We start from the raw sequence: 144,179 nt of genomic DNA, 5'->3' as shown, positions 1-144,179 counted from the left end.
TGCGAGCGGATAGATCGACAGCCTGCTGCCATTGGCATTTACCGACACCAGGGTAGTTACGGGGAAATATGAACCCTTTGGGACCTGGCCATGGGGCGGAGTGATGCAGGGCTCGCTTCCCAGGGAAGCAGGCAGTGGTTCACATAGACGCTGGAGCCAAACTGTCTGTGTTCAAGTCCCACTACTGCCGCATGTTAGCTTTGTGATGTTGGGCAAATCTTTCTCTGTGCCTCAGTTTCCTTATCTATGAAATGAAGATTATGAGTGTATCTACCTCATAATGTAGTTGTATGGATTAAGTTAATATGCACAGACAAAACACTTAGAACAGTGTCTGGTCTATAATAAGTACAGCATGAACTTTGCTTGCAGATATTACAGTTTTAGGGCAGTGGCTCTGTCCCACCCAGATCAATGGAATCAGAACCTTTGTCATCGTCGTGGACCCCAGGCAGAAGGGCTTGTTGTTTTTTCTCCCCCGGATGATCCTAACGTGCAGCTGAGGCTGAGAACATACAGTGGAGAGGGAGCCGGCTGCCCAGCCCAGTCTTTGATTGACAGCAACACTTCAGTGTTGGGGGAGGGGGGCAGGTAGCAGTAGTTGGGAGCTGCCTATTGCTAAGGTAGTTTGATAAGGAGGCCACTAGACTGGGGTGGCCTTAGCGACCTTGGTAGCCTGCATAAGCAAACCCAAGCTTAAGCCAGAGTCAGTGCAACTGAATCTAAGAAAACAAAATCCAAGAACAACAAGTTATCAACAGCCAACTAGATTTACTTGAATCTGAGAAAATGAAACACAAGAACAACTATCCTATCAATCAAATAACTAGATTTTCCCAATTAAGGTAACTGTTTAAGCTACAGCCAATTAAATGACTGCTTTGCTTTGCTTCTGTCTCTCCACCCTAGCTCCTGCCTTCCTTGCTTATATAAAGTCTTCAAAGTTTCATGTGCCTCAGTTCACCTTTTTTCACTCTGCAGAAATGAGGATTGGCCCTGGCAGCTCAAGGCTACACGGTGCAGTAGTCCCCAAGCCTAGCCCCTGAAGAACTTGGAGAAGAGCTTCTTGGGTTTGATTCTTGAACTTGGAGATTCCTGGAGATTCTTATTCAGAGGGTCTGCAGCAGGGCTGAGGGATCTAGATTTTGAAAAGCTCCCAGGATAATGGCTGGACTAGCCGTTGCCAGTTACAAATCCTCCACTTCTCTGAGCCTCAGTTTCCTCAGCTGTAAAATGGGGATCACAGTACACCTTGCAAGGTGCCTTTATTCAGACCTGCTGGGGCCCCACAGCTGACAGGGTTGATATGGGGACAGTAGTGGCAAGCAGCTGAGTAGGCCTCACACCTGTGTCCTCAGGCCGGCCGTGCCCCCAGGCCAAGCTGGAAGGGACCGGGATTCACACTCAGGTGTGGCCCGTGCTTGACCGCCACACCCTTGGGGCCTCTTTCTGAGCCCCCAGGTCTCCTGTTCTCCTGTGTGGGGAACGGATCTCTATGGTATTAGATGTGTATGGCTGCTGTAACGAACTCCCACACCTTAGTGGGGTAAAACAACACCAGTTTATCATCTTACTCGTGTAGGTTCTACATCCAATATGGGTTTCACTGGGCTACAGTCAAGATGTCAGCGTGGCTGTCTTCCCTATGGAGGCTCTAAAGGAGAACGAATTTCCTTGCCTTTTCCAGCTCAGAGAGGCTGCCTTTCTCCATCTTTAAAGCCAGAAAGGGCAGGTTGAGTCCTTCCTGAGACAGCGTTACTCTGATCTCGTCTTCTGCCTCCCTCTACCACTTCTAAGGATGCTGGGGATTCCATCGGGCCCTCCGGAATAATCCAGGGTAATCTCCTTATATTAAGGTCTGCTGATTAGCAAGCTTCATTCCCCTTTGCCATGGAAAGTAACATGTTCACAGGTTCTGGGGATTAGGATGTGGACATGATTGGGGGCCATTTTGCTGCCCACCATTTCTATTGTCTTGAACAATTTTTTATCTTTTTAATTAAAAAATTTGTTATTGGAGTATAGTTGATTTACAATGTTGTGTTAGTTTCAGGTGTATGGCAAAGTGAGTCAATTATACGTATCCTATATCCACTCTATTTTAGATTCTTTTCTCAGATAGGTCATTACGGAGTATTGAGTAGTTCCCTGTGCCATACAGTAGGTTCCTAATAGTTATCTGTTTCATATATAATAGTGTGTATATGTCAATCCCAATCTCCCAATTTATCCCTCCCCTGCCCTTTTCCCCCTGGCAACCATATGTTTGTTTTCTACATCTGTGACTATTTCTGTTTTGTAAATAGGTTCATTTGTACCATTTTTTTAGATTCCACATATAAGTGATATCATGTATTATTTGTCTTTCTCTGACTTATTTCATTAAGCTTAATATACTCTAGGTCCATCTGTGTTGCTGCAAATGGCATTATTTCGTTCTTTTATTATGGCTGAGCAATATTCCATTGTATATATGTACCACATCTTCTTCTTTATCCATTCCTGTGTTTTTGTTTTTTTTTGTGGTACGTGGGCCTCTCACTGCTGTGGCCTCTCCCGTTGCGGAGCACAGGCTCCGGACGCACAGGCTCAGCGGCCATGGCTCACGGGCCCAGCCGCTCCGCGGCATGTGGGATCTTCCCGGACTGGGGCACGAACCCGTGTCCCCTGCATCAGCAGGCGGACTCTCAACCACTGCGCCACCAGGGAAGCCCTATCCATTCCTCTGTTGATGGACATTTAGGTTGTTCCCATGTCTTGGCTATTGTAAGCAGCGCTGCAATGAACATTGGGGTGCATGTATCTTTCTGAATTACATTGTTTTCCGGATATGTGCCCAGGAGTGGGATTGCTGAATCATATGGCAACTCTATTTTTAGTTTTTTAAGGAACCTCCATACCATTCTTCATAGTGATTGGTACCAATTTACAATCCCACCAACAGTGTAGGAGTGTTCCCTTTTCTCCACACCCTCTCCAGCATTTATTATTTGTAGATTTTTTTGATTATGGCCATTCTGACCACTGTGAGGTGATACCTCATTGTAGTTTTGATTTGCATTTTTCTAATAATTAGTGATGTGGAGCATCTTTTCATGTTTGAACAATTTTTTAGATCATTTTCTGTTATTGATTTCAGGTGGACTGCTTTCAGATGTAAACTCTCTATCCAGATGTAAACTCCCCAAAGACTAAAATTGTAACTTGTTCTTACATGAATTGCCTACGACCTGATCGTCAAACCCGGACTCTTGGTATCCCTGGGGGTATGGGAGAACTTTCCAAGGGGATGTGAGCAAAGGTAGTTCCAAAGGAATCCACTTAAGCGTCCTTTGTTCAAGCACATCTTCCTGAGAACGTACCCACTGTGGAGGCCAGTTCTCCTTTTCTCCTACTCCTTCCAGATGCTTTTCTCTCACTTTCTCAAAGAAAACCTCAGCCCTCCCCCACCCTAAAGTGCCAAACAGTGACATTCAAAATACTGATGTCTGTGAAAACCTCATATTGATTAAGACTGTATACACCAACATTTGTAATATATCTACAATGCCTTGATCCTATGTGTAGAAATAATAATTGCAATGATAGCTCAATCCAAAGGAAAAATTGTTAACATTCAGAGCCTAATGGTTGCAGAAATAAAAAAGTAAATTAGAATTTCAATTTATATATTTTTTTCCTGCATAAAATTATGATAGGATGATTGATAAAAGACTTTCTAGCATAAAAATTACAATACGATAAAATTCTGTGAGGAAAAGTAAATATGATTTCAAGGAGGAGAAAGGAAAAATGTAAACTTTTCTGACTCGTAAAGAAGAGTTTGTTCGTGTAGTTTTTCAAATAGCTGATGATGCGTATCAAATTGCCACGGCATTTGGATTCCATTGGAGACATAAGAGTGATGTAACCGTTTTATATTTTATAAAATGTCAGTATTTACAATACAGTGGGAATCACATGTTTTGTACTATTTAAGTTTATGATGAAAATGTGCAAGGGCCTACACAGGGTATCGAAATTCTTTTAGGAGTAATATGAGCTTAAAAGTTTAAAGGCCATCGGCCCTATGACACATTGTACATAGTGAGTGCTTAAAAATGTATTTGAAGAGGGATTTAAGTGAAGTTTGTACAACATTAGAAAGAATACAGTTACAGTGGTCATACAAGCTTAAAATGAGAACGTTTTCACGAATAAGATTCTCTGGTGGACGGCTTGGATGTGCACCTGGTGAACATATTTGGGGTCTCTGTGTGTTTCATTTTTCCAATAACAACTACTTCTTCTGTTCTCTGCCACCGGTTGCGCTACATTTCAGTTCAATTCTGACACTAACTACCCAGAGTTAGCACAGATCTCATGCCTAAGGGCTCAGTCCCACAAGACTGCCCCCACTTCAGGTGCCAGGTGTGAATGGGGGCCCCAGGCTACCTGCACTCTGTCTGGCCAACTACAGATCGGGGGTTCCCATGACCCCCATCCACACTCAGGTTCCATAATTTGCTAGAATGACCCCAAATTCAGGAAAGTGCTGTACTTACAATGATAGTTTTATCACGAAGGATAAAACTCAAGAACAGCAGAATAGCCAAATAGAAGAAATGCATAGGACGAAGCTGGAGGGAGACAGAGCTTCTGGGCTGTCTCCGGGGTGCCAACCTCCCGTTACATCCGTGTGTTCACCAACCTGAAAGCTCCCCCAGCCTCATGTTTCCAATTTTTATCCCAGTTTCACTACAGAGGTACGGTTGATTAAATCATTGGCCATTGTCGACTGGGCTCAATCTCTAGCCCCTCTCCTCTCTCTAGAGGTCAGGTCTGTGCAGGGTTGGGTGGGGCTGAAATTTCCAACCCTCTACTCCTGTGGTCGGTTTCTCTGGCATCCAGCTGCCATCCTGAAGCCATCTAGAGGGTCTGCCAAAGGTCACCTCATTAGCATAATTTCAGGTAAGGTCAAAGGAAGTCATGAGGAATGACAAAAGACATTCCCATCACTCAGAAAATTCCAAGGGTTTTAGGAGCTCTGTGCCAGCCAGGACAGAGACCAAATACTATATATATAATTCTATTATACCACACTGACATCCTAAGAAATCAGGAATCTTCTTTCTCAGTCTGGGAAGTTGGGGGATGGCTTAAGGGAGTAGGGGCATATGTGACCTTATGGCCTTTGTCAAGTCTCAGCACTTGGGAAGGCTCTTGTTAGAGATTTTAGTTGCTCATTTAACCAACCATGCAACCAACCACACCACCAGCTTCACAGTGTGCTGGGTCCAAGGCTCTGGGGGCCTAGGAGCCAGGAGATGGAGTTTGGAGAGGGGGCAGGAAGTACAGAGTTGAATTAAGCACAGTTCCTGCCCCGAAGGAGCCTGCAGTCCATGGAAAAGTACACAGCCTCTTGGCCTTTCCAAACTTTTCCTGGACATCATCTCTCTCTGCTATCCTCTGCTATCCTGTTAGGATTGTGTCTCACCGATAGAACATGCTTCTGGTGGAAGGGGATTTTGCTGTCCACACTGCCTGCCATTGGGAGCAGGGTGCCCAGTGTGGCAGCTGCCTCTCTCTCTCCCCCTGCACATATCCCCCCTGGATGACCCCTGTACCCTCCCTCACCTATGCTCTAGGCCGCCTTGGTCTGTTGATTCCTCCTTAGCAGGGACAAGTCCATTTTTAGGAGTGATGAGTGGATGGAAAAATGTCACCAGTCACTCATGACAGATGCCGCCAAAGCTTAATTAAGACCAGACAGTTTCAGCTCAGGAACTTTATAGATGATGTGGGAAGAATGCTTGATCACAGAGCAAGGATTCAGGGTCTCAGGCAAGCTCCTGTTATGCATCTGTGTGTCCTTTGTGCAAAGAGGTCAGCTCTACAGTGTAGGGGCTGCAAAACGTGTAACATGTCTTTTCTGCCCTCGTGGAGGTTACAGTTAAAATGTTTAAAATTGGTATGTGAAGAGAAAAAAGACATTAAATTATATTTATATTCCTACTGCCAATACCTCCTCAGAGAGAGAGGGAGAGAGAGAGAGAGAGAGATTGGATTTTGGAGTCTGTCCCTGGTGCTCGGATTCTGTCTCTCTCTGCTAAGGGAGGCTGTGGGTCTGTCTGCTGGGTTTAAAATTCTGTGAATAAGGGTTGAATATGGATTATGAATTAGATCCCCTTTGATGTTCTAGAAGAGATGCCAGCAAAGATTAGAATGCTGATTATCTCTGATCTCTAAACTGCGCTTCCTGAAATGGGATATCAGACACTGGACCACATGACGCCCTGGTTTGTATTTGGGTTATATGCATTTTAAAATTAAATGAGTTAATGCATCTAGTGGCGTAAATGATAAAATACTATGCATTTGTTATTGCCAAGACTCCAGTAAAAACAATAGCTCCCAATTTAAACTGAGGCCAGCTACGCTATTTGAAAATATCTTCAAGATGAAATGCAAATTTAATCATGCTATTCTTATGCTTAAAGATCTTCAATGGCTCTCCCTTGCACTTGAAGTAAAATCCCATCTCCTTACTGTGGCTTCAGGCTAGGCCTCTGCCCACCCCTCCCAGGACAGCTCAGGCCATTTTACTTACTCTGCTCTCTGCTCTGGCCCTACTGGTCTTTCAGTTTCTGGAGGGCTGTAAACTCAGCAGCTTTGGGGGCCTTTGCATAGATTGTGCCTTCAGTCAGCAATGCCTTTCTTCTTATGCCCATGCACGGTATGGGAATATCATACCATATCATACTCTCCTCCACTTTGCATGATTCGTTTCTCCTCATCCTTCAAGTCTTCTCTTAAATCTCACCTCCTTAGAGGTTACCCCCCCACCCTCTGATCTAAAATAAGTTACCCCATTATTATTTCTCATAGTGTAGTAGATTGAAAGGTGACTCCCAAGTTCCAGGTTCCACAGGCCCCCTGGAACTTGTGAATGTGACCTTATTTTGAGAAAGGGTCTTTGCAGATGTAATTAAGGATCTCAAAATGAGACCATCCTGGACTACCTGCGTGGGACCTGAATCCAGCAACAAGTGTTCTTTAAGAGACGCACAGAGGAGAAACTCATGGGGAGAAGAGGAGACAGCCACATGAAGAGGGAGGCAGAGATTGGAGTGATGCAGCCACAAGCCCAGGAGCATGTGGGACCACCACGAGATGAAGGAAGCAAGGATGATCCTCCCCTAGAGCCTTTGGAGGGAGTGTGGCCCTGCCCACTCCTTGGTTTTGGACTTCTAGCCTCTGGAACTGTGGGAGAATACATTTCTGTTGTTTTCAGCCACCCAGTGTGTGGTACTTTGTTCCAGCAGCCACAGGGAGTTCATACACACAGCATCCTGTTCTTTTCTGTCATATTGCTTACGACGAGTTCCTTTCACGTTGTGAACTTGGTGATCTAGTTATTATCTCCTTCCAACTCCTCAACATCACTTGTCACTGTCACATTCGGATCTTTTCCATTTCCTGCTCCATCTTCAGTGCCTGGCACAGTATCTGACACACAGCAGATGCCCAATAGATATTTCTTGAATGAATGAAAATAAATAGCACGTCTCCTTTTTTAGAATCGCTAAAGAAAGGGCTACCTTCTGGAGAGCCTTGGACTCCTTGCGGTTGGAAAGCAGGCTTCTCAAGTGCTTGACATCACCTGAACATGTCAGGTGACAAAGAGCTGCTCCTCTTTCTAAGGGTTATAACCATTCCCTCTGAAGTTGAGCCCATGCTTTTAAATCTCCTTGCTAATCCTTTCTTTATGGAAAGGGGAGACACTTAGCTTTCCAATGACTTTGTCCGAATGACTCCAGACAACCATGGGGTTGGGGGCAGCCTAACGTGGAGCCTGGAGGTAAATGCAGAAGGCCCAGGCACATCAGGTTTCAGTAGGATTCAGTGCCAAAGAAAACACATTCTTTAAAGAGAAGGGTAATTGCTAAAGGCTTTGTCTAATGTTAAGGCGGAGGGGACGGACCATTTGAACTGGTTTAGTATTCACGATAATATATGGTTCAGGACTCAATAAAAGGGTATAATTCTATTCAGGGATTCCACTGAGCTCATAAACCACGGGAGTGTGGCTTGTCAGCAGAATGTAGAGATTGGGTTACCACGGAACTTGTCAACAGGGACCACTCAGGGCTGTTGATCACTCCCGAGAAAAGATTATCATGGGGCTTCTCTGGACTGCGTGCCTAGAAAAATCGGTGCCCAGATAATTCCGTTAAATTGTGTATGTGTCTGTGGTCCCAAAGTATACCAAGGATCACAGTGGTACAAACGGTTTCATTGCATGGTATTTGTTAATGAAATTTATGTACAAAAAAATTTGTCCCCAGAGATGCCATAAACAAACAAGTGAGTGTTTCCTGGAACTCTGGGTGAAACAACCTTTACCTTTAATCAAGAGTCATGACAGTAAATGTGAGAGTGCCATGGTGTGGGGCAATGGGGAATAGTGGGGACTATGGTCAATTAGAAAGTGAATATCTTGCTTACACCCAGGGTTTGGCAAACAAACCATGTCTGCAGGCCACTGTGAGATTTTGGTTTACATACTTATCTTTCCATTAGACCAGGGGTTCACAAACTATAGGACCTTGGGTCAAATCTGGCCCACCATTTTTATAAATAAAGTTTTATTGGAGCACAGTCCATTTGTTTACACACTATCTAGGGTTGCTTTTGAGCTACAATGGAAAAGCTGAGTAGTTGTGCAAGAGAACAAGTGACCTTCAGAGACTAAAATATTTATCATCTGGTCTTTTACAGAAAAAGTTTGCCAACTCTTGCACTAGACTGTGAGCTTCTAGAGGGCAACTTGGTACATATTCTTAACTCAGTAAACTTGTTTACTTTGAGGAGGAGATTTTATATTAGCCATGGCAGGTGTGTTGTTTCCCCAACAACAATTTTCCTCTTCTTCCTTGCTAATGGGGTAGCGATGGGCTTTAGGAGTAGGGTATGGGCTTCTCCCCAGTCCCAGAGGGCGAATTTTGTTTAGTTCAAGCCAACTATGGTAACCCTACTCCTCCTACTAGTTCTGTGCTTTAGGCATAGGTTTGGGATGGGATTATGGCCACTGAGAGGCAGGAAGTGTAGACTTCCCCGATGATGGAAGTCTACTGGTGGTTTCTGAGAAGGGAAATCTAAGGGATGGTTTCACATCCTTCAAAAGGGACCCAAGGAGTGCTGGGTACTTCTGCCGTCCGGACATTGTTGAGGGAGGATTTAGCACTTGCAGCAACTGTAGAATCTTGGGACAAGCCCAAGGGCAAAAGCCAAAGTTGAGGATTGCAGAGTGAAAAAAACATAGAGCCTGGGTTCTCAATGACATAATGAAAACCAATTTAATCAATCCAGGATCTATCTTATTTTTTTTTGGTGGTTAAATGTCCTTATTGCTTATTCACTTTTAATTGGGTTAAGAAGCTTATACCTTAAAAAATTAAAAATATTATGTGGGTGGATCTGGTTATTCTTTCTTCTGGAGTTTTTAATTTTTATGCCTGCTTACTAGGAAGGTCTCCTACAGATTTTATAAAAATGTTCCTCTGATATTATTTTATTTTTAATTTAGAACTTTATTAAGAATTAATTTTTTTATATGGTATGAGGTAAGGGTCCAACTTCATTTTTCTTCCAGATGGAGAAATAAAAATTCTTTGAGTGTGTGAAGGTGAATGAAATCCAATGTACTCATAGAGTTTTCATAAAGATAATATGCTATTTTCTACACTGGAAACTAATATGACAAGATTGGTTTCTTAAAAATATCTTAGAAAATGGCTAACTTAGTTGATGATTTTTAAGTGTGATATTGATGTAACTAGAGTGTTCTCTAATTTCCAAGAAGGAACCTAAAGTAACATGCAGATCCTTGCCAGAAGTTATCAATTTTAAGACAGACCATATCATGTCAGGGAAACACACATTCTGTTAAGTTTATCCAATCTGGCCCATCCCAAGGAAAAATATTGGTTTGTTTCCTAGTGCTGATTTAGAATGTTGAAGAAAAAAGTCAGAGTAAAAATGTATCAGTATCTTGCATTGACATAAAGGAAAGAGTGATTTTGAAGTGCAGAAGGTCCTCAAATCTGAAGGTTATTGGTACTGGGAAACAACCTTTCAGGTAAATCTGCTTAAAATAGGGGCTAATATTCCTTATTGAGTCTAAACCAAACACATAAACAAGCAAACAAAAACCCTTTGACATGTGCTTTGTTAATTAAAAGAGACCTTCAATAAATTGAACTGATAACTTAGTAGGAGAAGATGTTTGCAATACACACACCAAAGATTAGTATCAATAGTATAGAAGGAACACCTACAAATCAATAAGGAAAGAAAGTAGAAACATGGGCAAAGACAGAAGTTTCTCAGAAGAGGGAGCACAAGAAGCCAATAAGTTTATTAATTCTTATTCATATTATTAGGGTCAAGGTCGAGACCTCAATGAAATTCCTATTCACACCCATTTAATTTGGAAAAACCTACCATACACTTAACCAAATTTAGTTTATAATTGCAACTGTGCACTAACTCTTAGAATGTATAAAGTATGAGTCAGATGTTTATTTTTTTGGTGTAATTAAAAAAATCACATCATCAGATGTATTACTTGATATCCAGAATCTTACTGTAAAAAGGATCAATGTTGACAAAAATATTTGAGGAAGTCAAATTTTGATGTTTATGTCATTCCTTTTGAAACTCTTATTTTCGCATCATCCCTGCAGACTTTTCAATTATAAGCTGTTTGACTTTGGCCATATCCTCCTTTGCCAATAATCTTGCATTTGATTTGAGCAGTTCTCCACCATCACTCTCCTGCAGTTCATGACTTCTTGCATCTTTGGGATGATTGTCAGTGTCACTTTGCAGTCTATTTGCACTGAAACAACATTGCATTGTAGGGCCTTTGCAGCTTCCTTGGAGATTGACAAAGAATTTGCCTTAGAATTGAGATTGGGGGGTTGGGAGGATGTTTGCAGCTAGAGTGGCTCCTAGTTGCTTTTGTCTGTCTAGCAATCATTTCCCCCTTTTGGACATAGAACTCTAATTTTCTTGGGGAGACTTACCCTTCCCAACTCTCAGTCCATGTGATTTGACCGAGGCTGCTCCAACCTCCACCACCAGAGGTGGGCATGTGTCCCAGGCCTGGCCACTCAGAACACTTGCATTTCCATGACCACAGTGATTGGTTCAGAGGTGAGCATGTGACTGAAACCAGGCCAATGAAATTTCATTCTATGACTTTTGATGGAGCCCTTGGAAAAGGGCATGTCCCTTTCCCCTGGGATTGCCGAGCTGCTGAAATGTAAGCCTGGACATGCTGTGGTCCTCTTTGCTGCCACTTGGGGAAGGCAGATCTGAGAACAGAGCCAGCAAAAAGACAGCCGTGTGCTGTCACGGAGGGAGATAGTTTCTTCTTGACATTTTCTGAGAACCTGGAGAGGTTTTTGTTTTCTAGTTTTCTTATAAATTGTGTGAGTTGGGCTTCTTTAACTTGCCCTCAAAAGAGGCTGGTGGACAAATATGATATCAGAATTGGGATTAGAACCTACATTTCTTAGTCTTAGTTCACTGTATTCTCCACTTGGGTGCTTCTCCCATAATCACTTATTCAGTTTACCTTGATTCTGGATTTGTGATCTAGTGAGAAGTAATGTTATCACATGTGGAAGAAATTGCCTTCTATGCTGAGTGAACGTTGTTCACATGAGCCAAGCTGGTTATCTGGAAAAACACTCACCCTCAGCAGGCTTGTGTAATACCTCCAAAAAGAAACTTCACAGGGGAAGGTGATTGGGAGTTAGAGCTGGTATGGAAAAGTGTAGGCCTTTGGGGGGTAGAGGAACTGCTATGCAGATCCCACTTCAGCTCATATGTGGCTCAGTAAGAAGCAAGGAAATACAATTGGGCTTTCTCTCTCTTCTTCCTGTTTTACCAAATTTTGTGCCACTGAACATGGCTAGAAATGGCATAAGAATGCTAGTACCTTAGTTTTAGGTTTTTGGGGGAAAATAAGCAATTTGACAAAACTCTTACAAAATGCTTCTGTTCTTGCAAAGTGCTGAGGGGTACAGTGGATTAAACTAGGGTATATGTATCAGACAGGTTAGGCTTGGTTTTGCTGTAGTAACAAACAATTCTTAAATCCCAGTGGCTTTTTTTTTTTTTTTTTTTTTTTTTTTGCGGTATGCGGGCCTCTCACCGTTTTGGCCTCTCCCGTTGCGGAGCACAGGCTCCGGACGCGCAGGCTCAGCGGCCATGGCTCACGGTACCAGCCGCTCCGCGGCATGTGGGATCCTTCCGGACCGAGGCACGAACCCGCGTCCCCTGCATCGGCAGGCGGACTCTCAACCACTGCGCCACCAGGGAAGCCCCCCAGTGGTTTTTAACAACGGAAGTTTATTTCTTGTTCATGGTACATGTTCATTATTGGGTTGGCAAGGGCTCCTAGGCAGATAGAACAGCCACCATCTTCATTATGGTCAGTCACCATCCCAGATGGGAAATAGAAATTAAATGACACATGTCACTCTCACTCACAACTCATGGGCCGGAACTAGGCCCCACCTAACCATTAGAGGACCAGAAAGTACAATCCTACCATGTATTGGAGGGATAGAACTGGAAATATCTGGGGAAACAGCACTCCTGATGTCCATGGTGGCTAAGTTCCATCCTTGTCTTTGATGGAGGTAGGGGAATAAAATATAGAAGGGTATAGAAACGACAGTGATCGCATGGAGGTGGGGAGAAAGGTAGAGGTGAGAGGATGCTGGGATGGAATGAACAGGCTTCAGGGTCCCATGAGTGTGCGATTCAGTCTTCTGAAACTTGAGTTACCGTTTGTTGCTTAAAAATACAGAATTTTAGATCTCACCCCAGACTGGATAGAATTAGGGTCTGCCTTTTAACAAGATCCCCGGGCAATTTTTATGCAGGTTAAAGTTTGAAAAGTTCTAATATGTATGACAAATAAGAATATTTTAGGTAGCCTATGGACATATTTTTATCTTAATAATGATTAAACAATTAATTGTTTTAATAATATTTGATAATTCTTTCTGTTTTTCCTTTTATGGAATTAATATCAGATAAAACAACTTATTTCACCAAAAGTTAGTCAATTTGAGAAAAATATTAACTTAAGAGTAGCACAGGTAGGACACCAATATGGGACAAAGTGTTAAAAATGGTACCTGGGGGCTTCCCTGGTGGCGCAGTGGTTGAGAGTCTGCCTGCCGATGCAGGGGACACGGGTTCGTGCCCCGGTCCGGGAAGATCCCACATGCCACGGAGCGGCTGGGCCCATGAGCCATGGCCGCTGAGCCTGCGCGTCCGGAGCCTGTGCTCCGCAACGGGAGAGGCCACAACGGTGAGAGGCCCGTGTACCGCAAAAAAAAAAAAAAAAAAAAAAAATGGTACCTGGATGCCTGAAGTCTGGGAAATCCTACCCCACAGGAGATGCTCCTCCCAACCTCCCATTTCCCCACCCTGGCATCCCTCCTCCCAGATTTCCTGACCTCACCCATCTCCCTGTTTGCTTGCAGAGTCCACTGGGACCAGCCTCTTAGTAGTCACAGGTAGAAGGAGACATGACAAAGACACAGATGGAGTTTGGGCATGGAAGGGGAAATAGTCATTCAAATTCACAATATCTGAGTGGGAGAGGGATTTATCTGGAAATATCAGGCCTAATAAATATTAGGACTCTGAATCATCCAGCTAATTTCTTCATTTTCCCAGTCTCTGTATATGCATATGTGTGTACAGTCTCAAAATTCTCTCTGTTAAAAGTTATCAAACTAAAATTGAAAATCCCGAATGAGAGCAATGATGTCCAGAATATTCTTTTGCTAGTTTCCATTTTAAGCTGATCCATTAGAAACAGTGTCTTTCTCAGTCCTTACTGGTGGGGGATGATGGCTTCATAAGGTGATGCCTTTTTTTGTCCCTCATGTGGTAATGCCCCCCCCGCCCCCCCCAAAAGATGTCCATGTCCCGATTCCCCAAACCTGTGAATATGTTGCATTATGTGGCAAGAGGGACTTTGCAGGTATGATTAAGGATCTTGAGATGGGAAGATTATCCTGGACTATACAGATGGGTCCAATATAAACACAAGAGTCCTCTTAAGAGGGAGGCAAGAGGGTCAAAGGCAGAGAGGAGATGTGACAGTGGAAACAGATGTTGAGGTAATGTGCTTTGAAGATGGAGGAAGGGGCCACTAGTCAAGGAATGCAGGCAGCCTCTAGAAGCTGGAAAAGACAAGGAAACCTATTTTCCCCTAGTGCCTCAAGAAGAAATAGGCTCGATGACACCTGGATTTTAGCCCCATCAGACTCATTTTGGACCTCTGACTTCCAGAGCTGCTATGATAAGTGTGCGTTGTTTTAAGCCACTAAGTTTGTGGTGCTTTGTTACAGCAGCAAGAGGAGGCCAATCCACCTCAACTCCCATTGCAGGGGCAGTGAAGTAGATACGGACTCCAACAGCCCGTGGGGACAGCCACAGGGACACCTTCTCAATTAACACCCCCCAGATGGCTATTATCCCAGGAGTCTCATTGACCCCAAAGTCACCTGTGCAGTCAAGTGCCCCTTACAAGCAAAACTCACTTAAGTATATATGTATGCCCATCTGGAAGACAGACAAGCTGGGCCAAAAAGATACCTCCTTTTCAAAGACCCTGTTAGCATAAAACAACCTCTTCAAGTCACTCTCATAGTGATGTCCAAACATGACAAGCTAGCCCTGGGTGGAGGGAGTGGGGGGGGTCCCACTTTCCTTCCCCAAATCTAAGTAGAATTTTGTATATTTAGGGAGAAGAATGCATGGTGGCTTCCTACTAATTCCCCCAATTCTTCTGGTCCCACTTTGCACTTTATTTTTAAATTTTAACAGTGTTTTTTCCCGTGGTCCCAGAGGCTGAAGGTCATTTATTTCCTCCTTTTTGACAATGGTATGAGAGCCACATGAAATGAACTCACACATCCTACTTTTGTTTTGCGAAGTATAACAAACAAGATGTTGTGCTGGAGCTTCTCGCACACAGAAATCTGAGTTCGTTGTTCTAGTTGTGTGATGACTTTAAGTCAGAGTACTACTCAGAGCCTTGTTTCCTCAGCTACAAAATAGGAGTGATAATTCCAAATTCTAAGGGTTGTCGTGAGGATTAAATTATTAAATGACATGTTGTAGGGAAAGTACCTACCTCCATGTTCAACTGACGTTGCTCAATAAATAGCAACTGTTATGATACTTTTCTTCTTAAATGAAATGTGGTGATCTCATATTAGAGTTTTGACTTGAGATATGGCATTTTATGAGATTTTCCCCCTGGCATCCTAGGCACAGTAGTTTCTTACTGTGCATCCCCTGCCCTCCACTGTCTTTGTGGGATGGGCATTGTTGGCTGAGTACTTAGCATCTACTGTTTCTTTCTCCATCCCAACAGAACCTGGTTTTCTGGTTTCCACTTCTCCCCTGAGGCCTCTGGGTCCCACAGGATCTGAGTCCATCCCCGCCCCAAGGCCCTGATTGGCCTAAGGGTGATTGTCAATAATTGGTTCAGGAATTTGGATACAGTCCAATGATCACATGGCATTGTCCCAGCAACAGTTATTGGATCAGGGTGGGCATGTGGCCTAAGCTGGAATGAGGTACAAAGTCTTCTTTCTCTTCCTAGATATAAAAAGTAAGCAAGTGCATTTATCACAGGCTGCAGTATGCCACAATGACTGAAGCCAGCTTGAAGTGCAGAGTCAGTGTGTGGAGGAAGGCTGAACCCAGAGAGCCAGAGGAGTTCAGATAGAGCCCTGATCATATCATACCTGAAGCCCACACCATCTCTTGACTCCCTGTTGCAGGAGATAGTGTGTCTTCTGAGTGTTCAAGTAAGTTTGTGCCAGGTTCTTTGTGGTAGAATTCTCTCCTCTATGTAAGTGGGCAGGTGCTGTATAAAAACACTATTCCCTATGTTATTCCCAAGCCTACAGAGCACCCTTTAAGGGATCAGGGCAGATCTGACCACGGCAAGGCTAGGTGAGTTTAAGGAAAAAAATTTAGACTAAAGATTATGCTTGCACCTCATGGAGGTAAAAAGTCCATTGAAGATAGGGTGACGAGTCCTGGGAGTGCTTCAGTGGGAAGTGAAATAAGACATGAATTTACCCCTTTCTACCAGGAACTCCAATTCCCTGTGAGAAGTAGCGTGGCTCTGAGAGGCAGCATGGCATGGTGGGAAGAAGCATTCAGAATTGAGACTCTGATCTGGGTCTGGATCCTGACTCCCCCACTCCCTAGCCGGTTTACCTTTGGGCAAGTCACTCAGCCTCTCTGATTTATTATTTATGTGCATGCCTCCGAAAGTCTTGTATGTGCTGAGCACCATGCTAGGTCCTTTTTGTGGATTAGCTCACTTTATCTTTATGCCCACAAATTGGGTATGTTTTACTAATGGGGAAATGGGCTCAGAGAAATGAATAACTTACCAAAATCACAGAACAGAAAATGATGAGACTGGGATTTGAAGCCAGATAATGGGACACTGGAGACATCTGGTCAACCCAAACCACCACATCGTACTGTCTGTAAGCTTCAAAGGAGCAGGAGTGGCTGGTTGCATGAGGCAGGAAGCTGAGGATAGTGACGGGAAAGCTTTAATACCCATAGCTCCTCCATTCTTTTATTTTTAACTCACTTCTACAGCCATCCCCAACACTATGATTAGCTTAACATTTTACAACATGGAACGTTTGCTAGGGGCCTCCTAAGTCAGGTATTAGGGATGCAGGAAGGGTTGGGAGCCAAGCTTCTTTACAGTTACACTTCCCCAATTCCACTAACACCACTAAGCAAGACCTACACACACTTGATAATGGAGAACTATCCCGAGAGCCCCCTGCTGAGGCTGAGAGACCAAGCTCTTCCTTTAGAGGCTCTGAGTTCCCATGCATCTCATGTGCCTGGTCAGTTCCAACCACAATCTTGCCCTCTGGCTCCAAGTGGACCACAACTTGCCAGCCCCACACTGCAGATCAGCAAACTGAGTCCCACACCTGCTAGGAAAGCCCCAGATCATCACCTCCAACTGAAAATGAGACCTGGAAATGCTGGGCCCACCCTCACCAGCTCCCAGCCAATCATTTGGTCTGAGTCCCATATCTTCATCCAATAAATGGGATGGATGATAGAGGGTCTGCCCACCTCACACTGTTTAAGACCAAGAAGGTCATATATGTGAAAGCATTTTGTAGATGGTAAAGTGTTCTACAGATGTGACGGTGGCATGATTAGTAGTAATGTGATCATTTTATATTCCTTCTCCTCATTTTAATGCCTCATGAAAAATGCCAACAAAAAGGCCGCCAAATCTGTGTGAGATAGTAGATAACGATGGTAAAGGTACAGGCTCTGGGGCCCCCAAAGAGTTGGGCCTATGCACTTACCAGCTGTGTGATGTTGGGACATTCCTTACACTCTAAGGCTCAGCTTCTTTGTGTGTAAACAGCAGGAGGGTGATACCCATGTTATGGTTGCGAGAATCCATTTGGATTTAAAGTGCTTTTAGGAACATCTGTTTTGCCTGAGCCATCATCAATCACTCCCCCTTGTTCTAGAAGCAGCACCTGGATTTCTCTCTGGGGGATGTCCCTATCGCATGCAGCCTTAGTGGGGTTGCCAGTCAAAGAGCCCTGGCCTCCCCTCTCTGATGTGCATCAGAACCTTAGCCATGCCGTATGTAGCCTCTCTGCAGGGAATCTGACACCTGCACGACGTGAAGACAGGACACAGCTGGAGCTGATGAGGATGTGGTTTGGTCTTGCCGTCGAGAGCCCTGGAGCTGATCTGGTTTCCACTGGGAGACCTAGTTCATCTGTTTTTCCTTCAGTTCTGTGAGAGCCCTTGGAGCCTTCTGTTATCACCCATCTTTGGCCAGAGTGGATTTCCTTGCTAACCTTCTGAGCACCCTACCTGATCCAAAAGCTTAGAGCAAGAGCTTACCAGGTACATATTACACACGTAACAAACAATAGGTCTAGACTCAGCGACTTAATCATGCACTCACGGGATCCTGAGGCCTGTTCATTCTACCCCAGCATTCCCCCTGACCCCACCTTTCTTTCCTCTTTTGTACGATTGATGCCCTTTTTATTCCTCCTTCACATGTTATTCCTCCTCCAACAAAGACAAAGCTCAAGGCCCAGAACTGACCTATTATGGTCCTCATGAATGCTGCTCACTAAATATTTTTATGCCTTCTTGGATGTTGACTAACCTTATTTGAGGTGGTTGTTGCTCTATCAGCCTGGATACTCTTGCCAACCCACAGTGAATGTGTACCATGAGCAAGAAACAAACCTTTGTTGTTAAAAGTGACTGGGATTTAGGGATTGTTTGTTACTGCGGAAAAACCTAGCCTAACCTGACTGATACATATACTCACTTTTCCTTTCAGCTCTTTGCACGTTGGAAGCACTTAGGAAGTGATTTCTCAAACTACTTATTTTCTTCTTCAGACCTACAGCCACCATAAGGGCACTGTGATACCATTCTGAGCCATGTTCAGTGGCACAGAATTTGGTAAAACAAGAAGAGTAGGAAAACCCAATCCTGTTTCCCTGCTTCTTACTATGAGTCATGAGGACGTACACTGCACTTCAGTGGGGTCATGAGGATGATGAGGTTCTCAGGTGTAGACGTATATCCCATCATTCAAGTGGGGACTCACTCAGCCAACATGTGCTGAGCTGGAACTCTGTGCTGGATGCTGTGCTAGCTGTAGGCAGGTGGGGGAAAATGTGGGTGAGAAAGCCAACAATCTGAGCCCAGCACTCTTCTGGATGTGAGCCAAACGGCCCGGGAGTAGAGAGGCAAGAATGACTAACCCCAGTTTTGGAGATTCAGGTGACACTTGAGTCAAGTCCTTAAAGAGAGCAGGACTTACCTGGGCCAAAAATAGCTTGGGAGCAAAGCCAAGAGCATGAAGCGTGTTGGTGGGGAGAATTTTTGGCCCCCAGCTTCCTGGGGATGTTAGACAGTAAACCCCCTGGAACTGTGGTGTTCAGAAAATTTGTGCAGGAAAGTTAGTAGGTTAGCTCTCCCAGCACTTTTCTTGTTGAGAGACAGGGATCTGGGCAGCCAAGGAAGCAAGTTTTCAAGTGTTTCAAAAAGAGCAGGCACTTGATCTCAGATGATGCCGAAACGAATGGGAACCACTAAAGCCAGACATTCTCCATGGTGCTTGGAGGAAATTAGCAGCCCCAGGAGCCAAGAGGGTGTCAGGCGGGGACTTGGGGGTGAAGAGTATGTGAGATGAAGGGGCTTGGGCATTGCTGTGGTTTCAGTTTTTCAGATGGAGTTGAGCATGGGTATGGCCACCACGAAGTTACTATTTTTAGCAGAATGCTTCAGGAGACCGACAGATCATCAGAGAGAAGGTCTTGTGCCCAAAGGGGAGGAGCCTCTAATTTTGGCAGATCCGGGACACCCCCTAAAGTAAATATATATGCTCTTCTCATATCGTGCATGATGAACGTGAAGGTTTTCAGTAAAATGATGATCTTAATACCCTTTAATGATATAAATACCATGAAAATGAAATGTGCTCAACCTTGTCAGTAATCAGGGAAATGATGAGCAATGATTTGTACTGGCGTTGTTAGATTGAATTCCCAAGTTTGTGCAGGATCTACCGAGATATAAGCTACATTCTTTCCTGCTGGACTTAAACCTGGAGGGATACAGGCTGATGCTGTTGCAGCCATCTTGCCACCATGAGGGGTGAGCTTGTCTGAGAGTGGAGCCACACTGGAGGAAGGAGAGATGAGATGGAGAGAGAGAGAGAGAGAGAGAGAGAGAGAGAGAGAGAGAGAGAGAGGGAGACGGAAAGGGGGGGGGGGAAGAGAGAGAGAGAGAGAGAGAGAGAGAGAGAGAGAGAGAGATCAGGGCCTGATAGTACCATTGGAGTCCCAGGATCAAGCTGTACTCGAGGCTGGTACTCCCCTGGACTTTTCAGTTAAGTAAGCTAAGTTTGAGACCGATTTTCTATCTCTGGCAAGAGTTCTAGCCGACACAAGCATAGTAATGGGGGAGAAAAGGCTCATGATATTTGTCAATTATTGAGTGTTTACTACATACTGTTATAAGCACTTCATGTGTATTGCTTCATTTAATCCTCCCAACAAGTCCATGAGTCAGGGCACTCCTATCCTCATTTTACGGACAAGAAAACTGAGGCTTATACAGCCCAAGATCACAGAGCCAAGTTTGGACCTAGGTAGTCTGGCCCCAGAGCTCATACTCTTAACTACTGTCTTATGAGAACTCTTGGTGCTTTCTCTGCGGTTGACCAAGGCTGGCTTGGCCTGAAGGTCTGTGTATGTGAGTACGGCCAGTGGGATCCTGGACATTCAGTCTGTAAGGAAAACCCACATGATGTTTTCAAATTCATTGTCTTTCTACGTTTAGAAGATGATGATGATTTTCCATACTGCAGTACAATGCTATGGGCTTAATTTGGTAATTAAATGTTTGTTGCTGGGAGTGAATAAATTGTTCTCCATCACCAGGAGATTTTGTCATGTCACTTTGAAGTTGGAGAAGCCTGTTTGTTCACGGCGGCATTCACTTCCACATTGTAGCCTCATGTAATATATGCTGACGATCTTTCCCCATTTGTAGTCTCTGGGAAGATGTTATTTACTATCCCTGATGCTAGAGGAAAAAAAATTAGGTCACTGCCTCACACATCTTCCTTAAACCATCCAAACACGTTCTTCCTTAGGCAGAGATACATTTTCTGAAGAAGAGAAAACCGGCGCTTTTTTTCTCTTCTAGTCCAACTTTTCTAAAACCAAGACTGCTGTGTTCTCAAATGTTTGAAGCTAGCGTTTTGAAATGAAGTCAAATGTATTTCTTTTTCTTTTATGAAGTGCGTGAGCTGCAGCCCCTGTTCAGCAGTAACATCATTATATTTTTATAAAGTCCCGAAATCCTTTAACCCCTGAAGCACAGACTCTCTGCACCTCCTCTCCCTCTTGCCATTGGAGGACATCCAAGATGCCCAACTGGCCTGCCCCGCCCACTGCGGGCCATCTCCAAGATGCTCAGGATTTGCACTGCATGGTGCACACAGCCGGGGCACACAGACCTGTGCAAATGAGCTCTTTTGAAAGCTGCCATCTCCAATGTCGGTGTTTCGTGGACGAAACCTTATAAAGAGAGTCACTGGTCCACCTCGTTTCTGCCAAATTATGTCAATGTGGAATTAAGCTTTTTTTTGGCTTGTTTTTGCTTTGGGGGAAGTCATAATCTTTTTGAAATAATTTACTTTGTTGTTTTTAAAAAATATGCAAAACATTTGGAATGGGTTTCTTTGATTCTGATTGTACCCTAAAAGAATGTAGAATTTTCACCCCTTCTGAAATAAAAAAAAAAAATCCTGTTACATGAAGATCAATCGTTAAAGTCCTTTTAGAGTCCCATGAAACACTTATTCTTAAAATATTTTATGTGAGGGGATACTGAGAGAGCATGTATACAGAGGTTTTGAGTCAGATTAGGGTCAAATCCAAGGGCTTTGCTTAGTAGTTGTGGGACTGGGCAAAATACTCCACACTTCTGAGCCTCAGTTTCCCTCCTCCATAAAATGAGGAAAATAACATCTCTATGCAAGGGATGAAGAATACGATAGGCATCTGAGACATAGGAGGTACTCATCAAGTGATAACTGCTTTTTCATTTTTTATTATTTCTAATGCTGTATAGTGTTAGTTTCTGCTGTGCAGCAAAGGGATTCAGTTACACATATGTATACATTCTTTTTTATATTCTTTTCCATTATGGTTTATGTTGACTATAGTTTCCTGCACTATACAGTAGGATAAACCTTGTTGTTTATCCATCTTATATATAATAGTTTGCATCTGCTAATCCCAAACTCCCAATCCTTCCCTTTCCCACCCCCCAGATGACTGCTTTTATTATTGCCCTTCGTTGTGGTTTTTCCCTCTACATGAGATTCCCATAGGAACTTAAGTACCAACCATAAGCTTAAAGTGTGGAAGCAGGGGTAAAGGTAATGTGATGCCCAGGTATACATTGTGTCAAGCAAAATTTTACGAGAGTTAGGACTCAAATCCAGACCCAAACAAACAGATATTGGAAGCATTCATTTGCTTTCAGAAAGTTTCATCTTTAAGCTGTAAACTTCCTGGATTCATTCATGACTTCCTGTTCAGGCTACTTTGTGGAGTGTATTCCAGACACAGTCTGGGGTCTGTTCTCCAGGATCTTGTCCTGGACCCAGAGGGGACTGCACTTTTTTTTTTTTTTTTGCGGTACGTGGGCCTCTCACTGCTGTGGCCTCTCCCGTCGCGGAGCACAGGCTCCGGACGCGCAGGCTCAGTGGCCATGGCTCACGGGCCCAGCCGCTCTGCGGCATGTGGGATCTTCCCGGACCGGGGCACGAACCTGTGTCCCTTGCATTGGCAGGCGGACTCTCAACCACTGCTCCACCAGGGAAGCCCGACTGCACTTCTTTTGAAAAGCAGATTTAAGGTAGAAGTCAGGGTGCCATAAGAGGAGACAGAAAAGCAGAAGAGATGTGGAGGAAAGAGGGAAGGGGAGTGGGCCTGGAGGAGGGGCAGCCTCGGAAAGCAGGGGACGTCCCTTTAGGAAAACCCTTAGGAGAAAGGCACACAGCGGGGTGGGAGAGGAGAAGGAGAGAGGAGAAGGGAGAGGAGTCTCAACTGCTGGATTAGAAAGGCCACGTGCAAATGGTTAAAATATCGCTCACTTCTATTATATCATGAAAAAAAATGGCAGTGACCAGAGCTGCCTGGATTAGGAAAAAAGGGTGTAATTCCATCTTGGGGCTTCTGGTGAATTGAGCTTGTGGTTCTGTGGTTTATGATGTCACCAGAACCCCTGGCTGGAATTACAGCCTTTTAATTTACAACTTGGTAAGTGGGGAGGCCGAGGGTCCATCATCCCTGCTTGAAATGTGGTGAGGACCCCAGGGTCGAGATTGGCCTGGGAGTGAAGGTCTGGAGGCTGGCCCCTTGTACCCTTAGTGGATAGATAGTCTTGGTCAAGCCACTTTTCCTGTTCTGTCCTCTGTCTTCTCCCCCCGTCTCCCCATCCCTCCCTCCTCATCTCCCCGAGTTGCACAGCTTGATTTTCCTATGATTTATTTTATAAAAAACCCATGTTAGCTAGATTCCTTTGGCCTTCACTCTCATTAAGCTCACAGTTCAAACCTTTCTGTCTCAAAACCCATGCAAGAAAGGCTCAAATGTGACATCTCTGACTTCTAAAGGAAGAGCCCCACAGTGAACTGGGGAGCTCATCTCTGTCTTTTGTTCTACCCCCCAACCTCCCACTTCATCATGCATGCCAAGGTCAGGAAGTGATGGAGCTGGTGGTACCACTGGTCCGGGGGTGAAGCCTCAAGAGTGACTGTTCACAGCCTCCTCCAGCATGGCAGCATTTGGTGCCCCAGTGCCTTTGGTTATCCTAGCTCCTCAGCCTCCATTTCTTCTTCAACCTTTAACATAGGTTTTCTGAATATTTATTATGTACCAGGAGGCCCTGGACTCAGATCTTGGGATAAAATGGAAAGCAAGATAAATATGACTGCTGTCTTCATGAAGGCTCCTCCAGCCTGCTTGACATTATCATTTTGGGATGGCATAGATCTCAAAGTTAGAATGTCCCAGCCCTTATTTCCAAATTCACCCATCCTTAAGGGTTCCCCGTTTCAGTTTCTGCCACTATCATTGCCAAGTTGCTCAAGCAGAGATCCAGAGATCCAGGAGTTTCGTGTCCGATTTCTCCTTTTCCCTCATCCCCAACAGCCACTCTATTGGCTAGTCTTGTCCATGGTACCTCCAGGATAAAACTCTTCTGGACCACTTTTCTCCATCTCACTGACATCATTTTACTCCACCAGCTCTTCATGATTGCAACAGCATCCCAATGGCACCTCCCACTTCTTTATTGTTCTCTCTAATCCAAGAGTTCTCGAAGTGGGGTCCTCAGACTAGCAGCAGTAGCAACACCTGGGAACTTGTTAGCAATTCATATTCTTGGGCCTTCCCCAGACCTATTGCATCAGAATCTCTGGGAATGAGCCCCAGAAGTCTTGAGTTTTACAAGCACCCCAGGTGATTTTGATGCAAGCTCACATTTCAGAACATCTTCAATCCATCCTCTGACCAAGCAGGGTACTTTTAAAAAATGCATTCTCTTATTTTTTTTAAATTTTGTTTTATTCAAGTATAGTTGAATTACAATGTTGTATTAATTTCTGCTATATAGCAAAATGATTCAGTTATACGTATGCATACATTCTTTTTCATATTCTTTTCTATTATGGTTTATCACAGGATATTGTATATAGTTCCCTGTGCTATACAGTAGGATTCTGTATATAATAGCTTATCCATTCTGTATATAATAGCTTGCATCTGCTAACCCCAAACTCCCAGTCCATCTCTCTGCCACCCCCTTCCCCCTTGGCAACCACAAGTCTATGTCTGTGAGTCTGTTCCACAGATATGTTCATTTGTGTCATATTTTAGATTCCACCTGTAAGTGATATCATATGGCATTTGTCTTTCTCTTTCTGACTTATTTCACTTAGCATGATAATCTCTAGGTCCATCCATGTTGCTGCAAGTAGCATTATTTCATTCTTTTTCATGGCTGAGTAATATTCCACTGTATATGTATATAGTACACCTTCTTTATCCATTCATCTGTCTGTGGACATTGAGGTTGTTTCCATGTCACTATTCATTCAGGTGAATAGTGCTTCTATGAACCTAAGGATGCATGTATCTTTTTGACTACAGTTTTCTCCAGATATATGCCCAGGAGTGGGATTGCTGGATCATAGTCTTTGAGGAACCTCCATACTGTTCTCCATAGTGGCTGCACCAATTTACATTCCCACCAACAGTGTAGGAGGGTTCCCTTTTCTCCACACCCTCTCCAGCATTTGTTATTTGTAGAGTTTTCATTTTTTATAAATTTATTTATTTACTTTCGGCTGCGTTGGGTCTTCGTTGCTGCACGCAGGCTTCTCCCTAGTTGTGGCGAGCGGGGGCTTCTCTTGTTGCACAGCACGGGCTCTAGGCATGTGGGCTTCAGTAGTTGTGGCACGCGGGCTCAGTAGTTGTGGCACGTGGGCTCAGTAGTTGTGGTTCGCGGGCTCTGGAGCACAGGCTTAGTAGTTGTGGTGCACAGGTTTGGCTGCTCCGTGGCATGTGGGATCTTCCCGGACCAGGGCTCGAACCTGTGTCCCCTGCATTGGCAGGCGTATTCTTAACCACTGCACCACCAGGGAGGCCCTGTAGAGTTTTTAATAATGGCCATTCTGACCGGAGTGAGGTGGTACCTCATTGTAGTTTTGATTTGCATTTATCTGTGCATTCTCTTATTTATTCCCATTTTACCGATGAGGGAACTGAGCCCTGATCTTAGAGGGTAAATTGGATTATATAACTTCCAAGCCAAAAATCCATCAGGAACCTCCCACTGCACTTAGAATAGAACCTACACCATCTGGCTCTGGCCTCTCTCCCCAGCTTCCTTTTGAGCAATGCTTTTCCTTGGACTCTCTTGTTTCCAAACATTCTTATCTTTCAGTTCCATGAACATACAATTCCCTTTCTAGCCTCAGGGCCTTTGCACATACCATTCTTTCTGCCTGGAACACTCACTCTCACTTTATATGAATAGCACCATCACCTCATCATTCTTGCTCAGCAAAAATGTCACCTCCTCAGAAAGACATCCCCTGACTGTCTTAAAATAGATTTCCCCAGTATTCACCATTTCAGTTCCTTATTCATCTCTTCACAGCACAATTAGAGGTAACTTTATTAATTCTTTTTTTTTTTTGTCTCCTCCGCTAGGAAAATAGGAGCTCTGTCTTTTCACCACCAAATTCCTAGTACCTAGTACCTACCATGGAAATACAGCATGGAATGAATGAATCTATGAATGAACATAGCCTAGATTATTTTGCTTTGCCAACCAAGTCCTTAAGATCTCAGCTCAAATATCACCTTCTCTGGGGGCTTCTCTCGTTGCCCTAAGCAGAATTAAATCCGTGATTTCCCAACACTCTGGATGGTACCATCACGACACCCATTTCCTTGTGAGGCTGGGGAGGGGGGCAGTGGGATGGCAAGACTGTGGCCTTTGAGGCACAGAGACCTGGGTCCACAAAACAGCCTGTGTCACACCCTGGCTGCTCACCACTTCCCCTCTCTGAGTTCCCTCATGTGCGCGATGGGGAGTTTCTCGTGAGGATTCAATAATGTGCCTGGCACAGGGCAGATCCCTCAGAAGTGGTAGCTGTTAGGTTTTAGAGTGAGTTATTCATATAACTCTCTCGCCCAAGAGCCTGGGAGGTCCTGGAGAGCTGGCCTGTGTCTTGTCATTTGTGCTGGTTGAGGGAGGAGGCATAGGGAGTCCCCTGCATGCCCTTCCCATGCATGTCCAGGGCATGGTTTTGGTGGCCAGCTGGCCAGAGGACAGTGAGAAGGCAGTCTCTGTCTGTGGGTGAGCCTGGCCTACGAGTCACAGGGAGAAGGAACACAAGTGGTTTGAAAAGCAAGCTAGACCTCTTCACCTATGTCCCCCTCCAATGAACATCACAAATGGATGAGCCAAAAACGCATAGAAATTCATGGGATCATAGATGGAGTTGAATATCCCATTTGCCCAGAGACGCCATCGAGTTGTTTTGCAATGCCGCTTGGAAAGGCCCAGTGGGTGTCTTTACCACCTGAAACTGCTTCCTTCCAGCTATTGCCCTCAGTTGCATGGATGACAGGGAATGCAGGAGACACCAGCTTCCAAGGAAGTGCATCAGGCATTTGCCTGACCCTCACTTGGTCCTAAGTGAAGTCTGCTTTTCTCTCGTGAGACTCCTGGTGTACGTAGATGCCGATGCTGCCTGTCCGGTCCACCCTCTTTCCCAGAGCCTCTTGAACTGTTCCACCCACTGCTGACCTCTGCCCAGGCCCATGAGCGGGAGACTCACCTCTGAGTTCAGCCGTGTCTGCCATCTTGTACTGTGCTCTGTCTCAGGGGCGCTTTGAGGTCCTGGCTTCCTCTGGAGGCAGGGCTTTGCCATTGGTCAGCTTCCTGAGTGTTCTCTGGGCACAGCACACACTAGGGGGACCTCTACTTCCAGGCATCCCTTAGTGTATATCTGTATTTTCCACACCTGAGGCATTTGGATCTCACTTTCATGATTTTTGCCGTAGTATGTTTGCAACTGCAGTTGCCCCTCATATCTGTGGGGGATTGGTTCCAGGACCCCCATGGATACCAAAATCCAAGGACGCTCAAGTCCCTTTATAAAATGGTGTCGTACAGTCAGCCCTCTGTATCCGTGGGTTCTGCATCTGTGTATTCGCGCCGTCCATCCCCGGCTGGTTAATCTGCAGACGCGGAACCCGTGGACGCTGAGGGTCGACTGTACTCACATTGTTCCTTCATATTTTCCTTTGAACCTACTCACTATTTTTTTTTTCTACTCACTATTTAATATCAATAGATTTATTTAAATGGAAAATTTGTACCACTATCTGCTTTATTCGCACTGCCAACTGCCATGAAACCATAAAAATAATACAAAAAAAGCAAAATCACTTTATGCATTTCCATTAGATCTGCCAGAGACTTGAGCTTGAGGGCTTCTTTCTCTTTGTTGAAAGTGAGAACAGCAAGTTTTTAGAGATGTGTTAAACTGCTACTTTTTCCTTGAAATATTCAGAAAGTTTGAAAGAGAATTGAGAACAAATGAATCCCTTGATTGAATGTTTTTTAAGGCTATGTCTGGTACCGCCTAAACCATTTTAGGTATAGTGACTATAGTTAGCAATACTGTTTTATATACAGTACTTCAAAATTGCTAACAGACTGGATTTTAAATGTTCTCACCACAAAAGAGGAACGTTGATTATGTCATGTGATAGAGGTGTTAGCTAAAGCTATGGTGATAATCATACTGCAATATATAAATGTATGAAATCAACACATCGTATACCTTAAACTTATACAGTCATATGTAAATTATACCCTAATAAAAATAACTAATACGGGCTTCCCTGGTGGCGCAGTGGTTGAGAGTCCGCCTGCCGATGCAGGGGACGCGGGTTCGTGCCCCAGTCCGGGAAGATCCCACGTGCCGCGGAGCGGCTGGGCCCGTGAGCCATGGCCGCTGAGCCTGCGCGACCGGAGCCTGTGCTCCGCAACGGGAGAGGCCACAACAGTGAGAGGACCACGTGCCACAAAAAAAAAAAAAAAAAAAAAAAAAAAACTAATACATAGTTAAGGCACAAAGTGTTTTAGCAAGATTAACTCACCTATCTTTGGAATAATCCTGTGATGGTGTATTATAATTATCCCGCTTTCCAGACAAGGAAATCAAGGCATCTAGTGGCTAACTTGCCCATGTTCATACAGCTATTGGGTAGTGGAGGCAGAATTTGAACCCAGCTAGCTGCCTAGTTCTGGATGCCTTCATCTCAGATGCTACTCTCGCAGCCTCTGGGAGGTCCCACTCATCCTAATACTTTGGGGATGCTGGCCGTGTGGAGAGCTATGGATGGCGAGGCCAGGCCATCGCTTCCCTGGGCATGGTGGGTCTGGCTCAGGCAGAGCTGCGTGACCCATCGACAGAGCTGCTTCCGCCTGGGGCCAGGAGCTGTGATCATCATCGAGTCTGTGGTGCTTCTGTGTCTTTAGCTCTGTTCTGTTCATTGAGCACCTGCTGGGGACTGGGGACGTGGACACAGATACGTCCCTTGCTCTCGAGGAACTCACAGCCATCCAGTGGGGGAGCAGGACCATGAATGGACACTGAAAGAGCCGCGTGATGGAGTTCTATTACAGAGGGGAGCACAGCGGGGTGGGCTGGGCTGCAGGCACCCCACTCAGGTTGGGAGGTGGAGAGGTAGGTGGGGTTTGGAGAATGCTTCCTGAAATGAGGAAGGAAACAAAGAATGTGCAGAGCAGAGGGAAAGTGAGAGAGAAGGCACAGGGCTGACCAGCTGGGTATGGGCAGGGCAGCATGCTTCTCGACTCCCTTGGAGAACGTAGGCAAGTCTGGGTTCCCTTCCTGCCCTTGCTGGGAAAGTCCTGAGCAGCACTGCAGGGAAGAACTTGGGCCAACTCTCCTCTGTCATTGCTTTTTCAAAGGGCGCAGATTTGAAATGTATGCCCAGCGACCAGTGAAGACCTCCGGCTCAACAGAGAAAAATGGAAGCTTTGGTCCCCAGTCGCTCCGGCGAAGAAGCAAAGATCACCGCAGTCTGATATTTACAGACTCCGTACCACTGTTGCAGCCTGTGATTCTGAGGTGCAAAATTGGCCAGCCCAGAGAGGTAATTTTCGGGGTGAGTTTGTTTATTTTAAACCCCACACTGGCAGTTGGGTCAGATTTTTATGTGATGATTTTGTGTTCTGCATATAAGGAAGTACTGCTCGTTGGCTACTATGAATGTGTCCAAAACATCTCTCTCCAGAATAAACTCGTGCTTTGCTGATGAAATGAAACATACTGGGGCCACACTCAGAATAGAACGTGCTTGGTGTGGCGATCCCTGGTGAGCCGCTAACCAGAACCCAAGAACTTGGAGCTCCTTCCCGAATGCGGGAGCCTTCAGAACATGGAGCCGAAAGGCTGTGCTGAGTGGCAGGCTGCGAACATTTGGGGGGTATGCAAAGGCTCCCTGGAGTATTTAAAGGATGCCCGCACTCTCGTGCAGCATTTGATAAGTGGTGGTGGAGGACCAGTTTTGGCACAGGAGGGGAGGAAAAACAGTCATAATTCAGACCTTTTACCCAGGGCAGTTTAGGTTGTATCTAAGTGGAAAATGGAAGTTGTTTGGAAATCTGCTCAGGACACACAGGCAGGTGGGAAACCTGACCATCACTAGTGAACTGAAGGACACTGTCTGTGTGGCCTCAGTAACCTTTTTTGTGCAAAACTCGGACGTTTAGGCTGTCAGGGAAGCTTTCAGATCACTTTCAGATTTGAAGTCCAGCTAAAGGAAAGGTAAGTAGGAATTTGCTGAGGTTGTTTTGCTCAGTGTATTGGGCCAGGTTCTTCAGCTGCAAGAAACGGAAACTCTCTGGGAATTTATCGGCAGGACATCGGGTGCACTGAGGATCGAAAGAAAAGCTGAGTGCCTGAGTCCTGCAAAGCAGGGGACCCAGGACAATGCTGGGGACCTGGGTAGCAGGACTTAAATGCTGTCTCTGGGGCTTTACCAACCATCAGAGTCTAACCTTTTTTGGCCTTGTATTGCTCTATTCTAGCTTCGAAATTTCTGGGTAAACTGGGTCTAATCGACCCTGTCATGGGTCCAGTACCCACTCCTTGGGCAGGGGAGCACAGGGAGCCTGAATTAACTGGCCCCCCCAAGACTATGCAATGGGGAGTGGGTAGGGAGAAAAGAAGAACAACTCCCCCCCAAAAAGTGTGTTGTTACCCAAAAAGGGGGGCATAGGTGCTGGATGGGCTAGCATAACAGATTTCTCTTACTCAGAGATAACGAATAAAAAGGTGACAATTTGGACTGTCACACGGCCTATTTTTTGAGGTCATAGTGAGCATGAGTATGACATTTGGTCTTCTTAGCCTGATCCTATGGAACATTTGCTTAAATATTCCAGTCGGCTCGTGTAGGGACAAGCATTTCTACCTGTGGTCCACGACTTGGCCGTAGTGCAAGGTCCTTGCTATTTCAGCCATTTGTCTTATCCACTCTTGGTTAGGCTGGAATGAACAGGATTAAGTGAAGCTGAAAGGACTGGAATAATGATATTGTGGTCTATCTTTTCAGTTTGGGAGTCATAACCATGATTTTTTTTTTTTTTCTTGGTCAGGGTTCTTTGCACATGTTCCCTGGACCGGCAGGGCAAAGGAACAGGAGGAATATGAAGGGAATTGACAGTGACTTTTAAAAATGGCTTGGTTAACTCATGGCTTAGTTAATTCCCTCACCCTCTTGGGTTAGGTAGGCAAGTTACATTGTTAAATTTCCACTAAGTACTGTTCTTACCAGGCACTGACAGTGGAGAAACAGCTCTAAGCAGCATTTTCCAAAGCATATTTTATGGGATATAGACCTTGAGATCCTTAAAAAAAAAAAAAAAAGGGAGTCTCAAATAAGCCTGGAATATGATGCAAATTACACGGTTGGATATTCATGACGCACATTAGCATATTAAAGGAGCCGATAAGTCCTGCAGTGAATAAGCCTGTTTAGTTTTGTCTAATTTGGCATTTCTAAACATTTTTGACCACAGAACATTTAAAAATAATACCTGTTACTAAATAACATCTCTGGCTTTGAGGAATGCTGACACTGCTCTTTCACCTCTGTTGCTCTGGAACACGTGGGTGGGGTCATTGGTCACGTCTTCATCTTCTTGGCACTTAGAGATTTCTACATGGTGACTTCAGAGGTCGTGTTTCCTTATATTTGATCATTGTAAAGTAAACCTGAGGCCTCACAGCATACTTCCATGTTGCTCCAGATTTGCTGTGCCAAGGTTCTTTTCCCCTGCCACCAGTGTTTGTCAGGTGCCAATTCCAGAGTGTTCTGTGAGGGCACATTTGGGAGCAGAGAACGAATAAGGGATGGACCCTTCCTTAAAGAGCCACTGGGCTCACAGAGGAAGAGTGAAGAGCAAACAAATCACTAAAAACGGTAGAATGAATAACAGTAAACAGATGCTCTGTGCCAGCCCCAGGATGGGCTTGGCATTCTGTGTGCATCTGCTAAGGACACGTAAATTATGTACATCGTACCTAAAGCTCAGCCACTCTGCTCTAGAAGCATTCTTTCCCCTTTGTACAGGTAAGGGAACTGAGGTTCCTGGAGGTCTGTCTCTTGCCTAAGATTTCACTGTCGGTGAAAGATGGGAAAGATGGAGGCAGGTTTGAGTCTGAAGCCCAGGGTCTTTCTAAACACTCCATGCCGCTGCCATTTCCTGACCAGATTTCCTAAACCCCAAAGCTGGAAAGTTTCTGAGACTGTCATACGTGAGAGTGGGCTCAAATATTTAAATGAGTACTGTCTCAGAACACCTGAGCTGTGATCCTTGTCAGCAGTGAGAACTGACAGCAAGGCAACTTTAGTCTTTAAAAAAAAAAGTTATTTCTAATTGCATGAGCAATTCATAAATAAACTCTTCTAAAAAATAAAAATATCGCAGGTGAGCTATTCTATAACAGCTACCCTGGTCTCCTAGTCTCTTCCCCAAAGGTAAGCCACATGATCAGTTTGGTAGGTATTCCTCCAGACCTTATGTACAAATGGATATAATATGGGAACTATCACACTAAGTGAATTAGCTTGCAGATTTTCTGTTTTCATTCAACAGTATATTTGAAGCTCTTTCTATGTTAGTATGTATACCTACATCATTCTTTTCTTCAACTTTTTATTCTGAAGCAACAACTTCTTTTGAAACACGAAAGTTGCAAGAATAAGAATAGTTCAAAGAATCTTCAAATATCCTTTCTCCAGATTTCACGTTTGTTATATATGTGTGTATATATATCTATGTATATAGTTATACCTATGTATAGAGTATGTATGTATATAGTGTATATGTACGTATATGACTATATGTATGTATATAGTTATGTAAGTATAACTATATAGACACACATTATATATATAATTTAATGTTATTATATAGATAAAGTATAATTTTCTTCTCTGGATCATTTGAAAGTAAGTAGTGTACTTCATGTCCCTGCTCCCCTAAATACTTCACTGCATAAAAGTAAAGATATTCTTTTAAATAGGCATAGCAATTATCAACTCCTCTAAATATAATATTGACGTGCTACTTTGACCTAGTCTACCATCTTTATGCCATTTTTGTCAATTAATTGAATAATGTCCTTTGTAGGATTTTCCCCTCCAATCTAGGATCCAGTCTAGGATCAGATATTGCCTTTAGTTGTCATGTCTTTCTTGTTCTTCTATTAATATGGAACAATTTTTACAGTCTTTCTTTGTACTTTATGATATTGACACTTTTGAAGAATACGGTCGCTTTTTATAAAATGGGCTGTTTCTTATTTGGGGTTTTCTGATGTTCTCTCATGATTAGATTGATGATTAGATTCAAGTTAGGCATTTTCAGCCAGACTATTATATAGATGATGGGTCCTTCTCAGGGGACCACATCTGCACACTCACAATGTTCATCTGCCCCTCGTTGGTGATGCTAATTTTGATCACCTGGGCAAGGTGTGGTCTGAGTTGTCCACTGTAAAGCTACTATTTTTTTCCCCCTTTTTTCCCCTGATAGTTCCCCGCAACTATCATGCGGTCTATTGGAAGGCACTTAAGACCGTGCAAATAACCTTCTCCTTGTCAATATTCCCCCCCAGATTTAGCATCACTTGATTTTTTTTTAAACTTTTTAAACTTAATTAATTATTTATTGATTTAGTTGCGCTGGGTCTTGGTTGTGGCAGGCAGGCTGCTCAGCTATGGCTCACCGACCGGCTCCTTAGTTGCAGCACATGGGCTCCTTAGTTGTGATATTCGACCTCTTAGCTGTGGCACGCATGTGGGATCTAGTTCTCCGACCAGGGATCGAACCCGGGCCCCCTGTATTGGGAGCGTGGAGTCCAGTGCACTGTGCCACCAGGGAAATCCCACACTTCATGATTCTTGCCTGAACCAATCTCTGTTGAGATGGCTGCAAAATGATGATTTGCTAGCTGTAACAATCCCTCCATGTATACCCATGGGCTTGGCCTTCTCTTGTAAGCTAGGGCCTTCCCTTCTCCCTATGTATTTGTTTATCTATCTACTTAGTATTGTCTCAAAGATTTGGCCAGATTTGCCAGTAGAAGCCCCTTCCTGGTTCTTTGTGACACGTACCCATCTTTTTTTGGTATTTCATTACTTTCTGGCATTACAAAAATGTTCCAGGCTCATCTTGTACCTACCCTGCCTCAGTCCTGGAACCATCCATTTCTCCAAGGACCTCTGGTTTCTTTCAGTAGGGGATGGTATCATAGACTGAGATCTGTATGCTGGCATGTTCCTCTCTACTGGATCTCCTTGCTTCTCTCTACTACGTTCTTTTTGACTGCTGCCCGCTATTTCTTAGAATGGCCACACCATAGTTTATTTCTTGCTCTGTTGATGGATGTTTAGACTGCTTCCAGTTTGTTCCTATATCTCTCAGTTAACATTCTTGTGCACACTCTTTGTGCATTTGTGCAAGGAATCTCTCTGCAAGGGTGGGTGATGAGAAGCAGAATTGCTTGTTCTAAGGTGTGCATGTTTAAAATGTTGCTAGATATTTCCAATTTCTTCTCTACAGAGGCTCCACCAATTTAGAGCCCAACAAAGAGGATATGAGAATCTTTCTTTTTCCACACCCTTTCTGATGCTTGGTATTATCAAACATTTTGTTTCGATATAATCTGAGGGGTGAAAAGTGTTGTCTTACTGTCTTCATGTTCATTTTCCTAATTGTGAGCTTTTCATGTGTTTATTCGCCGATTGGCTACCTGTCATTTCACTGGAGGAAGCAGAGAAAGCTTTGAGGGCTGTAACAGTTGAGCCAGACCTCACTGGATGAGAAGGCTTTCAGGAGGTAGGCAAGACAGGGAGGCTGTTTCAGACATAGGAAACAACAGAGCCAACCACAGAGCAGTTATGGCCAAGTGGTCGTAGACTTTGGATACCCCCCTTTCCTGGGGTGGGGCTCGCTATTTCATCTTGGCACTGCCTCTTTCGTGGTCATCTCCACGACAAGCTTTGCAAAGAGCCTCCAGAGATGGGCGGTTGACTCCCTGGCCTTCTATTTTAAGATCATATTAGAATTCACACACACCTTCCTTGTCTGGGTGAAATTTAATGGGGCTGAGGTAGCCAAATGTTTTCCTTAAGGCAGTAAAACCAGCTGTGTTTACCAAAATTGAATCAGTAGAGGGTGGAGCCAACGAAGGGAAGGATATTGGTGAAATGACCTGCAGTGGGATATACACTGATTGACCAAAGGTATTAAGCAAATGAACCTCTATCCGGAAACAACAGATGGAAGCCCAGCACAACGTGGGGTATAGTGATTAGGACCAAAAGAGAGGCCAGCTTTTCATTGCGGCTCAGTGGTCAGAGGCTTGGAGGAAAAGCAAGATAGTGTTTAAGAAATAATGATGTCTTATTATGAGAATCATTTTGCAATATATACATATATCAGATCATTATGTTGTACACCTTAAACTACTATATGAAACTGGGCCCAAAACAAGTGAAAAGAAAGGGAAAGAACAATGAAGCTGGTTACAGGGTTGTGATGGCATTCTGCTAAGACATGGGTGCAGGGTCACTTCATAAGGTATAGGAGAGGCCTTCTTTCATAGAAAAAGGGGCTTCTGTGGGAAGAAAGAGCAAAAAGAAGGGGCTTCATCTGGAGCATGAGGGGTTTAGGTCAGAGGTTTGGAACTGATGGGGACGATCATAATGGTTGAAGTGATTTCTCAGGGAAGTTTCTGAAATGTCCTCTTTGTCTCCAATAAAGGCACAGATTCTTTTCTGCTGGAATGATTTGGCCCGTGTGAAAGATCCCCCGCCTGCCCCGGATTCTGTCAAGTCAGGGCCTCTGTGGGTGACGGCAGGTGCAGATGCTCTTGGCAGGTACTGGGTTACGGCTCGCACATCCACGTGCTTTCTCCGTCCAGGAAAGGAGCCAGACCAGCAAGACCCGAACTTTTCATGGGGTAAATGGCCTTTGGGGCTGCAGATGTACTTGGGCAAATGGCAAAGTATTTTTTTTTTCCTAATGGGTATCTCAACTTACTTCTTATAGCTATAACATGAGTTAGGTATTATTTTCCTTATTTTCTTCTTTTATTTAAACTTCTAATGTGACAGATTTTACACTCACAGAAAAGTGAAGGTCTAATATGATGAGCACCCACGTACTCACCACCTAGATGCAACACTTCCGTCTCTCTTTCCTTTGTCTCAGTATATGTTCGTGTATGTGCGCATTATATCTATACTTATATACACTATCTCTGTATCGATAGTTTTTCCTTTTGGCCGAATCTTTTTAAAGCATGTTGCGAACGTCACGACACTTCACCTATTCAGGAAACAGAAACTGCACCTGCTGTTTGAGGGGAGAGAATTTACTCTAATGACTTAACTAGATACAAAGTCATTGGCTAGGTGACCAGAAGAATAAAATGAGAACTCCAAGGAATCGCGGTGGAGGTAGTTTCAGGAAGCATCCTTTGGGTTGGTGGCATAAAGGACAAATTGGGGTTATTAAGCCAGACACCTACAGGAAGGCTCCCTGTCGCTGAGACTCTCCTGTCGGAAGCCGAGGGGCTGCTCAGCTAGCGCTGGTCTCCGGGTTGTGGCGCTGGGACCAAAACCTCTGAGGAGGGGGCTGGTTGGAGGCTGCTGGTGTCTCTATGGGGCTGGATTTCGTGGCTGCTGTGGGAAAGAAGTCCTGCTACTGGGGTGAAGAAGCAGTGCTGGGGGGCAAAAGAGGAACAGGAAGCAGATGGAAAGGAGCGAGTCTCTTCTTCCTCCTCCAGCCTTGCATACTCTCTCTCTCTAGCACCCACTTTTGGCAGATCCTTTCATGTGGGTTGCAGAGTCCCAGACCCAGCGTCACAAGGCCAAGTATAGCACGGTGAGTGTGGAGTCAAGACACAGCATTTTCATAACTGGCACAAACCTTAAATACCCTAGCACGCGTCTCCTATATTAAGAAGGTTCTTTTACATATACACAATAGCATTATCATGCCAAAGAAACATTATCATTATCATTCATAGGCAATCATTTAATAGTAATCATAATATCAATTAATATGCAATCCACGTTATTCTTCCAAATGTGTTTTATGGCTGGGATTTTAGTTTTTTAGGGATTAGAATCCAGTCAGCATTCCCGCATTGCATTTGCTTGACGTACCTCTTTAGTTTCATTGTAGAACAGTCTACTGCTTCCCTCCTTCTTTTTAAATAACCATGACAAGATAGGCCAATTGAGTTGTAAAAAGTCCCACATTTTGAACATCTGAGTGTTTCTTCACGCTGTTGCTTTACTTGTTTGTCTGTTCCCTGTATTTCCTATATCCTAGAATTGAAGTGTAAAGACTTGATTAGATTAATTCATTTTTGTCAAGAATATGGCGTAAGGGGTGATGTGCCCTTCAGTGCGATGTGTATTATAACACGTCAATTCTAGTGTCATCTTTTAAGACGTTTATTAACTTCAGACATACTTTTGTATTCCTGGGAACAAAGGCCGAACGATTCTCATGAAAAGAGGGGATTTGCACTGTAACAGGTTCTGCCCGTTAGTTCTGGTAGAACTTGCCCTTGTCCCCCTCGTGCACTGAGCCCTCCCCGGCCATCCTCCTGCGTCATCTGGAAATGTTCTGTACTATGTACTGGAATGTCCACTCATTGAGACTATGCTTTATCCCCCAAGAATCCTGTTTTGTAATCTTCTGGGTTCCCTACGAGCCCTGCAGGGTAGAGTGTAGGGTATCACCACCTCCCTGGCCATGCCGCGCTTGGCTCTGTGCCACCTCTGAGTGCTCTGCTGCAGAGACAGCTGGGTGAGAACTGACTCCAGAAAAGGAGTTTTCTCCTCTTTTCTTGTCTGCGGTTTTCCTCTTCGTGAGTTCTTCCAGGGGCTGCCTTGTAAACCTTGCACTCTGTCATGTCCTCACCCCTCTACAATCATGCCTTTCTTGCCAGACACTGGTCTGTCTCAGCGTTCCTGATGCTCTCCCTGCTTTGCCTTTCACCACCTGGGGTCTTGGCCATCCTGACCTTCCTTTGGCATCACTGAGTAGAGCCACCTACTTTGGATCCTCTTTCTGGGTTTGATTTTCATCCAATCCATTTCACTTTCCCATGTGTATGAGTGGAGGGGTCAGGCATGCTTGTTCTGAGCCAAGTCAAAAGATTGGAGTTCTAAGTTTAGTTCCTTAACTTGGATACCTGCAGGGCTCCAGGTAGAGTGAGGTTTTGAGGAAGATCAGGTGTAAGAAAACCAGCAGCTCAAGTTCAAGGAGAAATGGCAACAGACCCACAGTTTCTGCAAGGTTGGGGTTCTGATGAACTGGAGAGCTCATGAAAACAATAACGGTACATTCTTTGTAGCTCCTCCTATCAAGAGGTGAACTCTATTTCCCTAACCCTTGAATCTCGTTGATCTTGTGGCTTGCTTTAACCAATTGGACATTAGTAAAAGGCATGTAGTCAGAGGCTTGCAAAATGCTTGCCTATTGAGGCTTGCCCTCTCTTGCCGATGGAGGAGCACCGAACTAGCCTGCTGGACGGGCCATGTGGAGGACAATTGAGGTATCCCATCCAACACCTGTCAGCCTCTGATTGTAGCCATATACATGAGCCTAGATGAGACCAACTAAAGAAATTCTAGCTGAGCCCAGGCCAAACTGCTGGCATCCAGAATGGTAGCTAATAAATGATTGTTTTAAGCCACTAAGCTTTGGGGTGGTTTCTTACGCAGCAAAGGCTGACTGGTACATGTGTCCTCTGACGGGGGCAGCTCCTACTCAGCCTCGAGCTGCCCTGCCAGGATATGCACCCAGTATCACCATGTCTTCCAATTGTTTTCAGAGAAAAGTTCAAGATCATTTTTACATGAAGTAGTCCAACTATTAAATGCTGGCACTAATTAAAAAAATATTCTAGAGACCCCCCCAAAACATCTGGGAGCTGGACCACAGTGCCTGGCAAGAAAGGCATGATTGTAGAGGGGTGAGGACATGACAGAGTGCAGTCTCCCTGCAGCCTTCTTCCTTCTCCCTACTGGCTCCATTGTTTGCCTCATAATTCTCCCCGATCCAGGGGAAGTGGACTTTGGAAGGGGGCACATGAGTCAGCGGCAGCCTCTAGGGACCCCTGGGATCAAAAGCCTCATCTTGGCCTGCCTTCTAGCACTGAGTCAGTTAGGGCTATTTATGGAAGGATGAGGATGCCTCTAGAAAAACCCCCAAGGAGGGCATTTCTTTGGCTCGTCCCTCAACACTCGAAGAAAATGCCACCTCCTCTGAGCTGCTTCACCACGTAGTTCATTCCTCCACCAGGGCAAGTGATAAATTCGGTACTTTTTTCCCCTCTCTTCTATCTCCTTCACTCGACTTGGGGGAGCTTCTGGAGGGCCGAGTCTGGGGGAATTATTTACCTTTCCGCCTCGCTGCTCAGACTGATGCTGTGTGTGGAAGGGACAGGTGACCTGTCGAATACCTGGAATGTTCTCTTGTGCCCCTCCTCTCTGCGGGACAGGCTGCGTCTTGCCCTACTCCCAGTCACCTTTCCTTGAAACTCTCTATAAGAGTGAGTCATGGAGCACAAATGTTCATCTAGCTAAGGAATTCTAAATGGAATTTTCTTACACTTTGGTCAATGTATGGAAAAGCAACAAACAAACTAAAAACAACCCCCTAAAGCAAACACAGAAGTCCTCCCCATGTCAAATGTGTCAGAGGCAAGCTCCCGAGATGGGGTGTCGAGCTGGCTCTCGGCCTGGGAGAGTGATTTTCCTCCTTGAGGCCTCGGAACTGTTGGGGCCACAGGGCAGCCTGACGTGGGCCTCTGAGCGAGGTGATTTAACGTGAGCGGGGCCTGCAGCGTTTTATTGGGTCTGTGCACTCCAGGCCAGGCCAAACATCTGGCTGATTAGGGAAGAATAAAGCCGCCCAGTGTCTGGTCCATAACTCCTTGTATTCCCATTGAGAGTGTGAGTGCGCGGACACATTTTTCCATTTTTTTCCACATATTTCACCTCTCACAGTCTAAGACTTGGCGTGGACTGGGTAGGCCAGAAAAACTTTGAGTGTGGGCCATCAGAGACCCTCAGGGGAGTCCCGGGGAAGAACAGATGTGCCCGGTGGGGCCTCCCGCTCCGTTCTGCACTGGCTGGCTGAACCCAGCTGGTGGAGGCTGCCTGGTCTTGGCAGGAGCCGGGCGGGAGGTGCACGGCTCGCCTCTCTCCACTAGGGGGTGGGGCAGTTTGGAGTCCAGCGCTGAGGCTGCTTGCACGAAACTCACCGGCAAGGAAACCAGGAGGCTCAGAGGACTCTTCGAGCCCCAGGGATCCGATGGGGGGGCCAGGCCTTTTGATGAGTTGCCTCCTAGCAGTAGATCTGGTTCTCGGTGAAGGATGAATAATTGGGTCTGGCCCAGTGTGGCTCAGGTGGGCCAGTGAGGGCAGCTCCTCTGGGCTGTGACCCCTGCAGTCCTGAGCTTCTGCCCCATCCCCGGGCCCTTCCCCATCTGTGATGTCTCTGTCCTTTGTCACAGGCTAACCACAAAAGGTAACTGGGAGCCGGGTGGAGGACATGGGGATGGGCTTCGTCTTTCACCACACTGCCATATGGGGCCTTGGGCTTTCCCATGGCAAGGGGAGTCAGGGTGCCTGGAAGCCTGCTGCAACTTGGAATATTTCCCCAATTTCCTGCTTACTGCCTGAATTTCTGGCATGAGAAATTTTACTCCTTTGTGTCAAGGTGTGGGTGCTGTGGTCTCTTTTACAAATGCAACTCTTGGGGCTTCCCTGGTGGCGCAGTGGTTGGGAATCCGCCTGCCAATGCAGGGGACACGGGTTCGAGCCCTGGTCCGGGAAGACCCCACATGCCACGGAGCAACTAAACCCGTGCACCAAAACTATTGAGCCTGTGCTCTAGAACCCGCGAGCCACAACTACTGAGCCCACATGCCACAACTGCTGAAGCCCGCGCGCCTGGAGCCCATGCTCCGCAACAAGAGGAGCCACCGCAGTGAGAAGCCCGCGCACTGCAAGGAAGATTAGCCCCCGCTCGCCGCAACTAGAGAAAGCCTGCGTGCAGCAATGAAGACCCAACACAGCCAAAAAATAAATAAAACAAATCTATTAAAAAAAATTGTAACTCTTTCAGAGAGAAGGAATACATTAAGAAAAGGACATTGTACGTCTTCTTTGGAGAAATGTCTATGTAGATCTTCTGCTCATTTTTTGATTGGGTTGTTTTTTCTGTAATCTATACGGATAAATAATCTGAAAAAGAATGAATTTATATATATGTATAACTGAATCACTTTGCTGTACACTTGAAACTAACCTAACACTGTAAATCAACTATACTCCGATAGAATTTAAAGTAAAATAAAATAATATTAGGAAAAAAAGAGAAAGGACCATTGTAGTAGACTTAGAGTGAATTAATCTATCACATTCCTCTCCCCCCCCACTCCCCCAGGGCCCTTGACCTTGAAGCAGAGAATGGAAAGGAAGGACAGGGACTGGGGCTGGGAGAGAAAGAAGTATTAGGAGGTCTGGAGCAAGTGGAGAGGAGTAACAGTAGAGGCCTCTTGGCAGATTTCTGGGGAAGGAAAATGGAGTAGAAAGAGGGTTTTTAGAATGGAAGAGGGGAGCTAAAGAATGAGGCGGCAGGACATTGAAGAAATACTCCATGATTTAATTTCAGGCTGCCTTTCTGCCCGAGCTCCTTGAATTCTGAGCTAAATTTTTAGTTTCTCACTCTTCTCAACTTCCCCATCACTTCCTGAGGGATTGACAGAAGGATGAAATGCAAACTCAAGTTCCTGAACTCTCCGAGTCTGAATTTACTAGCTGGTAAATGGAGAGAACTATACTCACCAGTATTCATGCAAGGAACCAAGCACTGTATCTGTAAGGAAATACTAGTCTATTGATGCCATAAAAGAGTAGAGTGTCTTCCTTCATATGTATATGCAATAGTACATAAATAGTAAAAATGCTACCGTTGCTGGGAGATTGCAGTAAGGGTTCTGGTGAGAATGGAAGGTCAGGAAGATGCTGGCCTCAGCCTGTGAACCACCATCCAGTTGTGTCAGATGTTGCCATCAGCTGAGAGGAGGGAAGAGGGGCCAGATTGGCTTCTGAGATTTTCAGAGAAGTAGCCAGACTTTTTTTATTTGGGGGGCAGGTGGGCTACATATAGACCCAGGCTTTAAGTACTCAAGCATTTTTTTTTAAAGCTAAAATAGACAAGCAATGTACAAACACCACTTTCAGTGATTTACACCCAAACAAATAATTTCAGAAAACCACAATCTACCAAAAGTATAAAAAGCAAACCCCGTAAAAATGCAAAATGGAACAAACAGGATGTTTGTTTTCCTATATGCAGACAGGCCTTTCCCATCCTGTGGCCCAGATGCTCTTCCCTGCTCTGTCTTCATGGAGTGAAAGGAGGGCCAAAACATCTATGAATCCACCCCTCCTCCATCTAGGGCACCTTGTAGCAAACACATAGAAAACAGCAGGACAACCTATGTAGATAAGGATGCCAGAGTGAAGAGAAGCGAGGGTAAGGCAATAGGAACGTATCTGAGGTAGACTTGTGCAAAGACATTTGAGCTTTAAAGTCCTGCGCAGTTTCTGAAGGTGGACTACAGGTTTGGCTGGGAGCTTAGTGGCGGCCAAAGCAAAGAGGGAAATAAGAGCCACAAGGGGACTCACACTGTCCATCAGCTGAACCTATGTCAGCTTGCTTAGCAGAAGCACGGTACTTCCTGGAACTGAGGCTGGGCTGCTTTCTTCCCTACGTTTTCAAGGAGGGAACACTGTGTGATGAAGTTGAGGACTTCCTGACCCCAGCGCCGCCATACACGGAAGGGTGAGTTGTATATGCCGCACCAGAAAAATCCCTCCGTGGAGGCAGATACCATGTAAGCAAGGCCCATCCAATAAAAACGATGGTACAAGAACCCCAGACCCTCTGGCCCAAACATTCAGCTTTTTCATGGTCAGATTTGACCCAAAAGTAAAATTTAGAAAATGTGGAGCAGTTGCCTGCAAGGTGTGTCCTGTGGGCTAATAATATGTAAGATGTGAACAAAGGTGAAACCAAGGTAAAAGGACTATTTTTGTAAACTGCAAACACCCTTGGAACCTTTCATGGGCTGCGGCACTTATACCTCTATGGTTTGCAGTGTTTCCAGAACCTATGGAACGGCTTAACTCTGTGCTGTCTGTAGGATCTTGGGAGTCCCGTGGAGGGGGAGGACTGAAAACAAAAAAGACCTCAAAGCCCCAAAGCTAGAGCTGCACAGTTTTGTTCCCCGGCTGCACCTTGGCCTCTAACTCATTTTTGAAAGGAATGCTTGTGGGGTGTCACCTTGGATGGCACTCTTCTGAAGCAGCGTTTCCTGGATTGGCTCTAATTTTCCTAGAGAATGTAAATTAATAATATAAAGCAATTTATAATTGCTTTAACAGTAATATGCAACTAGGTAATATGCTTTAACAGTAAATAGGCAACTAAGCCCCACCTAAAATGATCTTGCTTCTGTCCAGTGATGAGCCTGCCTATCGCCATGGCAAATCCAGCTCTCCAGTCTCCATGGACTGCCACACATCCTTCCACTAACCCTCCGTGGATCTGGGATGTCATCCCTGAGATGTGATGAGAATTGGGCAGAGAAGAGTCAGTGGTTATTCTATGGCCCAGCCCTGGATCACCACAGTCCTGGGCTTGATGTGTCAGTGAAGGGCTGACCCATTCACTCGGGCCGCCCACGAAGCGCAGGGTGGGGTGGGGGAGAGCTTCGGGGAAACTTCTAGATATGAGCTGGAAGAAATTGAACGTGATTCCCAATTTCTGAAACTCCTCAGTGGGTCCACTTCTTTTTCTGCTTTGTTTATGTCTTTTTTTGGTCTTCTTGAAGGGATGTTTCCAGATGGGATCCTTCAGGTTGTATGAGAGTGGATGAGGTTCATAGCCTATCAGATCATCAGCATTTCCCCCAGTTTTGTGGCCAACTGTTTGGAAATGTTTGCTTTCCAAAGGCAGCCATTCATTTATCTCTTTCTGCAGCAAACATATATTCAGTGCTGGCCATATGCAAAACAAGAGGGAGCAGACACACACAAATATATACAAAAGTCATCTGGAAGTTACGTAAATCTCTGTATGAATAGCATAAACCAGATTTCCAGCCCAAAATGGCAAGCATCATGGGTTTGACAAAGAACATGTATACAACAGACCCTATTCTTTCAGTAAAATGATTTTTAAACAGTTTACAATCAATGATTGTTTACTTACCAAACCAGTCTGATCACTAAATATGGGCATGCCGATTTGGGACAGTGATGTGGATGAATTTTGACTTTCTGATGTCAGTCTGATTTTGAGTGTCCTCCCTCTGCTCTGGACCTAAGGCCTTTCTCTGTCCTTTTCCTTTATACCATTGCTCAAGACTAAGACCTTTAATATACTAGCATAATCCCATTCAGCAAACATTTACTGGCTATAGTGTCTTAACATCTTTACATTGGAGAAACTTTCATCTGATCCCCTCCAAAGACCTTCTGAAACCCACCTTGTGTACAAAAACTTCCCCTTGGGAAATTTTCTCTTTAGCTTTCTGCCAAGCAGGGCTCTAAATGAAAAGAGAACACCCGCTTCTATGAGTATTATGGTTAAGAGAGGTTTTGCCGTAGATCATTTCCAAGCTAGGCGATGTACTGTGCTCAGCAGCGGTCTGAACAATCTGTGATTTGGTTGGTAGGAAAGGCGCAAACAGTGGAAAAACATTCCCAGGGTGGTTAAAAGCCAGTGAAGATAAATTTCTTTTACAGTCCCATTATTCATAAAAAAATGATATGTTAGAAATGAAATTCTTTCTACACGTTGGGTCAAAGATCAAAAGGAGCTGTTGTCTGGATTCGGGGAAAGATCAATAATACAATAATAGGGGATGTTGTGAGTCTGGAGTGTGGACAGTCGTTCATTCACTACCATGCGTAACATAGATAGTGGGAACATGCTATAAAGCACAGGAAGCTCAGCTTGGTGCTCTGTGACGACCTAGATGGGGGGCATGGGGCGGGGGGTGGGAGGGAGGTCCAAGAGGGAGGGGCTGATTCACTTCATTGTACAGCAGAAACTAACACCACATTGTAAAGCGGTTACACTCCAATAATAATAATAAAAAAGATTACAGTAGAAATTCACATATGAATGAAAACAGTGTCTTCCTGACTTCCCCAAAGCCTTGCATGAACTAAGGAGACCTTCTTTCCAGCACGTGGATGTGTCTGACAAGGAGCATGAATGGATTTGCCAATTGCAATTTCTGGAAGTTAGCACCTGCATAGGAGGATCTCCTTAGAGACAGTGGAGAAGGGATGTTAGTGGATTAATCCATTAGCATCCTGTTTACACTTTCTCTTATGTCTAACTTTCCCCTTAATTGCAATGTTGTATTGTCCTGAAAGTCTTAGTTCTGTAGCCTAAATGTTTTGTGCTGGCTTGCACTGAGAGGGAAGATATTTCTGGCTAAGGATGTGTGGTCAAATAGGAGTTGTAATACTAGTGAAATTCACCTCCAACATTAGCCAGTCCGTATTTACTGAGCAACTTCTATGTGCCAGGCGTGTGTGTGTGTGTGTGTGTGTGTGTGTGTGTGTGTGTGTGTGTGTGTTCTAGCATCAGAAGAGTTAGGCAGGGCACTGAGGATCTCTAATTCTCCCTCGTTGTTATTTTATCTCTTTTCTTAGCGTTGCACATCAGCATTTTGCAGCTTGCAAACAGCATTTTCTCTTTAAGTATACCTCTTTCTTTCTCTGAAAATCTTAATTTCACACTGGCATGAAGCAATGTTATTGGAGAACAAAACCATCCTCGTCCTAGAACCCATGAAGTCTGGCTTCAGACTTTCCACCTTGAGTTTTCAAGATGCAGTCGTTTTCTTCTAAGAAAATAAGGGAGCAAGCTTCTTGTCTTCTTTCCTGTGGGTAAGCGTAGGTTATGACTTTAGAATGTTGTCTTCGTCCAACAAGTTTTGCAACGCAATGACCTCATCTGTATGAACTCAGATTCCGTGGTCTTATAAAAAAAGACATAGAAGATTAATTGGAGGGGTTATTTGGAACAATTGATACTACTTTATCTTACTTGATATGTCTTTGGTTCTTAACTTGTTGAGTTAAAGATGTTTGCTTCCTAATTGATTACTTGAAAATGATTCTTGGATGCGTTTTGGCACTGGGTTTTTTTTATTTAAAAAATACAGACTTTTAATTCCAAAAAATGCAGAAAGGAGAAAATTTAAATAGCCTATGATCAGATATTTAAAAATCCAATGTGGCTATATAGCTATATTTATTTATAAAAGTGGGTTCATATTGTACAAACCATTTGTAAACAGTGTTTTTCACTTCATATATCATGAACGTTTCCATGTTGTTTCGTATTTTTCTCTATCATCATTTTAATATCTGCATAGTTATTCCCTGTGTATAATGCCATCATACATTAAACCAGTTGTTCATTGTTTGGACAGTGAGGCTATTTCCAACTTTTTGCTTTTATAAACAATGCTTCACTGGACATTCAAATGCATGTATCTTTGGCCATGATGATTTTCCTTAGTGATAAATCCTTAAAAGTGGATTAGCTATGTCAAAGTTTATGCATATTTAAAAAATTATTAATAGACTTTGCAATATTGCCTTCCAAAAAGGTTTTACTAGTTTACCCTCCTATGAACAGTGTATGAGGTTCTTTACCTGTCTGTCCTCTTATCAATAAGTATTATAAATTTTTTTGGATACATATTTGCTAGTTTGATAGGCAAAAACGTTATCTGACTTTTCATTGTGTGTCCTCAATTCTTAGTGGGGATGCAAATTTTATATTTATTAGCTGCTTGTATTTCTTCTTTCATGAATTGCTTATTTATGTCTTTTGCTCATTTTTATTACAGTGTGGTTTTTCCCCAAGTGCTTCTTATATGTTAAGATAGTAAATATTTACTATCATTAATATGGTAAATATTTTCCTCTCCTAATATAATTTAAGGTAATTTCTCTTTTTTTACACATAAGTTTTTCAATTTTGTGCAGTGGAGTCCATCAGTCTTTCCCTCTGTGGTTTCTGCCTCTATCATATGCTCAGCCTCTATTTTAAATGCTATAAATGCAGTGCATACCTGCTCCTTATGAAGGGTCCAAATGATGGATACGAGTGTAAAATGGAAAGCAGGGTTCCGTCTCCTGCTCTCCATTCCTATACCCCAGAGTAACTACTATTAGCCATCTGGATGCCCTTGGTCTTTATAAAACAGGAGTAATTGATCTTTGGTCAATGGAACGACCATTTTCACTTGTTTATGCTGTGGTGGTGCATCGAGCTGTTGGTAGTGGCGTCAGCTCCCCATCCTCTGCACGGCATTCTCTTTCTCCAGGCCCTAGGACTGGTGTGGTCTGCGTGTGTTTATAGTTGGGGGGCTCTCAGCCTCTTGGCGGTGGGACCCGGTAAGCAGCTTGTCCAGAGGCTGGGTTGGAATAAGAACGGGACAGTCCCGCTGGCCCAGTGTGCTCTCCTCTGGTGCCTGAGATCTGGAATCAGATGCTTTCGTGTGGGTCAGGCCTTCCAAAAGGCGACACGCCCAAGGGGCCCCTCCGTGCCCAGCATCAGGTGAGCTGAGTCAGGCTGTTCAAGAGCCTGCCCTTGGCCTCTGGTGACCACAGCTTCAGAGTAACGTGCCTGAGGTCACCTGGGCAATAGGACTCGAGGCTCTGTCCTCTTCCCTGAGGCTTTTACGCGATGCTATTACAATGGATCCATCTTGAAATGCTTTTGTCGATACAAGGGGAACTGAACGCTCTGAAAATTTCTGATTCATCCTTATGGAAGGTTAAAATAAAGTAACATTTTTAAAAACCACATTTAAAAGAAGCCAGCCTCTATTCTTCACATAAAGCTCCCGAGAACACTATTACACACCCCATGGAGCCACACAGGGAGGCAAAATGCTCCTTCCTTCTTGATTTGAATCGAGAACTTGGATTGCATGAGTATTGGTTTCATTCACACAACATTTTGATGTCTGATTTTTGAAACAAAAACACGTGGAAAGTGGGGGAATAGGCACCAGAAACAGCAAAAGGCACGGGGGTGGGAGTGTGGTCTGGATGGAGCAGGGACACTGTCTGTTCCAGTAGTGTCTTCTGTTCACAAAACTCCACTGCATGTGTTCTTGCTGAGACACATGAGCAGGATTTTTCCCTGTGGGGAACAGTCCAGGAAACACTCAAGCCTCTGTATTAACTGGATCTGAGAAGACTGAACTAAACACAATCAGCTCATCATACTGACTAGGACAGGGGTGGCTTCAGGCATGGCTGTATCCAGGTGTCTAAATGACACACCAGGAGCTCTCACTGTCTCTTAGCTCTGCCTTTCTCTATGCTGGCTCCATCTTCAGGCTACTGCTCTCCTCATGGTGGCAGGATGACCTCCAGCAGCACTGGGCAGACTTAAGTCCAATGGAAAACTTTCAGTAAGGAAGTAGGCTTCCAGTAAGGGCCCTGGGATGAATTCTGACTGGGTCATGCCCTCCCCTGAAAACTCTCTGATGCTGTGAGTGACCAGGCCTGGGTCACCTCACCCCTGGAGTAGTGTATGCGTGTGTGTGTAAAACTTTCCCAAGGAACACTGGAGCTCTGTTACTAGGAGAGGAGACTAGGTTAAGGCTGGGGCTCGGGCCCCAAAGTCAGGCATTCTGGGCCATGTGGCAGAACCACAAAGATGTCTCGTCCTCCCCTGATGCTCATGTGACCTGTCCCTGACTTGGGAGACTGGAACCAGGGGTTCAGATCTCAGGGGCTAGAGTCTCCTTTCTGGCTTGGACTGTGTTGCTGTGTGCATTTATTCACTGTACTTTTTCAACTTAATATTACAGAAGTTATATGAAGGCGTATTATAAACATTCAAACAATATATAATGTATATAAATATATTTTTAAAATATATACTATATAAAAATATTTATATTATCTATTACTATATATATTTATATTTATACTTACATATATAATAGAAAACATATAAAATATAAAATGCAAATCACTCATAATCCTAGCCCCAAAGAAACTTAACCGTTAGTCGGTTTTGGGAGTATCACTCTCTAGATACCCCTTTCTCCATCTCAGTGACCCAAATTTCCACCTCTTCCTTTTCTTTTTTTTTTTAATAATTTATTTATTTATGGTTGTGTTGGGTCTTCGTTTCTGTGCGAGGGCTTTCTCTAGTTGTGGCAAGCGGGGGCCACTCTTCATCGTGGTGCGCGGGCCTCTCACTATTGCGGCCTCTCGTTGCGGAGCACGGGCTCCAGACGCGCAGGCTCAGTAATTGTGGCTCACGGGCCCAGTTGCTCCGCGGCATCTGGGATCTTCCCAGACCAGGGCACGAACCCGTGTCCGCTGCATCAGCAGGCGGACTCTCAACCACTGTGCTCTCAACCAGGGAAGCCCCTCCACCTCTTTCTTTAATAACCAGATGAAATCACTCCAGCCCCTCTCTCTTGTGACTTCCGAAATCTTTCTTATTTTTTTGGCCGTACCGCTCAGCTTGCAGGATCTCAGTTCCCTGACCAGGGATTGAACCCGGTCCGGCCATGAAAGCACCGAGTCCTAACCACTAGACCACCAGGGAATTCCCAAATCTCATCTTCCTTACATTGTACCTTGTCACTTCTTGCCTTGAGCCCATCCATCTGTGTGTCCTTTAACATGATTTTTACTGAGTGCCTGTTAGATCAGGAGTGTGTTGTAGGCACTTGAGATGCATTCGTGATCAAAAGCTAAGATGCCTGCCCTGGTGGAGCTTATATTTTCGTGGGGTCCAGGCAATAAACAATCAACTAACAAATAAACCATTCTTGTAAAGTGTGGAAAGCCTTCCAATAACAGGGTTATTGCCTTCTTCTTCCTCCCCTTCCCCTCCCTCTTTCTTCTTCTCCACCCCTCCTCTTCCTCCCCTCCTTCATCATCACCGTCATCATCATATCATCAACCTCATCACCACTAACACTTATTCTAACTGTTCTAAGCTTTCCACATGCATTAACTTATTTAATCCTCACAACCACTCTAGGAAGCAGATGCTATTCTTACCCCCATTCTACTGATGAGAAAATGAAAGCACAAAGAGACTTAGTAACATGCCCAAGGTCACATCACTAAAAACTGCTAGAGCAAGGATTTGAATGCTGGTGATTTGATTCCAGAGCCGGAGTGGTAGCTGTGGCCCTCAGTACATTATAGCATCATCCAGTATTCTGATGAACATTGGTTTCATGAGACAGTAATAGACATTCCAGAAGGAAAAGGGGGTAGTTAAACGGTTTAGGAAAGGCTGGGCTAAATAGGGAAATAAACAGCTTTCTTTACTGCAGACCTTCTCAGAGCCTTTAATTTGCTAAAGTATGAATCTCTAGTGGCAGCAATTTCCAAACTTAGCTGACTGTGCTTTTGGGGGTGGAAACACCTTTCAACATTGCATGGCACTGGTATGTCACTGAATGCAGTTTAAGCAAGGCTGCTTTGTGGCTTATTTTTTCCTTGCCATGCCTACTTGTAGTTTTCAGACCTCATCTTTCTCCGACAACTGCTGAGTATCCTTTTAGTACTCACTCTACTCAGGTGATCCATGCAGGGTGGGTGGGTGAATTTCACGTGGAGCATGTTGTTCTGACACTTGATGCTCAACAGCATTTGTCTCTGGCAGTAATGAAATTGGTGTGGAGCAGAGCAGGCACTGAGCCGGACCGGTGGCGTGATCCAGAAGGGCAGGAGGGCAGCAGGAGGGCAGTGAATACACGCCATGTATGGTCTGCTGAAATCCCACGTGACAAGGCGGGGGCAGCGTCTGGGTCTCAGACAAGGTGTGGGGTCCTCACTGTGGTTGGTCTTTAGAATCCAGGGTGGACCCAAGGAGTAGGAGACTGTCCACGACGTGAGCAGGTCTGTCCAGGCAGTGGCTTCATCCATCAATGGGGCTCACTGTTGCTCCCAGCCGGAGGAGCTGTGCCCTCCCCGTGGCTTTTGGCACCTTCCCTAGTGTGGACCATAAAGGCTGGAAGATTTGTGTTCCCAGAGTGAAGCAAGACTCAAGTTTTGCTCTCAAGTTGAACTTGCAGGGATCCTCCTGGGGTGATTTCCATGCCTGGGTTCTTAAGACTTTCAGAGCATAGGAGAAGGCCCACAGGGCAGCAGTTTAAGACAACATGTGGTCCTGACCTGGTCAGAACTAAGCTTGAATTCAGTCTGGCGGTGCAACTTCTCAGAATCCCAACTCTGAGAAAGAAAGTGTGAAGGATAGAAGGTGAGTTTTGAAGAGAAGAGATGCAAAAACTGAAAATCTTAAAAAAAAAAAAAAAAAGAGGAACAGTGGCAGGACCCTGTGGGGCTTTGGAACTGTAGGCCCTGGAAGACTCTATGGGAAGTGATCAAGTGCAGTCATCGTGTGGATGAGATGACGAGTGACCTCCCAATGTCCATTCTTCCTTTTCAAGTCGCGCTGCTGCCTGGCTAGTCCCAGCCTCCCTTGCAGCTAGGTGAGGTCATCTGACTAAATTCTGTCCAAGGAAGTAGAAGGAGTAGTATGTGGTACTTCAGGAACTGACCTTAAATGGGAGGGAATACCCTTCATCTCCTCCTTCTTCTTCTGGCTGCTTGGAATGCAGACGTGATGCCCAGACTTGAGCAACCATCCTGGACCATGAGATGACCTGCCAAGGATGGTGAAGTACAAAGACAGAAGGTGACACTGTGGAGCCACCACAGCAACCCTAAGTTGTCTATCTCTAGACCACTTTTATGTAAAAGAGAAATAAATGTCTGTCTTCTTTTAAGTCACTGTTATTTCCAGGGGGCTGTTGGGGAGTTCTGTTATAGCAATGGAACCGACACAGCCATAACTCTACCTTTCTAACCTAGATGGGTGGTAGCCTGAAAAGTAAAATTCTGGAGATCTGAGGTCAGAGTAGAAACGTGGAGGCCTCGGGGTGGTGACACGTTCTCCTGACCGGCTCGGGCTGCTGCTGTCCACGGCCCCGCTTTACTCCTCCTTTTTTTGGCCAAAGCAGTGAAAGAGATGGACATAGGATGGTGGGGAGGGGAAGCTATGACTGGTCCTAGTGAGAATGGGTTGCCAAATGTCTTATTCTGAAAAGGGAATAGGTTTCACATGGACAAGATGGAAGAACTGCTTGTTCCCTCTGGAAAGTTCTATTAAAATGACCAACCCAGACACACTTTAATATTAATGGGAAATTCCTCCCGTTGTTTATGAAATCATTTTTGAGTTGATTTTAAAAAGAGAGGAGGGAGAGAGAGAGAGAGAGAGGAGAGAGAGAGAGAGAGAGAGAGAGGAAAAAAAGCCGTTTGCTAGCTAAACGAAGCCCAGACAATTATTTATAGATGCATCTGAGTGGCTTGTTTTAACACAGAGTGGCTGTCTGAAAAGACTCCACTTTGACACTGGTAAGCACCCCTGGCACTAAGAATAAATTTATGAATGTCTTTTATGAGAGTCAACAAACTAGACAAATAACCCCACAGACCATCCTTCACGACGAGAACCAGAACAAAGACAGTCGTATTTGTCGTTCCCTCGGGACAGGAACGGTGCCAAGCTGTGCAGCCCTCCCTGGGGCCGGATGTTCCCCTCCAGCTAATGTGATTTCTTTGGGCACTGCCACCGTGGCAGGCAGATGCCTGGTTTATTTCCATTCCTCCACTTCTCTGATTTGCTTGGGTAGCTAAATATCTCTTTCCCAGGAGAACATCTGCTCTTTTAAAAATGGAAAAAAGCAGGAAGACCTCCAAGCCGTCAGACTGGAACTCACCCTCTGGAGAGACACACCAGAACCTCATACAATATGGCTCCTGGGGTCTGTGCCACATCTCAAGAGAGGGCTCGTGCTACCCAAGCCCCATCAAGACTCCTGGAATTCTATCCTGTTCAACAGAATTCAAGACAGTTCAAATTCCATGCAGGGACGCCTTACGCTTCTTCAGGGCTTTGACCAAGTTGAGGTCATTTTTCTTGCTGTCTCATTTATAGATGACTTCTTACTATCAGTCACACCAGGGTTTGGTTGGAAATGAATCCACCACAGTTCAGAGGTGCAAAAAAATATGGTGGAAAACCTCACAACTAGTCAGTCAGAGGTGCTTAAAAACTGACATGCTTCTGAATGAAAACAGTCTCTTTGGGGAAAATAGTCTTTCAGAGCTCCCTCCCTTTCCCCGGGGGCCTCTGGGTGCCAGGGGATGCTCCCCTAGCATTGTGGCACTGGGGGGTACTTCTCGCTGCAGCCATGCCGTGGGCTATGCTGTGGCTGGTCCGGCCTGGTCCCTGGCATCCCATAGTGTGTGTAAGGGGGGTTTTGCTCACCCGTCTGTCTGTGTGTGGGTCACAGCAGCACCCACTACTGAAGTCTCTGATCTCTCCACTTCCTTTGGTGGTGAGGGTCCTGTGTTTGAATGCAGGCTGGTTCCACGCCACGTGTCTCTGCGGGTCCACAGATACTCACCCTCCTAGGAGCACCTGACCACACCAGGTGGCATTTCCCACTTGCTTGGCCACTCACTGTTGCTCTGGGGACATTCTTTGAGATGGTTTCTATATTAGTTTACTCAGGCCACCATAACAAAATACCACAGATGGGGCGGCTTAAACAACAGACATTTATTTTCTCACAGTTCTGGAGGCTGGAAGTCCAAGACCACGGTGCTGGTTGGCAGGGTTGGTTTCTCCTGAGGCCTCCATCCTTGAGCTGCCGATGGAGGCCTTCTTGTTCATGGTTGTCCCTCCATTAACTCGGACCCTGGTGACTCTTCCTCTTCTTATAAGGGCACCAGTCAGATTAGATTAGAGTCTCACTCTAATGGCCTCTCTTTAAACTCAATCACCTCTTTAAATATCTTATCTCCAGATATGGTTATATTTTGAGGTACTGGGGGCTGGGACTTGAACATATGAATTTGGGGGAACACATTACATACAGTCTGTAATAGTTCCCTTCCCCTTGATGTACCTTGATGCGTGTACCTTTCTCTTTTTTTTTTGCTGGATGGCCAAGGTGGGATTGCTGGGTCCTTCAGAGATCAGGCCAGGCCAGGGGTGTCACCATCCCACCTGGTCTGTATCTCCCTGTAACCTCAGCACCATCCTTCAGACCTGAGGAGAGGAAGCCCCGAGAACTCCCCTCCTGTTAAATCCTGTCTTTTCTCTCGATGTAGCTAATATGTCCAGACCACCACGTGGTGTTCTTTGCAAGGGAAGCAGTTTGGAATTTAGAAATAACCTTTTCTCAACAAAGCCTGACTTTCAAAACTACTTTCTTGCGCTTACAAATCTTGTTTGAAATTCCCCACTTTAGCACAACGATTGCCTGGCCCTCTGAAGCAATGCTTCAGAGCGTTGGGGGTGGGGTGGGTGGGGTATGGGGGCTGCAGGGCCCCTTGATTTACAGGGAATGAAAAATAAATTTAGATGATATTGTCAGAATTATGATTTCTGCTTCATACGTCATGTGACTTTCCGTTCAGATCTTTTTAAAGTTCATTTTCTTTTCATTGTGAAAAACAGTACATGTTCATTTGAGGAAATTTGGTAAATAAGTTCAAAGGGAAAAACACATGCTTAGGCTTAACATCCAAAGACAGCCACTGTTATCATTTCAGCCTATTTCCTTTCATCTCTTTTCCTATGGGTAAGTTTTAAGCTTTATTTTAAATTAAATTAAATTTAATTTGTATTTTAGAAAACTGGTGGGGCTTCCCTGGTGGTCCAGTGGTTAAGACTCCGTGCTCCCAGTACAGGAGAACCGGTTTCGATCCCTGGTCAGAGAACTAGATCCCGCATGCCACAACTAAAAGATCCCACGTGCTGCAACTAAGACCCAGTGCAGCCCAATAAATAAATATTAAAAAAAAAAACGTAATATTTTCAAATGGTTAAAAAATAAAAACAACATCCTATGGTGTACAGTGAGAAGTCTCATATCCACTCTGGTTTCTGTTCACCCCACGCCCTGTAAGTCATCAAAACCCCCTAGTTTTTTGCTGCTTCCAGAGTTTCTTTATTCAAATACAAATCGAATATACACTCTTCTCTCTCTCCTTTCTTACACAGAAGGTATTAGCGTTCTGTAGTCTTCTGAACCGGGACAACTCCCCGCATTAGTATTTCTTTAATAGCTTCCTGCAGTCCGGATGCCCAGCTCTTCCCATCCCTAGCTGTGACACTTTGGGTGAACCCCTTCACCTGCCTGCGTCACGCTTCACTAGTGACTCAGGTCTTTGAATTTATGGGAGCTAATTCTACTTGTCCCCTTTCCCTCTTCCTGGTAACAAACCCTGCCACCTGCTCTGCCACTGCAGCCCTGGCCACAGGTGTGGACATATGACCCAGGCCTGGACAATCAAACGATAGTCGTTGGTTCTGGGATGGTCATGTGACTCCAGCTGGCCAGGCCTCTCCTCCCGGCGCTGATGGGAATGCCGGCCTCCTGCCCCTTTCTGGGCTTGCCGTGCTGGTGTGATGTGAACTTGGTCATTTCATGGTCATCTTACCCATCACATGGAGGGGACCCATCACTGGTAGGACAGAGGTGACAACATTCAGGGGGAAGCAGAGAAGAGAGATGAAGCGCCCCGATGATTCGTTAGAGTCTTGGATTTAATGCTGCCTCGACATCCACCACACTTTTCAAGTTATGAGAGGTTCAGCTGCACTCCTGTCATAGCCGGGAGAGTCCTAACTTGTCCTGCGTTCAGTGAAGCCCCTTGGGGAAGGAGGGGAGCTCACTGAGAGGCGGGGGTTAAGGGCATAGGCTTTGGAATCACACCTTGCCTCTCCCACAACTTCGTATGTGGCCTTGGGCAAACCAGGACCCCTTGCCATGTCCATTTTTGAACCTGAAGCATGACATGATTGAATGAGTTGATTTGTGTCAGGTGCATAGCCCAGCACATGGGCCATCACACTCTCACCAGTTCCCTCTTCACGCCACCCCATCCCGTCTTCCCTCTCACCAGCCCAGTTTCTGTGGAACATGCATTTGAGTTGCAAGAGTCAGCATCAAGGTGGTGGGAAATGACCAGTGACTTTTCAATCAGCAGACATCTAAGCCTGCGCAAACAAACAAAACCAGTTTCAAATGAAAGGCGCTAAAATAGAGCAAAACTTTAAGGTTGGATTGAAAATGAACAGCCCCCATGTGCAGGAGGCCATCTTTCTCGTTCAAGAGTTCTCTTAAGGGTCAATAAGGGTCTCTCATCAAATGGTTTCCCCAATACCAAGTTTTCTTTTTTTTTTTTTTTTGTCTTTTTAAAATCTCCCTGTAATAGTCTGCTAGAGCTGCCGTAATAAAGTACCCCAGACTTTGGAAGACTTAAACAAAGAAATTTATTTCCTCCTAATTCTGGAGCCTAGAATTCCAAGACCAAGGTGTTGGCAGGGTTGGTTTCTTCTGAGGCCTCTTTCCTTGGCTTGTAGAAGGCTGCCTTCTCCCTGTGTCTTCACGTGGTCTTCCCTCTGTGTGTGTCTGTGTCCTTATTTCCTCTTCTTACGAGGATACCAGTCATATTGAATTAGGGCCCACCGGAATGACTTCATTTTACCTTAATTATGTCTTTAAAGATTTTAGCTCTAAATACCGTACATCCTGAGGTACTGGGGGTTTGGACTTCAATATATGAATTTTGGCCTCCGCAGTTCAGCCCATAATACTCCCTGAAAGGGGCTTTTCGCCACTGCCCCAGACTTCCTAGACTTCTCTCCTTCTTGGAACTCCCTTTCCCTATACCTGAACTCCAGGCAGATGCCACAGAGCACGCGCTTTGGTAGAAGCGGCCAAGCGGCTTTCATCAGAGTCCTAGGACCCTGGAAAAGGTGAACAGCACAAAAAGCCTTCTGAAATTGGTGGGCGTGGCAACGAAGGGGCGTGGGTGGGAGTATTTTGGGACCGTTTGTCCTTTGCACGTATTAAAGGCTGGCCTAGTTTAAAATGGAGTCTTTCCTTTTTTTTTTTTAATTGTAGTTTTGAAAGAGGGTAGATGATTAGTGTCTGTGTGCAAGAGCCTGTCTTGGGGTAAAAAATAAGTCAGTGGACAGTTCTATAACTGGGTATAGACAATCTCAAAATGCTGGATAAAGGAACATAGCAAGATTCTTGGCCTTTTATTTTCTAATATCTTCAATATAGTTTTAGTTGATCTGTCATCTTTAGCTTGGAGTCATAGGAGAGACGTTATTTCGTTTAGTTTTGTCACCAGGAGAGCAAAGACAGTTGATTGTAATCATGACACATTGGGAATAAGTGATGAAGAGCGTCACTTTTGTTTTGACTGCTGGGAGCTGAGCTTGCAGCCTGTAGTCAATGATTGTGTAGGGCTGGCACCTTGAGTCTCTGTGTGTGAACTTTCCCTGACACTATCTTACTGCCCAGCCTTTCTTTTCTGTATCTATGATTTCACTCTCTTTTTTATTACATTAAATATGTTTTTATAAGCTTTCTTCAAATCCATTAATCATTCAATCTGTCCATCCATCCATATATAATTATTTGGGAGTATGTTCCTGTATCTCAGTATGATGTTGGAAGTAATCAGGCTTTAACCTTAATTAGAGGTTGAACCTCATTAATATTCTATCCAACCATATTTAGCTCATATCTTTCAAATTGAGATTAAAAATAAAAGCAGAGATTCTTTTCAAAGGACAAATATGCTTTCTATGGCTTTGAAACATACTCTTTTGTAGATATTTTGACCATACATATCTGCAAATATATGTACACACACAGATACACATATATATGCAAAGGTTAATATAAGACACATGTATTTAGAATTCTGTCGTTTGGCATGATTAGGATTTGTGGGCTATTTAGTTTTGTCAAATGTTCTAGTTAATCACAAGTTACTTTTTATGTCATATAAAAGCTATCAATTAAAACAAGAATGTGGGACTTCTCTGGTACAGTGGTTAAGTGGTGCAGTGGTTAAGAATCAGCCTGCCAATGCAGAGAACACGGGTTTGAGCCCTGGTCCGGGAAGATCCCACATGCCATGGAGCAACTCAGCCTGTGCGCCACAACTACTGAGCCTGCGCTCTAGAGCCCGCGAGCCACAACTACTGAGCCCATGAACCACAACTACTGCGCCCGCGTGCCACAGCTGCTGAAGCCCGTGCACCTAGAGCCCGTGCTCCGCAACAAGAGGAGCCACCGCAATGAGAAGCCCGTGCACCGCAACGAAGAATAGCCCCCGCTCACCGCAACTAGAGAAAGCCCGCACGCAGCAATGAAGACCCAACACAGCCACAAATAAATAAATAAAAAATCCAAAAAACAAGAATATGTACACCTAAAACTAACACAACATTATAAATCAACTGTACTTCAAAAGAAAAAAAAAAAAGAGCGGAATAAGGAAACAAACAAATAAACAAGAATGCAATCAAACATTTTACTCTAAAGTTAGACCAGGCATAACTGAATCTTTCTTTTTAATTCAAGCGGTACTTTAGTCCTGGGCTGATGAATGTAGCTGTATCACTGGACTAGAGATAAACTAGTCAATTCTGGACCTTCTGTTAAGTTAGGGGAATATCTACCAGAAATTGCAAGCATGTGATTTGGGGGCTATGTTTACACTGATGGCACGATGTTTGACATTTTTTAAATGAGACGCCAACATTTAAAAAATTGAGAGAGTTCACATAATAATCTAGATTTTAGGCTTCTCTTAAGTGATCACTGGTCCTGGACTCTAGAGGCATTGCTCGTCTCTGTCCTGCCTGGTTCCTGGTGGTGTTTGAGATTGCAACTCCTGAATATGCCTTCATAGTTTATTGCAAATTCTTAATAAGCAATGATCAAGTTATTAGGATGATCTGTGTTTTGCATCTGTTTGGTACTTTTTATTTTTCAAAAGACTTTCAAACACAGTAGCTCCTTGCCACAGCCCTGTGGGATAGGCAGGGCATGCTTTGCACCCATTTCCCAGTTGGAGAAGCTAGAATTCCTGTACAGAAGACACTACCCTCCATATTTAAGAAGCCTTGTTACCCATGAATTTATAAAACCTCTTTTGAGATTACGTACATTTTTTCCTTTCAAATGAAAATGTATTTATGTTTTTTCCTGATTATATAAACAATACATTCTCAAAGGCAAAAAGCTTAATGAATACAGAAATATAAAAAAAGAAAGTAAAAATTACCTGAAATATTTTCACACAGAGATAATCCTGTTAATTTTGGTGAACTCACTTCAAAACCTCCCTAAGCATATGCACAGCTGTTTGTAGTTACATAAGTTTACCCTAAATGAGATAATATTAATGATGTGGCTATGTAACCTACTTTTAATTTTAATCAGAAATACATCCCAGATAGCTTTCCATATCTGTACACTGAGGTGTACATAATCATTTTTAAAGTAACATAGCATTTCATTTTGGGTGAAAATGAGATACACACTGAGATATCTTTATGGAGATATCTTTAACCATTTCTCCCTGGTTAGCCATTTAAGTTGCTTCCATCTTTTCCATTATAAACAAGGCTGTAATGAACATCCTTGTGTATGTATCTTTGTCCACTTGTTCAGTGAACCCATAAGGGCAAGTTACTAGTTTGAAGCTGTGTATTTGTGCCTACTTTAATCATCAGCTTTGGAGAGAATGTCCTTCAAATCCACATGAGCTCTTGGAGTTGAGGGCCAAGTCTATATTGAAGGTGTTCTAGCTTCTCCAAGGACAAGCTGTGTGACCAAGGGGATTGAGAATTCCACAAACCTTTACTGACCATCTTTTATATATATTAAGAAATATATAAAGGCAAATGAAACACGATTTTACATCTTGACACCTCCTTGATCTTGACACCTAATGTAGAAGTGCACACACACACACACAAACTATAATACAATATGGTAAGTGATGAACTTGTAGGCAAATGAGTCAGAAGGCAAAATAGATGATTATGCATGGGAAAGTTTGAGGCGATAACATTCCTGCTAAATCTTGAAGGATGAATAGGATTGCAGCAAACAGAGATGAGGAAAGGCGTTGGAGATGGAAAGATAGTATGAGACAGCCTGAGCTCAGAGGTTTGGGGAGTGGGTATCCTGGTATGGCTAGTAATTAGTAATGGGACCTGGAAAGCCTTCCTTGGGGAATGAGTTTGTAAAGCTCCCTTGGCCTCATCTTCCTCATTCATGAGGGAAATAATTTTGTCTGTTTCACAGGGTTAGAGGATTGAAAAAGGTAATGGATGTAGGTGCTTGAGCGCCCAGTCGGTGCTGTCATCGTGATCATTATTATCTGTTCCCTTCACAATTCTGCTGAACTCTCCGTTCAGCCTTTAGCTTTCTGAACAGAAGTCTGGTCATCTTCCTGGGCAACTGTCCTGTGCCCATCCTCTAGGTGAGCTCCCTGGACCATCTCCAGCTCCTTTGCCATCCTCGTTGAGAATTCCAGCTTCAGATGTGGAGGCAGAGAGCAAGGAGGCTCACATTATTTGTTTCAATATCTTTACTCTGAAAAGTTTGTTTCTGTGCTGAAGACTGTTGGACATCAAGCTGGACTTCTAATTTGGAGATGTGGAAAAGCCATATAATTTCAAATATTTTCTATGAAGTGCTGTAAATTTTTAGGGCCAGGAAATTGTGCTGTCTCAGGATGATGAAATAGAAAAACCCATAGGTGTGGAAGACTTTGTTTTGCCACAAGTCACAGTTGTACGATTTTGGAGAAATCCTTCATCTCCCTGGGTCTTAGTTTCATGATGATACTGACGATGGTGATGATGATGATGGTGATGGTGGTGGAGGAGAATACTAACCACAGTGAGAGAGGCATGTGCCAGGCTCTTGACATATATTATTTAATACTCACAACAACCCTATAATGTTGGTATTATTATCCCCATTTTACAGATGAGCAAACTAAAGTCCAAAGATGATAACTCAGAAGACTATATAAATGTCAAAGTAACTGTCAAAGTCAAGTTCAAATCCAGGGCTCTTTAGCTCAAAAAATCAGTGATCCTCACCCCTCCCTCCCTATGTTTTTTCTTCTGGGAAAATGAAGAGATTTGGTGAGATGACCTCAAAGGATGCTTTAAACTCTAAAATCCACAGTCTATGGAGACGTGCCCACCCCCATCCAAAGGTTGTTGATGTTATAGAATATAAGGTGGTATCTTTATTCCAGACAGGTTGTTCTAGCCCACCTGGCAGAGCAGGACAGGGTAGCATACATGAAGGATGGAAAGTTGGTGTCATGGGCATCTATATTTATTCTGCCTCAGAGTAAGAAGTGTAGAAGGGACGGTTCATGTCCACGCTTTCTGATGCCAGGTGGGATTAAATTCATCATTTGATTTGGGAGGTTTTGTTGTTGGCTGGTTTCAGCCACACCTTCTGAGCTAGTCACCTTTTATAGACAAGGGAGCTGGGGTGTTTTTTTGCAGGGAAAGCTACTCCACAGACACCCAGGGGGCCCTGCACAAGCTCAGGAAGGATGCTGGCCTGAAGTTACCCAGATTGTTATTCAATTCATTGACCCACACTCGTAAAGAGAGGTCAGCAGCCTGAGCCCTCCCCTCAGGAGGGAGGCTGTCCTCAGCCCAAGCAGAACTGGATTGACCAGTTTATTAGAAAGGGGTTGCTTTATGGGTGCGGGAATCTTTATTCCTGGCCTCTGGATTCACAGACCTGAGATTGAATCCAGCAACTGCCACACTGGCTGGCAAAGTACCTGGGATGCGGACAAGCCTCGTAAATGAAAAAGGTATTTAAAACTCTTAGTGTCAATGGGGCTAATTATGCTTCCTCCATCTCTTAATTAGATTTATTAATTGAATAAAGTGTAACAAATATTTTGTGTGGTAGAATAGACATACATGATATTTTTCATTTAACCATTTGTAAGTACGCTATTCAGTGGCATTAAATACATTCACGGGGCTTCCCTGGTGGCGCAGTGGTTGGGAGTCCGCCTGTCGATGCAGGGGACACGGGTTCGTGCCCCGGTCTGGGAAGGTCCCACATGCCGCGGAGCGGCTGGGCCCATGAGCCATGGCCACTGAGCCTGCGCGTCCGGAGCCTGTGCTCCGCAACGGGAGAGGCCACGACAGTGAGAGGCCCACGTACCGCAAAAAAAAAAAACATTCACGATGCGGCGTAGCCATCACCACTGTCTATGCCCAAACCTTTTTCATCATCCCCAACAACAACTCTGTGCCCATTAAACAGTACCCCCCCTTCCTCCTTCCCCTGAAGCCCCTGGTAATCTCTGTTCTACACTCTGTCTCTGAATTTGCCTATTCTGGGGACTGCAAGAAAGTGGAATCATGCAGTATTTGTCTTTTGGTGTTTGGCTTATTTCATTTAACATAACATTTTCAAAGTCCATCCGTGTTGTAGCATTGCAATATTGTGATTTATAAGAAATATTTGGTTGTATATATGGGGTCTTCAGCCACAGTTCTTGGCTCACAGCTCCCAAAACACTTGGAATTTCCTAAGTGTTGCGAGTGATCAAGGGGTCTTTTGTCATGTTAATGAAGTGACTTTTGGAAGGTACTGAAGAACCAGGGGCTGGTTGTCATTGAGCCAACCTTGTGTTTAGAAGGTAGAAACTTTCAGTCCCACCCCCTGACCTCCGGGGAGGGGAGAGGGGCTGGAGATTGAATCAGTCACCTATGGCCAATGATTTAATCCATCGTGCCTATATAATGAAGCCTCCATAAAAATCCAAAAGAATGGGGTTCAGAGAGCTTCTAGGTTGATGAACACGTGATTTGAGGAGCTTGGTGCATTCCTGGAGGGTGCAGAAGCTCCGATGTTTTCCCGAATACCTTGCCCTCTGCATCTCTCCCATCAGGCTGTTCCTGAGTTAAATCCTTTTATAATAAACTGGTGATCTAGTACGTAAAATGTTTCTCTGAGTTATGTGAGCCCCTCTAACAAATTAATTGAATCCAAGGAGGAGGTCGTGGGAACCTCTAATTTATAGCCAGTTTACCAGAAGCACGGGTAACAACCTGGACTTGCAACTGGCATCTGAAGTTTGAGGTGGGGAGATGGTCCTCTGGGACTGAGCCCTTAACCTGTGGGATCTGATGCTTTCTCCAGGTAGACGAGTTAGAACTGAGTTGAATTGTAGGACAGCAAGCTGGTGTCTCGAGAATTGCTTGTTGGTGTAGGGAGCTCTCCACCCCACCGTGTTGGAAATTAAGTGTCAGAACTAAAAGAAGCATAGATCAAAATGTCACTCCTTTTCATGGCTGAATAATATTCCACTGTATGTATATGCCACATTTTTTCCTCAATTTTTTTGTTTTTACTGCGGTAAAATTTCTCATCGTAACCATTTTTAAGTGTACAGTTTGGTGGTATTAAGTATGTTCACATTGTTGCACAGCCATCACCACCATCCATCTCCTTAACTCTTTTCACCTTATAAAACTAAAACTACCTATTAAACAATAATTCCTCATTTCCCCCTCCCTGCAGCCCCGGCAACCTCCATTCTACTTTCTGCCTCCGTAAGTTTAACTGCTCAAGGTATCTCCTATAAGTGGAATCATATAGTATTTATCTTTTAGCGATTGACTTATTTCACTAGCATAATGTCTTCAAGCTTCATCCATGTAGTAGTAAGCGTCAGAATTTCCTTCCTTTTTAAGGCTGCGTACTATTCCATTGTAGGTATGTACTACATTTTGCTTATCTGTTAATCTGTTGATGGCCACTTGGATTGTTTCTAAACTGTTGTGACTAATGCTGCTATGAACATTGGTGTGCAAATATCTGTTGGTCCCTGCTTTCAATTCTTTTGGATATATGCCTAGGTGTGGAATTGCCAGGTAGAGTGTACCAATCTTTTTTTTTAATTATATTATTTTTGAATTTTATTTATTTATTTATTTTTGTAGTACTCCATGTGTTTCTTTTCTTTTCTTTTTTTTAATTTTAATTTTTTTTATACAGCAGGTTCTTATTAGTTACCTATTTTATACATATTAGTGTATATATATCAATTCCCGTCTCCCAATTCATCCCACCACCACCACCACCCCTGCCGCTTTCCCCTCTTTATATCCATACGTTAGTTCTCAGCATCTGTGTCTCTTATTTCTGCTGGCAAACCGGTTCATCTGTACCATTTTTCTAGATTCCACATATATGCATTAATATACAATATTTGTTTTACTCCTTCTGACTTACTTCACTCTGTATGACAGTCTCTAGGTCCATCCACATCTCTACAAATGATCCAATTTCGTTCCCTTTTATGGCTGAGTAATATTCCATTGTGTATATGTACTACATCTTTATCCATTTGTCTGTCGATTGGCATTTAGGTTGTTTCCATGACCTGGCTATTGTAAATAGTGCTGCAGTGAACATTTTGGTACATGACTCTTTTTGAATTATGGTTTTCTCTGGGTATATGCCCAGTAGTGGAGTTACTGGGTCATATGGTAATTCTATTGTTAGTTTTTTAAGGAGCCTACATACTGTTCTCCATACTGGCTGTATCAATTTACATACCCACCAACAGTTCAAGAGGGTTCCCTTTTCTCCACACCCTCTCCAGCATTTGTTGTTTGTAGATTTTCTGATGATGCCCATTCTGACCAGTGTGAGGTGACACCTCATTGCAGTTTTGATTTGCATTTCTCTAATGATTAGTGATGTTGAGTATCCTTACATGTGTTTGTTGGCAATCTATATATCTTCCTTGGAGAAATGTCTATTTAGGTCTTCTGCCCATTTTTGGATTGGGTTGTTTGTTTTTTAATATTGAGCTGCATGAGTTGCTTGTATGTTTTGGAGATTAATCCTTTGTCTGTTGCTTCATTTGCAAATATTTTCTCCCATTCTGAGGGTTGTCTTTTTGTCTTGTTTATGGTTTCCTTTGCTGTGCAAAAGCTTTTAAGTTTCATTAGGTCCCACTTGCTTATTTTTGTTTTTATTTCCATTACTCTAGGAGGTGGGTCAGAAAAGATCTTGCTGTGATTTATGTCAAAGAGTGTTCTTCCTATGTTTTCCTCTAAGAGTTTTATAGTGTCCGGTCTTACATTTAGGTTTTTAATCCATTTTGAGTTTATTTTTGTGTATGGTGTTAAGGAGTGTTCTGATTTCATTCTTTTACATGTAGCTGTCCAGTTTTCCCAGCACCACTTACTGAAGAGTCTTATTGTCTTTTTTCCACTGTTTATCCTTGCCTCATCTGTCATAGATCAGTTGACCACAAGTGCGTGGGTTTATCTCTGGGCTTTCTAATACTGTTCCATTGATCTATATTTCTGTTTTTGTGCCAGTACCATATTGTCTTGATTACTGTAGCTTTGTAGTATAGTAGTATAGTCTGAAGTCAGGGAGCCTGATTCCTCCAGCTCCATTTTTTTCCCTCAAGATTGTTTTGGCTCTTCGGGGTCTTTTGTGTCTCCATACAGATTTTAAGATTTTTTGTTTTAGTTCTGTAAAAAATGCCATTGATAAATTGATAGGGATTGCATTGAATCTGTAGATTGCTTTGGGTAGTATAGTCATTTTCACAATATTGATTCTTCCAATCCAAGAACATGGTGTATCTCTCCATCTGTTTGTGTCATCTTTGATTTCTTTCATCAGTGTCTTATAGTCTTCTGAGTGCAGGTTTTTTACCTCCTTAGGTAGGTTTATTCCTAGGTATTTTATTCTTTTTGTTGCAGTGGTGAATGGGATTGTTTCCTTAATTTCTCTTTCTGGTCTTTTGTTGTTCATGTATAGGAATGCAAGAGATTTCTGTGCATTAATTTTGTATCCTGCAAATTTACCAAATTCATTGATTAGCTCTAGTAGTTTTCTGGTGGCATCTTTAGGATTCTTTATGTATAGCATCATGTCATCTGCAAACAGTGACAGTTTTACTTCTTCTTTTCCAATTTGTATTCCTTTTATTTCTTTTTCTTCTCTGATTGCCATGGCTAGGACTTCCAAAACTGTGTTGAATATTAGTGCTGAGAGTGGACATCCTTGTCTTGTTCCTGATCTTAGAGGAAATGCTTTCAGTTTTTCACCATTGAGAATGAAGTTTGCTGTGGGTTTGTCATATATGGCCTTTATTATGTTGAGGTAGGTTCCCTCTATGTCCACTTTCTGGAGAGTTCTTTTATCATAAATGGTGTTGAATTTTGTCAGAAGCTTTTTCTGCATCTATTGAGATGATCATATGGTTTTTATTCTTCAGTTTGTTAATATGGTGTATCACATTGATTGATTTGCGTATATTGAAGAATCCTTGCATTCCTGGGATAAATCCCACTTGATCATAGTGTATGATCCTTTTAATGTGTTGTTGGATTCTGTTTGCTTGTATTTTGCTGAGGATTTCTTTTTTTAATATATTTATTTATGGCTGTGTTGGATCTTTGTTGCTGCTCACCGGCTTTCTCTAGTTGCAGCAAGTGGGGGCTACTCCTTGTTTCAGTGCACGGGATTCTCACTGTGGTGGCTTCCCTTGTTGAGGAGCACGGGCTTTAGGCATGTGGGCTTCAGTAGTTGCAGCACGCAGGTTCAGTAATTGTGGCACCCAGGCTCTAGAGCACAGGCTCAGTAGTTGTGACAATGGGCTTTGTTGTTCCACGGCATGTGGGATCTTTCCGGACCAGGGATTGAACCCTTGTCCCCTGCATTGGCAGGAGGATTCTTAACCACTGTGCCACCAGGGAAGTCCCTTATTGAGGATTTTTGCGTCTATGTTTATCAGTGATATTGGTCTGTAATTTTCTTTTTTTGTAGTATCTTTGCCTGGTTTTGGTATCAGGGTCATGGTGGCCTCATAGAATGAGTTTGGAAGTGTTCCTTGCTCTGCAATTTTTTGGAAGAGTTTGAGAAGGATGGGTGTTAGCCCTTCTCTGAGTGTTTGATAGAATTCAACTGTGAAGCCATCTGGTCCTGGACTTTTGTTTGTTGGAAGATTTTTAATCACAATTTCAATTTCATTACTTGTGATTGGTCTGTTCATATTTTCTATTTCTTCCTTGTTCGGTCTTGGAAGGTAATACCTTTCTAAGAATTTGTCCATTTCTTCCAAGTTGTCCATTTTATGGCATAGAGTTGCTTGTAGTAGTCTCTTAGGATGCTTTGTATTTCTGCGGTGTCAGTTGTAACTTCTCCTTTTTCATTTCTAATTTTATTGATTTGAGTCCTCTCCCTCTTTTTCTTGATGAGTCTGGCAAAAGGTTTTTCAGTTTTGTTTATCTTCTCAAAAAACCAGCTTTTAGTTTTATTGATCTTTGCTATGTTTTCTTTGTTTTTATTTCATTTATTTCTGCTCTGATCTTTATGATTTCTTTCCTTCTACTAACTTTGGGTTTTGTTTGTTCTTCTTTCTTTAATTCCTTTAGCTGTGAGTTTAGATTGTTTATTTGAGATTTTTGTTGTTGTTGTTTCTTGAGGTAAGATTGTATTGCTATAAACATGCCTCTTAGAACTGCTTTTGCTGCATCCCATAGGTTTTGGATCATCGTGTTTTCGTTGTTATTTGTCTCTAGGTATTTTTTTATTTCCTCTTTGATTTCTTCAGTGATCCCTTGGTTATTCAGTAACGTTGTTTAGCCTCCATGTGTTTGTGTTTTTTCCCCTGTACTTTATTTCTAATAGTGTTGTGGTCGGAAAAGATGCTTGTTATGATTTCAATCTTCATAGATTTACTGAGGCTTGATTTGTGACCCAAAGTGTGATGTATCCTGGAGAATGTTCCCTGTGCACCTGAGAAGAAAGTGTAGTCTTTTGTTTTTGGATGGACTGTCCTATAAATATCAATTAAATCTATCTGGTCTATTGTGTCATTTAAAGCTTGTGTTTCCTTATTAATTTTCTGTCTGGATGATCTGTCCAGTGTTGTAAGTGAGGTGCTAAAGTCCCCCACTGTTATTGTGTTACTGTTGATTTCCTCTTTTATAGCTGTTAGCATTTGCCTTATGTATTGAGGTGCTCCTATGTTTGGTGCATATATATTTATAATTGTCATATCTTCTTCTTGGATTGATCGTTTGATCATTATGTAGTGTCCTTTCTTGTCTCTTGTAACATTCTTGATTTTAAAGTCCATTTTATCTGATATGAGTATTGCTACTCCATCTTTCTTTTGATTTCCATTTGCATGGAATATCTTTTTCCATCCCCTCACTTTCAGTCTGTATGTGTCCCTAGGTCTGAAGTGGGTCACTTGTAGACAGCATATATATGGGTCTTGTTTTTGTATCCATTCAGTGAGCCTGTGTCTCTTGGTTGGAGCATTTAATCCATTCACATTTAAGGTAATTATTGATATGTATGTTCCTATTACCATTTTCTTAATTGTTTTGCATTTGTTTTTGTAGATCCTTTTCTTGTGTTTCCCACTTAGAGAAGTTGCTTTAGCGTTTGTTGTAGAGCTGGTTTGGTGGTGCTGAATTCTCTTAGCTTTTGCTTGTCTGTAAGGCTTTTGATTTCTCTGTCAAATCAGAATGAGATCGTTGATGGGTAGAGTAATTTTGGTTGTAGGTTCTTCCCTTTCATCACTTTAAATATATTGTGCCACTCCCTTCTGGCTTGTAGAGTTTCTGCTGAGAAATCAGCTGTTAACCTTATAGGATTTTCCTTCTATGTTATTTGTCATATTTCCCTTGTTGCTTTTAACAATTTTTCTTTGCCTTTAATTGTTGTCAATTTGATTACTATGTGTCTTGGTGTGTTCCTCCTTGAGTTTATCCTGCCTGGGACTCTCTGTGCTTTCTGGACTTGGGTGGCTATTTCCTTTCCCATGTTAGGGAAGTTTTCAAATATAATCTCTTCAAATATTTTCTTGGGTCCTTTCTCTCTCTCTTCTCCTTCTGGGACCCTTATAAGGTGAATGTTGGTGAGTTTAATGTTGTCCCAGAGGTCTCTTAGGCTGTCTTCATTTCTTTTCATTCTTTTTTCTTTATTCTGTTCCGTGGCAGTGAATTCTACCATTCTGTCTTCCAGGTCACTTATCCGTTCTTCTGCCTCTGTTATTCTGCTATTGATTCCTTCTAGTGTATTTTTCACTTCAATTATTGCATTGTTCATCTTTGTTTGTGTGTTCTTTAATTCTTCTAGGTCTTTGTTAAACATTTCTTGCATCTTCTCGATCTTTGCCTCCATTCTTTTTCTGAGGTCCTGGATCATCTTCACTATCATTATTCTGAATTCTTTTCCTGGAAGGTTGCGTATCTCCACTTCATTTAGTTATTTTTCTAGGGTTTTATCTTGTTCCTTCATCTGGTACATAGCCCTCTGCCTTTTCATTTTGTCTATCTTTCTGTGAATGTGGTTTTTGTTCCACAGGCTGCAGGATTGTAGTTCTTCTTGCTTCTGCTGTCTGCCCTCTGGTGAATGAGGCTATCTAAGAGGTTTGTGCAAGCTTCCTGATGGGAGGGACTGGTGGTGGGTAGAGCTGGGTGTTGCTCTGGTGGGCAGAGCTCAGTAAAACTCTAATCCACTTGTCTGCTGATGGGTGGGGCTGTTCCCTCCCTGTTGGTTGTTTGGCCTGAGGCAACCCAGCACTGGAGCCTACAGGCTATTTGGTGGGGCTAATGGCTGACTCTGGGAGGGCTCATGTCAAGGAGTACTTCCCAGAACTTCTGCTGCCAGTGTCCTTGTTCCGTAGTGTGTCCCAGCCACCCCCCACCTCTACAGGAGACCCTCCAACACTAGCAGGTAGGTCTGGTTCAGTGTCCTGTGGGGTCACTGCTCTTTCCCCTGGGTCCTGATGTGCACATTACTTTGCGTGTGCCCTCCAAGAGTGGAGTCTCTGTTTCCCCCAGTGCTGTCCAAGTCCTGCAATCAAATCCCACTAGCCTTCAAAGTCTGATTCTCTGGGAATTCCTCCTCCTGTTGCCAGACCCCCAGGTTGGGAAGCCTGACGTGGGGCTCAGAACCTTCACTCCAGTGGGTGGACTTCTGTGTTTTAAGTGTTCTCCAGTGTGTGAATCACCCACCCAGCAATTATGGGATTTGATTTTATTGTGATTGTGCCCCTCCTACCGTCTCTTTGTGGCTTCTCCTTTGTCTTTGGATGTGGGTTATCTTTTTTGGTGAGTTCCAGTGTCTTCCTGTTGATAATTCTACAGCAGTTAGTTGTGATTCTGGTGCTCTCAGAAGAAGGAGTGAGTGCACATCCTTCTACTCCACCATCTTGAACTAATCTGGGTGTACCAATTTTAAATGTACAACTTGATGATAGTTTACATATGTTTACTTGTAGAACCACTACCTAAATCAAGATTTAGAATATTTCCATTACTCCAGGAGGTTCTCTAGTGCCCTATTATGGGCAAACCTGTCCCTCCCCTGACCATGATCCTTCCATGTTCTCAGCCTCAGGGTCCCGCCCTGTCCAGGCTTAGAGATTCATGGAGGGTTAACTAGGTGAGTGAATTAAAGGGTCACACACGCATATACATGGATACACATGCATGCACATACACACACACACACACACACACACACTCACAACTGGTCTCTCTGTAATCTTGTAGGTCAAAGAAATAACTTTCAATCCATCTTTTCATTTGGGCTTTTTTGGTTCATTGTCTTCTGAGATGTTTTTAGAGGACACAATGATTCTCAGCTCCTCTTTACCTTTTTGAGGATAGACTTGGAGGTCCAAGAAAGTCATCTTGGTGGGATGGATTTTGAATTCCTGGGTCTGAAACTGTAAAGTCAGTAAGAAGCGAGCCACTGAAATGAAGGAGCCTCATCCGGTAAGAGATGAGAAGTCACAGGGCCCTCTCCTATAGGACATGGTCTATCTGCAGTGGTGGGTGGAGGAGATCTTTGGCTAACCTGGTGGCCCAGCAAGGCCCCTTGAAGGAGGGGTGGGTTGTAAAGAATACAAAGGGTAAAGGGGGACCAGGAAGGCTTTGGGGGCTGAGGTGGCCCTGCGGCTGGCTGTGACCCTCCCTGTATCTCTTGAGATTACTGTGTCCACAGTGTCCTTGCTTCTTGCTAGGTCCCTGCTCTTTCCCTCACTGCTGTCTGGGGGCATCACCCTTTGCTCTGTGTATCTCTCTGATACTTCCATTTATTCACATATTTGGCCTCCATGGTTTCGGTTCACCATGAGCCCCTATAACTTAGCTCAGCTCCCACCAATTGCTGCCCCAACATCTCAGGATGTCCCCGGTCAGATTCCTACTGGAGGAGATGTGGTTTCTCTTCTTATGTCAAGCCGAACCAGAGGGAGCTGCTCAGCCTGAGACAGGCTGTCTGTGGTTAGGACCCTTTCTCGGCTCTAGGGCAGTGCAGGGACTTAGGTATAAGGCAGCCTTGGCAGGCATCCTGTTGACCATTCTCAGCCTCCTGCCTTCAGGGTATCATTCCCACTTCACAGCAGAGGACATGCCCAGCCCAACGCACAGCCTGTGTTGATGGCAAGGATGGATGTTGATGTTGGTGGTTGGAGGTGGTGTGGGGTGGGTGGGGGAAAAGAGGAGTTAGGGGGACTTAGGACCAAGTAGAAGGCAGTATTTTTCTCATTATGATTATTTCTATTCTCACCTATGTTCATGGAGTCCCTCCTGCCTCTGGAGTCCCATGGTTCTCCATGAATTCCCTGTGAATAGTGTTCACACTCCCAGTATGGTTATTACTTTCAGTATAGTTATTGTTATTTTAATTGATATATAATTGGCATATAAAATTGTGTAAGTTTGAGGTGCACAAGGTGTTGGTTTGATATATTTATATATTGTGATATGATTACCACTGTGGTGTTACCTAACACCGACCTCTGTTGTGTCCCATAATTATCATTTCTTTGTGGCAAGAACAATTATGATCTAGTCTTTTAGCAACTTTGAAGTTTATAATACAGTATTGTTGACTATGATCACTGTGCTGTGCACTAGATCCCCAGAACTAATTTATCTGCTGGTTGTAAGTTTGTACTTTCAAATAACATCTCCCCAGTTCCCCCACTCCCAATCCCTGGTAACCACCATTCTACTCTCTGTTTTTACAAGTTTGACTTTTTTTAGGTTCCATATAAATGAAATCATAAAGTATTTGCCTTTTTCTGACTTTTCTTACGTGGCATAATGCCCTCAAGGTCCATCCATGTTATTGCAAATGGCTGAATAATATTCCATTGTATATATGTATGCTACACTTCTTTAACAATTCTTCTGTTGACAGACACTTAAATTATTTCCATATCTTTGTTATTGTGAAGAATGCTACAGTGAACATGGATGTGCACCAGTATAATTATTATACATAACACTAACTTTCTTGAGGTCTGTGAGAGTTCCAGTTCCTCCATATCCTCACCAACACTTGATATGGTCACTTTTTATAATTTTAGCAATTCTGATGGGTGTATAGCAAGCCCTTGAGGAAATTAAATGATTTAATGTGCTTACATTTGTTTCCCACATGTGTTTATTCTAGCACTTATCTTTATTTTTACATTATTATTATTATTTGGTAACACAGGTGATCATGCATGAAATCAATAAGACATTGTGTAAGGAATCTTTCCATTGCATATGACAGAAAACTCCAATTGGATTAATCATAAGAGGGAATATGTTGATTCACTCAAATGATCTGACTGAGCGCCTTCAGGAGCAGCTGGATCCAGAAGTAATGTAACCTAGATCAAAATCTCCCCTCTGCTTCTTCTGACTTGGCTCCAATCTCATATTGATCCTCTCCTCATTGTCCCAAGATGGTTACCTATACCTGCCCCCGGTCCTGGGGCTGCATTACTCCTAATCATATCCAGCAGAGAAGAAAATATCTCTTTCTACAACTGTTGAACAAAATCCTGGGTTTTACTTTTATTGGACCAGTTTATGGAACATGAAGCACTTTCATGACCAAGACAGTAGGATTATATGAATTAACTTTGACCCAAGCCAGGCACCCAACCATAGAGTAGGAGGGTGGAATCAGTTTCCCCCAGGCACCTGGGAGAGGCATGGATATGGGAATAAAGGTCCAGGGCTGCTCCTGAGAAACAGAATGCATGCTGGGGCATCTGGAATAACCCATCTCCACTGAGTATGTTATATGGTTCAGAGCTGGAATGGACCCGAGTCCTTTTGTCCTCCTAGTTTGCACTGCCCAAGGACAAACCAGGTCTCAGCAGGAGCAATCCCTAAATTAGGGAAGCACTTACCCTGTCCGTGTTGCTGAAACGTTCCTCACTTCCCTGCTCAGGGCCAGACTGGAAAGCCCAGTGGAGCCTGGCTTTGTCTTCCCCACTGCTATCATTTCTTTCTTTTTTTTAAGTTTTTTTTTTAAACATCTTTATTGGAGTATAATTGCTTTACAGTGGTGTGTTAGAAGACCCCGAATAGCCAAAGCAAACTTGAGGACGAAAAATGGAGCTGGAGGAATCAGGCTCCCTGACTTCAGACTATACTACAAAGCTACAGTAATCAAGACAGTATGGTACTGGTACCATTTCTTTAAACTCAATCTCAGCTGCAATGCAGTTGCCCCAGTTTCCAGGTTAAGCCTTCTGGCTCTTGAGCGTGAGTTACACTTCAGTTATTTGAATGAGCTATGATCTGTCCACGGCTGCTTGTTGGAGGATTCTGATCCGAGCCTCTGCACCCACACCCTCCTCGGCTCTTTCTTCAGCAGCTATGCTGCCTGTCTTACTGTAACTCTCAGGGAACCTCCTTCTTCCTTCCCAGCTCTCTTCTCTGCTTCTATTGCTCCTTTTCTTCTTTTGTTTTCCTTCACTCCATCTCTTTTTTGTTCTGCCTCCTTTTTTCTTCCCTTCATTCTAGTTGCTGATGTTGGGGAGGGCTTGCATTTTTTCTCGGTTTTGTTTTAACATTTCACATTACTGATGGGTGTTCCTTTTATTTTATTTCCATCTTGAAAATCTGGTCATTCGTGGCCAGCCGGATCGGGACCCTGGCACACTCAGACATTTCTTGTTCTTTTGTGTGTGGCCACTGGCTGTAAAAACAGTGTCTTGAGTCTCCAACTCCGTACTTGGAGGCAGGAAATCTGAATTTTAGCCCTGAGTCCCCCAACTAAGTGCTTAAGTTTCCTTCTTCCTGAAGAGGCCAGAGGCTCCCAGTTCTTCTGAGATATTTGTGCAGTGCCATGATATGCCCACAGCAACATACCAGGCTGTTGGGAAAAGTAAACCAAGGTGAATCTAAACAAGCTGCTCTCTCTGCCCTCGAGGGCTTTGCGGTTGCAGACAAACATGGATTTGGACACCCCATGCTCTCCTGGCCCTCAGAACCCAGAGCTTCTTCCAGGTGCCAGGCCGCATGCCGTGCACTCCATTTGCAATCTTGCTCATTCCTCCCTGAGAGTGGACGTTGATATCTTAGCCCCATCTCCTAGATGAGGAATACTGAGGCACAGAGCCTCAGACTGACTCGTCCAAGACAGTAGAGCCTGCCCTTGTATTCAGACTTCTTCGCTCTGCCGTGTGGTTCTTCTTTCTTCCACTGACCACAGATTCCTAACTTCTGCTGTATAGCTTCTACAGAACCCATCTCCTTTGTATTTGTGGGAAAGGAGGTTGAGGAGGACAAGAAAAAAGTAAGGAGGATTAGAGGCTAAGAAAGCCCGCCCACACCTGCTGCCTCTGAATGCACTTGCTGTCATGGTCCAAGTTGCTGGGGGGAAAGGGTTGCTGAATATTCCTAGTGTCAAGATTTAATTTTTCTAGTGTGGGCAGTGGGCCAGAGAGTGTCTTCCCTATAATGCACCTGCATGCTCACTGAGGAAATAGCTATCGATTTATATTTACTCTGTGCAAGCCACACAGGGTTGAGAGCAAAACCAAGATTTGGGTCAATGATTTCTTCTCTGGAGACACCTCTAGTCTAGACATCAGTGGCGATTCTGCAGGAAAGAATGTGATCTTTATCCTAAGAGAAATAATAATGATAGTGGTATCATCAAACTCTAGCAGTGTCCTTCAAGTCTGGCTCTGTCCTTAGCATTTTGCATGTATTAACTCATTGTTACAGTGCCCCCCAGCAGGTGGGTTTTGTTCCCATCTGTGCTTTATAGGTGAGGAAGCTGAATCAAGAGAGGTAGTGGCTCTGTCTTGGGCACACAGATAATAAGTTGGAAGTAGGGATTTGAACCCTGCAGGATGGCTCCAAAGCACAGCTGCACTCTGTCTCCTCCAGTGCCCCAAGCACTCAGAAAACCCACTCCACTCCCATCTGGGGGTTCTGAGGAGGATTTTTGCAGGAGAGACATTTGAGCTGGCCTTGCAGGGGAGGAAGGGGGCTCTCCCCCTGTGGACATGTGGGGGGCAATCCCTTGGGCTGCAGGGCTGGCCTGAAGCAACAGCAGGCTCTCCACCCCCAGGGGCGGGAACCAAAGCCTGACATTTTGCTTCTCCAAATAACTGCATCACCTCGCGTGACTGCACTGGCGTTAACGGTCATACATCGCCCGTGTCTTGAAAACGTCAGCGATAGTGCATGTACATGGAATCCCAGGAGTGGATTCTGTGATGCACCTGAAGGCTTTTCCTTCAGCGCTTCTCCATCTCCTGCTCTTCAACTACTCAGAGTGCCCTTGTGTTCTAGTGGGGCAGGACTGGATCATATGAGGAATGGATGGGTTTTTATTCTGTCATTTGATGTGGTGGCCTCTTGGGTACTTAGGTTTATCTTCTGCAGGCTAACATGTCTCAGATCACTCTGCTCACTTCTTGAGACCATGGAGATCTCCCTCCTTTCCTCCCTCCCTTCTGCGTGCCTGTCTGGAGGCGGCATCTCCTCTGGGCTCAGCCCTTTGTGGGCTGCTGCCCTGTGGGTGGGTAACAAGGAGGGTAGAGTCTGGTGGGGAGAGGATTGTGCAGTTGGATGATCTCAAACTCATGTCATGCCCTCTGGAGGTGTGTAGAAAGTGCAAAGCGACAGGGGGCCAGTACGGACTTCTGTTTGAGGGGTTACAGGAGGTTTCCAGCGGGGGAGGTGAGGTGTGGCTGACTCCAAAAGGACAGACAGGCAGATAAGGTGGAGGGGATTATCCCAGGAGTTACGGAATAGGCACAGCTGACAGCAGGCTTTGAGGGGTGACACTAAATGGAGGGGAGGATTGGACTCATCTCTGGATCCTCAGTGAGGGTCACACCTCAGTACGCTCGGTTTCCAGGTGAGAAAGGGCAATGCAGGTTCTGACAATCACTTGGGATCCTTGGGCCCTGGCTTCCCTTTCTACTCTCTCCTCGCTGGCCTGCAATGGTTGCAGAGCCCATAGCAGAAGCCTAGCCACGGAGGCAATAAATGGACTTTCTTCATGTGATGGAGAGACTTTGGAAGAAGGCTCCAAAGCGAACACATGCACATTTTCTCTTATTTTTGGTCAGATGGGTAACAGAGGAACGCTTCCCTGCTGCACCACTTGTGGACACATCCTGTTCCCCGTAACCGCTGGGCAGAGCCAGTTCCTCTGAGACAGTCTCTCGATGAACGTCATGAGCAAAGCGTTCTGAATTCTTATTGTTTCCCATCAAGATTGCCCTCAGCCCTGATACGAGCCAGGTTCTTTCCCCATCTTCAGCTGCATAGTTCAGCGCTGTCTGGGGTGACAAGACACCCCGGGTTGCCCAGGATGGAGGGGTTTCTTGGGAAACAGGACTTCCAGTTTCAAAATGGGGAAAGTTCCAGCCAGACTGGGACAAGTTGGTTACCCTAATTCCACAAATTCTGGCCCCATAAAACCCCTTGTTCTTGTACGGCTGGGTTGATGGAGGAGTCCACTGAATAGTTCTGGGGGTCACTTGGCACCTCACCTCCACGGGGGCTGCAGGAGCCATTATGCAGTCACTGCAGATTTTTCAAAGCCGGCCAGAAGCTAGGTCCTGCCTGCGCTCGGCTCTGATTGGTCCTGACGGTATCATCCATAACCCTGTGGCCTAAGCACTGTTGCCAGGGAGATGGGGTATTGTCATCAGCCGGGCTGGCGGACCCTTCCGAGTGGCACCAGGGGAGAGAGAGGAGGGGCAGGCTGCTGTGATGGGCCACCCCACCAGAACAGGCCAGGGAGGTTCCCCAAAGGAGCTAGGATGCTGGGAAGACAAAGGCGATAATGACCCTACAGCAGTCGCAGCGGAAAAGAGCACGGGCTTTGGAGCTTCCACGCCTTTGTTTGAATCTCAGGAGCGTGTGACTCAGAAAGTTGCTCCTTTGTGCTCCAGAATCCTCATTTATAAATGGGAATAGTATTTCTCACCTTGCAAGTCTTGCTGGCATATTATGGGCATATAATAAATGGTGTCTGTAGTTATTATTGGTATTATGAAATCTGACCTCCGGCCCCCTGCCCTAGCTCCCTCCCTCCGCCACACCAATGCCGTGGGCATTTTGCCACCCGGTGGGGCTCACTCTGGGCTGCTTCTGATATATAGTTCCACTCTGTGCTCTGAGGACTCCGGGGCTCCTCACGGGCACCTCAGGGGCTTCTGGGGAGGATGCAGGGTGCATGGGGGGCTTTGGAGGGCTTGGCTGTGCAGTAGGACATCCCAGGCCCAGCATCTGTACTTCACTTAGAGCGGTTCAGCTCTGGAGAACCACTTCATGTTTGGTTTTTCAGAAAGCCTTCGTTTCGAGAAAGGACTTAAAAATACGTCGTTGTACTGGACCTTACAGGGATACTGTACACATAAGGGAAGCAAAAGTCGCAGATTGTGGCAGCCTTGGCTGGCTTTCAGGGTTTTGCTGACCCCACTCTCTCCTGGCCTTGGTCACAGAATCCCCAGTGACCCACGATGGGGTTCTGCTGGGGAGATGACATTCTCCTCTCCCTGCCCTGGGGACTCTATGTTTTGAGTCAGTTCTATAGTTTCTGCAGAACTGAAAGCCGTCACTCGAAGTCACACCTGGCCTCTTATTATTTGGTTGGTCTAAGCAGGTTGTTCTGTTCATCCTCCCATTACTTTCAAACAAAGAGGGGATGATGAAGTGACCGCTTGAATTCCACAGGCAGGAGAGCCCAGGAGTAGGCGTTGCCGGGGCAACAGTGATTGGCACAGGAGACAGGGGGATGAAATCATCACTACCCTTCACACCTGCCAAGGGTCCCTGCTCTTTTAAGGAGGTGTTGCTCTAACATTCCTGTGGACAGAGAGGAAGCATCAGTTTCCTGGTTACAAATGTAACGCACATAGTAAGGTCCTCCTTCCTGTTCTGTGTGGATATCCCATACGCCCTACGGGGCAACAGAAAGATGAGGGCAACAGGCCTGAGGGCCTCTCAGACTTGGGGACCCCTCTGCTTTTGGCAGTCTTCTCTGCCTTGCCATCCATGTGGGAGGCCAGTGTCTTACCAGCAGTCAGGTACAGGAGGTACCCACTTTCCAGGTGTGGTACCTCCCCCAGACTAAGACGTCATGACAGTTTCCTCCTTTCTTAAGTATTTCTGTGAACTTTCTCAGAATCACAGGCCAAGGCCTGGGTTCTGTAAAGGGGACTTTAGCTGATTTATTCCCTGTATGCACGGGTTGTGGGGCAGATTTTTGGAGAAGTCCTACAGTCATTCTCCCGACACCCTTCTCTTCCATCCTCCCCTACGTACCCTTCTTGCTCTGCCTTTGTGCCTCTGCTGTCTGTCACCCCCGCCTCCTTGCGACCCTCCACATAGAGAAAGGCCGACTCTTTCATGAGTCTGCAGACACTATAGACTCCAGTTAGATGGGAAGGGGGTTTTCCTCTACTCAAGCTTTAGAGAAGGGATGTAGGGGTGTGTGGTAGTCAGGTTCTACCAGAGAAACAGAGTGTCTGTGATACAGAATGAAGGATTGATTTTAGGGATCTGACCTTATGCACTCGTGGAAGCTGGTACAACCCTCCGTAAGGCCGTTGCCTCTGCATCTGGCACTGGGCTTGAAGTCAGAAGGGCTGGCTGTTGGTGAGAAGGTGGCTGTGAAGTGGGGGAAGCCAGGGTAAGCTGGGACCCACAAGGAGGTGCTGGGACCCGCATCAGTTTCATCCACCTGCAAACACTCCACCTACGGAACATGAATGCCCTGCAGGAGAAGCTGGTGCGCTTTGTCGCAGAGCAGCACTCCTGGCCCAGGACCCAGAGAAGCCGAAAGAGGAGATCCAGTGGGGACCGAGGAAGCTGAAGCCTGGCTGCTGCCCGACACTCACAAGGTGAGTGACGATGCGCTCAAGCTGTACCTTGACCTTGAACGTGGATTCTGAGCCTGAACGTGGCTGCAGCTTCATGTCCATCTTCCAAATCCTGCACAAATTTCTCCTGTGGCCCAGAATTCTACGTGCATGGAAGAGAATTCTGGGAAAGATCATTTCAGCTTGGCTAAATCGACGGGGTGCAAAGTAGTCACCACACGGGGAGACAGCAGGTGATTTCAACCATAAACCACTTTCTCCTTATGACCTGTGGTTGGTTTCTTTTTAATTTTCTAAGGGCAAACACCCCTTAGCATCATGCAGACCACAGAAAATAACACCATGACCACTATCTTTTCCACAGAGACTACACAGTTTCATTTCCCAAGAGGAAAATGTATTCCTTCTAACGGCAGTTAACCCTATTCCATGTGAAGTGATCACCCTGGCGGAAGACGGTGCCTCTTTCTTGGGCTAGTTTTCATTATGAAGGGTCCTCCACCTTAGCTCTGAATGCTTCCAGTAGTTTCTTCAAGATGCCCACATTTTTGCCTGCAAGGCTCCCTAGAGGCTAATATCCTGACTGTCTGTGATGGTTAATTTTATGTGTCAACTCGACTGGCCTGATAATCCTTACCCCATTCAACTCGCCTGTTTGGCCTGTGCAGAAGACAGACGGATTTTGGAGAATGACAGTGGATTATCTTAAGCTTAACCAGGTGGTGAGTCCAGTGGCAGCTGAAATACCAGATGTGGTTTTACTGCTTGAGCAAATGAACACTCCCCCTGGTACCTGGTATGTGGCTATTGATCTGGTAAATGCTTTTTTCTCCATTCCTGTCCATAAGGCCAAACAGAAGCAATTTGCTACCCGTTCACTCTGCTACCTCAGGGGCGTATCGACCCTCCAGACCTATGTCATCATTTAGTTTGCAGGGATCTGGATGGCCTTTCCCTTCCACAAGATATCACACTGGTCCATTACATTGATGACCCTATGGGGACTGGACCTAGTGAGCGAGAGGTAGCCACTTCTCCAGACTTACTAAGAAGAAATTTGTGTGTCAGAGGGTGGGAAATAAATCCAACTAAAATTCAGGGGCTTTCTACCTCAGTGAAATTTCTAGAGGTCAGTGGAGTGGAGCATGTCGGGATATCCATTCTAAGGTGAAGGGCAAGTTGTTGCATCTGACTCCTCCTACAACCAAGAAAGGGGCACAAGATCTCGGGTATCTCTTTGGATTTTGGAGGCAACGTTTTCCTCATTTGGGTGTTGCTCTGAGTGACCCCCAAAGCTGCTTATTTTGAGTGGAATCCAGAAGAAGAAAGGCTCAACAATAGGTCCAGGCTGCTGTGCAAGACGGTCTCCCACTTGGGCCACAGGATCCAGGAGCTCCAATGCTGCTTGAAGTGCTCGTGGCGCTAAGGATGCTGTTGTGAGCCTTTGGCAGGCCCCTCTCGGGGAATCCCAGCACAGGCCTTTAGGATTTTAGAGCAAGACCCTCCCATCCTCCACAGATAACTACTCTGCTTTTGAGAAACAGCTCTTGGCCTACCCCTGGGCCTTAGTAGAGACTGAACATTTAACTTTGGGCCACCAGGTTACCATAAGACCTGAGCTATCTGTCATGAGCTGGGTGTTATCTGATTCACCAAGTCATAAAATTCGGTGTGCATAGCAATATTTCATACTCAAAATGGGAGTGACATGTACGTGGTTGGGCCTTGAAGACACAAGTAAATTGCATGAGGAAGTGGCCCAAGTGCGATGGTCCCCACTCCTACTACACTGCTTTCTGTCTCCCAGCCTGCGCCATGGTCTCATGGGGAGTTCCCTATGATCAGCTGACAGAAGGAAAGAAGATTGGGGCCTGGTTTACAGGTGGTTTTGCACAATAGGCAGGCACGGCCTGAAAGTGGATGGCTGCAGCACTACAGCCCGTGTCTGGGACATCCCTGGAGGACGTGGTGAAGGGAAATACTCCCAGTGGGCAGAACTCTGAGCAGTGTACCTGGTTGTTCACTTTGCTTGGAAGGAGAAGTGGCCAGTGAACTATTGATTCATGGGCTGTGGCCAATGGTTTGGCTGGATGGTCAGGGACTTGGAAGGAACATGATTGGAAAACTGGTGACAAAGAAATTTGGGAAAGAGGAACGTGGATGGACTCTCTCTCCCTCTCGCCTCTACAGCACTCCTCTCAAGCCACGTGGCTCCTTTCGGTTCCCCAGACACTTTGCAGTTTGTACTTGCCCTTCACCCCTTCTTGACCACTAGGTAAGTGGCCTTCCCAGTTACTCTCTGGCTCCTTACCCATTCATTGCCCTTCCAGCTCTCATCAGTCTGTACTTGTTTCTTTCTTCATGTGTGTCTGTTACCTGTCTCCCCTACTAGAATGCGGCTTCTTGCAGGCTTAGCCTTGTCTGCCCTGTTCATTGTGGTCTGTGCTCTTGCCTAGCAAATGTGGAAAGCACTTGATAAACATTGCTCAAATGGATGAGTGGAGAATGCGGTGATGCTGTAGAGAACGGGGGAAAAACACTGGTGCAGATCAGAGGGGAAGTGTGTTAATGGTTCCGTTGGTCAACCACACCATTGGGATGCCTACTGGCTCAGACCCCAAATGGGCCCTTGAGAACTTGCAGTGAAACTTTTAGTATGAGAGCAAATATCACAAACCTGACATTCCAAATGAATACCCTGGTTGTATGAGCCATATGCAATTTTTCATGCCAACAATCATAATATGAATTGAGTGTTTACTATACACTCAGCTTTGTGTAATAAACAAACACAGAATCTCAGGGGTGTTCAGCTCACCTGTCCACGGGTCAGCCGGGGTTTTCCTGATCTACATGGAACTTGGCTGGGTTGGACTCCTGCTGCAGGCTGGATCCAGGTCTTTTCCACATGCTCCTCCTTATACTAGCTGGTTCCTTAAGCCAAGGCAAGATCAAGAGAGGGCAATGCCAGGCACACAGGCATGTTGCAAGCCATTCTTAACATTTCATTGGCCAAAGCACATAACATAGTCAAGTCCAAAGTCAGGGGCAGGGAAGGTTCCTCCCCACCCCCTGAAGCAATGGCAAGGGTTTGGATGTCTAACACTATAGTATACCATACTCCTATATATAGTATATATACAGTATATATAGTATAGTATATGATATACTATATATATAGTATATACTAGTATATACTATACTATATATAGTATAGTATATACTAGTATATACTATACTATATATAGTATAGTATATACTAGTATATACTATAGTATATATAGTATAGTATACTATATATAGTATATATAGTGTAGTATATACTGTAGTATATACAGTATAGTACATACTATAGTATATATAGTATATAGTATATACTATAGTATATATAGTATATACTATATATAGTATACAGTGTAATATTCTCTATATTACATATAGTATAATATATAAAACATATATAGTATAATATATAAGTAATATATAAGTATAGTATAACTATATATTGTATAATAGATACATACATTATATATAGTATACTATATGTATATATTATATATAATATATAGTAAATATATATTATAATATATAGTATATATAATATACTATATTATTGAGAGTAAAGAGATCAAGAACCCTCAAGATTGATGCTGTGGGTCATCATACGTAGATATGCACTTACATAAAGGCATTCCGTGCTGTGCAGAGGGCAAAGCTGCTGCCGAGAATCTGCTTCAGTTATGATGGAACATTCAATTCCATCATCTGCCACATTCTCTAACCAGAGGTCTTTTAGCACAAGATAGGCTGGTGGGAAAGGGATCTGTGTGGAGGGCTTGATGCCATGTCCTGTTCTGTGTGTATCTGTGTTTGTGTGTTTATAGAAAAATTCAATACTTAATTGTATGGTTGGCCTGCTCACCACTAATTTCTAAAAGAGACGTTCCGAAGCCATGGTTAGGTTCGCTCATATCTCATAAAAGCCATAACTTGGCTGCGGGCACCCAGAAACTAATCCTGTGTGGAGACAGGGACAGCAGCCACCTGGGAGGGCTTGATGTTCTGGAAGACTCACACTGTGCTGAGAATTATTGGTCACCTCTCCAGCATCCATTTCCCTTCCTGCTTCCTAAATGGATCCCAAATTTCCCAGCATGTGGTTTGCAGATCCAGAAGTGGACTTTTATTGGTTGAAGACAATTAACCTAATTCTTGCTACAGTGAATTGGTTCAGGAGTGGGAATGTGGTGTGGAGTTCTTTTAAGGTTGTGGAGAAGAGAAACTCTCTTCCCCTTGAGATACAAATGAGGAAGATGAACCCTGTTAACTCTCTTGTGACCATGAGAGGAGTCAGCCTTAGGATGAAGACATGCTGAGGAAAGTCCACAGAAAGGTGGAAGGAAACGGATGCTGAGCAACATTTTTCAGCCACTTGATCAGCCCATACCTGAAGCCTATACTACCTCCAAAAATCTTTAGTTCCCTTTAAAGCTTGAGCCTGAGTAGGGTTTTCTGTTACTTGAAATGAAAATAATGTGCAGTATTACACCCACCCAGCCAAAGTGTTCTTTCCTGGTCTGCTCTGTTACTGGAAACACCCACTAATAAAATCGCTGCTCTGGGATAAATCATGCTACCCAAAATACTTCAGGAAACATTACTCTGGAATTCCCACTCATCTCAGGAAAAGTTCCTAGTCTTGTGGAACAGACAGATGTATCATGTCACGACAGGCTGGCACAATCTGTGCTGGGATGGAGCATGGACATGTGTACATAGAGTGACAAGGACTCCAGAGCTTGACCGCAGCCTCATGTTGCCTCCCATTATTTCAGTAAAAGAAGCAAAGTGCCTCCTCATTGGGATATAGGCTCTTCCCAGAGGACTGTGGGAAGGTTTTAACTAACAATATTTATGGGGCATCATCACCCACCAAGCACTGTTCTAGATAGTGGAGATAGCACAGTCAGTCTTAGTCAGCTTGGGCTGCTATAACAAAATACCATCTACTGGGTAGCTTATACAACAAACACTATTTCTCATGGGCTCCCTTGCAGATGGCTTCCTTCTTGCTGTGTCTTCACATTGTGGAGAGAGAGGAAGAGCAAGCTCTCTGGTCTCTTCTTATAAGGACACTAATCCTGTTATGAGGACCCCACCCTCAGAACTCATCTAAACCAATTACCGAAGGCCCCATCTTAAAATACCATCACATTGAGGGTTAGGGCTTCAACGTATGAATTTGAGGGCAGGGGTGGTGGGGGAACACAAACACTCAGTTCATAACATGCCTTGAGCAAAACAGAGCCCCTGCTCTCATGGATCTTGCATTCCATAAAGGAGGCAGACAATGAGCAAACCAGCAATATACAATGGATTATGGAAGAGAAGAAAAATAAAGTGAAGAAAAATAAAGCATGGCAGATAGAGAGTTATAGGAGCAGAGGGAAGACCTGTGTTAGGAGGTGATGGTGGAGAAAAGACCTAGGAGGAAGTGAGAGGGTGAAGCATGGAGCCAGGAGTGGGTAGAGTGCTCCAGGCGGACAGAATAGCAAGGACAAAGACCCAGAGCTGGGACGAGGCCGGAAGGCTAGAGCAGAGGGTCTAGGGACCAAGGGGCTGGAGGTGAGGTCAGAGAGTTAGTGGGAACCATATCCTAGGTCTTCTAGGCAATAAGATGAGGGCCTATGGAGGGTTTCAAGCCCAACATGATTTGATGTATGGTTTTAAAGGCTCCCACTGGCTGCTGTATGGAAAAAAAGACTCTAGAAAAGTTTAGGGGGTTGGATGGTGGTCGCCCAAAAGATATGTCTACATCCTCACCCCTAGAATGTGTGAATGTGACCTTACTTAGAAAAAGGGTCTTTGCAGATGTAATTAAGTTAAGCATCTTGAGATGAGATCACTCTAGATTATATTGGTGGGACCTATTCCAACCCAAAGTCAAATGTCCTGTAAGAGAAGGAAGAGAAAACACAGACACAGAGGGAAAGGCCACGTGCAAACAAAAGCAGAGCTTAGAGTGCTGCAGGCACAAGCCAAGGGATGCTTACAGCCATCAGAAGCCAGACAAGGGAAGGAAGGATTCTCTCCTAGAGCCCCTGGAGGAAGCATGGCCCAGCTGACACCTTGACTTGGCACTTCTGGCTTCCAGAGCTGTGAGATAATAAATGTCTGTTGTTTAAGGCACCAAGTTTGAGGAAATGTGTTAAGCAGCCACAGGAAACCAGTGCGAGAGGAAAGAGTAGTGCAGGGCATCTGGAAGAAGTCCATTGCAATAATTCAGGTGAAACACGAAGCTACCTTGGCTGAGGGGGGGAGCAGTGAAGGGCCAGAGGGTGTCCTATTGTGAAGGTAAGCTAGTTGTGGCCTGAGTAACTGTAGAATGAAAGGGACGTCTTCAGAAGAAGTGACTGGGAGCATCAGGTTAATGTGTGTGGGAAGGTCAGGAGTTGAAGATTCGATGCCACCCAGGTGGCAATGTCAAGTAGGTAGTTGGATATATGATCTTGTTACCTGCACTGGAAATAGAAATCTGAGAGTCATGGACATATGGATGGTACTTAAAGCCAAGAGCCTGGATGCTTGCTCCAAGGAGTGAGAGTAAACATAGAGGAGGAGCTGTTGGACACACTGTATTACCAAGGAGGCCAGGGAGGCGAGAAGGATGGTGTCCTGGAAGCCAAATGAAGGAAGTACAGGTCTATTCAAGACAAACTGGACATAATTTCATCCTTCGGTAATCAAAATAAAAATTGTATTACTCAAGAATTGTGGCTTATATCACCTCTTTCTCCCATCCTTGAGGACACGAAGAAATGTATCATGACTGCCATGTCAATCATCTATCTGGGATATGCTACACAGGTCTGGGCTACAGACCCAGGATCAACATGGGCCATGGGAGACAAGGGGCACATGTGGAAGGTTTATAAGACGATGGAAATAAAAATGATAGCTCCTTGAAGAATGGGTTTTGACTACTTGTTTGTATAATCCAGTTACTGAGCAATACATTTTTGAAAGTGTTTGATACTTTTTGGATCACGCTGTCATTTAAGAGGAGGGTGTGGCATCTTTGTCAATGCTGCTGGAGATCAAGGCAGTGAGGGCTGGGTATTGACCACTGGATTGAGCACCGTGGGGATCTTTGGTGGGATTGGAAGGAACCATTTCCAGGGGGTGGTGAGGCTGAGAGCTTGACTGGAGTGGATTTAAGAGAGAATGAGAGGAGAGAAACTAGACAGCTCGAGTTTAGTTAATGTTTTAGAAAATCTACTCTGTGAAGGAAAACAAAGAAATATGGAGGTAGCTGGAGGGGGAGGTGGAGGTCAAAGTAGTTAAAAGTATTTTTTAGAGAGAAGAAAGAGCAGCATGTTTGTAAGACGATGGGGAAGATTCAGCAGAGAGGGGAACACCAAATATGCAGGAGCCAGGGGAGTTCATTGCTGTTATAATGCCCTAGAGGAAGTGAGAGGTGATGGCGTCTAGGCATCCAGGGCTTGGGGAGGGGCTGGCCTTTGCAAAGAGCCCACTCAGTGACAGGAGGAAAGCAGGGAGAAGGGACAGGTGCAGGTAGGTGAGTAGATCCAATGGGTTTGCGTGTGGAATTTCTCTCCTGACTGCTACTGTTTTCTCACAGAGGAATGAAAGCAAGGTTATCAGTTGAGAGTGAGCAATGGGGAGGAGGTTTGGAAGCTTGAGGAGAAGGCACAGAGAATGTTCCCCAGGTGAGCGGGGGAGAACCTGAATAGGGAAATATGGGATTACTGGGCAGGGCCAAGGGATATTTGTGATTGTGATTGTTGAGGTGAGTCCATCAGCACAGCTGGGTGTGTCTCTCCAGCCACGTTCAGTTGCTAGGAGTGGGCACAGAGTAGGCGGGAGGTTGGGTTTCATTAGGCTTTTCCTGGGCAAGAAGAAGGAACTATGGGTACTGGGACTGACCATGTCTGAAAGGGAGTAATGACCCTGGAATCTAACCAGGCAAGGGGGACAGGTTCTCTTGGTGGTTGGGTCATTGATGGAAGTGCTGATGGGTTTTTAAGATGGTTAGAGTTGGGTTCATAAGAGGTGTAAAGTGGAAAGACAAGAGATAGTGGTCTGTGGGTGGGGTGTTTGAAATTGGGATTCTAGAGAGAGTGGAGTGAATTAGCGTGTTAAGCCTGTCATAACAAAATGCCTTGACTGGGTGGCTTCACAGCAGAAATTTATTTCTTCACAGTTCTGGAGGCTGGGAAGTCTAAGATCAAAGTGCTGGCGAGGTAGGTTTCATTCTGAGGCCTCTTGTCTTGGCTTGTAGGAGACCTTCATCTTGCTATGTGCTCACATGACTTCTGTCACGCTGAGGGACAGAGAGAGATGGCAAGTTCTCTAGTGTCAATTCTTATAAGGGCACTAATCCCATCATGAGGACCTAACCCTCATGACCTCATTTAACCCTAATTACCTCCCTGAGATCCCCGTCTCCAAATACCATCCCATCAGGGGTTAGGGCTTCAACACATGACTTTTGAACATTCAGTCCGTAACATGCAATTATTGACAATGACACAGCCTAAGCATTGAAGATTATAGGATGAAGAACAGTATAATTGGAGGCAAGGAGGCCGAGGAACTAAATGGGAAGGGTATTGGGAGAATTGTCTTCATGGAACTGAAATTGCTAAGTGTTATGACAGGAGTGGTTTTTGGAAAGAGAGGCAGTGAGGCTGGTGCTAAAATCTTTAAGGAATAGGGTTGGGTGGAGAACGCTGCTGTCTCTGGGGGTGAGTGGGTGGAGTGCTTAAGAAGCTGGACTCTAGTGCGAGCTCCTGAGTTTGAATCTTTTCTGTGTGATCTTTGGCAAACTACTCAGCCTGGGCCTTAGTTTCCTCATCTGGAAAATGAGGCTGATCATCATACCTACCTCATGGGGTTTTGAGAGGTTTAATGAATTAAAAAATGTAAAGCATCACAGGGGTGGGGCAGGGCGGGGCTGGGGGTCTAGTCTAGTGGCGTGAGCTTCTAAAGGTTGATGAGCTTTTTTTAGGGAAGTGGGAGAGATAAAGACCTGAACATGGCAAGTAGGATGTCTCCTCCATCTCTGGGCCAGGGACACATGGATTTTGGGAAAGAGAAGAGCCACCTTTGAGCAGACAGCAGAGGTAGCAGAGTTTTCAAGAGAGAACTGGGTTTTGGTGAAGGGAAGATCCAGGGAAGAAGATGAAAATTGAGAATTTTGCTGAGAATGGACAGTGAGAACCACAGGACCCAAGGCTGGGAGATTGGGAGGGGTCGTAGCTGGGTCACAGCAGAGTATACAAAGCTCTTTGGGGAGGAGAGACCAGGTGATGGGGGGTGGATGGGAGTCATGGGCTCCGGGTAGTGACTAAGGCACGGTGGAATTGGTCTTGAAGATTTCTTAGCCTGTGGTGCTGAGATGAAGAGTGCTGGTATGTGTGTGTGGTGATGGCAGAGGGGCTGCTTTCCCAAGAGCATGTGGGCCCCTGCTGTGGAGCTGAGCCAAGGGTGAGCATGTCCCTGGCACTGGAGTCAAAGTCCCTGAGGATGGGTGGGGGATGGGAGGGACTACAGCGGGGACTGGTGCACTAGAGGTGCAGGGAGGTGAAGGGACCTATGTGTATTTTTTACAATGCAGACCTTTAGCCTGAGAGTCAGATCTTTGCTTTCTAAAGATCACCCAGGATGTGGGTGGATGATGGATGATGGATGATGGATGATGGATGAAGGAACAGGAAGAAATCCATCCTCATCAATGGATGAGGCACAGATAACGAAGACCAGAAATCAGTAGGTGGAGGTGACAGGAGGATGGAGGGTAGGAGAGCAGATCTGAAAGAACTTTAAGGATGTACTTCCTGAGCAGATCTCTGAACAAACAAGGCCCAGTATGGTCACTGGAACCCAAAGTTGCTGATAAGAGGCTGAAAAGTAGGCAAGGAGTGGGGGCCCGTTGCCAAGGCAATAAATTGCCATTTTTAATGATTCTTTTGAGTTTTCCAGAGCCTCAGTTTCCCTCACTACTCCACTGACACAAGAAGAATATATCCAGTTTCCCTTGGCATGTCAGCAGTGGGGAGTGAGTGCACGGGCTATTGATATGCATTTGAGCACTCCGTGAAGAATGCCTCCAATTTGCCTAGTGCAGGCCTATCAAAGCACTTTCATGTCCATATCTCATTTAATGTTCATGACTCTGTCCGTCAATAGAAGCAGATGATGATGGTGAAAACAGAGATCATGAAAAGGTGGCTAACGTTTATAGTGCGCTTCTTCAGTATCAGTATCAGTCTCTGTACTAAGCGTTCGCCAGCATGGTCTTATTTGATTCTCACAGCAATCCCTCGAGCTACACAGAATTACTGTCTCCATTTAAACATGAGAAAACTGAGGCATGGAGAGGTTAAACAAATTTCCTGAAGTTGTGCATTTAGTAAGGGCCTGGAACTGGGTTTTGGACTCAGGCAATAAATGGACACCATGATCCATTAACCATTTCTGTCGTATGTGAAGAATGGAAGTTTCCGCATTCTTGCGTTAGATGAAAGGTTGTCAGGCCTGATCCAGCCCACTGGTGGTTTTGTAGATAAAGTTTTATTGGAATCCAGCCAGGTCCTTTCACTTATGTATTGTTTGTGGCTGGCTTTCATGCTACAGATGACAGAGTTGAGTAGTGATGACAGAGATTGCCTGACCCACACAGCCTAAAAGATCTACCGTCTGGCCCTTTACTCCAAGTTTGCTGAGCCCTACACTAGACTATTTTTTTATTTGTCTATTTCTGCTTACCTGTTTATTTCTCTTTCTACCAGCCATAAGATAATATATAAAATATAAAAGTAAAGGAAGATTATTCCTAATGTAGCATCCTGTTTTCATGGGCATTTTACCAATGCCAAGTTGTGAAAGAAAGAACAGTTAAGGTATCATCAGGTGAGTTTTTTGATGAGGTCTACTCTTAAAGTAATGACACCAAGTTCTCATAAAATATTTATGATATATATGATATACCTACTGTGTTCCAGGCACTATTCTAAATGTTGGATTTTCCCCATCTATAAAGTGAAGGGATTGAAATGAGAGGACTTAATTTAAGGTCTATTCCATCTCTAACACATTCTAAGCCATCCTTTTTAGAGCCCCCTGCTTCTAAGCAGATGTAATGTGTACACAAGTGGTACACACCATCAAATGTGCCCAGGGAGGGGACCTCCTTTTTAGAGATCAGCTGCATAAGGTGGGTTTATACCACAAACATACAGGTACTCTATCTTAAGAAATGTGTTTTGGCTCTTCCAACCACTGCAAGGGGAGAGAAGGAGCCTCGCATTCTCTCTTTGGTACGTGGGCCTCTCACTGTTGTGGCCTCTCCCATTGCGGAGCACAGGCTCCGGACACGCAGGCTCAGCGGCCATGGCTTATGGTACCAGCCGCTCCGTGGCATGTGGGATCTTTCCAGACCGGGGCACAAACCCGTGTCCCCTGCATTGGCAGGCGGACTCTCAACCACTGCGCCACCAGGGAAGCCCCATTCTCTCTTGATATGCCTGGTAAAGCCAAACCCAGCTAAAGGTCGCCAGCAACCGTTGGGCATCCTATGTTGGGACTCAGATAAGGAGTTGTAATGTCACCTCCTGGCCACTAGAGGACTTCATCCTATTTAAGCAAAGGAAGACTTGTTCAGGGCCTTTCTGCACTGGGGGAGATTTGCTCATCTTCCCAGCACTTAATTCTCTGGTGGCCTTATGTATGGCTACTTCTTGAGCCATAAAGCATCAGAGCGTATTCAATGCTGAATTGCTAAGGAGTTCACCTCCAGCCTGCTTGTTATGAGATAGCTCTTTATTATTTTGAGCACAAATCCATCTCTCTGAAACTTCTACCAGTTGGGTCCCTCTGAACAACACGAGGTTTGTCCTGCTTCTACATCACAGTCCCTTCCAAGATGCTCCGCGGTGGAGAAGGCACGACGAAATGGCTTGTAGTTAACACACATTTACATAGCACTTACAGTCTATACTAGGTACTGTTCTAAGGACTTTACAAATGTTACCTTACTTCATCCTCAAAACCACCCTATGAGACAAGTGCTCTTATTAGCCCCATTTTACAGATGAGGAAACTGAGACACAGAATAGTTAAGGAACTCTCTGAGAGTCATGCAGCTATTAAAGGGTGGGGCTGAGATTTGAACTCAGGCAGTGAAGCTCCAGAGCTCATATTTTTAACTAGCGTTCTCCGCTCTGCTGCCTCGAAGGAGAGGGGCCAGATAAACAATGACATATTTTAAAAAACCATTTTAACCTACTTTTTCATTGTAAGTACATAATATAAAATTTGGAAAATCAAAAAAGAAGAAACAAATCACCCACAATCATACCACACAACCACAATCGCAGCAATCAGTCTTGTGTTTTTGCTTTCATTTTCTATGTCCTTGTGTATTTTTTTCATAGCTCTGTGCATGCAATTTGTATTCTGCTTTTCCACTTAACATATAATGTTTTAATGTCATTCCATAATTTTCATAACCAGTATTTTAAATATTGCGAGAATGTGTGTATGTGCTGACATAATGGAGTTCTAGGGGAGCTGGCAGAAAAGAATGTCCCAAGAAGGGAGTGAACAGTACAAACTGTCAAGGCAAGGATGCAAAATGCCCATGGGACCTCTGATCACGCACAACAGCAAAGGCCACTGTGCTGACACGTCATGTCAATGGCACTGAGTGAGGAGGCAGCAGCTGGTGATGCAGTGCCTCATGGCATTTGGAGACTAAAAACAGCTCTGTAAGGTGACAGCATGTGGTAGAGACTCCATGGGGGAGAAACGGGGCTTATATTCACTGTAGCATCTTGTACTAGCATGGATTCAGAGAAGCTCTGAGTTCTAATTCCACCTCTGTTAGTTGTGTGACCTTAGACACATCAGTTCACTTCTCTGGGTATCAGTTTCCTTAACTATTTCATGGGAAGAAGAACAGTTCTCATGAAGGGTATTGAGAAAAATGGTATGTTATGTCAGTGAGGGATGCTTTTGGCTTCAAGTGATAGCAGAACTGATTTACAGTGGATCAAGCAGTAAAGACGTTTAATTAGCTCACATAACAAGAAGTTTGGAGGTGAGTTTCCAAAGCTAGCACAAGGGCTCAACAATGTCATCAAGGAGCCCAGACTTTTCTCTCTTGGTAATCCACCATCCTTAGAGTGTTGGTTGTATTTCTTGCTTTCTGGAACAGTCATTTCAATGACTGGATCTCTGGTGGAACCATATTGACCCTTCCTTATAGAAGCTCAGTATTAGGGAGATACTCTTGTTCCGCCTGACTAGTAGGAAGGCCGCCCCTATATCCTTTTGTACCACTCTTTGCATGGATGAGGGAGCTTCTCTGTGAAGGAGTACCCTGGTCATGCTCAGAACCACTTCTAACACCATTGCCTTAGTCTGTTCGGGCTGCACAGACTGAGTGGCTTAAACAACAGACATTTATTTCTTGCAGTTCTAGAGGCTGGGAAGTCCAAGATCAAGGTGTTGGCAGTTTCAATTCTTGGTGAGGGCTCTCTTCCTGGCTTGCAGATGGCTACCTTCTTGCTGTGCCCTCACATGGCAGAGAAAGAGCTCTGGTGTCTCTCTTCTTATAAGGGCACTAATCGCATCACGGGGGTTCCACTCCCATGGCCTCATTTAAACCTAATTGCTTCACAAAGGCTTCACCTCTGAATGCCATCTCATTAGAGACTCAACATACAGATTTTGGGGGGACACACACATTCAGTCCATGAGACTAATCTACTGTGTCTTCATTATATCCTGGGACCATGCACGGTGACTTTTGCAGCTTTATCAAAAGCTATAGATTCCTGGACTTTCTTAGATGGTCTTTCTCTGCAGAAAATGCATTCCTCCCTATCGAATCTGCAGGCAGAAGATTTGCACTTTTAAACCAGTTGTCACAAGTGTTACTTATTTCGTTGTGTGCTTGTTGAATGCTGGTCTCATCTGCTAGCCTGTAAGCCCAAAGCAGAGACCATGTCTGCTTTGTCCACTGTTCTATTCCAGAGCCTAGCACAGTGCCTGGCATATAGTTGGTGTTCAGTAGATATCTGTTGAGTGAGTGAATCAGAGTCTTCCACAGCCTGAGCTCTTGGTAGTATTTCTGCATGTATTTGTGGCTGTCACAGAATCTATGTTTCCTGAGTCCCAGTGACTTGTTTGCACAAGTCCTCCCCCTGACCAATAAGGACACTTATTTTAGAAGCCACTCCATAATCTCAGGGTGGGTGGTGACAGATTCTATAGCAGATGCTGTTGACACTTGTTTTACAGCCACCTGGCTATCTGAGTCCACCTGCAGCTGAGGTCGCCAGTATCCAGCACACTGACAGATTTCCACCTCCAGCTACCTGGGGGCTCTCTCTGGGGGGTGTTGATGCCTCTAGGGGAAAACCTCAACCATTTGGGGATGAGAGCAAATGGGTAAATGCTCCAGCCTCCCCGTCCTCCAATGGACCTAGTCTGAGGATGTTGCACATGGATTCTGAAGAGTACCCAGCAGGACTTAGTTCCATTTGTCTGAAGGCATAACTCACCCATCACTGCCTCTCCTCCTTTTCTTGTCCATCGCTCTGTGCAATTTTCTGAATATCTGTCTCGCTCCCCAGACCCTCTGACGTTGCTCTTCAGTGTGTCCCAGCACCTTACACATCATCTTTCGTGATCAGAGTAGGTTCTCAAGAACTATTTATTGAATGAGGAAATCTTTGTAAAGTGTGAAGTATCAGACACAAGCATGATGGAATCGAGCCAAAGATAAAGCAGCTCCCCGATGACTTAGGAATAGCGTCAGATCAGTTCATGTGAACTTCTTTGAGGTCAAAGGTCTTGAAGATGCCATCCCTTGAGTACTTCCCGTGCCCCCTCTCTGTCATTTGGCCCTTGGCTTCTGCTACCTTGGACTGTTCAGAATTCGCAGTGACAACCAGCAGGGGCTTCCCACAGCTGTCCCCTGTCCTCCTGCATGGCATTGATGGGGTGTACCGTTGAGGAATTGGGTTCAGTGTACATTTTAGAATCATGGCAATCATTTACAGTCACGTAACGGACACAGGGATGTTTAAGTGAACATGTCCACTGAGGAAGCTGGGGTCATGAGTCATCACAGCAGGAACATCAACTGGGAATCAGAAAACCTGATTCACTGGTCCTAGGACCTGGGCAAGTTATTTAATAAGAATAATACAGCAATATCCACAACAGCCACTAGCATCTATTGAGCACTGACTGTGTGCCAGGCACTGCGTTTGGCACTGGCACGTGTTATCTAGCTGAACTCTCACAGCAACCCTGTGAAACAGATACTGTTCATATTCTCATTTTGCAGAAAAGAACCCCAACAAGGTTCAGAGAAGCGAAGAGGCATCCTGCAGTCCTGCAGCTCGTGAGTGGCAGCGCCAGCTTTTCCCTCCGGATTTGCCCATCTTGGATTTCTTAATCACGGCAGTATCCCTCTGGGGGCCTCTGTTTCCTCTTCCGTAAAGGGGATGATGGCGCTAGTCACTTAGGAGTTCCAGGCCCCTGTGATTTTGCAGCAGAATCTCTATCTTAGAAGACAGTAGCAAGTTGGTTAGGCACTGAACTTTAAAGTGAAATCAACCCACTTCTGAAACATTAAAAAAAAAGAAAGAAAGAAAAGAAAACAGACAGGAGAATGTTGCAGCATTGGCCACTACAACAAGAATAATAGTTAAAATGAAAACTGCAGTGAGATATCATCTCACATCCATCAGGATGGAGACTATAAAAAACAAACAGATAAATAAACAAACAAAACCTGGAAAACAACAAGTGTTAATGAGGATGTGGAGAAATTGGGACACTTGAGCATTGCTGGGGAATTAAAATGATATAGCTGCTGTGGAAAATAGTATGGCAATTCCTCAAAAATTTAAAAACAGAATTACCATAGGATCCAGCAATCACACTTCTCAGTATGCATCCAAAAAAACTAACAAAGAGATATTAGCACCCTCATGTTCACTGAAGCGCTATTCACAAAAGCCATGATATGGAAGTAACCTAAATGTCCATCAATAGATGAATATATAAAGAAAATGTAGTATAGGGACTTCCCTGGCGGTCCAGTGGTTCAGACTCTGCTTCCACTGCAGGGGCACGGGTTCAATCCCTGGTCAGGCAACTAAGATCCTGCATGCCGTGTGGCCAAAAAAGAAAAAATAATGTCGTATATACATAAAACGGAATATTATTTTGCATTTAAAAAGATGGAAATTCTGACACATGTTACAACATGGTTGAACCTTGAGGACATGATGCTAAATGAAATAGACCAGTCACAAACAGACAAATACTGTATGATTCCACTTATATGAAGTACCTAAAGTAGTCAAATTCATAGAAACAGAAAGTAGACTGGTGGTTGCCAGCAGCTGGGCGTGGGAGAGGAATGATTGCTTAATGGGTACAGAATTTCAGTTTTGCAAGATAAAAACATGAGACTGATTACACAACAATGTGAATACACTTCGAACTACTGAGCTATATGTACACTTAAAAATGGTTAAGATGGTAAATTTTATGTTACGGGTATTTTATCACAATTTAAAAAAAGAATTAAAAAGAAAAAAAGAAATGACAGTAAAGGCTATGACTTCAGAGAGGGTACTACTGCCCGTCCAGAGAGCCACAAACCCGGCACATCAGGAGCTTGACTGCAGGGGAAAGTGGGTCTTGTCTTGGAAGCTCTCCGTGGGAGCCCTTGGTTGGGTCAGTGGCCCAATCAGCTGTGACAGCTGAGCAGGGGAGCATTCAAGGGCCAAGGCCACGCTCATGCCTTACATGAGCCCTGTGACATCTGCACTGCCCGTATCATTTCAGGAACTCGAGGACTCCAAGTGGGGAGCCCTGACAGCTGGGTTGGGGGGTGGCCGGAAGGGGAAGACGTTCTTCACATGGCCCTCAATCAGCAGCCGATGGCATTTGGCCTGACGCATGCCTTTGTGGCATTGCTCTGGAATGCATTTAAGGGGAAAGGACCCTCTGTGACAAAATAGTTCTTTGTTGTTTTGGAAGGGGGGGGTGGTTTGATTTGTTTTTAACTCTAAAGTTCAGACATATCCAATTCAACTCTGTCATATCCCTGAATCCTGGGGGAGGTGGGGAAATGAGGTGGTGACATGCTCAATTTTTTTTTTTCTGCAAGAAAAAAATGAAGGTTTAACCACTTGCTGAGAAAATGATAAATACATGCATAAATAAATACATGCTATGCAGTATTCCTGACCAACAGTGATGGACTTTGCCACGCTCAAATGTTTGGTGTCACCAGCTCAACAATGATGGAGGCCAGCAACAGAAATTCCAGTGGAGGAGCATGAAAATTCTATGCCTTTTCTTCACATTAAATTTAGACCTTGAAGATAAAAGGATGGAGAGAAGCAACTGCACAGGGCAGCTAACAAAGGGAGTGTCTCAATTAAGACCCTGTCTGGGGGGGAGGGAAAGAACCCAACTCCACTGGCTGAAGAAACAAAAACAAATTTATGGGCTCATATATCTGAGATGCTCAGGGTAGTTTGACTTCAGGCACAGCTGGATCCAGGTGTTCACACAAAGTATTTCTACATCTGTCTCTTTCCATCTTTTAGCCCTGGTTTTCCTTTGTGTCTGCTTCATTCTTGGGCAATCTGTCTGTGTGCGGCGCTCCAGCAGATCCAGGCTCAAATCTTACCAGAAAGAGTGCTTCTCCTCCCTAATACTTCCTGCAAAAGCCCCCTGGTTGCCTGTTTTGGGTCTGGCCTGGGTTATGTGCCCATCCTTGACCCACTCACTGTGGCCAGGATAATGGAATATGCTGAATGGCTATGCTAGGACCAGGAACCCACACCTAGAGTCAGAGAGCAGGGGAGCCTTCCTACACCACAGGGCTGATAGTAAAGGTAGAGCAGCTCCCCACAGGGCGTCTGGGCCTGGTGCCAGAGGAAGGAGAAGGGGATGTGGGGCAGGCAAACACAATCGTTCACCACATGGGGCACGTGAAGAAAAGCAGAAGCCAGGTCCCATCCGGGATTCTTTTGATTTCCTTGGTCCATCATCATTGCAGGCTGCTGGGGGCTATTGATGGAGTGGCCGCTCTTCTCTCTTCTCTTCTGCAAGGCTTGTAGTTGCATCTTTTTAAAAAATATTTATCATTCTTTAATTTTTTCCTGGCTTTGCTGAGATATAACTGACATATAACATTGTGTAAGTTTGAGGCATACAACGTAATGATAGGGTAGGTGTATATATGGTGAAGTGATTATCACAATAAGGTTAGTTAACACATCCATCACTGCATATAGACACAATTTGTGTGTGTGGGTGTGTGTGTGGTGAGAACTTTTAAAATCTAGTCTCTTAGCAACTTTCAAATATACAATATAATAGTATTTTAACTGTAATCACCATGCTGTATGTAAGATCCCTAGAACTTATTCATCTTATAACCAGAAATCTGTACCCTTTAACCACCTTCACCCATTCCACGTCCTTGAACCCCATCGCTTTGACCCTGTTCTCTGTTTCTATGAGTTTGGTTTTCTTAGATTGCATAATAAGTGATATCATACAGTATTTGTCTTTCTCTGGCTTCTTACTTATTTCTCTTAGCATAATGCCCTCAAGGTTCATCCATGTTGTTTCAAAAGGCAGGATTGCCTTCTATTTTTAAAGCTGAATAATATTAATATTATTATAATATTAATAATAATACAATACATATACACACATATATACATACATATGTGTGTGTGTGTGTATATATATATATATATATATATATATATATATATATATAAAACATTTTATTTATCTATTCATCTGTTGATGGACACATAGGTTGTTTCCAGTTCTTGGCTATGGTAAATAATGCTGCATTGAATATGGGGGTGCAGATATTTCTCTGAGATAGTGTTTCATTTCTTTTGGATGTATACCCAGAAGTGGGATTCCTGGATCACATGGTAGCTCTATTTTTAATGTTTTTGAGGAACCTCCATGCTGTTCTCCATAGTGGCTACACCAATTTACATTCCCATCAACAGTGTAGGAGGGTCCCCATTTCTCCACACCCTCTCCAGCATTTGTCATCTCTTGTCTTTTTGATGATGGCCATTCTAACAGGTGTGAGGTGATATCTCATTGTGGTTTTGATTTGCATTTCTCTGGTGACCAGTGTTGAGCATCTTTTCATGTGCCTGTTGGCCATTTGAATGTCTTCTTTGGGAAAATATCTGTTCAGGTCCTTGGTCCATTTTTAAATTGGGTAATTTGTTTTTATTTTTGGTATCGAATTGCGTGATTTCCTTGCATAGTTTGGCTATTAACCCCTTATCAGATATGAGGTTTGCAAGTATTTCCTCCGAATCTATTGGCTGCCTTTTCATTTTGCTGATTGCCGCCATGTCTTGACTTGGGGCAATCAGGAGCCTTGTGGTCAGGATGCCAGTAATGGTGTTTTTGGGCAACGGCAGTTCTGCTTTGCGTTTTGCTGTGTACAAACAACTACAAACATTTATTTTCTTGCTCACGGACCTGGGGTTGACTGTGTCCTGGTTGGGACTGGTCGGGCTTGGCTCTGAGCCACAGGTTAGGTCCAAGTCTCTTTGGACTGGTGGCTACTTGGGGCCTACCTTTCTCATGGAGGATCATGAAAGCGTCAAGGACATACAAAACTGTGTGAGCCTGGAAGAGTTCACATCACGTCTGCTAACATTCCTTTGGCCAAAGCAAAGCAAACCAATCCCAGTGTCGGTGCAGTGGGAGTGCATCCTCTGCATTCCCTGCTCTGCAAGGCCATGTGGCAGAGGGAAGAGAGAAGAAATGGGAACAGCCGTCCAATCCACCATGTGTTTTCTTTGTGAGACCTCATCCGTATCAGGTTTCTCATACAGAAACAGCTTCATGATTCATCCAGTCTTTCAGATAAGGGAGATGCTTTTTGCAAGAACTTGAGTTTCTTCCTTGAGATCAAAATCAAGGTTGAGATATGTACCCTGAACCCGCTCTAGTATTGTTCCACAGAGTGTGTAAGAGGATGGTCTCCATATTACCTGTCTGGACTCCCCTGCTGAACAAGGGAGTCATCAGGTCATCAGGACAAGGGTCCGGCTAAGCGCAGGGCCAGGAGAGACCCGACCAGATGGCTGCGGGGCCTGGGGCCAAAAGTGAACTGGAAGATCCACCCTGACAACCAGGCGGCCAGTCTGGCTAAGGTGCCTATCTAGAGGGCTAAGCAGAATGAGATCAAATCAGGGCAAATGGACGGAGCTCAGGGGACCAAGCCAAAGCAACAGGGTGCTGGACAGATTGCAGGGTGGGAGCTCAAGAAAGTTCTCGAACAATAGGAATTCTCAGCCTGGGAGGGAAGGAAGTATTAAGATCTGGAACATGAGTTACTTCTTCACTGCTTTTCACTCCAAGGAGGAAACAGTAGCTGGACAGTCAATTTTCCTTCTCATTCCTGCTTTGGTAGATTTCTTAAAACTGCTTAAGGATATCAATATGGGTAATTATTTGCACGTCTTCCCAGTGCTGGTGTGAAGAGCTCATAATAGAAACACTTGCAAAGAAACATAGTGTGAGAGTTACTTTTCTTTTTAGCTCCTGGAGTAAGCTGAGTATTTTACAAGATGAATGGCTGCTACTGAAATCATCTTCCCAGCTGCTCTGATATTTTGTCTTATAATTAACTTTCCTAGTGCAGAAGTTGGTTTGTTACATTTGAGTAACTGGAGGCCCAGCGTATCAACTGAAACTGCAGAAAAAAAGACACGCAGTTACTGTAAACGGGTACTTCTCTTGTGACAGAGCTGTTCTGCTTAGTTGTCTTACATAGCAAGGGTCTGGGGGGCAGGGGGCAGGGGGCAGCAGCAGAGCAGCTGGAGGAAGGACGTGGGGTGGGGGGGCGGGCTCTGGGAGGGCAGAGAGCGAGTTTCTCCTATAGCGAATGCAGGGCTTTCTGCACAACCGAGCGTCCACAGAGGGAAAGGATCACATTTCTGGATCTGGTGTGAGTGAAGAAGCAGAAAGGCTTTACTTTCCTGTACAATTGGAGGTTGATATTGGTACCAGATGGGAGATAACCAATTTATTATTATCATTTAATAATAATAATACCAAGATCTATGAGGAACTCACTGTGCCCCAAGCAGTGAATGCATTAATTTATTCAAAGTAACCCAGTATAATAGGTATTATTATTCTTCCCATTTTACAGATGAGAAAACCATGGATGAGGCGCTGAAATAAGCTGCTCAGGGTTACTCATCCAGTAAGTGGTAGAGCAGGAACCCAAATCCAGCTTGCACTGAAGCCCATGGTGATTTGTCCAGTATAAGCTCCTAGCATGACATGGTTGTAAAAGCCACAGGTTGGGCTTAGCCAGAGATCCTAGACACCCAGTATAACAACACAGGGCTCCCCTACACAGATTAGCTCCCCAGAGTGCTGAGTGCTGGGGAGGGCAGGCTGTCCAGAAAAGGCCCAGGGATCCGGCCTTTGAAGGATCAGGGGAAGGGGCTGGGCTTTCTAAGCAGGAAAGGAGAAGGACCATGAAATACACATGGTGGTTGCCCTTCCAACATCCATGTACCCTTCTCCCACTATGTAACAGCAGCGAGGGGGTTGGCAGATTGACCCACAGCTTGGATGGGCCCTGGTTGATCCATAGCGAAGCCAATCAGGAAAGTCCCATCCCTTTGCCTCTGTGACTGCTTCAGAGATGGGCCGATCGAAGACATTTCAGGCCAATGAGATGGAAGGTGGAAGGATTTAGTAGGGGTGTCTAGGAAACTTTAGTAGGGTGTCTAGGAAACTTCTGAACTTTAATGAGGGGGTTCAGGAAGGGTCCTTCTCTCTGTCCACCCCCCCCCCCAACAGTAGGCAGAAAGCAGATAGTCTTGCTGGTTATTGGCAGCCGTCCTGTGACCACAAGGGCAGCCAGCCTTGGGAGATGGCCGGGCCGCTAGATCAATTGCCCTTCCATGCAGCAAGCCCACCTTAATTTGCGACTGTCTTTCAGATAAGTCTATAGATCTCCTTATTGTTTCATCCCTTTTGAGCTGGGTTTTCTTTTTCTTGAAGCTAACAACCTTCTAACTGGCAGAACCTGGTCTATAAAAGGAAGATTAACTTTATTTCCTTATCTCCAGGAAAGCAGAATTAGAACTTGGGGGAACTAGATATCTTCCTTGAGGTAAGGAGCTGCCTTGTCATGAGTGCTCCAACATTTGAAACATCCAAGCTATAGCTGGGGAATAGCAAGGAGATTTCTAAGGGGGAAGAGAGACACTGCTGCTGGCATGCCCCCCACCACCAGGGTCGGGACTCTCAGACCACTTAAAAGTGGGAGCAGGATTCTGAGGCAGGGGATTGATGCTAAATGTCCCTTCCTGCTGCTGGATAGCTTCTCAAAAGAAAACCAGGGCATCTATTTAGTTTTTCTTGTACTGTCATGGCCTCAAAAGAGGCCAAGATTGTTGAAATCATTCTTCCCATAACTCTCACATTTTAAGAAGGCAGGTCAAATTGGTGCTAATTTAATGTATATTATAGCTGACACATCGGCTTTAAGTCAAGTTGGTGGTGCAGTTGCATTGTACTTTATAGCAAGACGGGACCTTTCGTATAATTAATGTGACTGATGAAGCAATGCCCATTTACCAGGCAGGCCACGTAAATTCTTAGCACAGTAAAATATTATAAAGTTTTATGGTTGTGATAGCTTTGCTCTCCTGACGTACTCAGAGTCATATTTATGATTTAATTATTGTGAAGTTCAGGGTTAGGAATGCTTCCCAACCTTGCCATGGCAATGTTGTCCTTGCAGGGGAGAGAGAAGCCCAACTGCGTTAGTTGTTCTTCTGATTCATAAACATGTCGCCTGTTCTAGGTTCCTTTCACAATCCCTTCTGGATCTGTCCTTTAGGAATTTATTTCAACATTTAGAAAGCATTGACTGTCTCCCGTGTATACTGCCTGCTCGCTCTGACAAGCTGTGCTGTCTACTGCTTATCCTAAACTTGAATTTCCTGAGCCGCTAGCATCTTCAGCACCCTCCCCTTGGACTAGTCTCATAGGTTATGGCAAGCACAGAGCTTGGTCACTGTCAGCAGTGGCCTTCTTCCCTTCCCACCTCATGTCATCTTAACTTAGTTTCGTGTAAATGGCTCATTTACTCTGCCCTGCTGAGTCTCAAGGCGGATGGACGGTGCCAGTGGATTTTGCTAAATGAAGATGGAATTGAGCCGAGACCATGGAATATATTGGTGCTACTTTGGCAGCATTTTACATGGTGCAATGAAGGGAGAACTTGACTCCTGGCTGCCTTGCCCAGTATGTGACTCTAGGCAGGAAGATGAGTGAAAGAAAGGCCATATTGCAGGAAATATTTTCCTTGTTGTTACTGAGTCAAGAAGGACGCAGCGTAGGCAGTGGGGCTGCTTATTTGAGTCAGTAGAAGCAGATTTTTAGCTCCTAAATCAAATGACTAGTCCTCAAATGTCAGGCTCTTATGCTTATTTTGTGACCTGGAAGATGAGGACGGGCCAGGGAGAACCAGGGCATGTTCTCAAGAGTCTGGGATAAGAAGCACCATTTTCTTGAATGATCTCTGCTTCATGTAGAATTAGTCCATTGAATTAGAAGCCTCCTGAATCTGCTGTTAGCTGCCCTGAAGCAGGCATGTTTTTGTTTTTTTTTTGCGGTACGCGGGCCTCTCACTGTTGCGGCCTCTCCCGTTGCGGAGCACAGGCTCTGGACGCGCAGGCTCAGTGGCCATGGCTCACGGGCCCAGCCGCTCCACGGCATGTGGGATCTTCCCGGACCGGGGCACGAACCCGTGTCCCCTGCATCGGCAGGCGGACTCTCAACCACTGCGCCACCAGGGAAGCCCGAAGCGGGCGTGTTTGCCCCTATCTTAGTTCAAAGCTGCAGATGGATTTGCCCAGTACCAACAGGTGACCATAAAAACTGCTTAAGGTTTGCTTGTGGGCCACCAGCCCCATAACTCTGCGTGCTCAGCTCTGCACTGAACCACCCATTCCTATTATGCATCTTAGGAAAAGGGGACTTTTAACCACTTGAATGCTTGTTCCTGGCCAGGGCACTTGGTAGCAGAGAATCAGAGGAATTAAGGACCTGAGCAGCAGGCCTCAGTTCCAGCTTTTGCTCTCCAGCCGAGAGGAGCCACTGCACATTTTTGTACATAGTCCTCTTTCTCTCTGACTGTTTGCAAAGGTGGTCTTCATTAAGGCCAGAGTTTGGCCATGCGTTCCTCTCTCTCGTGCTCCTAGCCACCTTGCAGGGTCTGTGTCATCCCTTTTACTGAATGGATGAGGGAACTCATGCCCCAAGGAGGAAGGTCCCTTACCTGGAGTTGTTTTGAGATGACAGAAGTGGGATTCCTACCCAACGCTGAAGTGCTACAGCACTGTCTATTGATTTGCTTACGTCTAATCGGAGGAGCTCTTAAAAAACGATTGGAAGAAGTTTGCTCTAAAGTTCCTTGCCCATGCCAGCTGGCTTGGCTTTCCATTTCATTTTCTGATGCTTCTATAAAGACCGGACACATACCCTCATCCTCTACCCATATAAGGCTCCCTCAACAGAGCAGAGAGCAGTGGGCTGCCAGGGCCCAGGGAGGTGAATGGGGGGGGGTCACTGAACCTCATTTAGTGAAGGGCCTTGGAGGTGAGACTGAAGAGAATGTGGTGGTCTATATTGTCTCAGGAAGCATTGAATTTAATTCTATTACTTCTGCAGGTGTGAAAATAATCTTCATGTCCTTCCTTTTTCTGCCTCTCTTTCTTCCTCTAAACTTTCTTGTGTATATTGGCCTATTTTATTGATACTTTATCACAATTTCCCCATGGTTTTAATGATCATTTTTTTATTTCTTCTCTTGCAAATGATCAGTTTGTGTTTTCCAGCAACAATTCTAAGCCTGGATCAGTAACAAAGAAAGGTGTCTCTGTTTTAAAGACTGCCCCCACTTTATGTCTCTGGCCTCCTTATTGCCCAGAAACTAGGCGTTCTGGGAAATATTCTCCTCACAGGATCTTCTTCCCATCTCATCTACTGGCATTGCTGGGTTTTCTCTCCTCATACCTGTTTCATTAGCACCAAATTTCCCTGTTCCTTGGCTCATAATGGTGCACCAGGGAGCCCCCTCACCACTAAATGAGATTCTACCCATGCTTGAAAGCCCATCTCTAATGCTGCTGCCTCTGTGAGGCCCACCCAGAGTTACCCCCAACTAGACATAGCCTCTCCCTTCCTCACAGCCATCAGCACTGCTATTCTATCTATAATCATTGGTTTTTTTTCTTTAAAACAGATCCTTTCCCTATTTCCATATTTTCCTAGTTGTAAAAGTAATTCATACCCATCATAGGAAAAAGGGACATGAAGAAAGCCACAAAGAAGAAAATAAGAATTAAGTGAGGTAACAATAAGCGCTAACATTTGGGAAAGTTGATACGTAGGCTCCCTTCTAAGCTCTTTATGTGTATTAATCCAGCTCATTCTCACAGCCTCTCCTCAAGGGTGACATTATTACCATCCTGATTTTACATGTGAGGAATGACATTTGAGGTGGTCATAAAGTGTCTCAGATGTCAGCTGGGACCTGTATGACAAGCTCGTGTTGAACTTGCTGACCCAGTTCTGTGGCCATGTGAGCTGGGGAGTTCTGGGCTGAGTCACTGGGCTTCTCCTGCCCTGGGACTCTTGCGTCCCTGAGTCCTGAATGGGCATCCGCTCCTCCCTATTGGATGCTGGCTGTCAGGAGAGTCTGACTTTCACATGCCACCTCTGTGCTTCTCTTTCCTTCCAGTTCCTCATATGTGACCTCTCCTTGGGTCAGACAGAGGCTGCCGCACTTCAGGAGAAGCTGGGTTTTAATTGTGAGAATAAAAAGTGGAAGAAATAATACCCCAAAGCTTTTAAGTTTAATTCAGTCCCATTTGTTTATTTTTTTCTTTTATTTCCTTTACTTTAAGAGGTGGATCCAAAAAAATATTGCTGCTATTTATGTCAAAGAGTGTTCCGCCTGTGTTTTCCTGTAGGCGTTTCATAGTTATCTGCTCTTACATTTAGGTCTTTAATCCATTTTGAGTTTATTTTTGTGTATGCTGTTAGAGAATGTTCTACTTTCACTCTTTTACATGTAGCTGTCCAATTTTCCCAGCACCACTTATTGAAGAGACTGTCTTTTCTCCATTGTATATTCTTGACTCTTTTGTCATAGATTAATTGACCGTAAGTATGTGGGTTTATTTCTGGGCTTTCTGTTTCACTGATCTGTTTTTTTGTGCCATTACCATACTGTTTTTTTATTTTTATTTTTTTATTTTTTTGTGGTACGCGGGCCTCTCACTGTTGCGGCCCCTCCCATTGCGGAGCACAGGCACTGGACGCGCAGGCTCAGCAGCCATGGCTCACGGCCCCAGCCGCTCTGCGCCATGTGGGATCCTCCCAGACCGGGACACGAACCTGTGTCTCCTGCATGGGCAGGCGGACTCTCAACCACAGCGCCACCAGGGAGGCATACTGTTTTGATGACTGTAGCTTTGTAGTATAGTCTGAAGTCAGGGAGCATGATTCTTCCAGCTCTGTTCTTCTTTCTCAAGATTGTTTTGACTACTCGGGACCTTTTATGTTTCCAAACAAATTTTAAAATTATTTGCTTTCCACATGCCAAACCCTGTTCTGGGAGCCATATGTCTATGAATTCATTGACACCTCACACGATAACTGCCACTAGGACCTCCAGGTTACAGAGGACGGGATTCAGCACAGACACGTTAAGAAACCAGACTGAGTTACATAGCTAGAATGTAGTGAGATTCAAGCTCGGGTGGGCTGCTTCCTGAACCCAATTTTAACTACTTGCTCTCCAGCCTGAATCCATGTCCAGTGGTGAGACAACCAAAATGGGCCTTTGTGAATCAAGAGTGGGGGCCTGAGGGGAACAGGCACAACTTCTCTGTAACATAGGATTAGAATGAAGATCAAGGAAAAGCCTCAGGGCCTCTCTCCACCCTAGACCATAGGAGGGTCCTTGGGCTGGAGGGCAGGCGTGGGAAAGAGTGATGTGGGGTGAGCATGACACAGAGAGACCTGGATGGGGTCCAAGATTGAATAGACTCTTAAGATGAACTACTTTTTTTTTTTTACTTAGTCTTATTTTAAAAGAAAACTTCAGAAGCTTGAAGAACTAGTTATATTTTTCTATGGAGAAAATAAATATCATTTTAAATAAAATAATAAAAACAAAGAACTTTCATTTTTGCATTCCACCTGTGGGATCTGTCTCTCATTTTGTGGATACAGTTGTAATTGAACCTCTCAATGGCACAGATGAGAAAACTGAGGCCTGGTGACATGCTCGAGGCCACCCAGCCAGCCAGTGACTGAGCTTGGAATCCAGCCCAGTTTGTCTGAATTATTCATGCATGTGGGTGACTCTATCCATCCATTCATGTGGACCCACAAAAATGTTTGGAGTGTGAGCCCAGCTCCAGGTGTTGTGGCAGATGCAGAGAATACAATGGAGTGCCTGTTCTGGGGGACTTGGATCTAATGGGGAGACAGTGTTCTAACAAGCCATCTTGGTGTTGAGCTGTGTGACAGGGCTGCGATAGAAGCAGGTGCAAAGGATCATGGGAGACAGGAGCTCAGGGTCTGGGACTGTGCAACTGGATCCCGGTGCCACCCCTTATCCAGGGCTAAGGATAATTAAATGACAGCAATTAAATGACAGCCACCAAATTTCCTCCCCTAAATTTCATCATGTGGCATAGTATAGTGTTAAGAAAGGACACCACCTCTAGTATCCCTCAGACTTGAGTTCAAATCCCAGGTGTGCGAAGCACTGGCTCTGTGACATAGGCGTGTTCTGTCACCTCTCAGTTCCTTCTGTAAATGAGTTTGGCAGGACCCACTTGGATCTTAGGGATGTGGGAAGAAATGAAGTCATACACCTACAGCACTGAACAGTGCCTGGCCCAAAATATACTCAAGAAATGAGAGCTATGATATATTATTCTAGATGGGTTGTTGCCTGCATGTCTGCCGTATCCCTTCCTCACACCAAATCATAGGCAAGTTTTTCCTCTTCCCACCAATCTATCTGATAGGACAGAGCCCTGGTGTGTGTGTGTGTCTTTAAAATAGCCTTCCCCTTGGCCTAGGACCCTCTGGCCAGAGTTTCGTGCATGTCCTTTGTCAAAGCACTCACTTCTCTTGTGTATGCAGATGAGAAGTTGATCCTTAAACACAACCTGGGGTGACTCCTATGAACACAAGTCAGCCTAAAAACATGGTGACCCGATGGTTTGGGCCTGGCAACTGGGAGTTGGGCTGAGTCTCTCTGACTTCGTTTCTGGAGGCAAATGTAACTCCAACATTACCTAAGCTGGGCAGTGAGGAAATTCTCATGTTTCCAACACTTTCAACAATGCCCCATTATGCCTGGTGACTCACGAATAGGCCTGTGTCCACGGAACAGCATGTGTCTCTCTGCGGTACAGTGCCTCGCTGTATGTTTGAACTAATTTCATAGGCTTGTCTCCATCACGGATGTTACTTGCCCTCTTTTCTGACGATTGCTGGAGGCTTGTTGCGTCAGAGAAAGCCAGAAAAGGAAAGGGCTATGATTCTTTTCACTGGGCAACCCAGCACATTGGAGATAGTGCCTGGGAGGGAAACTTGGGTTCAAGCTGAATTAAAAGCAAAGTCTTGGGATCTTTGCAAAAAGCCACTTACCTTAGGTGGCAGGTCAAAGAAAACTCTCAGGTCACCCATCACTGTCACGGTTAATGCTGAAGCCTTTCTTTCCCTTGACAGGCAGGGGAAAGGGCAGCTGAATATTGAGACAGCTCCTTGGGTATGCCAGGGTCAGGGAGACACGGCAGATTGTATGCAGAGACGACCGATCTGCTGTGTTGTCACCATCATCAACTTGGGCAATTTCACAGGGAACCGAGAACCCCAGGAACACAGACTCTATTTCTAACATTCCAAAGGGAGGGACACACTGCTGCCCTCTACTCAGTCCCAAGGACACCCCGGCCTGTTGCTTTTACCTACTGCTTGGCACAAATGCCTTGGCTGTGCTAAGCTTCAGCCCCTTTTAAGGGTCTCATGAAATGAGTGGACCCAGGGCCTTGCTTGTGCTGTTTCAGACTCTGCACAATTGCAGGTACCAGAGTGCTTGCATGTGCCCTCTGCTGCCTGGTGAGCTCCCAGTCCCCCACCCGTGGCCAGCAGAGACTGCAGTTTCCCCAGCAGGCCTTCCTGACTGCCTTGATCCCTGCATGAGTTTCCACCCTTTATTATAATCCTCAGAATGAGAATGAAAACTCCTTGGCAAGGTCTTTGCTTACAGCTCCGTCTCCTCAGCTACACAGTGGATTTTCTGAGACCGGGGACCTCGACTGTCTCGCTCACTGTTGCGTTCTCAGCACACGTGACATTTTCTGGCAGGTACAAGGCACTCAGTAAATGTTGGCTGGGACACGAAATGAAGAAATGAATGAATGAATGTCGTCCTCAGGTAATATTCTGTATATGATGAGGCATATTACGTTTCCAGGATACTGGAAACTCCTATAATGATCCATTCCAGTGTGTTACTATACTATCCAAACAGAAGGCCCCCTTTAAAACTCACACCTGTTATCACTCATCAGTACCTTCACATGAATGACTTTACAGTATTTCAAGATACTTGACAAAATGCACTGAGCCTGGTACTGATTTGGTTTGGAAATAGGGGAGTATGCCTATGTGTGAGGCAATGGGTGAGCAAGAAAGACCTGGAGTGAGGCTGTGGGGTGTCATCTAAAAGGGCCCCTTATGGGCATGACACCTAGGAGAGTGGCGCCTTGGGGAGGGGACAGCAGGGCAGAGAATAAAGGAAGGGACTCCCTTACATCTGGCTGGTTATTGGTGGGAGGCAAAGAAACTGAATGCAGGTCCAACTCCTTTGCTTCTGGCAAGCATGTAGAATTGGGCCAAAGATGTTCTTTTTGGAAGTAATTCTTTCATCTGAGCTGAACAAGGGCCTTCGACAGGTGTGCTGGGTGTCCCCCGCTTGGGGACACTGAGCCTCAGGTTGCTCCTTTGTGAAGTGGGGACAGCAATTAGATCTCCTTCACAGGGCTCTCTGGAAGGTTAAAGGAGCCGATGTGTGTGAGAATAGCGCTCAGTGACTCGCGAGGGATGGAGTGTAATTTACATGTTCACCACTCATCAACCTTCAGGGCGTTCAAGCACCACAAGCACTTGGCTGCCCGCTGATTCTGGGGAGCTGTTGGACACCCTCCTTCACACCCCCAAGTCCGATCCCGTGACCTCTGCCCAAGACTCCATTAGTGTTAGGGTCCTACAGTCTACAGGTTAAAAGCGGTTCAAGGAGAGCTGGCTTGGTTTTGACTGGCATTTGAGAGCATCGCAAAATCGCTGACATTTGTCCTGATGTGTGGGTGTCTGTACCAGACCTGATGTTAAAGTTTTTTGACTCTCAGTCTAGTTGGAAGCATGGACTCTGCAGCCAGAGGGCTCAAGTTCAAATTCCAGCTCTGCTACTTACCAGCTTTATTAAAAATCATAGGCCTGTTGGGAGAATTAAATGTATTATGCAAAGGCACTTGAAGCCGCGCCTAGCATGTAGCCCTAAATAAGTGTTTGCTGTTCTTGTCGTTACTTTTTTTTCCTCCCCCACTTCCACTGTGATTTCCTGTAGAGAAGAGGCCTGTTCTCTTCATCTTTTGGTTCCCAATGGCTATGTCAGGCTTGGCATAGGGCAGGCACTCAATAAATGTTGGACGAGTACATGGATGAATGGGTGGATGGATGGGTGGGTGGATGGATGGATGGGTGGGTGGATGGATGGGTGGATGGATGGATGGAGGGATGAATGGATGGACGGATGGACAGGTAGATGAGCTACTGTTTACTTCTTGAGTACATGGATGAATGGATGGGTGGATGGATGGATGAGTGGATGGGTGGGTGGATGGATGGAAGGACGGGTAGATGAGATACTGTTTACGTCTCGTAAACTTTATGATCAAGGCCTTAAGGGTGATGAAAGAAAATGTGGAGGGTGCTGATGGTACAGTTTGGAGAAGGGGCAGAGCACAGTGCACACTTCCCATTAAACCCCCTTTCCTGCAGAAATGCCTGAGGAATGAGGGGAGAGGGGACCTGGCTTATCTCATCTGGGTTCCACGGCTGCCCAGTGTGGGCTCTGTGCCATGCACGTTACAACACTACCCACCTCTTACTCCTCACAGCCACCCTAGGAGGCATACTATTATTGGCTCCATTTTACAGATGAGGAAGCTGAGGTTTGGAGAAATGAAGTGACTTTCTTAAGGTCACACCCAGGACTGCTAATTCCAGGACCTTCATCCTCAACCCTTTTGCTCCACTGTTGGGTCTGTTCCTCAGCCACGTGACTCACAGTTTTGCTACATAGCACTGGCCGAGGACTTACTCTTTGGAAACCCTTCTTTCATCTGAGGTGAACAGAGACCTTTGACAGGTGAACATGCCAGCCCTGAGTGCTGGGTATTCTCACCTTGGGGTCTTTTACACCAGCTTCTTCTTGGGAAAATTCTATGGTTTCTCCAGAGCAGTTTGGCTGAGTTCACTCCATTCACAGGCAATGATAAAGCTGGTATCTGGTAAAGCACACCCTGAATTCGGAAATGTAATTGTAGAACGTGACATTGAAAAAAAGGGGAGGTACCGCAGAGTGGAGGAAACACAGTGCTTATTGAGTGCTTACAACACACCAGCACTGTGTATACTTTCTCACTAGTCTTCACGTCAACTATGTGAAGAGCGTTTTATCACCTTCCTGTTTTGGGTATTGGATCTCTGGCCTGCTCGAGCCATATAGCTAATAAGGGCTCCTCCTGAGATTTGAAACCAGGTCTCTCAGGCTTCCAAACTCTCCCCTTTGCCCTGATCTTCCCTGGGAATGTGCAGCTGGCTGTGATGACGAGTGGGGTTTCCACAGGTTCATAATTGTCTGTACTCATGGTAGAGTTAGAAGTCTAATCTAAGTACGAGTCAGTTCACAATTGCTATGTTCTCCACCATCTGACAGCTAGATCATTTACCCAGTCTCAGCGAATGCTGGGTTCTCCCCGCTCCACCCTCCAGCTTTCAGAGGAAATTTCATCACTAAAAAGAAATCCCAGTGGTATATACTCCAAAGAATCAAAAGCTGGGACTCCAAAAGTTACTTGCACAGCCATGTTCATAGCAGCATTATTCTCATTAGCCAAGAGGTGGAAGTAGCCCAAGTGTCTATAAATGGACGAATGGATAAGCGAAATGTGGTATAAACATACAATGGAATATTATTCAGCCTTAAGAGGGAAGGACATTCTGATACGTGCCACAATATGGATGGACCTTGAAGACATTATGCTACGTGAAATAAGCCAGACATCAAAGGGCAAATACTGTATGATTCCACTTATATGAGGCACTTAGAGTAATCAGATTCTTAGACACAGAAAGGAGACTGGTGGCTGCCCCAGGCTGGAGGAGGGAATAGGGAGGGTTTTGTTTTGTTTTGTTTTTAATGATAAACATGGCTTGTATACACTTTAGTTTTTTAATTTTTATTTTATATTGGAGTATAGTTGATTAACAATGTTATGTTAGTTTCAGGTGTACAGCAAAGTGATTTAGTTATACATACACATATATTATTTTAACAAATAATGCCATCCTCATGGGTGTGAGGTGATATCTTATGATTTTGATTTGCATTTCTTTGACAATTAGTGGTGTTAATATCTTTTCATGTGCTTGTTTTCCATTTGCATATTATTGCAGAATATCTATTCAAGTTCTTTGCCCATTTTTTAATCGACTTATTTGATTTTTTTGTTGAGTTGTAAGAGTTCTTTATATATTCTGGGCATTAACTCTCATTAGATATATGATTTGCAAATATATTCTTCCATCCCTAGGTTGCCTTTTGACTGTGTTGATTATATCCTTTGATGTATAAATGTTTTTGAGTTTGACGTAGTCTTATTTATCTATGTTTGCTTTTGTTGCCTGTATTACTAAGAACTATAAGTTGTATTATCATGTTATGTATGGTACATATACATTATATATGTGAATTATGAAGTGTAATAATTAAACAATGCTGAATCTCTTACACTTTTAAACTGTAGTATTACCTCTTTAATTATCTTTGCACGTGGGCTTCCTTCTTTCCCTCCCTCCCTCCCTCCCTCCCTCCCTTCCTTCCTTCCTTCCCTCCTTCCCTCCCTCCCTCCCTGCCCTCCCTCCCTCCCTTCCTTCCTTCCCTCCCTCCCTCCCTCCCCCCTTCCTTCCTTCCCTCCTCCTCTCTTTCCTGACATGTTTATCAAACACCTACCATGTGCCACTCACTCTGCCAGACAATAGACATGATAACATGTGATCTGTGCCCCAATGTACTTCTATCTTCTTTCGTTTTTACTGTTTTATCGGTGTATACAAACTCTCAGTTTTGCCTGATACTGACTTACTCTCCCTTTATTTTCTATGCTGATTTTTTTTTCAGAGCAGAATGGACCCATGGCTTCGGCTTTAATTTCCGGTGCTTTACAAAGGCTGAGCTGAAGGCTGCACCACCAGAAGCTTGGTAAGCTTGGGTGACTGGCCTTGGCTGGTGGGACGCTGGGAATTTCAAGTGGGCAGGGCCCCAGGGAGTCAAGTGAGTGTTTTCACAGTTTTCTGTGTTTGGCATTGTAGGAATTTGCCTGGCCTGCTGGATGGAGAGAGTCTGACTCGGATTCTGGGGGCTTGGAAAGACAGTCAAAAGACTCTTCCCTTCCCTGAAATAGCCACGCATTTGTTTAACGACTTGAAACCATTCTGATGCTGGAATTTCCCTCTGTGTTTATTTTCACATCTGGGTGATGGTCTTCTGCCACTGGAGGACTTTTAGTGAATCACTTCAGAGTTTGCTTTTAATGTTTCCCAGATGAGACGGGCTGGCACTCGTCTGTTTTCTGAGGCCTGACAGGGCAGGACTGACCGGGCTTCCCGGCTGGCTGCCTGGAGCTGTTCCTTGGGGGAAGTGGACAGGCATTTCGTGTCTTTCTGGGAAACCTGCTCCTCTGAGCTCCTGATCCCCGGGCTCTCTTTCCACATGAGGAGGGGGAAAAGGTGGAATGGAATATAAATAAAAGAGATAGACTAGTTTTAACTGGTCCAAGATGTTACGGGCTGCGCTCTCGGTAGCCACTGGCAGCCGGCACCCCTCTGTGTTCCCAGGCTCTGGTTTGCGGTGTCACGGGCTCCAAGAGACAAGGCTGGTTGGGGTCGCTTCCAGAGGGCAGCCTGGGAAGCTCAGGAAGCTGTTGGCTCAGCTCAGGAGTCATTGGCTGCCAGGTGCCTTCTGATGGACGCCTGTTCCCAGAGCCCAGTGTGGCCAGGGTCTCTATGACCATGTCAGGTCCGTGGTTCCCGCTTACTCTTAGCCTGACAGACAGGCTCCATTGCAGTTGCATTTCTGCTCTGTGTCCCTCTATCACGCCCCCCTCCACCCCCCATACTCCATGTTCCAGCCACATCTCATACATTCTTTTGGGTGCTTTCTAGTTGTCCATACCCCAGAGCCCCCTGCACCCTGCTCTGCCCAGCTCTGAGCCCCAGGAGTCAGCCCACTAGGGGTGCATCACCCAGGCTCCCCTGCCTCGCCCTCTGGCTTCCTGCTGGTGTGGGCCTATAGGGAGCACCACAGGAGCTCTGGGGGTAGGGGCGGGGGAGACAGAGGTGGAGGGATTTATTCCCCTGGCTCCCTCCCTGTGAGGTCATCTCAGGCTGGCTGCGTGACTTGGAAGTCTCGCATCCTCTTAAGGTGGCCTTCTCTACGTAGTTTTCTCTTTCTGCATCTGGGTAACTGTTGCCTTCTTTCATCCTTTTGGGTCCAGGGGTGGTACAGCACCTAGAATCCCACACTAACTTTTGTGGTTTTCCTGTATCTTGTCCACACTTTTGTCAATAGTCTGTTTGCTAAATCCTTCTTGAATTCTCTTATTTGACTGTTCCTGCTGGAACTCAGACAGAGATAGATAGATAGATGGATAGATAGATAGATAGATAGATAGAGAGACAATGTTATTTTATATATCTGTACCGCTTTTCCCATGTTTATTCCCTCTACAAGAATTCCCTTCTTCACCTTGGCTACCTGATGAACTGCTTCTTATCCTTCAAAATCCCAGTGAAACACCACCTCTGTGAAGCCTATCTTGAGTTCTCCATTAAAGTTCATGACCTCCCCCTTGGCCTTCTATCTCTCTATGTGGTATCCATCATGTCCATATACTTAACATCTCCATCCTAACCACTTGCTAATCAGACATGTCCAGACTTTCCCTCACCAAAATTTTACAAAGTTTATTTCCTTCCAAATGTGATAAAGCGACTGTCTAAAGGGCCTGCTTCAGTGCCTGGCCCAGATTAGATGCTCAATAAATAATAGCTATTATCAGAAAACGTCATACTAAAGTGTGAATGGCTATGTGTGTTAATGCATTATCTCTTCCAGGAGCAGCTTACATTTATAAGGGACTTTTTGGTGTTAATAGAGCCTCCAATGAATCTCTAAATTGGCAGAGCGGGGTGGGGGAGTGTCAAGGGGTCTTCCTTTGGGGTTTCTCAAATTATGTTGTCTAAGGCCTCTCTGTCTGTAGGTTTGAGAAAACAGAGAATCACTTCAGGTCAGTCTCCAGCACGTAGAGGCTGCTTGGAAAGGGGACAAGTTGCTCAATAGTGGCCTGGGGGGAGCAGCGTCTATGGAAAAAGACAGATGTGACTGGACACATCTCTGCTCGGCTATTATGCCCTTCCAGTGCTAATGGAATGTGATTTTCTAAATTGTGGCTGGATGACTTCCTTCTCTTGTGGTTGAGTTTGTAATAACATAGACTATGACTCTAGTTTTGCCAAAGTGGAAAAAAAAATGGCATCCAATGGATTTTTATGGTGGGTCTGAAACATTAAAAAAAATATTATTAAAGATGCAGCTCAATAAGCCTTTAATGTCCTGCTTTGGGGCTGAGGAGCCAAGGCACAGGCTTACAAGCTGGGTGTGGGCAGCGGAGGGATACTACACCTGGGAGTAGTTGGCACTTGGGAGGTGCCAACGCTGGTTAAGGCCCTCTGTGCAATATTGCCTAAAAATGGAGCTGCCTACGTAAATACAGATTCAGAGTATTTTGATCTTCTATGGCTTGGGGCAGAGATCAAAGCAAAGCGTCTCACTCCTCATGAAGTTTAAGAAGCCAGGGAGCCTGCTGTGTTCCAAGAAGTCCAAATACATCCTTCCCAGACTCCAGAGAATCACAGCTCACATCTTAGGTGGTAGAGAGGCCAGGCTAAGCGAAACCACCTCTTGCAAGCTGGCCTCTTCCCTGCTCTGTGGAGAAGAGTGGGCCAAATGGACACCGTGTCATGATCAAGAGATTTGGGGACATCTTTTCTAAAAGGGTCCCACAGATGTCCATGCAGCTGGCCAACTGGCGGAATTCTTGGGAAGAACCCAAAGTGGTGTTTGCTGAGTTAGGGGTGTGGACGCTGAATGTCTTGGAGCGGTCAGGACAGAAGGTTTCTCACGGAGGTGATAACCTCAGGTGAGCAAAATGGATTGTGGGAAGCTGTCATATAGCCACTGTGAGGACCCCGGAAGGGAGGCTTGTGAACTGGGCTGCAAAGTGGGTTTGTCCTGGTTATAATTTGCAGCCCAAACGGACCTCCTTTCTGCTTTGCACCTGGGCTCTCCAGTCCCCATATAGCCATATGGTCTTCTCTACCACCCAGCATGGCTCTGGTTATGCACACCTTCTCTTGCTCTCTGGTTGAATCTCCAACATAGTAGATGCTCAATAAATGCTTGTCAATGGGATGATGCTGAACTTTCATTGGATAGATTCTTAGTTGTCCCCCAATGCAGCTCCTTTCACCTCTTCTGCCTCAGTGGTTATTTTCTTAGATTGAACCCAGTCTCCGGAGGCCCCTGCCATTGGTCAGAGGTGAGTGACATGCTTGCTTTGCGTCTCTGGCCTCCGGATGGCGTTACTGTAGTTCGAGCTTTATGACTTGTGAGGCTCTGACTCCAGGCCTTCGCTCCACACTGCAGTGCAGAGTAGGGCAAGCTCTCTGAGCAAAGCGGTGGTTGAAATCACCCTTGTTTCAAAGAACTGCATATAAATATATTCAAGGCATTTCAAAAATTTCCAGTCAAAACATTTTGGGAAGAGCAGCCAGATTTTGTAAAGAAAAAAAAAATGGGGGCAGTTTAATGGGCGAAGATGTTCTGAGTAATTCTATGCTTGAGTGACTAGCCAAGTTAAGAGGCGGTTCGACTAGCATTTTCAGGAACTGAGGTCTCCAAGCTGACTTCTCATCGGAGTGTCTTCAGTGGGTCATGTGGAGAGGCTCTGGTCATCTCACTCAGGGGTCAGACCTGCTCAGAAAACAGTTGTCCCTCCCCTGCCCTCCCACGATGCCACCACGCCTGCAGGTTTCTTCCTCGGGAAGGTGACAGGTGAATATGGTGGCAGAAAGATTTGCCTTAGGATTGGTGTGGACGAAAATGATGGAGTATGCCTAGCTCTGTTCTTTCTTCCCCCGACACCTGGAGAGCAATGGCAGAGAATCAGAGTGGTGCTTGCCCACCTGGAAGTAGTGGGATGAAATGGGTGCCCCTGAGGGGGCCCACGCATGCAGTTCTGGTGACGGTTTCTCCACCTCACCTGAGCACATCAGCTCCTGGCTTCCGACTTCCTGTTCTCTAGGGCAGGTGCACTGGGTAAAGCAGACCCCGTGGCTGAGATGGTGAAGATGCTGCTGTCAGCTTTCATATTTATGAAGTGTTCTGTGACCCGAGGTAGGTCTCCTTTCATCTTTGGGCCTCAGTTTCTCTATTTGTAAGCCATAATATGGCAAATGTTCTGGTGCAGCCAGGAGAAGACCATGTTCCACAGAGTGGTTTGTCCTCACCGGACCCCATTTGCTCCCATCTCTGTAGGGGTCGCCTCTTACCTGGCTACTCCCCAAATCGATTTCACTCTCAGCTGGTTGTCAATTTCTCTCTGTCTTAGATGTAGGTCGATAACTTAAGGAATATTTTCTTTAAGGACTCCCTAAACATAAAAAGAGGATTCTGGAAGATCAGAAGCCTTTGAGCTGCAGATGAATCTCCAATGATAATACTTCAGCCGAGATGTTTTTCTCCTTTTTTTCAAAAGGGAGTCTTTTCTAAAATGCCTCAAGTCCCATCATGGTGGTAGAGGAGCTGTTATATAATTGAAGTCACGTAGTTTGCTTTTCCCGCTCAACATTATAGTGTAACTATTTCTTCTTGTCATCTAAAGTATTTTTCGAAAATCTTTTTATAAAAGATTTTCAAACAATGCAGAGTTGAAGGAATTTTAGAGGCAGCACTTGTATACCTACTACTTAGATTCTATATGCATTAATTTTTTTTTTTTTTTTTGCGGTACACGGGCCTCTCACTGCTGTGGCCTCTCCCGTTGTGGAGCACAGGCTCCGGACGCGCAGGCTCAGCGGCCATGGCTCACGGGCCCAGCCGCTCCGCGACATGTGGGACCCTCCCGGACCGGGGCACGAACCCACGTCCCCTGCATCGGCAGGCGGACTCTCAACCACTGCGCCACCAGGGAAGCCCTGCATTAATATTTTACTCTACTTGTTTTGATCATGTATTCTCCATCTAGCCCTTCCTTCTACATCCATCAATAATTTTGGGGTGCATTTCAGAGTAAGCTTCAGAAATCAGTACACAAACCTAGTATACTTCAGCATGTGTGTTGTTAACCAGCGCTCACTCTTTGCTTACAGTTTTTTTGAACACACAATAAATGCACACATCTTAAGCACACTATTTTTAGATATTGATTTTTTCAATGGCATATCTATTTCAATCTTTTATTTCCACACTTTCTTCCTTAGCAGTTAATTAATTTATTAAATAACAATGGCTAGGTGACTACTCTGTATTCCCCATTTGGAAGTCAGAGGCCTAAGCTCCTCTATTCTTTACTGAGGAGAAGTAATTTTTCCCCACCCTGATTCCCATCCAATTTGATTTCTCAACCTCCTGGCAATGGACGTAGACGTCTCCTGAGTTTCCCTCCAACCCTTGGTCCAAGAGTGCCCAGAGCCACTTCTTGGGCTCTTCTGCTGAAGCCTGGCCTTGTCCAGCCAAACCCAGAAATGCTTACTCTGTTACCATGTAATAGTTAAATAATTATAGACATCAGCTACCATGCTAGCGGTTGTGAGGTATTTCTCAGTTTCTGAAGTTTGCCTTCATGTTATTTGAGACCTCCCTGCAGCTCAGTGGGGTAGCTAGTATAACCATTACACCCATTTCTCAGAGGGGGATACTGAGGCTTAGAGAGGGGAGGTCCTGTGGCCTGGGTCTGGATCCAGGCCTGTGTGGCTTCATGCTCTGAGCTCTTCCCGTGGCTCCACAGAGCTTTCACCTGAGCTGAATTCCCAGGCTGTGTGTCACTAAATGTGTCAGAGTAACTTGCTAGGGAGTTTTATTTGGGCATAATGTTAAACTAGCCAGGGGTTTGCACATGATGTAATTTGCTGTTCGTGTGACAGGCAGACGTGTGGTCTGGTAGAAAGAGCATGTTTTGGAGTCAGCCAACCTGGGCTTTTCGTATAAGAGCTGTGTGACCTCAGGCAAGTCACTTATCAAGAACCAATGTTTTTTTAATGTTTACTATTATATGTGCCTGGTGGGGGACACATATAATCTCATTTAACTTCCCCTCCCAACACTCTACCATTATCTTTGAACGGCTTTATATAGATGAAGAAACTGGGGCACAGAGAGATGAAGTAACTTGCCCAAGGTCACACAGCTGAGGAACCCAGGCGCTGGGGCCTGTTGTCCTAATTGCAGTGCCATATCACTGCCTCTGCACCCTGGGGATTACCAGCCCCCCCTCCCCCCACAGGTGCTACTGGGCCTATGAGGACAGATGTGTAAAGTTTTCTCTCCAGAGGGAAGTAAGCTGTGGTCCCTGCATTCACGGTCCAAACACAGAGGCTACAACTGGATGCCGCTGGACCAAATTTGATCCACATAGTGTTTGCTACAGAGTTTTGTTCTTTTGATTCGGATTGTCAACACTTAAAAATTAAGAGCATGGGGCTGGCAGTCCAGTGGTTAAGACACTGCGCTTCCACTGCAGGGGGCACGGGTTCGATCCCTAGTCAGGGAACTAAGATCCTGTGTGCCGTGCAGCATGGCCAAAAAACAGAAAAAAAAAATTAATAGCATGCACATAACAATATCTTTTTCTAGCTTACCTTAAAAAATCTGAACATCTGGTCAAAGTGAGTCCCTATCTGGGCATGAAGCAATTGTCTGGCACTGAAGCAAAGCTGATGCCTGCTCTCCAGTTCTCCACAGTCCCCACTATTCCCTCTTGCCTGCCCCTTTCTGAGGTCAAGCATTAGTGGCCATTTCTCATCCTGCTTGCAATGTGGCTTTTTTGATACCAGGCCCATTTCACTCATGGTCTCCCTGGCCCCTGTGGGCATGTGGGTTTGTAGACAGAGCAAAACCAAATCACTCAGTTGGGGGCACATTTTTATTATTTTCCAGAAGGGAGCCACAACTCAGGTCATTTGCTATCTATGAGATTCAAAGGTCAGGGTGTGCTCGTGACAGTAAACTCAGGTACGTACCCAAGGAGTATTTGGAAGGTGTTTATTTCCCAGAATGTCACAAACCAGTGGTCTTACCGAGCGTGGTGCTTTGGTGAGTGCTGTGGCTGTCTCTAGGGCTGTCAGCTTTTTCTTCCTTCCCTCTTCCTTGTCAACTTTTGTCTTACCATTTTCAGTACCTACCCTACCCTGGCCCAGATTTTCCTCATGGTTGCCCAGGGCAACCCTCATCATATGCCCAGGTCCCCAGGACTCAGATCTGAAAGTGAAACGATGTTCCCTGGGAGAGGTAACATTAACACAGCATTTCCCCAAGTGGAGCTAGCATTTAGGTGATGCACAAACATTTTTTAAAATGTTAATTATTATGTATTTATTTTCACGAGTACTAGAAAAATAGAATTAGCACATCAAATCTCTGATTTTTAAGACTACTATTGCCCAGGAGGAAGCTAAGTTTTAAAAAAGAGTTATTTTAAAGTTGATTTAAAGAGAAATAGTAGGTAAATGCTGCCACAGGTGAAAAGTCACAGCAAAAATACACAGCGTCGACACATATATGACTGAAGTTTGGGGCCTCTGTCTTCCTCTCCATCCTCTCTGGGCCAAGTCCAGGGGTAGGAGACAGGGTCCCCCTCTCTCATCTCTTAAGTCACCTCCATCTCTCTTCCCTCCCCTGAGTCTGGGGAACCTTGACCTGGATTTGGCAGGAAATTTGCCCTTCCTAATCACAGCTTCGCCTAAGTCTTTTGTGCTCTCTCTGCAAATAGGCCCTTTGTGGTCTTGAAGGGACTAGACTTTTGAAAGTCAAAACAGGAAAAGATTCTTTGTGCAGTGTCATCTTGGGGTAGAGAATGTAGAACACCCTGGTTCCTACATGAATGGGGGAATCATCATGGGGTGATAGGAAACGGCAGGAACCAAACCAAACCAACCAAACAAAACCCTCATTCGTGAGTATTTTTGATGAAACATCCCACTCTACGTGGATGTACGGACGGCAGGTGTTGGAAAGAACATAAGGACTGAATTAAATGAACTTGGCCAAATTACTCCATCTCTCTGATCCTCAGTTTCCTCATCTGTATAATGGGAATACAAATAATACTTAAAAGGATTACATGAGATAGTATATTCAGAGTGGTATGTATAAGTACTCAATAAATGATAGCCCAGGTGGTGATGACGGTGATGATGATGATGATGGAAGGACTCTAAGGTAGGCTCTTTGTTCAGGTGTTGATGTTAATTTAGGGAGAAAGATGAGTTGTATCTTGAGGTTTTGTATTGGATTTTTCGCCCATGGGAACATCTTGCCTGAGGGCACGATCTGTTGGCATATTAACGGCCATGCCCTCAGGCCACCATTTTCCTATGTCTTTGTTTGATCTGTGGGGACAGGGAACATTCTGTTCTGTTGGTCATAAGATAAGATTTTACGAGTGGAGGGCAGCTCTGGGCACTTGGCTGCTTTCTAGATTGGGTAAAAGCCAGTACAGACCGGCTCTAACCCATTGGGTTACATCCAGTAGAAGCCGCTCTCCGTCCTGGCACCCATGCATGGATACACAGTTAAGTCTAAGTCTCAGCAGGTCCAGTGGAGGGAAGGGGACACATGAGTACACGACCTTGAGTGCAGATTGCTAGAATTCTCGCCAATAAAGCATTAGTATAAAGGACAGAAATGGTCAGAAGAAACGAGCTTGGCTTCGCCCAGAGAGAACTCCGCATTGAAAATAGATTACTCTGTTTGGTAGGTTTGATTTAGCTTGCAGTTATTTCTATTGACTTTTGTAATGACCACAAAATAACCACTGGTTTCTATAGTTGATGCTCCCCTCAGTGGTTCCCAAAGGATCCACTATGCTGACATCCTGACTTTAGCCAGTGAGACTGATTTCAGACTCCTGGCCTCCAGAACTATAAAGGAATGAATTTCTGGTTGTTGTTTTTTTAAGCCACTAAGTTTGCAGTAATTTGTTACAGTGGCCCCACAGGAAACTAATAGGCATGATTTTCCTGCATTCAGTCAGCACATCTTTGATGCACATCTTCTCTGAGATGTCAGCCATCCTTTGTTCATACAGTGCTCCTGGCAGCGTCAGTGGGAGATGCCGCATCCCATGCAGCTATAGCTAAGTCAGTGACTGGTTGAGGCACGTGGCTCCCTGCTCCTCAGAGGCTCCAGCCAGTTTTGTCTGATAGCAGGGTTCTGCATCTGAGCTCAGGGGTCTCCTCCACGGGAGGAGAAGGGCCAGGGTGTCCTGGGAACTATGGGATGGGGAGGCTATCATGCACCTGTAGCTTCTTCCCCACCACAAGAACCAGAGCCAGGGAGCTGTTGCGGGCATCTTGACCCATGTGACCTGAATTCGTTTCCTAGTACCATAAACACAGTGGCTTAAAACAGCACAGATTTATTCTCTTACAGTTCTGGAGTTCAGCAGTCAAGGTTTTACAGTTCAAGGAGTCCAGTGTTGGAGGCCTTAGAGGAGAATTCCTTTCCTTGCGTTTTTTACCTTCCAGAGGCCACCTGCATCCCTTGGCTGGTGGCCCCTTGCTCCAAGTGCATCACTCCAACATCTGCCTCTGTCATCACATGGCCTTCTCCTCCGACTCTCACTGCCACCCGCATCGCTCTTATAAGGGTCTTTGTGATTCTATTGAGCCCACCTGGATAATGCAGAATAATCTCCCCGTCTCGAGATCCTTAACTTTATGACAGCTGCAGAACCGCTTTGGCCGTGTAAGGTCACACTCACAAGTTCTAGGCATTAGGACAGGGACATCTTTGGGAGGCATTATTCACCTACCACGTGCCCCCTCAGGGCAAGGGATTGCCGTTGCCCTTTGGGTTGCCCTTTCGTAGAACACTGGCCCACAGCTCTCTCTCTCTGGAAGGCGGTAGATTGTAATCAGGGCTGGTGGCCAGCCTTTCTCTGTGTCCACGTGAATACCACTCAGTTTGAGAGCCACATGTACCTGGGTAATGAGGTCTTTAAAGGCCTTTTGTGAAAAGAACACAGAAGTGTAATCATGAGATTTTGTAGCAAGCACTCAGTAATTATGGTGGGACTCAGGACTCAGGGAGCCGGGTTGCAGCAAGCCCTCTGGGAAGAATTCAGAGACACCCGTGACGGAAGGCCTCTTGATTTTGTTTCCATGGTGCTATAGCTGCTTTTTCTCCTGAGCGCATCCTTACTTCTCTGAAGTCAAGTCGAACTTTAGTCCAAAGGCCGAGGTAAGTTCATACTGACCAGGACGCCAGTTTGTACTCTCCTGTCTGCCACCACAAGAACATTATATGCGGCAACCGGAGTTGGGGTTCCTCTCAAAAAAGATCTTGGGCTGCAGCAACTGCATCAGATTTAAAGGTCCATGGGGTCAGTCGAGGCAGGCGGGGTCTGCAAACACAGCTTTGAGAACAAGTGGAGTTTGCGGTGAGTGAGAATGAACAGAGGGGCAGCATGGTGAACACTTCATCTTTTGAAAGGGAAGCTGCGTTTGGAAGACGCCCGCGGGGTAGATGGTGGGGACCAAGCTACTCGAAACTTCCGTGATAGCATGTGTCTTGGCGCAGGTTAAACTTGGTAGGGAATACCCAGGCAGCCTTTACTTATGAAGTAGCTAGAAGTTTGGTTTAAATGACAGAAATATAACTTAAACTGTTTTAAGCAAAATTTTGGCTCAGATATCTTAAAGAGTTCATAGATAGAGCCTGTCATCAGGTATAGCTGGATCCGGAGGTCCAGATGTGCCATCTCTCCCTATCTCTCAGTCCTGCTGTGTTCCCATTAGCACCACGGTGACTCTGGACTTGCAGCCTATCAGCTAAGCAGCCTCAGTGGAAAGGGACGGTGTCTTTCCCAATAATTTCAACTGGAGTTGTTGGACTGATTCCCATTGGCTTGGTTTGGGCCATGTGACCATCCTCAGACCAATTATCATGTGGCCAGGAGGGTGTGGTGCTCTGATTGGTTGGCTCTGGGTCTCCTGTCCTCCCCTAAAGCAGGGGGTCAGACTTAACTGAACCACAAGGCCTGAAAGTAGAGGAAGGTTGGCTTCCCAAGGAAAATTGGGTGTGGTTAACAAAAGATGGATGAGTAGATGCCGACGAGGCAGAAATAGCAGAATGTCCATGGCAATTTACAACATCGAAAGGGTTTATTAAAAGGCAACAATTAGCTGTTAGATTACTTCCTAGTAGAAGGGGAGGAGGATGCGTATCGCTTTTTTTTTTTTTTTTTTTTTTTTTTGCCGTACGCGGGCCTCTCATTGTTCTGGCCTCTCCCGTTGCGGAGCACAGGCTCCGGACGCGCAGGCTCAGTGGCCATGGCTCACGGGCGCAGCCGCTCCGCGGCATGTGGGATCTTCCCGGACCGGGGCACGAACCCGTGTCCCCTGCATCGGCAGGTGGACTCTCAACCACTGCGCCACCAGGGAAGTCCGCGTATCGCTTTTACAAATCTTTCTGACAACATTTGTATCATAATCCTTAGCCCTGCTCCTCAGTTAGGGGGACATATCCCATTAGACTTCAAGACAACTGGGATTTATTTCACGAACCCTACAAAAGTGGAGAACAAAACACTACTTCTGTTTAAAAGAAAAAAGCATTTATTTGGAGATTCTTGAAATTCAGAGCATTATCTTTCCCAAGTGGACGTGAGTTTTAGGGGGCAAAATGAACAAAGGATGCTTATACACATGTATAAGTTGTACCCTGAAATACCATTCATTAAACATCTCTCCAGTGAGAGACTCTGGGATGGTCCTACTGCTCTTGGACACTCAGGCTCTCCTGGTGCTTCTAATAAGGGGAGGCTTGTTCTGGCCATGGTCCAATGACGCTTGCTGCATTCTATCTCCCAAATTCCCCGTCAATTTCCTGTGGAATTCTTCCCCTTTTTTCTTTCCCTTTTATCTTTTTTTTTTTCGAAATTGTTAAAATTCCTTTCCAGCCTGAATCTGCTTCCTAGCTATTTATAAGAGCTGTATGCCACCCAGAGGTGGCGAGTTTCTCAAACAGAGACGTGTACATTTTATCTTTTTGTGTCCCCCCCCTTAATTTGAATGTGGAGTGAAACGTGACCAGGGTTTGGTCAGGTACCACCACGTCTAGAGGATGGTGGTAGTAGTTAGGATACTTTGCTTTGCAAGTAACGAAAAAGCCAAAAACTGGCTTAAAAGCTTTGGGAATTCATTGGCTCAGATAAGTGTCTAGGGATAGCAAGCCTTCAGGCACAGTTTGATCAGGCTTCAGCACTACTTCTGCCCATGAGGGCAGGCATTCTCACCTGCTTTATTCACTGATGTAACCAAGGCACTTAGAACAGTATCTAGAATAATAAATAGTTTTTGAATGAACAAAATTATCTCAGCTCTGCATTTCTCTGTGGGTTGGTTTGGCCTCAGTCAGTATATAGATCCAGTGGGTGAAGAGTCAAAGTCTTCTCTATCTCTGCGTCTTTCTTTCTCTCTCTCTCTCCTTTTTTCTTTCTCTTTCCTTCTTTCTCTCTCCTCCCCTCTTTCCCAATACTGTTCCCACCTGCATTATTATGTTACTAAATCCTCACAATTGCCCAAGAGCTCTAGCATTTTAAAGAGAAGGAAACTGAGACCAGAGCTCTACCTTTGGACAGTCCTTTCCCCCTCCTCTGAAAGACTGATGGCAGATATCTCTCCTCTAATTTCTCAGCCCAGACCTTCCCTTTACATTCCAAATGCGCAGCTGCCTCTCGGCCAGCTGAAGAAGGAGCTGAAATTTATTCTCTCGTCCTGCTGGTTTATATACGCTCAAATTGGCAGCAAAACCTTTTCTAATCATAACTGCTGTCAGTGTGTAAAATGGGAACGCGTGGCAGTTCCACCAGTCTACGGGGAGAGCAGAAAGCCCTGCACCATCGTGGGGAGAAGCTCATTGCCATCGTCCCCCGGCTCCGCCTCAGGCCAGGTCTCTGGAACGCTGATGGGACTCTGCTGACTCCAGCTGTGCTGAATTTAAACGCTTTTATGCCTATGGAGCCTCCCATAGCTCACATTGTCTTTTCTCAAGTGACTAAATGCACTTTGATTATGAGTTAGCTGGATTTCCAATATCTATCTCAAACATTCAGTTTTCTTCATCCTCTTAATTAAAAATATCTCATGTCCTTGGGCTGAACCTCCAGAAGGAGGGACAAGAGTGTCTCTGCTTCTCCTGACATTTCTTATGGAGTGTATATCAAGGAAACACCCCTGGGGACTGTTGGGCCCTCATACCCTTCTGGAAGACTGACTTTGATGAACCAAATTTGAGGTGAGAAGGAGGCATGAACAGTAACCCAATGAAAATTACGTGGTTTGAGCTTAAACCAAGACCTCCAAATCAAAGGCAGCGTGTGACAGACCCCACGTCGTTGCCAGAATTTTAGAAACCGGCCTCTCTTGCCAGGCTGAGAATCCACAGAGGTTGGCCAGAGATAACAGGGAGGAGAAGCCAGAAGTCTCTGCAGTTGTGGTGTGGAATTTGCAGGAGCAGCCTGGGCCAGCATCCACAGAATTGCGTGCGTGCTCCACAGGGTCATGTTAGCACACCGTGTTTGCTAACTCTCTGTGAACCCAAACAAAGAGGAGACACCCTTGGCAACCTGAGTTGTGCCTTCCTCTCGACTCCCCAGATCGGGCATTATCCTGACAGGTAAGCTGGGGAGCTGTGTGAGGGAGGGCAGAGGAGATGGGCGAGCGTGCACCTGGTTGAACCTTGATAAGCGGGAGGGGGCCCATCTGCGTGGAGGTCCCTGGGTGGTTGAGGACTTTCCTTATCTAGCATTTTAATTTTTTTAAAATCAGTTTATCGTGACTTGAGCCGTTGATTACCTTTTTTTTGGTCATGCCACGCAGCTTGTGGGATCTAGGGATTGAACCCACGGCCTTGGCAGTGAAAGTGCAGAGCCCTAACCACTGGACCGCCAGGGAATTCCCTCTAGCATTTTTATTAATGATATGTAACATAGGCTTATTACATTTACAGATGAAACAAAGCCAGGATAGAAAGGCAATTCTGTAGGTGGCAGAAAGAAAGCTCCAAAAGATCTTAGGTTCCAACCAAGCATGAAATGTAACAGAGATCAATGTTAAATCTCACTTTACACCCATGAAGTCAATTCCATCATCTTCACATCACTGAGGAAGGCTTGCCTTTAACTCCCTTCCTGAGTTTCCAACTCTGAGGGGCTTTCTGTTTGCCCATATAGGTTCCTCAGGTCCACAGACCTCCCCACTGGATACCTTTCCTTGCTGAAGTGGTTTTTGAAGCCATATGGGAATGTTGCAGCTGACCCCATGCTGTGTCCTCTTATGCCAATACCTTCCAGCTCTAAGGAACCCACTTGGGGGACAGAGTGGGAACTGGGTTCCCAGAGCCACAAATAAGATATGAAACTCCATGGACTGGGAGTCAGGCAAAGGCTTCACCAGGGCTGTGGAGTAGGCTCTGCCACTGAACAAGAGGTGGCCACCGCGTGCTGAAAGCTGCCACCTGTGGAATGGGCCTTCCAGGCCACCGTAGACTCTGCTCTTCATGACTTCCAGTGCCCAGGCTATCCACTGCCCAGTCTTGGAATTCTGGGGTCTGGTCTCTGCCAGTTCTGCTTCGTTTGTTTCTTTAAAGATCTGTATCCCACACAGCTAAAGATGTTTTTAAGGGTATATATATATATATATATATATATGTAGTTTAAATGCTCTCTGTTATATTTTTTTTCATTTTTTTCTCTCCCAATTCAAATCCATATATATACAACCTTCTGCGAATATTGGATAGGGAACCAATTACTCTAGGTTGCAGTAATTACTTTTATATAACTAGAGTTGGGAACTTGTGAATCAATTCCATGCCCGTTAGCAATATAGGCTTCAGCCAAGCTATTTTTTTTCCTTTCTTTTTTAAATAGGACTAGACAGTGTTGAATCCGTGAAAAAAAACATAACACTTTTTTTTTTTTTTAAAGCTGACAGCACATTCCATCTACTCGGCAATGTAGAACTAATGAAGATGGAAGTATATGGAAACCTATAATTGAGTCCAGCACGTAGCAAGCGTCGTTGAACAGAACGCACAACCAGCTGAGAGCACGTGTGCGAGGGGTCTGATCCTGTCCGGGCGGCCAGCACTCGGAAATGTTTCTGGATGATGTCTTGGGCCACGATCACCATTCACGTAACCAAGGCAGAATAAAAATGGCTTCGAGCGAAGTCAGGGAACACCCGACTTGCCTTTGATAAGGGTGCCCTTTGGTTGAAGGGTAAGGATCTAGGAAAGATAATTCTGAGAAATAGACGTGTTTGGACTGGACCCCTTCTCGGAGCTTTCATTCCGTTTCCCTTGACAGTGTTTGTCAGCTTCCTGAGTGGTGGCCTGAGGTGTGTCTCTCCCTACATCACAGAGTTGGGGCAGCCCCTCAGGGATCTGCCTACTGGTCCCTCGGGTTTCCAGCGCTCAGGGCAAACCCGGTCAGCCCTGCTGACGTAGTTCCTGTATCTCAGGACCCCTTTGATGTGTGGATCCGCGTGAGAGGGAGACGAGAGTGGAAATATGTGTTTTCCTTTCAAAATTCCTCATTGATGATTCACTGCTGGGTGTCCCCGGTGCCCCCAGCTGCTCCGTCCCCTGCACTGGCTCCCTTCGGATGAGTATCCTGATGGTCTGTCCTCGGCTCTGCATCACTTCCTGGCTGGGGAGGGAGAGAGCTGCGCAGGCCCTAGAAACTGTGCTCTGAATCCACACCTGCCGAAGAGGAAGGTACGGAGCGTTCCTCTGCAGGCTTCTCAGACCAGCCAGCCGCACAGAAGGAGCACCAGCCTCAAAACGGGTTGAATCTGAATGCCTCCGCCCGCTTCCCCCGGGACCCGACGCTCCCCCTTGTCCCCTGATCAGCCACACATTTACTTAGTCCTTTGGGTCCTCTTCTGGGCCCCTGCCTGATGGGAGATCCCTGGGGCTGTGCTTGTGTGGAGATGGTGGTGGTTCTGCACAGCGATCCCCACCACCCAGCTGCCCCCACTCTTCTTCTGGGTCCCTTGGGCTGAGGGTGGGCTCAGCTGCACTGTGGTCTGGCATTCTCTTCTAGTCCATGGAAGGTGGCGTGGCCTTCCCTGGAGAACTCGGCCAGATGTGCTGCCAGGCCCTGTCCCCGAGGCCTGGGAGACCAGCGATGAGAGCCACAGGGAAGCCCCTCGGCGCCTGCCGAGCAGGCGGCCTCCGTCTGGACATCCAGCCCTTTCAGCTGTTGAGCTCTTGTTGGAAGACGCATTCCAGGGACATTCTTTCTGTCTGGAGCAGGGACTTGGCCTGAACGACGAACCAGAAACTGGAACACACTGCACAGTTTGCTCAACCTCGAACCAAATCCAAATATTTTTTATATCGCTGAGAACCAAATGAGTTCTGGGGTTTGGTTTGGTTTGTTTTCCCACCAGAGAACATTTAGTGAACAAGGCTGAACCGGAACAGGACTCGTTTGTTTTCTCCAGTGACTGAGAGGCAATGGGAAGGAAACCTCGTGTGAATTTTGGACCCAGTCAGCTCATGGACAGGAAAACACTAGAAGGCATGGTTCGGTCTGCAGAGATGGCACTAGGGCGACTCCAGGATGGAGAAGCGACAGGGGCAGTTCTCTGTCCAGCAGACAGCGCAGAGTTGCAAATCCACGTCTCTGGGGAGGGTGCTGTGTGGTATGGTGGCCCAGAAAATGCTTACCAGCCAGCCGCGATGAATACAGGATGCCAAAGCTGGGTACAGCCGCCTATAGAAGGTAGGGGCTTTGATAGAATGATGCAGCAATTGATTTTTCCGAATTTTTTTCCTGGTCTATTCTGGTCCAGTCAGTAGGCATTTAATTACTACCTGGCACCATGCTGGGGCAGGTCCAAAAGAAGTAACAAAGGCATGACCCCTGCTCTCTTGGAGCCCCTGGTGTGCTTTGGGTGTGTGTGTGTAACACTATACTGTACCATGTAGAAGATGCAGTGGTTTAAATAATGTAACCCCAAATTCATGTCCACCTGGAAATCCAGGCTGTGACTTTATCTGGAAATAGGGTCTTTGCAGATGTACCTAGTTAAGGATCTCGAAATGGAATCATCCTGGATTTAGGATGGGTCCTAAATCCAATGGCTGGTGTCCTTATAATAAGAGGGGAGGACACAGAGACACACAGGGAGAAGGGGGCCACATGAAGACAGGCAGAGATGGGAGTGAAGTAGCCACAAGCCAAGGAATGCCTGGGCCACCAGAAGCTAGAAGAGGCAAGCAAGGAATCTCCCATAGTGCCTTTGGAGGGAGCACAGCCTTGCTGATGCCTTAATTTCAGACTCCAACCTCCTGAACCATGTGGGAGAATAAATACCAACTTGTGATGATTTGTGATGACAGCCACAGAAAACGAATACAGAAGTCCCTGGGACCCCAAGGGCCCGCCACACCCATGCCTCCTTTCTGAAGAACAGTGGTGTCTTCTGTATGATTAACCACATTTGTGTCACGTGACCTTGCTACCCTGAGCACACGTGATGGGGCCAAGGATTAGCTGGTCATGTGAGGATGTCCATCCATGAGGTGCCTGGCCTCTTACCACCCTGTCCTTTGAAAAAGGGAGACACACACGCTGAGTTGGGTGTTGCTGGGAACTGAGATATGGAGCCATGTGGCAGAAATCATGAGAGAAGCAGAGCAGGAGAGACAGGGGGAGAGAGAGAGAGAGAGAGAGAGAGAGAGAGAGAGAGAGAAAATATGTTGAGCAGGGCAGCGTCACTAGAATCAGAACCACATTGCTCCCGCTGAGAGGATGGGTCTCTGTTTCATTCTCCAAGAAGGCTGAGTCTGGCTACTACTATGATTGCGTTTGTTTCCTGGGCTCCTTCACTTCCTCTGGATTCTTATAATTCATCTCCCAAGTCCCAAGAGAACGAGAACCCAGACACCTTTCTGATCCCTGCAATCTGAAAACAGCCCAACCAACACACAGCACAAGTGAGACCACTGTAGAAAAACAGGAGCTTACATATGGTTGTGTTTAATCTAAGGGCCACCCAGATAAACTACTTCCTGGCTGTGTTACCCTATGCAGGTTGCTTAACCTCTCTGAATCCCGATGTCCTCATCTATCAAATGGGGTTAATGCCGTCCTTCAGAGGATTTTGTGAGGGCTAAACAAGCTATAGAGAGTGAAACATCCACTACCATGCCTGGCACAAAACAGACCCTTGACCATTTCCTTCCCTTCAAGTGACAGCAATTCAGAGGCTGGACTGGGGTCTGGGTCTACAGTGCTGGAAACTTCTAGTGTGAACCAGTCTGGCAAATGGGGTTTTGAAAACACTTTGGTTGGATTCAGTTCAGGGTTCACTAACAAAATTTAAATTTAGTTTGGTTGGAAATTTAGCAAGTTAAATGTGGTTTGGGGTCTCCCTGCCTTTGTTTGTTTTTATCTTGATTCAGTTGATGTGTCTGAAAGAACCCATCCATAGAGCTTTAAGTCAGTCAGCAGAGATCTTGCAGAAATAGATTTTTGGAACCCACTAGCCTGCCCAAACATTCCTTAGCCTATCAAACATATTTTAGAAGTCCGATAACACTTACTACGTCTTTGGACCTTAACAGTGTTATGTAGCCAGATCAATGCTGACCTCACCCACGTTTCCCAATGCCCTGCCCTGCCCTGCCCCTCCAGCTCTGAGCCTCCCCCTCCCTCAGTTCTTAAGAGAATGAAGAACATAAGACTTTTTTTTTTTTTTTGGCGGTACGCGGGCCTCTCACCGCTGTGGCCTCTCCCATTGCAGAGCGGAGGCTCCGGATGTGCAGGCTCAACGGCCATGGCTCATGGGCCCAGCCGCTCCGCGGCACATGGGGTCTTCCCGGACCGGGGCACGAACCCGTGTACCCTGCATCGGCAGGCGGACTCTCAACCACTGCGCCACCAGGGAAGCCCCATAAGACATTTTTTAATGTTGGCATGTGAAATCATTTTCATCATGGGCACAGTGACTTAAGAGAAACAAAGGAGAGTTTAGGCAAAACAGATCATATTATCTGACGCAGCCTGTTTTGCCTTCAGGAGGTTGAAATGTGTTTCAAGTTCTACACCATATTTTTCATCCATTCTCTCCTCAAGGTCCCATCTCCTCTTCCTGACGGTTGCGCTCAGCAGTCTCATTCTTTAGCTGAGCAGTTCTGATAGGTGAGTCCCTCCAGTGCACGCTTCCTGATGCATTTACCTAGTGCTGTGCTCCTGACGAAGTGGACAGGTTGTGAGTGGCAGGAGAGAAGAGTCTGGTGTGAATGGCCGAGAATACCAGCTTTAGCTAGGGGCAGGTGAGGGGCAGTGGGACAAGAAATGGGGATGTACACAGAGACTGCAAGGGCTTCTACAATGTTTTCTTTCTTTAAAAAAATAAAGATCTGTGCAAATATAGCACACTGTTAAGACGATAAACTTGGTTAAAAGTTAAAAGCTATGTGTAGTCTCGAGACATGCTTATATGTTTGGAATACCTTATAATACAGCTTTTTTTCTTTTCCAATATAGTTTAAGACATAATATTGAATATTGAATATAGTTCCCTGTGCTATACAGTAGGTCCTCGTTGATTATCTGTTTTATATATAGTAGTGTATATATGTTAATCCCAAACTCCTAATTTTTCCCTCCCCTTCCTTTCCCCTTTGGTAACCATAAATTTGTTTCTATGTTTGTGAGTCTGTTTCTGTTTTGCAGATAAGTTCACTTGTGTCATCTTTCAAGAGTCCACATATAAGTGATATCATGTGATATTTGTCTTTCTCTGACTTACTTCACTTAATATGGTAATCTCTAGGTCCATCAATTTTGCTGCAAATGGCATTATTTCATTTTTTATGGCCAAGTAATATTCCATTATATATATATATATATATATATATATATATATATATATATATATATATATATATATATACCACATCTTTATCCATACATCTGTCAATGGACATTTAGTTTGCTTCCATGTCTTGGCTGTTGTAAACAGTGCTGCTATGAACATTGGGGTGCAAGTATCTTTTCAAATTAGAGTTTTCTACAGATATATGCTCAGGAGTGGGATTGCTAGATCCTATGGTAACTCTATATTTAGTTTTTGAAGGAACCCCCATATTGTTCTTTATAGCGGCTGCACCAATTTACATTCCCAACAGTGTAAGAGGGTTCCTTTTTCTCTACACCCTCTCCAGCATTTATTATTTGTAAACTTTTTGATGATGGCCATTCTGAGTGGTGAGAGGTGGTACCTCACTGTAGTTTTGATTTGCATTTCCCTAGTAACTAGTGATGATGAACATCTTTTCATGTGCCTGTTGGCCGTGACAGCTTTGTTTTAAAAAATACTGGCAAAGAGAGGTGTTGGATTTAAAAGCATTTTCAGTGTTAGGAAAGTTTTTAATAGCAGTCTATACAGGATTTGCTCTGTGTGGATGGGAACTTGGTTATTGAAATACGCCTCGCCTTTGAATGACTTCCTGAACACATCATTGAGATCAAGGTTGAAATAGCCTTTTCTTCCAAACACAGCCACATGTCTGAGCTGCAGACACAATGTAGACCCTTGAAGGGTATGAACGTTTCTTCAAATGAGACCTTCTTTATGGTGGTATTTTTATACTTTCCAGCCAGAGCCAGTTTATTTCTCAAGATTGTTCCCTGCTGGATACTAAGAGAAGTATTTGTGCAATCATTACCCATGGCCAGGGCACTCGTGCCTGGGGGTGAGTAACCCATGTGGAGACAGTTTGTGGGGTCCCAGATCAACTATATGTCGAGAGGGGACCACTGCACTCAACCCCTGTGCGTCGGGCTTGTGTACGTGTTCTCAGATCTCAGTCCATTGCTCATGGATGGTGCTCCTGGTGAAGACCCGTGTAGCCCCGGGGGTGGGGCAGGGCAACAAGTTCGTGCCAAGCACCAAGGCAAGCTTTAATTTGCTTCAGAGATGGTTGAGGACTATAGGGCAGCACTATTTATGGAGCCTTGAACCGCTTCATTATGACCCATTGCCGTTCAGACATTTTTTTTGTTTCTCTGTTGAGGTATATAATTACCCTTTCCTTGGCTATGAACTTCCAGACTGTGGAGAGGCCACACACACAAGGACCTCCTACAACTAGCGGTAACCTGCTTGACTTTCTAGGAGGAGCTTCCTGGTGATCTCAGCCAGTCCTCTGGGCAACAGCAAAGGGCCCTGGTGGGCTGAGTAGGTGCAACGGAGATTTGGAAGTCAGAGGTGGGCTGCCATGTCTTGGGCTTGTCTCAGCACTTGGATGAACTGCCTTTTTCTCATCTTTCTCCTGGCCATGATAATATCCAAAACCAAATGTTGCTGAGTAAATGAAAGAGCCCACTGGCAGCTAATCTGAGCAACAAAATAAAGTAAGTATTGCATTATAATCCAAAGTATAAAATAAGTATCCATGATTTAGTACTGATAGAAACAAATGATTGATAAATGAATAAGTGAGGGAGAAGAGACAACTCTCCCTTGCAGATGAGTTCCAGGTAATTTATGCAGATACTTCATCCTAAAGGAGGGGAGCGTATGGGCTGCACACAGCAACTTCCTTCCAAGTAAGAGGGACTTTACAATGGAGAGACCTGACAAACAAAACTCTGCTAGGCGATCAAGGTCAACGTCAGCAATCACAAATCATGTTGATAGCATGTACCCTTGATATGCTGTGATGAAAATAGCACTTTACCTCTGTGATCTTCCTTCCCCAAAACCATAACCTCAGTCTAACCATGAGAAAACCACTGGTGTTTTTCCCATGGTTAGATTTCCCACAAATCCCAATAATAGGGCATCCTACACTGTACCTTAGCAGTGCTCCTCCAAACTGTCAAGGTCATCAAAGACAAGGAAAGTCTGAGAAACTGTCACAGCCCAGAGGAACGTAAAGCGCTGTGAACAGCTAAATGTCACGTGGCATCCTAGGTGGGATCCTGGAACAGAAAAAAAAACAAACAAACGTAAAACCACGGAAATCTGAATAAATGATGAAATTCAAAAATGAGATATGAATATTAGTTCATTAATGGCGACAAATGTACCATACTAATATAAGATGCCAATAACAGGGGAACTGTGAGTATGGGGTGGAGAATTAAATGAGAACTCTGTAGAATCTTTGCAATTTTTCCTGTAAATCTAAAACTGCTCTAAAAAATAAAGCCTACTGATTTAAAATGTTAAAGAAAACAGAAAAAGTATGCAGAGATGATTATAGCAAACATTTGTGTTCCACGCATGCACATACAGTTAAGATTTTGTCATATTTATTTCAAGCTTATTAGGTAAATAAATTATTCAAGATGAAAAAATGTTGCTGGGAGGATCAACTAAAACTATGGATGTGTATATAAAATAGACAATAAGGATTTACTGAATGGCACAGGGAACTATATTCAATATCTTATAGTAACCTATAAAGGAAAAGAATCTGAAAAAAATGTATACTTGAATCACTTTGCTGTATACTTGAAAGTGACACAATATTGTAAATCAGCCCCACTTCAATAAAAAAAAAAGCTTTAAAAAATTCTCTTAAACCACCTCCCAAAAAATATGGATGTGAAAGGACTACAGCATCTCTCTTGGATCGAAGATAGTCACAAGTTCTTTGTCTACACTGAGAAGTGGGCTGTATTTCTCCACCCTCAGAAGTGATGCTGTGCCAGTGCAAGGTCTAGCTTTGACAAGACTGGCTGCTTCTGCTCTCTCCCTTCTGGAACCCAGCTGCCATGCTGTGGGGCAGCCCAAGCAGCCACATGGAGAAGCCCACGATTCTTCACTTGTAGATAGCTCAGGTGAACTCCCAGCCACGTGAGTGAATCATCGGAAAATGCATCTTTCAGCTCCTGCCAAACTGACCCTGCTGATGCCACTTGGAGTAGTTATGAATTTTCCCCACCAGGCTCCACCCAACTGCAAAATCATGAGCAAATAAATAAATGATCGTTGTTGTTTTAAACCACTAAGTTTGGGGATGATTTATTAACATAGCAAAAGATAACCAAAACAGCATTGTACAAAAAGAAAGATTTGACTCCATGTCCTATCATTATTTGCTTTTTATTCTTCCACAGGTTGAGATGTTTCCCAAAATGCTTCACACATTTTCTGGGATGACCCCTTTTAAACTATTCTGTAGATGCTTATTGAGGCAGGAGATAGATGGGCTCCAGGATAGGCATTTACAACTGGCCTCCTATTTACATTTATTGGGGTGAGAAAAAGATGGGCTTCAGGCTGGACACTTGCAACTAGCCTCCTGTTTGCATTTCCTGAGACAGGAGCTAGGTGGGCTCCAGTTTAGGCATTTACAATCAGCCCCCTCTTTGGTCTCCGAAATGGAAGTAACAACAGAAACAGGGTAAATAGCCAGGCTTTGTCTCCTGTGGACACCTTAAGATAACAGTCATGGCAGGAACAGAGAGGGGCTAGACGCTGTTTAAGGAAAGCTCACGTATTTCCCATCCTTGGGGCAAGGGAGACACTGCACATGTGCAGAAAGGCTCCTTGGGGGTCAAAAAGGAGGGGGCACCACCCTCACATAATATGTGATGCTAAGGCTGCCCCATAGGCCTCTGGGCTGGAATCCATCTTGGAAAAAAGTTGCGCACCCATGTTGGGGAGGGCCCTAGGGTAGGTCAGGCGTGGAGAAAGAACCAGATAATTGGCCAAAGGTAAACAAAGACCCGGAAGAACTGACTTATATAAATGATTTAACTTCCTCTTTACTGCGCTCCTCCTCATTAGGGAGGATGCCCACACCCTTTCTCTCCAGGTGTGCATCTCTGCCTTGCTTCTTTCCTCACTAAACAAGCTGTTTCTCTCTGTGCTCTCCCACTTGTTCTTGTGCTATGTCGCTAATAATAAACTTTGTATCTATCTGTTTTTACAGTTTTTCCCTCCGTGAGAAATGCATTTTTCAGTGGGGGCGAGAGCCAGGGAAAAATAGCTTCTAGCCTCTAGCCCTTGCTGGTCTGGTGGCTAAGATTCCTGGTTTTCATCCAGGCTACCCAGGTTCAATTCCTGGACAGGGAATTAAGATCTAGCTTCACACCACCGCTCACCGCTGCCTCTCCAAGATCGTTATGTCCTAGCTCTTTGCCGTGGGGATAGGTTCTAGCCACGGGTTCCTTTTCAGGGAAGGGTTTCCTGAAGAGTGCCCTGCAAAACAGAAGACCCACACAATTCTCTAGAGCTGCACTGTCCAATAGGGTAGCTATATATGGCTACCAAGCACTTGAAATGTGGCTAGATTCGAATTGAGATGTGCTGGAAGCATACAAAACTCACCAGATTTTAAAGCCTTAGTATTAGTCTTCACAAAAGAATGGAAAATATCTCATTAATAATTTTATATTATGTGTTGAATTGATAATATTTGGTTATATCATATTAAATAAGCTATATTATCAAAATTATTTTCACCACTTTCTTTTAATTTATTTTAATGTGGCTACTAAAAGTTTTAAAATTACACTGGTGGCTCACATTAGATTTCTATTGGACAGTGCTGCTTTAGAGAAAAAGGATCTGGGTCAAAGGTGTGGTTTGGGAAATGCTACTTAGTTACACCTTCCTGGAGAATTATAGGGCATGCACATTCAAGGCCCTAAGTCCTGCAGTGAAGTGTTTAACCCTGGGGTATGACCAGGATATCAAAAGAAATAGACCTATTTAATTGGCTCTTCTCATGACTAGCTTCTCTTTGTCGTTCAGCTCCCAATCCAAATGTCTCCATTCCAGGCGAGGCCTTCCCTGACCACTCTGAGTCACCCCCTCCTACCTGATGCTTTTCATCACCTCATTTTGCTTTATTTTCCTTCATCTTCTTTCTCCTTGGCTGAAATTTATCTTCTGCATCTATCAGGGTCCTGATAGGAAACAGGGAGCAGTCAAAGCGGGTCATTTGAGGAGTTTAATAAGGGGCTATTTATAAAGGTGGGGGCAGAATTTTGAGAAACACGGGATGCTGTAGGGTCCTGATGCTGGTCTCAGCTGGGAACTGATGCCAAGTGTATGAGGCAGTCATCAGTACCCAGGGAGGGAGACTGGATGAGAGGGCTGCCTGCAGGTGGGGTCCTTCAGTCGGGGGACACACTTTATTTAATCCTCCATTGATTGACTCGTTTCCATGCCTTGGCTGTTGTAAACAATGCTGCAATGAACGTAGGGGATGCAGATATCTTTTTGAGTTAGTGTTTTCATTTCCTTTGGATAAATACCCAGAAGTGGAATTGCTGGATCAGATGGTAGTTCCATTTTTAATTTTTTGAGGAACCTCATACCGTTTTCTATAGTGGCTGCACCAATTAACATTCCCACAAACAGTGCACAAGTGTTCCCTTTTCTTTACATCCTTGCCAACACTTGTTATCTCTTGTCTTTTTGATAGTAGCCAACATACTGTCTTGTTATTTGATAGTTGAAGACCCCCAGCTTTGTTCTCTCTCCTCAAGATTGTCTTGGCATTTTGCCCTGTGCATTTCCACATAGATTTAACTCATCAAGTTCCACAAAAAAACTTCTAGGAATTTGATTTTAATCGCATTGGATGTGTAGTTAAATTTGAGCTTAAATTGAAGTCTTTATAATATCGAGTCTTCTGATCCATGAATATGGTATGTCCCTGCATTTATTTAGTCTTCCTTAATTTCTATCATTAATGTTGATATTTTTATGCTGATACAAATAGTATTCTTTTGAAGTTTTATTTGCCACATGCTTTTGGCTGTTACATAGAAATAAAATTGATTTTTACATACAATTGTCTTTATACCCAGGGACTTTGTTAAATTCACTTATTAATGATGACCTTTCTAAATAGTTTGTCTGTAGATCCTTTTGTATTTACCAGGTACAAAGTCATATTTTTTGCAAATAATGATGGTTTTACTTTTTTCTTCTGAATTGTATACTTTTTCTTTTTCTTGCCCTTTTGTACTGACTAGAACCTCTGGTTCAATATTTAATAAAAATGGAAAAACAGGCATCCTTGCTCATTTTCATTCTCAGGCATAAAGCTTTCAATAGTATCATTAAGAATGATACTTGCGGGGCTCCCCTGGTGGCGCAGTGGTTGAGAGTCCGCCTGCGGACGCAGGGGACGCGGGTTCGCGCCCCGGTCCGGGAGGGTCCCACGTGCCGCGGAGCGGCTGGGCTCGTGAGCCGTGGCCGCTAAGCCTGCGCGTCCGTGAGCCTGTGCTCCGTAACGGGAGAGGCCACAGCAGTGAGAGGCCCGCGTACCGCAAAAAAAAAAAAAAAAAAAAAAAAAAAAAAAAGAATGATACTTGCTGTAGGTTTTTCAGTAAACACATTTTATTGGATTAAAGATCCTTAATTTCTATTCCTTCTATTCCTGTGCAAGGAGGATTTTTCAGTTAGTCGTGAATGGGTGTTGAAATTCATCAAAAGCTATTTATACATCTACTGAGATGATCATATTTGTTTCCTTTATTCAGTCAATATGGTAAATTATAGTAATTTATTTTGGTATGAAATTGTCCTTTCATTCCTGAAACAAATCCAACATGATCATGATTTATTATCATTTTTATCTTTCATTGAATCTAATTTGCTAGTTTGGTATTTTTGTATCTCTGTTCATAAGACTCACTGACCTGTAAATTTTTTTCCATTTCAGGTCAGTTTTTGGTGTCAAGGTTACAATGACCTCATTAGACAAGTTAGGAAATATTTTCTCTTTTTTTTTAGCCCCTTCAACTCTTTATGTAAGATTGGTGCCATTTCCTCCATAAATATTTAGAAGAATTTACTTAGAGGAAAACCATTTGTGCCTGGAGGTTTTGTTGTATAGATGTTGTTGATTACAGCTTCAATATCTTTAATATGTATAGGACTATTCCAGGTTTTTTATTTCTTCTTGTGTCAGTTTTTTGTTACTTTTGTTTTCTGAGGATTTTTCTTTTTATCTAAAATTTTAAATTTGTTAATAAAAATTGTTCATAATATATTGTCATTATCTTTTAAATATCTGTAGGCTTTGGACTGATGTCCTCTTTTTCATTCAAGTTGGTAATTTGTGCTTTCTCTATTTCTCTCTTACCAGAAACCTAATATTATAATCATTCTTTTCTAAGTACCAGCTTTGGGCCATGTTGATTTTCTCTTCTGAATGTTTGTTTTATATTTCATCAATTTCTTCTCTTAGTTTTTATTATTTCCTTCCTTCTCATTTCTTTAGATATAATTTGCAGTTCTTTTTTTTGAGATAGGTAACTAGATTTTTTATTTTTGTCCTTTCTTCTTTTTAAATATATGCATTTAAGACTATAATTTGTCTCATAGCAGGGCTTTAGTCATATTCCCCATGTTTTGATATATTTTCATTATTATTTAGTTAAAGATATTTTCCAATTGCCATTGAAAAGTTTTTCTGTGACCTATTTAAAAGTATATTGCTAAATTTCCAAGCATTTGAGGAATTTCTACTTTTTTTTTTTTATTGATTTCCAGCTTAATTTTCTGTGGTCAGAGAACATATTCTGAGTGATTTCAATCTTTTGAAACTTCTTTTATGGCCAGCATAAATGTTCCATGTACATTTGAAAAGAATGGACATTATTTTGGGCACAATATTCTGCACATGCCAATATATCAAGTTTGTTAATTGTGTTATTTAGATTTTATATATCCTTACTGATTTTTTCTGCCTATTATATCTTTTATGGAGAGAAGTATTTCTCATTGTTAAAGTTTTTAAATTCCCAGTGTTACAGAGAGATCAGCTCAGTGCTTTGTGACTGCCGAGGGGTGGGATAGGGAGGGTGGGAGGGAGACTCAAGAGGGAGGCGATATGGGGATGTAAGTATATGTATAGCTGATTCACTTTGTTATACAGCAGAAACTAACACAACAATGTAAAGCAATTATACTCCAATAAAGATGTTAAAAAAAAATTCCCAGTGTTAGTTTCCCACTATGAGTGTGGATTTGCCTATATTTCCTTACAATTCTGTCAATTTTTGTTCTGTGCATTTTGAAGCTATGTTTTTAGTGTACATACAAATTGAGAAATTTAATGTTTTCTTGGAGAGTTAATCCTTTTAATCATTATGAAACTTTAATTTTTATCCTAGTTATGCTTCTTGCCTTGAGTCTACGTTGCTGTTGCTACAGTATACCAGCTTTCTTTTGGAAAATTCTTGCAGAGTATATCCTTTATGATCTTAATTTTTAATTATGTCCTATATTTAAGGTGTATCTCTAGTAAGCAGCACAAAATTAAATTGTTTTTTAATTTTTTTATAATTATAGACTTTTAATTAAACTACTTAATCCACTTACACTTAATGTAATTAGTGATATATTCGGCTTTATATCTACCATCATGATACTCATCCAAGCTACTGGATAATAAATGGAAATGATAGGCCCTCCTTCCTTACCCATTTTCTTCACTTCTCTCTCTCTCATTCCTCTTTCTACCTCATTGTCTGTTTCTTATTTTTGTTTTTCTTTGCCATGTCTCTCTCTCTTCCAGACTTCTAAATATTCCAGTTTCCTCTTCACAGACCTCAGAATTTTTCCTCTCTACATATTCCTTAGGTTATCTTATCCATTCTTAAGGCTTTGTATAGGCTTCCAACTCCTAAATTTATAGTTCCACCCTACACCTCTTCCCTGAACTCCAAATGCCTATGTCCAATGTCATACATCATTATCTGGATGTCTAATAGGCATCTCAATACTAATGTTTCCAAAACTGAGGTCCTAGTACACTGAGACCTTCCATGTTATTCTGTCTGCAGTCTTCCTCATCTCAATAAATAACAACTCCATTTTCTCACTTCTTAGGCTCAAACTGGGGATCATTCTTGACTCCTCTCTTTTCTCTTACAGTTGATATCCAATCCATCAGGAAGGCTTGTTGATGATACCTTCAAAATATACCCACAATCTGACCACTTTTCCCCACCTCCTCTGCTATCAGCTTGATCCAAGCCTCTGTCAGTTCTCACTTGCTTTATTGCAATAGCCTCCTACCTGGTCTCCTTGCTTCCAATCTAGCTCCCATGAAGCATGTTCTCATAGCTGCTGGAATGATCTTTACATAGCACACATCACCTCACACCATTCTATGCCTTCTGTCTTAATCAGAGTAAAAGCCAAAATCTTTACTATGGCCTACAGCCCTGAATTGATTTAGCTCCATGTTACCTGTCTGACCTCACCATCTACCACCCTTCCCTCATTCACTCTGCTTTAGCCAAACTGACCTCCCTGCTGTTCCTTATAAATACCAATCATCCCATCACCTCAGGGCCTTTGCATGTGCTGTACCTTCTCTTCCCTAATATCTTTGCATGGCTCACTCATTCATTTCCTTCATACCTCTGTTCCAATAGTCAGTCATGTACCATCTTATATAAAATATCAAAGAAGCCCTCATTTCCTTTACCCTGTGTCATTTTTCTCCATAGCCCTCATTACCACCTGATATATTATATATTCATTTTTTGATTAATTTACAGTCTGTTTTCCTCTACCATAAGCTTTGAGACAGAGGAACTTTGTTTTATTCACTGATGTATCTTTAGAATCTAGCTCAATATCTGGCATAGAGTGGGCTACCAGTAAATAGTTATTGAATGAATGGATGAATGAAATGCATTTTTACAGCAATCTTGTGAAGTTGACAAGGGTAGATATTGTTATCTGCTTACCAAGGGTAGATATTGATATTCAGAGGAAGCTGAAGCTCAGAGCCGTGAGGTGATTTATAGAAACCACAGAGCTGTGAAGTGGCTTAGCTGGAACTCAAACAAGTCTCTTTCTGCTCAGTTCCATGCTGATTCCATAGCCACACATATCTCAGCCATGGCAGATTCCATACTGACAGCCAATGATGACAAAAAATGGAAAGCAAGGGTCAGCCAGACTCTGAAGTCTCCTTTGCTTCAGTTTCCACACAGATCAGCAATACCAAAAAGTGGGGGTGGGAGGGGAAGGTCTTTTGACGTATGTGGTTTCTTCAAAGTTTGCCATGGGTGGAAAAGAAGTGGGTGCTGAGTGAGTCCTAAGTGTCCTCACTACCAATAAGGATGCTTCTCTCAATTTAGACATATTAAGAAAGCATGTAGGTCCCAGAAATCATCTTGCAACCAAGAGGAGAGATAGTTTTAGTTACAAGAGAAAGACTGCTGGATGAATAGAGTTAAGAAAGAAAGAAAGAAAGAAAGAAAGAAAGAAAGAAAGAAAGAAAGAAAGAAAGAAAGAAAGAAAGAAAGAAAGAAAGAAGGAAGAAAGGAAGGAAGGAAGGAAGGAAGGAAGGAAGGAAGGAAAGAAGGAAGGAAGGAAGCAAGGAAGAAAGAAAGAAAAAGAAAGAAAGAAAGAAAGAAAGAAAGAAAGAAAGAAAGAAAGAAAGAAAGAAAGAAAGAAAGAAATTGGCTTCTTGGTTTGAGATGCTGGATCAAGCCATACCTGAAGTAAGACCTACCTCTGGACTTAATAGTAAGATGAACCAAAAATTCCTTTTATTGTTTAAGCTAGTTTGAGTTAAGGTCTCTATCGATTGTCACAACACACACATGAGAAAAGGAATATGGACCATTTTATTCAACACTCTGTTCCCAATGCCTAGCATGTTACCTGGCATGTAGTAGGTGCTCAAAATATATGTTGAAACGATAATGAATGACCAAATGTCCATTTTTCACTGCTTTTGACATAGTCTGACTAAAACCCCAAATCTAGTTCTAGGTTTCACAATATTCATAAGAATAATTAAATTGTTTATAGTGTGTGATTTTTTTTTTCTTTTTGCAGTACGTGGGCCTCTCACTGTTGTGGCCTCTCCCATTGCGGAGCACAGGCTCCGGACGCGCAAGCTCAGGGGCCATGGCTCACGGGCCCAGCTGCTCTGCGGCATGTGGGATCTTCCCGGACCGGGGCACAAACCCGTATCCCCTGCATCAGCAGGCGGACTCTCAACCACTGAGCCACCAGGGAAGCCCTATAGTGTGTGATTTTTAAAGAAATATGTAAAAAACTTTGGAGCCAGACAATTCTCAATCTGTGATCTTGTAAGCATGTAATCTCTCTGGAACTCAGTTCTCCGATTCACCAAACAGTGGTGATAGTCCCCAACGCACAGGTGTATGGTGGGACTGAATGAGTAACCTCCGTAAAGAATATAGCTCTGTCTGCCACCAAGTAGGACTCTGGTAGATCTTGGCTTATGCATGGTGCCAACAACATGTGTCATGGGATGCTTAGGGCAAATCCAGCATGTAAGAGGATTCC

General features: G+C 44.7%; 1 long non-coding RNA gene across 1 annotated transcript; it reads left to right on the top strand.

Moving 5' to 3' along the window:
- Nucleotides 1–29,234: 29,234 nt before the first annotated feature.
- On the top strand, nucleotides 29,235–115,107 carry LOC132421945 (uncharacterized). The gene is made up of 3 exons (XR_009518792.1): nucleotides 29,235–29,423; nucleotides 112,684–112,764; nucleotides 112,875–115,107. It is a non-coding gene; the product is annotated as an uncharacterized lncRNA (long non-coding RNA).
- Nucleotides 115,108–144,179: the final 29,072 nt, after the last annotated feature.

The sequence above is a fragment of the Delphinus delphis genome, chromosome 3, assembly GCF_949987515.2.
Source record: "Delphinus delphis chromosome 3, mDelDel1.2, whole genome shotgun sequence".
Classification (NCBI taxonomy): domain Eukaryota; kingdom Metazoa; phylum Chordata; class Mammalia; order Artiodactyla; family Delphinidae; genus Delphinus; species Delphinus delphis.
Note: the sequence above shows the minus strand (reverse complement) of the source record. Positions and strands in the feature narration are given on the sequence as shown.